This window comes from Calliphora vicina, chromosome 4, assembly GCF_958450345.1.
Source record: "Calliphora vicina chromosome 4, idCalVici1.1, whole genome shotgun sequence".
NCBI classification, from domain to species: domain Eukaryota; kingdom Metazoa; phylum Arthropoda; class Insecta; order Diptera; family Calliphoridae; genus Calliphora; species Calliphora vicina.
This window is the reverse complement of record NC_088783.1, coordinates 37,891,519-38,035,697: the sequence shown is the minus strand read 5'-3', so window position 1 is coordinate 38,035,697 and position 144,179 is coordinate 37,891,519. Positions and strand designations below refer to the sequence as shown.

At 29.6% G+C, this 144,179-nt stretch overlaps 14 protein-coding genes across 15 annotated transcripts in view; 7 read left to right on the top strand and 7 right to left on the bottom strand.

Annotated features, from left to right (window-relative positions):
* Positions 1-466, bottom strand: part of LOC135957841 (uncharacterized) — a 1,399-nt gene extending 933 nt beyond the window's left edge. Inside the window, exons 1-3 of the mRNA XM_065508648.1 lie at positions 306-466; positions 69-238; positions 1-8 (exon numbers count right to left, since the gene is read on the bottom strand). The exon at positions 1-8 is cut by the window's left edge and continues 187 nt beyond it. Of these exons, the coding sequence (XP_065364720.1) occupies positions 1-8; positions 69-238; positions 306-466 (339 nt within the window). The remainder of the gene's footprint in view (positions 9-68; positions 239-305) is intronic.
* Positions 467-32,743: 32,277 nt separating this feature from the next.
* LOC135958271 (required for meiotic nuclear division protein 1 homolog) lies at positions 32,744-34,683 on the top strand. Its single transcript, XM_065509168.1, has one exon. The coding sequence runs from the start codon at positions 32,790-32,792 to the stop codon at positions 34,086-34,088; it is 1,299 nt and encodes a 432-aa protein (XP_065365240.1). The 5' UTR covers positions 32,744-32,789; the 3' UTR covers positions 34,089-34,683.
* A 2,828-nt stretch (positions 34,684-37,511) lies between these two features.
* Positions 37,512-40,207, bottom strand: Atg9 (autophagy-related protein 9). The gene has a single exon (XM_065510303.1). It carries the CDS (start codon positions 40,096-40,098, stop codon positions 37,657-37,659), a length of 2,442 nt encoding a protein of 813 aa, XP_065366375.1. The 5' UTR covers positions 40,099-40,207; the 3' UTR covers positions 37,512-37,656.
* Positions 40,208-41,557: 1,350 nt separating this feature from the next.
* On the top strand, positions 41,558-42,094 carry LOC135957563 (large ribosomal subunit protein mL63). Its single transcript, XM_065508338.1, has 2 exons — positions 41,558-41,811; positions 41,883-42,094. Exons 1-2 carry the CDS (start codon positions 41,641-41,643, stop codon positions 42,030-42,032), a joined length of 321 nt encoding a protein of 106 aa, XP_065364410.1. The 5' UTR covers positions 41,558-41,640; the 3' UTR covers positions 42,033-42,094.
* Positions 42,095-43,552: 1,458 nt separating this feature from the next.
* waw (Translation factor waclaw) lies at positions 43,553-46,719 on the top strand. Its single transcript, XM_065506641.1, has 5 exons — positions 43,553-43,690; positions 43,756-44,332; positions 44,958-45,226; positions 45,296-46,229; positions 46,302-46,719. Exons 1-5 carry the CDS (start codon positions 43,632-43,634, stop codon positions 46,425-46,427), a joined length of 1,965 nt encoding a protein of 654 aa, XP_065362713.1. The 5' UTR covers positions 43,553-43,631; the 3' UTR covers positions 46,428-46,719.
* A 15,742-nt stretch (positions 46,720-62,461) lies between these two features.
* LOC135956226 (MATH and LRR domain-containing protein PFE0570w) lies at positions 62,462-66,632 on the top strand. Its single transcript, XM_065506640.1, has 3 exons — positions 62,462-63,825; positions 64,231-64,312; positions 64,375-66,632. The coding sequence occupies exons 1-3, from the start codon at positions 62,462-62,464 to the stop codon at positions 65,689-65,691; spliced, it is 2,763 nt and encodes a 920-aa protein (XP_065362712.1). The 3' UTR covers positions 65,692-66,632.
* A 514-nt stretch (positions 66,633-67,146) lies between these two features.
* On the bottom strand, positions 67,147-69,072 carry LOC135958355 (nuclear envelope integral membrane protein-like). The gene is made up of 4 exons (XM_065509260.1): positions 68,949-69,072; positions 68,387-68,891; positions 67,778-68,240; positions 67,147-67,721 (listed from the first exon to the last, which is right to left on the bottom strand). Exons 1-4 carry the CDS (start codon positions 69,070-69,072, stop codon positions 67,152-67,154), a joined length of 1,662 nt encoding a protein of 553 aa, XP_065365332.1. The 3' UTR covers positions 67,147-67,151.
* Positions 69,073-69,556: 484 nt separating this feature from the next.
* LOC135956863 (p21-activated protein kinase-interacting protein 1-like) lies at positions 69,557-71,452 on the bottom strand. Its single transcript, XM_065507458.1, has 5 exons — positions 71,271-71,452; positions 71,065-71,214; positions 70,483-70,995; positions 70,356-70,426; positions 69,557-70,274 (listed from the first exon to the last, which is right to left on the bottom strand). Exons 1-5 carry the CDS (start codon positions 71,340-71,342, stop codon positions 69,683-69,685), a joined length of 1,398 nt encoding a protein of 465 aa, XP_065363530.1. The 5' UTR covers positions 71,343-71,452; the 3' UTR covers positions 69,557-69,682.
* Positions 71,453-80,449: 8,997 nt separating this feature from the next.
* On the bottom strand, positions 80,450-82,945 carry LOC135959138 (serine/threonine-protein phosphatase 2B catalytic subunit 2-like). The gene has a single exon (XM_065510183.1). The coding sequence runs from the start codon at positions 82,238-82,240 to the stop codon at positions 80,549-80,551; it is 1,692 nt and encodes a 563-aa protein (XP_065366255.1). The 5' UTR covers positions 82,241-82,945; the 3' UTR covers positions 80,450-80,548.
* Positions 82,946-84,370: 1,425 nt separating this feature from the next.
* Arp2 (Actin-related protein 2) lies at positions 84,371-89,260 on the top strand. 2 transcript variants are annotated; one of them, XM_065508299.1, is made up of 7 exons: positions 84,371-84,717; positions 85,464-85,574; positions 85,742-85,756; positions 87,285-87,500; positions 87,562-87,771; positions 88,057-88,485; positions 88,548-89,260. In XM_065508299.1, exons 1-7 carry the CDS (start codon positions 84,670-84,672, stop codon positions 88,716-88,718), a joined length of 1,200 nt encoding a protein of 399 aa, XP_065364371.1. In that variant the 5' UTR covers positions 84,371-84,669; the 3' UTR covers positions 88,719-89,260. The 2 variants fall into 2 exon arrangements, with proteins under 2 accessions (XP_065364371.1, XP_065364372.1); XM_065508300.1 differs by lacking the exon at positions 85,742-85,756 and having other exon boundaries at positions 84,373-84,717.
* A 1,456-nt stretch (positions 89,261-90,716) lies between these two features.
* LOC135957531 (NIF3-like protein 1) lies at positions 90,717-105,949 on the bottom strand. The gene is made up of 4 exons (XM_065508301.1): positions 105,717-105,949; positions 105,521-105,652; positions 105,317-105,461; positions 90,717-91,318 (listed from the first exon to the last, which is right to left on the bottom strand). The coding sequence occupies exons 1-4, from the start codon at positions 105,881-105,883 to the stop codon at positions 90,896-90,898; spliced, it is 867 nt and encodes a 288-aa protein (XP_065364373.1). The 5' UTR covers positions 105,884-105,949; the 3' UTR covers positions 90,717-90,895.
* On the top strand, positions 93,083-94,570 carry LOC135957529 (P3 protein). Its single transcript, XM_065508298.1, has 2 exons — positions 93,083-94,078; positions 94,144-94,570. The coding sequence occupies exons 1-2, from the start codon at positions 93,098-93,100 to the stop codon at positions 94,459-94,461; spliced, it is 1,299 nt and encodes a 432-aa protein (XP_065364370.1). The 5' UTR covers positions 93,083-93,097; the 3' UTR covers positions 94,462-94,570.
* Positions 100,931-102,777, top strand: LOC135957528 (hepatic sodium/bile acid cotransporter-like). Its single transcript, XM_065508296.1, has 2 exons — positions 100,931-102,122; positions 102,216-102,777. The coding sequence occupies exons 1-2, from the start codon at positions 101,037-101,039 to the stop codon at positions 102,594-102,596; spliced, it is 1,467 nt and encodes a 488-aa protein (XP_065364368.1). The 5' UTR covers positions 100,931-101,036; the 3' UTR covers positions 102,597-102,777.
* A 14,611-nt stretch (positions 105,950-120,560) lies between the features above and the next one.
* Positions 120,561-127,450, bottom strand: peb (pebbled). Its single transcript, XM_065507536.1, has 2 exons — positions 126,527-127,450; positions 120,561-126,193 (listed from the first exon to the last, which is right to left on the bottom strand). The coding sequence occupies exons 1-2, from the start codon at positions 127,328-127,330 to the stop codon at positions 121,268-121,270; spliced, it is 5,730 nt and encodes a 1,909-aa protein (XP_065363608.1). The 5' UTR covers positions 127,331-127,450; the 3' UTR covers positions 120,561-121,267.
* Between the last annotated feature and the right edge of the window lie 16,729 nt (positions 127,451-144,179).

Here is a 144,179-nt window from a genome sequence, read left to right as displayed (position 1 = left end):
AGCGGTGCCTTTTTTAATTAATTTATAATTAAAATTTAAAATATAACATTTAATTTTCTTAAACTCACCCGGTCCACACCATTTAGTTCCCGGATATATAAAACCCAAACCTCCTCGAAACTCAGTGCCATGGGAGCCTGAATTTAAACATACTTCCTCCAGTTCCATTACAGATTCTCGTGGTACTTGTCGTATGCGTCTGGGATCGGATTGTAATAACATGCGCTGTATATCACCTCTGAGAAAGAATTTTTAAAGTTTTAATAGTTTTGTGTGATTAATTTAGTTTTTTTCGTTATACTAACCGATCTGTATGCATTTTACAGAATGGATAGCGTGAGGATAGTTCCACCATCACCGTCATTGTTATATCGGATATTAGAACAGCCGAGCTGTGTACCGGTTTTATGGGCATCGTTACAAAAAGTGCTACAGTCAGCACTAATATGAAGAGCTTTAGAGACATGCTGAAAGAAAATTGAAAAGAAAATATTAGGAATTTGTTTTAATATGGACACAAAATTCATACATAAGTATTTCAAGAAACAAGTGACAAGTTTGTATTTGTGTTTGGTCATTAGAGTTCTTCATGAGAATTCGCGGGAATTCCGCAAAATTTTCAATCCGAAATCCTTGGAAATTTTGCGATAATTCACAGGAATTATTTATTTTCCTTAGTTTTATGTGATGTTTTTTGAACTTCACTTTCTCTAAAAGATGCTTAAAGCTACAAAACAAATGCAGAAGATTCGTACAACAAAAAGGAATTAACCCAAATAGACCAATAACAGGTTCATTATTCAAATTATTCCAAAAACTCGTGAATGTTCAGGGCTGTCACAGAATTCTATTCCGATCGAAAGTGGAATTATTTTAGTATTTTGCTTTTTCACAAAGAGTAAAACGAAAATGGAATAAAACCACCTTTCTGAATTGAATTTTGTTTAATATTATTGGGTTTTTTTGCTTACTTTTTGAGAATTAACAGAATTAATTGGAATCTAACGAAGGTAGAACAAAATCTAATGGAAATTAAAGCCATTCCGATACAAATTACAAATGGTGACAGGTTTGTATATACTAGTGCATATTCCTATAAACGCACACTACTTTTTTTTCGAGATTAACAGCCATTTTTAGGGGTACTTTCCTATAAACGCACTTTAATTTATGGGCCACTGTAGCATTAATAATGTGTGGATGATCCTTTGTTATGGATTGTTTCAAAAATACAGCCTGGCATTGATTCCACTAATTTTTTAAGCAGATTGGAATCAATTTCCTCCCAGACTTGTTTAATTCTTAGTTTCAGCTCTGTCACAGTCATTATGCTTCCATTCTGGGCATTATTTGCATAAACTTTACGGGCAATGTTCTCCATTGGGTTTAAGTCTGGACTACAAGCCGGCCAGTCCAACAGAGGAAGGCTGTGTTCATTAAACCAAGATTTCGATTGCTTAGAAACATGGATTGCAGCATTATCTTGTTGGAATATGCAATCTTCATCCATTTTTTCATCCATAAATGAGAGAAGAGCATCTTCCAACAGTTCGTTATAAATCGCACTATTCATTTTTGTCGGAACAAAACATATTTTCGACTTGCCAACTGCAAAAAACGCTGCCCAAACCATAACACTGCCACCACAGAAATTACGTTTTGACATCCGAACATCGTTTGATCTCAAATCGTGCCAATAGCATGAATAGGACGGTCTAAATTAAATTTTTTTTCGTCAGAGAAAATTACCTTTTTCCTCTTACCTGTCCATTTCACATATTTCTTGCGAATTTTAGACAATTTTCTTTATGGTGCTTTTTTAGCATTGGTTTACATTTCGGCTTTTTCAATTTTATGTTTTCATCGTTTCGTAAAATGTGTGCAACGTGTTTGGAAGTCACTGGAAGATTCAATTTATTCTTTATTTGTGTGGAATTCAATTTGTTGCGAGTTGCTTCTTGTTTTTTTAGATTAAGTTGTCTTCTTGTTAGTTTTGCATTTTTCTTTGTAGGTTTGCGAACTCCATAATTTTGACCTTTCTTCATGAAATTTCGCACCACACTTTCCGAACCATCGATTTTACGTCCAATTTCTCTATTGGAACATCCTTGGTCGTGAAAAAATTTAATTTGAATCTTTTTAAATTTATTGATTCAAATAGAAAAAGTTGCAGTAAATTGAGATGTTACTATTAGAAACGTACCTTTGGTTGAATAAAAAAACTAAAATTGATAATATTTTATTTTTGGTAACTTTTTTAAAAACAAATTTCATTTCAATTTCGTCTGCGTTTATAACTTAAAATAGCACCAAGAACATTTTTGATCGCATAATTAAGGCAAACAACAAGAATAAGAAAAAAAACTTGTTTACTTTCAAAAAGTACCGTTAAGTTGTCTCTCATTAAAAAAGTAAAATTTTGTATTTGGATGAGAACAACAAAGATATAACAAAAATACAGAAACAAATTAAGTGCGTTTATAGGAATATGCACCAGTGTATAACCCAAATGTATATATATAATCCAACCAGAAATCGAGTCAGTTTATCTATTTATATTTGTATCCAATTATATTTTAAAATCAAAGGCGGGAATTCCCGGGATCCCGAGAAATTTCAAAATGTCCCAAGAAATGAAAAAGTACGGGAAAAGAAAAAACTCTAATTAATTAAATTTTTGTTCATGAGACCTTCAGGGACTTCAACTTAAGAATTGATTTTTGGAAAAATAACTTAATATATCTAAAGAGAGTATCCTTTCCTTTAAGGTAAAACAAATACTGATATAGTCGTCTTGCCTGCAAAGTCAGAATCAGATAACTTCTCTACGTCGAAAAAAGTTTCTATGAAAAAAACACACAGTTTTAAAACTATTCTTTCTCCAATAGAGAGCTTTAATATTTTATTTTAAAACTTTGTAGAAATCTAAAATCAACCAATTAATTGGCCATAAAAACCAAATTTAATAGTCAATAAAATGTTATGCTTAAGCTTAAACATTGAAATGTCAAAATTTTTAATTGCAAAAAACAACAATTCAAAACTAACGATTTCAATCAATACGTCATCATCACTCGTCAACACTTAAAGCATGCTCTACCAAAGTATTGTATTTGATTTTTAAAACAAGTGACGTTCAATGTCAATGTTATTTTGAAAAATTAACTTGTTTTGTTTAAAAAAAACCAAAAACAATAAGAAAAATAAATATAAATCTGAGAACATTGACCATTAATCTTAAGATCAGCTTAATAACCGCCAAAATATAAATATAAAAAAATTCAATTGTAAAGTTTTAGAAATATATTATTATCAACTAATCACCATTAGACATTGTGGTTTTACATGAAACAATTAGAATAGGCTTAATTATATTGTTATATGTCAAAATTTTATTAGCAAATTTGACAGTTATGATGTTTTTTTTGTATTAAACAATTGTAATAATACAATTGATTAGAAGTTAATGTGTCAAAATAATTGTAAAAAAAAACTTTTCATTAAAAATCAAGACATTGTTTTATTAAATAGACTATAAACTTGAACTTTTGAATATCATTGTTGTCGACAGACATGTCTAACTAACTGTCAAATCTAAATTAAATAAAATCCGTTACTTTTTGTAAATTTTATTTAAATTGTTATTACTAGTATTTACAAACAGGTTTCAAATGAATTAATTTATGCATTTCTCGGCTAAATAGATCATCAGTTTTTGGTTTTATTCCACATCTTCTGCTCATCAGCATAAACATATGGCGCCATATCAATGTCGTTCAACTATAAAACTCTTTAAAAATCTTTATCTTCATCTTGTTTTATTATTATTTGGTTACTGTTCCCATTAAATACATCTATCTTTATTAAAAATCTTCATTTTATAGTTTATTTATGAAGTCCATTGACCGCTTAAATATTTGCATTTTCAAAATTTAACTTTCCGCCTATTAAACTCAATCAAGTATTGTTTTTGACCGTTATAAAAAGCCATGTTAAGTTCATTTTTAAATAAGTGTTGTTCAAATATTGATTTGTTTTTGTTGATTATTTGTTTAACTATTTATTTACTCACTCGATTACTCATCTTATTAGGGGTAGTTGTCATGTAAATCTCTACTCATTCAGTAAAAGATAAACTATTTTTTTTTGTTTATCTTTTCAAATATTTATATTTTAAATTCCCTTCCTTGTTTTTTTAGTATTTTAATAATTGTTTCCCCTATTTTAAGTTTATATTATGATGTGTGCCATACATATAACTATTAATTAATGTATTTTTTAACGTTTTTAATGGCTGATCGTTTTCAATTAATTACTTTTCGTATATTTCTTTTTTGTTTTGATTTTGTCAAATCGTAAACCTTGATGTTTAAATAAAACAGTAGTAGCAGTAAAATTATTGGATTTTAACGTAATGATTTATACGATTATTATGTTGTTTATTTTGTCATCATTTATGGCCCACTATTAAATATTATAATTATAAATATTAATGAATAAATTCAAAATTTATGTATATTGATCATAAGCATAAATTTAAGCAAAACTATCTCGAAAAGATAGGAGTTTTTGCCCATAGCTAAGTAATCAAAATATTTTGAAAATAAAATTTTTAGCTTTTATTTTGAAACATTTGTACAATTGGTCAATTCACAAGGTCTTATATCAGTCATATTGTCATAATGTCATAATATTTTACGTCTCGGCTTAACCGACTCTTAGGCGTTTGGCGCAGGTTTCTGCTGGTTGGTTACGAAACACAATAAACATTGCAAACTACTCTAGTATTATTTTGGGACATTTTTTGTGTGAAAGACAATAACAAAATTTTCAAATATTTGGACATTATGACAATATGACATGATAGGAGACCTTGTGAATTGACCAAATATAAATTTATTCAAAGTATTGACTATTGTTAGCTATGACCTTTTCCCATCTTTCTGGTATCATATGGATTCCGAGCCAAAAGAAGATCAAGAACGAATCAAGCCAATATCTGATACTCTGTTCCAAAGTGATCGTTCTGCTTCGATTGAAACAAATAGTAGTGGGACAAGTTAAAAGGTCTGGATATTTTCATTCTAAATAGTTTTTAACAGATATTGCAAAATGTGTTCGAGTGTTGTCATGATGGAATATTACAGTTTCATGTCTGATCGCATATTCAAATCAATTGCTTTCGGTACAGGTTCCTTGTGATGGTCTGGTCAGATTTCAGCAGCTCATAATAGATAGGACCCTTTTGCTCCCACCAAATGAAGATAATTACCTTAACGCCTTGGATATTTGACTTTCATGTCGATTCGGCTGGTTGACAGGACTTCACATAGGATCTCTTACGCTTCGGGTGATCGTAATAATCACTCAGTGCAAAAATGTTTTTCTTTTATAGCGTTCAAGCATCATGATGCATCATTTCGAACATGCAAACCCATCTTTTAATGGTCTCTCGGCTTCAATAGATTCCTATCTGAGTCGGTGGAGATATAATTCTTATCTTAATGTCTTTTCCAATAACAGAAATATGCTGCTACGGATTTCATTGCATCCTATTGTGACATTTTAATAGACTATTATTGTCAACTGCCCGCCTAGCAGCAATGCTGAAAAGAGTCGTATTTCACGAGATACCGGTAGGAATGCTAGAAAGAGTGGTTAAAAATTTTACTTTCTGAATGGAAAACCTACACTTTCAGATTTGAAACTCTCAACAGCATGTCATGGCTGATTTTAAGACAGTCTGCAGAGAGAAAGCAGACGTAATAGCAACCAAATAAGATGCCAATCGAATGATTCGGTGGCACACATAGAATTTTTCGTTTCTAGTAACAGAAGAATTTCGTTTGAAGCAACCAAACTTGTGTTTCTTTTTAGCCAAAATGAACGTGAATATATTTTTGGAATATCGTGAAGAATGTCTTCACTGATGACTCTTGAATATTCCCAATTATCTTGGACTCTCAGTATCTATCAGACTACTAAAGACCTGAAAGTCTGCTACAGATAGGATTGGAATTTACGATGACAGTCTTGAGGCATTTAACACCCTCAGTTCCTTTTCGGTGAGTTTGAATTGTTAACGCAAGTAGAATCATTTTCTGTCTACTGGTTAGAGTTAGTAAGGATTCCAGGATTTGTGGACTGTACGATAAACATAGATGAAAGAAATTTGAAGGGCGTTTCTTCCTTGATCAGGACTATCACAAAGTTACGTTGCTAACGGATCTGGTTGAATTTTCCAAAGGTACTGGATAATAACTGGGATTCATGCCATTGTCTGAATAAAACTTGCAAAAGCAACCTTCATTGGATAGGTTTCATTGAAGCTTCTGTTAAATAAAAACATTTATTTTATGTGTATATATTTTTTAAATTCCACATTTATTAGACTTAAACTAAAAAAACTATTTCTTTATATACTTTTGAAACAAAACAAAATTAGTGCAGATTTGTTAAACAATCATAAAATGCTCCCACGCTGTGATTTATTTCAGTTTACGATACATAGCTAACTGCATGGAACATAAAACTTTATTGTATTCGAAGATGTTTAAACCATGATAATGAATGTACGGAAATAGCGTTTAAGCTGGCCAGTTATAAAAACAGTACAATCAACTGTAACGAATATTAAATAAACTTCATCTAAAATCATATATAGGCATTATTTGTATGAACTCTGAAACTATTTTTCAGTTTGTTAGTTTTGTACGTAAGGAAGGTCAAAAAAGTGTTAAAAATTATAGCTAATTAAATTCTTCTACTTTGGATCATTATTCTTCGACACTTGAAACCATAATATTTGCCAGTTTAAGTGCTCCTTTATTGGTCATTGTTTGTAGAAGTTGCTTGAGTATTCTTAAGAAAACCAACCTTCTAACATTTTTATGGAAAATAATTAAAAACATATATCATTTTCAATGCGTTAAACTTCCTTAAATAATATTCAGTTTAAAAACCAATTAAAATTTTAATATAGCATTAAAACTGCTGGTCACCTTACCGACTTTTAAACACATTTTTAAGGTTATTGTACTAAAATATTGCTGTCTAACTAAATTCATTATTACATTTGTTTATATTTTAGCTGTTTTTGTTATTTTCTGCAAATTCACACAACAACAATAACAAAATAACTGATAATTAATCTTTCTTTCCTTTTAAAATGTGGACAATAACATACAATAGCAATTGTAAAGATACAATAAATATTTTGAGAATGTTTTTTTTTTGCTTTTGTTTTGTTTCTTTATTTTCGTTCAACTTCAACAATTTAACCTAGATGTTTTAGTTATTGTTGTACCACCATGTTTGTTTGGGTAGGTGTGTATGAATGTTTAATGGTGTGAATAGCAAAAGCTTCCGTTACACAGTGTTGTTGTAGGTCAAATTTGTTATTATTTGCTTTAGTTCAGTTACAAACTTGTTTCACGTTGTGTTTTGTTTTTTGTTGATATTTTTATTTTTTTTTGGTAATATGTATCAGTTTTGTTGATCACAAACCAGTCAGCACTTTGAGGAAGAAGACACTTTAAGTTTCTTCTCGTTTTTTTTAGAGGTAAAGGTCAGTTTTTGTTACAGTGTGTATTTTTTTTTATTTTAGCATTAATTTGTGTTTCAGTTATAAAAACAAATAACTATGTACATATTTTACAATTAATTTAATTTGGCAAAATGTTTGATTGTTAGTTAAGTTAATGAGAACGAATTTAAAGTGCTGAACAGTGAAGTCAACTCTGTGTTTTTATACCCTCCACCATCGAAAGTGGTATATGTACTTTAGGGCAGGTCGATTTAAAAATTGCTCTAGTGACAAGGAAAATCGCACTCTAGGGATCAAAATAACAAACTTTGGCCAAGGAACCATACCTCTAAATTGAATTCTGATGTTCCTTATATTGACCCAAAGGTCAAATTTTGAAAAATCCAACTTTGACCCATTTAAAGTACCCCAATCGAGTCTAAACGTATGACCGACCCCCACTAACTTTGGAGGGTCATACAAAAATTAAAAAAAATCACCATTTTTGGCACTTTACATGATGTATGTATTGTTTATAAATTTTGTTTATAGAGCGTATGATAAATATAAATGTGATGTAGGTAATAAATAATATTAATCATGCGGCTATGAGAATCAGCATAGCTTTTATACCCTTCACCTTCGTGAGAAGGGTATATATAACTTTGTCATTCCATTTGTAATTTCTACATTTTTCATTTCCGACCCTATAAAGTATATATATTCTGGATCCTTATAGATAGCGGAGTCGATTAAGCCATGTCCGTCTGTCTGTCCGTCTGTCTGTTGAAATCAATTTTCTGAAGAACCCAGATATCCTCGGGATCCAAATCTTCAATAATTATGTCAGACATGCTTTCGAGAATTTTGCTATTTAAAATCAGCAAAATCGGTCCACAAATGGCTGAGAAATGAGGAAAAAACCAAGACAACCTCGATTTTTGACCTATTTTTGACCTGTATATCTGGATTACTAAGACATTTAGACAATATTACACCATATGGATATCTAATGATAGATATTTCAAAGACATTTGCAACGACGTATATAAGACCATAGTAAGTTGGACCTACAATGGGTCAAAATCGAAAAAAAAATTTAACCCGATTTTTTTTTCACAAAAAAAAATTTTAAAATTTTTAAAATTTAAAAAAAATTTTAAAAATTAAAATAATCGAAAAAAAATTTTTTTCCAAAAAATGAAAAAAACAACTGGAAAAAAAATTAAATTTTGTTTACCTAAAAATAATTAAAATTTTGAAGTACAATTTGGTGAAGGGTATATAAGATTCGGGACAGCCGAATATAGCACTCTTACTTGTTTTTATCATAGTTGGGGGTAGTGCACTAAATGTTGATTGAAATCAGCATTGCACTATCACTCATTAAAATTGCAAAAAATTTAGTTTGCACTATTTTTTATCAGCTTTAGTGAAAATGCTTATTTCTTAACTAGCACTAAAAAAAATATTGATAGTGATAATTTTTTAACTATCACTAAACGAAGATTTAGTGTAAAAATCTGCACTACAATTAAATAGTGCAAAATTTTAACATGCAATCAAAAAAAACTAAATTTTCAATAATGAGTAGTCATGAAATTGTTGAATCCAAATTCGAAAAATAAAAACTTTAAATATTTTTTGATATTTTTAATGAAATATTAGTCTTAAGTTTTAAATTAGTGTACAGGAATAAACTTAAACCATTTTGAACTTAAAAATTTAGTGCACAATTTGAAGTTGCACTCAAATTAGTGCATACAAAAAAGTTGCAATAAACTGATGATTGCATTTTTTTAAATCAACTAATTTAATTTTGAGTGCAAAATTTTTTAATTCACTATCACTAATGTTTAGTGAGGCTGCTAATTTTCAACTCAGCACTAAATATTAACAAAATGATTGCACTAATTTTGAACTATCACTAAGTATTAGTGCAAACTGCAAAATTAGTGCACTACCCCAATCTATGATTTATATACCCTTCTCACGAAGGAGAAGAAGTTTGTCATTCCGTTTGTAATTTCTACATTTTTCATTTCCGACCCTATAAAGTATATATATATTCTGGATTATAGATAACGGAGTCGATTAAGCCATGTCCGCCTGTCTGTATGTCTGTTTTTGACCTATTTTTTTACCCATATCTGGATTACTAAGTCATTAATATAGACAATATGGATATCTAATGATCGATATTTCAAAGACCTTTGCAATGACATAAGTTGGACCTACAATGGGTCAAAACCGGAAAAAATATTTTTTAACCCAACCTTTTTTTTTACCAAAAGTTTTTTTTGCTAAATATTAAAAAAAAAAATTTTAAGATTTAAAAAATTTAAAAAAACAATTCGAAAAAAAATGTTTACAAAAAATTAAAAAACAACTTTGGAAAAAAAAATTCATTTTGTTTACTTAAAAATATTTAAAATTTTTATTTTGAAGTATAATTTGGTGAAGGGTATATAAGATTCGGCACAGCTGAATATAGCTCTCATATTTGTTATGATTTAGTTTAAACTTTAAACCAACATAACTTTTGCTCGCAATGCTTAAGTAGCGGAGTATTCAACAAACACAAAATGGCTTTTGGGTCATAATTAATAAATTTGGAAACAAATGCTTAGTCAAATTCTCCAAATTTTTAGGGTCAAAATAAGGAACATCAGAATTCATTTTAGAACATCAGAATTCATTTTAGAAATTTGAGGAAAGTTTCTTATTTTGTGATTTTCCTTGTCACTTGGGCGATTTTTTGCGTCCCTACAAATCGACTATTGTACTTATATAAGTGTGTCATTCCGTGTGTAACACTTTTCATGATCCTTTTGAAATTCTAAGTCGATTTAGCTGTGTCCGTCTGTCTGTATAAAGTTAACCAAATACATTACAAAATACATACATAAATACATTTGGTATTGAAAATCAGCAAATTTGAATTAGTAAGACAACTTCCAAAAATGCAGATAATTTTCCCATGTTTTTTGCTATTTTGGGTAAATTCATTACAGAGAATGTCATGAAATTTTTCACTCATTATTCATATGTTAAAAACACAAATTCTGTTGAAAATGGTAAGGTCGGTCCATGATTTCTTCCAGCCCTATTACAAATTTCTTTCCAAAATATGGTGTTGTGGTATATAAATACCCATAGAATTGCTGTATTCATTCGAAATTCAGCACAACAAAGTTTCGTGCTAAGGGATATCACGAGACCAATTTTTTTGGATCGGCCACATTTGACCATAGCCCCCATATAAAATTCACTTCCGAAAATCACTTGTGAATACACATTAAACTACTTCCAATAAACACATTAATTTTCATAAATATCTGAAAAACCTGATATCGAACTAAAATTTTACAGAGATCTGTAATAGTTATTCACAAATGTTACTACTAGATTATGTGAACATCGGTCCATATTTGACAATAGCTCCTATATAAGGTCCACTTCCGAAAATCACTTATATACTCATAAATCTCTTATAAAAAGCTCAGGTTCAAATTTGACATAATTATAACCGAAAAAATCCATGGATATAATCGTTCAATTAGTTCAATTAGCAAACAATTTTGCCATCACAAGGAATCTGAATATTTTAACATTATGAAAAGAACTTATAAAGAAATTCCTGACAAAAATTTCCCGTCTAGGAACCATAGTATCCAACAATCAGTTATATAATTTGGGTTTCGGCAATTGAGATAGATCGTTTTCTATAATTTTAAAATTATGAAGCGTTTAATTTAATTTTTAAAGATTATTTTATATATATTCGTACTTTGATCACTGCACTGTAAACTGAGCTTCGAATTAATTAACTCAATTTGAGCTTAATTCATTAAAATCTTAATTCGGTATTAAAAAATGTCAGCCATTCATTCCATAAATCCATTCCCAAAATCTATTTATTTAGCTTCATTCAAAGGCTTTTATCTAAATAGAATTCTTCATTCAATTTGTTTTTAATCATTTACAAAATGAATTGATAAAAATTTATTTAAGCCTATTTGTAATAAAGGATGTCATCCATATTTTCAAACAAAAATCAATTAATCATGGTGTGGTAACGATCTTCATTGACTGTAACGCAAGCTCCGGCTTAATTGAAGATGCATTTTCTAGATATATTGTCATTTTTTTATAAAAAAACCCGTTAAGCCAAAAATTAGCCTCATTGCTTAACACAATTTAGCAATAAAACATTATTATATAAGTTGCACGAATCGATGACTGATTTCCAAAGTAAATTTGTATAATTTGGTAGCGTTGTTTAAGCGTTAATCTATTCATGATGATTTGCCAGAGTATACTGATCATAAATGTCAAAACGGGTATGTCAGTGATCACTTTCGTAAGTTCTATCGTGCTTAAAAAAAATACCCTTTAGATTTGAATTAAACAAAATTTTAATCATTCAACATATTTTAATAAGCTATTTTGTAATGGATTTAAATTAATACAAACTTGAATGATTTAATAAGGAATTTATTTCATAAAGAATAAATTCATAAAGGAATGAATTCAATACGTTTGGAGTACTAATGAATTAAGACAACAAACTACATGACACAAATTATGAAAAATTTTAAAATTTACTCAATGGTTTTGAAATGATGTATTTATTTTATGGTACATTTACATTTTACACAAATAAATTAAAATAATTTTGCACACTCTAACTTGACAATGTTTTCATGTAAAGACTGGTTATAAATCTCCTTAACTTTACTACAACTTTACTACTCAAGTTGACCTTAAACAGTTATTTTTTTATTTATATTTTCATTATTTAAGTGTTACAGAATCTTATAGAGTTTAAACTTTAAAGTTTTTATTTGTGTATAAATGAACAAAAAAAAAAGTTGTACTCGTACATCATCATCAGTCCTTGTTTAAAACTTGTATTATCGTTTTTTTAATGATTTATATTTTTTTAGTAAGAAACTTTATTATACATAAATTTTTTTATTATAATTCTTAGGCAGAATATTCATAAACAGCCAAGTTCGTTAATTAATTAGTTTAATCTAAATAAGTATTTATACATGTTACAACTCTCGGTGGTGCGCAAACCTCAGATTGCAGTCTTTGTGACATTGAAAACCACCTTCTAAAAGTCGTAGTTTCTTTTCGTTTTTTTTTAATTTTTAATTTAAGATTTGATCTTAACCCAATCATGTAAACCAGTTTTTATAATATTTTCAAAAAAAACAGCAGCATTGTTTTGAATTAAATATTTCTTTTTATTTTCTGAAAAAATAGTTAAACAGTGAAGAAAAAAACATAAATATATAATTTATAAACATAAACAAAACTGTAGATTTTGTTTAAGTTTGAATGTTTGAGTCATAATTTTTGTAGTTTTAACAATTAAATTTGTTTTAAAGTGTATAATTAAAATTCGTGTTAACAAGAAAAATAAGTGTTAGTTTAATAAAAAGTTAACGGTTTGATTTTAATTATCATTGAAAAATAGCAGCCACTTATTTTATAAAAAAAAAGGAAATGTATTGAATATTTTGAAAATGCAGGATAGAAAAATGAAACAGAACTAGTCATGTGACTGGTTTCCGGAGAGAAGAGGGACCCTCTCTCTCTTATATAACTTAAGCGAACTTGTTTCATTTAGAATATTATAATTAATACTGGTTTCAAAATTAGATTAAAACAAGTATGAAAGAAAGGCGAACAATCCCAAATTTGATCAAAATTACGACCTGTACTTTGCGCTCAAGGTTTACATGGACATCGTTTTATCGACTTAGATAGTGATTCTGAGTCGATTCTGTGAAAGTGAATCTGAGTTGATCGGTATACTTTAAAGTTGGTGTTATACTATTGGGTTTATTCATTTTTTAGCTTTTATTTTGAAACATTTGTACAATATAAATTTATTCAAAGTATTGGCCATTGTTACCTAAGACATTTACAAATCTTTCTGGCAAATATATGAATTTCGAGCCAAAGAACGAATCAAGCCAATATCTGTTTCAAAGTGAAGCGTATCCCAGAGAGAGAGTTCTGCACTGATCGAAACAAATAGTATTCGGATGGGCACGGTCTGGACTATAAAGGGGATGAGGCAAATGGAATATTACGGTTTCATGCCTGGCCGGATATTCTGGGCGTTTTTCAGCAAATGTTCGCTTCAAACTAAGTTGCGTTCGATACAGGTTTCCTGTGATGGTCTGGTCAGATTTCAACAGCTTATAATAGATAGGACCTTTTCCTCCAAGCAAATACAGAGCCGTACCTTAGCCACATGGATTTGACTTTGGCGTCGATTCGGCTGGTTGGCCGTTTTGGTTGTTGAGTTTTACAACAATCTTCATCAAGTAATGCCTCAAATTCTTTGGCTGACCTGGGCTATATTTGTCTACCGTGTCAAAATCACCATTTCTAAACCGAACAAACATTCACCATAAGCAGTTTTTTTTTCAAATTAAAGAAGTAAAGCAAAACTTCCCGCATATGAAGCTTTGTTGGCACAAAAATCGACATTTTCGAAGCAAAAAAAACTTTGTTGTTTACACTATAATGTTCAATAACTAAGTGAGAATAAATGTCAAAAACAAAAACCGCGTTCAAAAGATACACAATATATTGTAAATATATATACATACTCTTCTCACCTTCGTGAGTATATCGTTAGCTTAGTACGCAAACGTAACAAGTCCACTTTTGATTGAAATTAAGATTTTGATGCAGAAAGATAGTAAAACAAGATACATATTTTGCAATAAAAAAATTTCGTTATTTTGTTTCTAACTGATGATTTTTCAGTGATACGCAAAAGTGCTAAGTCCACAAAAAAAATAATTATAAGAAAACGTGCTAAGTCCAGCAAAAAACATTGAATATGCTATTTAAATCTACTTTTTCAATACTATTTGCTATAATACTTTGAAGATTAAAATTTTTCGTTGTAATCACTATAGCGTGGTTACACAATTCACTGTAAAATAAAAAAAAAATTGTTTGAAGAAATAATAATAAAAAACTAATTTATTTAAGATTTTGTGTTATTTTCCTTTAAAGCAATGAAATAAGACAGTTTTTTGTTATGTATTTAAATAATATAAAATAATAAAACCAATTTGTAAAATAATAAAACGAGAAATTAAAATTTATTATAAGAAAATGTGCCAAAAAACACAAAATCATAAAAATCAAAAGAGCTAAGTCCCTAAAAATGGCTTCAGTTTCTAAAGTCATTTCAATTATTTTATTTTTTCAACTAATTCTTAAAGCCAACATATCGTAGGAGAGAACTGCGTTTACAGATCTAAAGAATATTGAAAGCAAAAAAAAAAAGATAGAACGTTTTTTGTCTCTCCTGTAAAATTCAAAAAACTTGGCACGTTTGCGTACTAAGCTAACGATATATAAGTTTTTCATTCCGTTTGTAATTTCCACAATATAATTTTCCGAACCTATAAAGTATATATATTCTGGATCCTTATAGATAGCGGAGATAAGCCATGTCCGTCTTTCTGTATTTCTGTCCGTCTGTTGAAATCAATTTCCTGAAGACAGATATCTTCGGGATCCAAATCTTCAATAATTCTGTCAGACATGCTTTTGAAAAGTTTCCTATTTAAAATCAACAAAATCGGTCCTCAAATGGCTGAGATATGAGGAAAAAACCAAGACAACCTCGATCTGGATTACTAAGTCATTAATATATACAATATGGATATCTAATGATAGATATTTTAATGTAAGTTGGACCTACAATGGGTCAAAATCGGAAAAAATATTTTTTAAACAGAATTTTTTTTTCAAAAAAAAAAAAAAAAATTCAAAAAAATGAAAAAAAACAACTTTGAAAAAAAAATGTTGTTTACTTAAAAATATTTAAAATTTGTATTTTGAAGTATAATTTGGTGAAGGGTATATATGATTCGGCACAGCCGAATATAGCTCTCTTACTTGTTTTTGTTCAATTTTATTTGGATATAGCGATTTTCGGAAGTGGTTTTCAAATGGGATCTGTGATTAATTATGAACCGATCATCATAATGCAAAACACATTTGAAGCGCTATTTCTGTAGATACCTATGTATATAAAAAACAATTATGACCGATATAGTCCTATTTCGGGAAGATATTTGTACGGGGTCTTGGTGAAATAATGGACCGATTTCAACCAGTTTAAACAGGCTTTGCCCAAAAAAAATTGCAAACTGTACTTTGCGCTCGAGGTTTACATGGAAAGACAGTCAGCCAGACGGACGGCTAACAGAAAGTGATTCTAAGTCGATCGGTATAATTTAAAGTTGTACTAATATTATTGGGCGTTACAAACCTCAGCACAAACGCATAATGCCCAACAAATTTGTTTAAGTTCACTTTTTCACACATTGGGGCAATTAAGTAAAATTAAACTTATATTTAACTATTGAGTTTAAAATAATTGACAAAAATGTCCAGAGGGCTATTTTTAAAATTAATTTTAAAACTTTGAAAATAAAACTCTCAATTCGTATGTCTAAATAACAGATAATGAAAAATATTGTTGTGTTTTATAACATTGGATGTATTAATTACATTAAATAGTTAACGGTAGCGCTATTTAGTCTTAACATATCAATTGCTATTAATAAAATCGTAATTTAATTAAGTAGCTATCCAACAAACATTCTCATAGATTCCTACAAGGTTTTCTTAATCTTAATCTTGTTAACAATTCAATTAAATCTTTAGACATGCGAACATTTCAATTGAATTACCAGCACCTAAAGCTATTCATGCTAAAGGACTCCTCATAGTAAGCAACAGCTACAAATAAACCGTTTAACATTTTAAAAGCAAGGTCATTTTATAAACAGTTTTGTTTAAACTATTGTTAACTATATTATTGACGGTGTCTATTAGCACTTTGGTTAAATTTAATGGTCAAATGTGGTATCTAATATTTATTATATTTAAATATGATAGACATAGTAAGTAGTACTTGTACATAATAAATATTTAGTGGTAGCTTGTAAACAATCATCTTCATCATTATCTTATTTCAGTTTAAAGTGTGTAAAGGCATAAAAAGTTAATGAACTCTGACTAATAAACTGAAAACAATATGCTTCTTGTTTTCTTTTAACAAGTCTCATTTTGACCATAAAAAAATCTTGTTATTGGTTGGCAAAATTAAAATAAAAGCAAAAGTGTTAATTGAATAGTATGTATTATATTTTTATTTGCATTGTCATAGTTTTCAACATCATGATATTTTTAAAATAATATACAAATACAAATCAACTTGAAATAACACTTGAATTAGCCATTATGTGCTTTTAGATGTGGATATCCGACCGATCAAACAATCACAAATTTAAAAAATTTCGCAAAGGCTAATAAATTGTTAAATTATTATTGAGAATTTTTAAAAATACGAATGTTTACAATATCGAATAATTCTCTAAAAGTTAAATAAAGAATTTATGTAATAGTAAACATATCTCGATCGATATTGTTAACTATTCGTTCCTGATCATTTGAGAATGGAGATTATTCTGTCAGAAACAGAGCGAAAATTTAACATATTTTTAATCATTTTAAAATGATTATAAACGAATCTTCTTGGCACCAAATACTTTCTGAAATTATAATATTATGTTTGACATTTGAAGTTAGTTGGCGGAGTATAACGACTCACAAATTTCCAGATTATCCCACGTCTTCATATAGGAAGCTGAAACGCTTAAACTTTGTTATTAAAATCAAGAGTGTCCAAATTAAAAGACAAGCGGTTGGTGTAACCGACGTAGAACAGGAACCCTTATACGAAGCCTTAAATCACACACGCGCCAGAACTAGACGCAAAATTGTCGAAAGGCAAAGAACGAAAACGAGCCTGATTGCCCTTAAGAAATAATGACAATGACGCGTGAAATTGTAATACAGTAAATATTTCGCCAAAAAGCTTAATTGTAAAAAAAAACAAGATTTTGGTAACGCTTTTATAGCGGTAACGGTAGTAGACCTGAAAGTGTTTTATAGAGATAACGGATTCCAAAATTTTCAAAAAAGTTTTATTTTGACTATTATTTGAAATAGCTTGGTTGGCTGCCGATTCAAAACAGTATTTCGTTACCGCTAAAACATCTTTACCGAAATAATTGAAATTAGCTTTGCCGTTACCTTTTAACTGTTTTGAATCGGCAGCCAACCTTAGCAAATATTGATCAACGTTTGACTTCAGCTAATGTTGGTTTTTTCGGCAACGGTATTTTAATCATAACGAAAATTTCGGTCTGAACTAAATTATTAATAGAATTTGCAAGAATTGAAATCATACCTTTCAACTGCTTTAAATTTCAATAAACTCAATTATGGAAAATTTAGACCTCAGATAATATTGGGAGTATGACTGAAAAATGCGAAATTTACAAAGAATGGCGTATTTTTTGAACGCAGTTTTTGTTTTTAATAATTTATATGTCAATTTGAAGGGTACAAGGGTATCTGTCATTTATTCTCACTTATTGAACATTATAGTGTAAACAACGTTTTTTTTTTGCTTCGAAAGTGTCGAATTTGCGGGAAGTTTTGCTTTACTTCTTCCTTCCGCTGAAGCACACCGATTGCTCACCGAAACTTATGGTGAATATGTTTCATCGGTTTCAACTTGCGACAGAAGGTTTGTGCGGTTCAGAAGTGGTGATTTCGACAAATATCGTCCAGGCGAGCCAAACAAAGAACTCCATGAAGACTTGAACTGCATGAAGACTGTTGTAAAACTCAAGAAGAGCTTGGGAGCTACTCAAGCTGCAATTTTAAAACGTTTGCGAGTAACAGGATTCATCCAAATGCTTGGAAATAGGGTACCATAAGAATTGAAGCCGAGAGACCTTGACAGACGATTTGCATGTCCAAAATGCTGCTTGAACGCTATAAAAGAAAATAATTTTTGCACCGAATCATTACTGTCGATGAAAAATGGATCCATTACGATAACCCGATGCGTTCTTTCCGGCCAAACAGCCGAATGGACATCAAAGCCAAATAAATATCCATGGCGCTAATGTAATGCTCTGTATTTGGTGGGAGCAAATCTATTATGAGTTGCTGAAATCTAGCCAGATCGTATCTGTACCGAAAGAAACTGATTCGTTTGAAGAGAGCATTGGCCAAAAAACGCTCAGAATATGCGACCAGACGTGAAACCGTAATATTCCATCATGACAACACTCGGCCACAATTTGCAATACATGTTAAAAACTATTTAGAAAGAAGTGGTTGGGAGGTTTTGCTTCTCCAGCCTTATACTCCAGACCTTGCACCGTTCGACTACTATTTATTTCGATCGATACTGTCTCTGTGATACGTTTCACATCAGAAGAGAGTATCCGAAATTGACTTGATTTGTTCTTGGGCTCAAAAGATGAGCATTTTTTTGGCTCGGAATCCATATGTTGCCAGAGGATGGGAAAAGATCCTAGCTAACAATGGCCAATACTTTGAATTAATTTACATTGTACAAATATTTCAAAATAAAAGCTACAAATTTAAAAAAAATCCGCATTTTTTAGTCATATACCAATTTTTTTTTGAAGTTTCATCAAAATCCGCCAATAAATACAAAACCGATATTATTAAGGGTTAAGCATACATTCTGCTTTTAATCTCTTTTATATTATTTTGAAATTATTAAATTTATTAAAATTGCATTTTTCTGAATTCCTCAGAACACAATTCCCATATATGGCTAATATGATTAAGCTCGGCCCCTGGTGGCTATAGGTGCCGATCATTGATTTAGAGTCAGTGTTGAGTAAATATAAATAACAGAAACATACAATTTCCACGTGTAGAATTCTAAAATTACTTTTTTATTTTCAACTAAATTCTATTGGAATTATGTTCATACTTCTTCAACGATCTAGTCAATCTTTTTTGAACTAGAAAATCATTTTAATTTAAATCGGTTATCTAATTTGTATCTAAATTTCAATAAATATCGAATATCTAAATAAAAAGGTTTTTCATATATTCCAACCGTTAAGGTCACCAACACAAATTCCTAAGATGAATGTGATGATATAACACCTTTTGTTAAAATACCTTGTTTATTAATTATGTTTTTGTGAATATTGATTTAACAAATTTGCACAATTTCTGCAAGTAGTACAAATTAGTAGTAGATATTTTAAATAGTTACTTTGATTTTTTCTATTGATTTAATGTGTTCTTGATTTTTCGACACAACTAAGTACAATACCATGATTTGTTAATTAAAACGTGTTAAGAAGTTGGTAAATAAAGGTTTATTATTTAATTAGTTAGTTATTTACTGTGATTGTGTAGTTTTGAAATAACTAAATGTTATTGTGTAAGAACAAAAATCTTTTGAATATTTAAGCTTAAATATAATTGACAAGTTAAACGTAAACTAGGGATTGCCAGAGACGATTAGAATAAATAACTATGTAGTTAAACAATTAAAATATGCTCTTAATTGAAACCAGACACTTTGCAATTGCTTTTATGGAATAAGAAAATTAAATTAAAATAATTATATATTGGAGATCAGTGATCAATAATTGATCTTCTATACATTGAGTAGCGATCAATAAGTGATCACTGATCTTCAATATATAATTATTTTAATTTAATTTTCTTAACACTTATTGATCTTCTATACAGCGACTAGCGATATTAAATAACTTGAAATTATAAGAAACAGCATTCAGTACCAATTTTCAATTTATTTTGTTTGTTTGCCTCTCAAGATTTAGAACATTTAATAAATGGTTTTGAAACTACGTTTTGCAGAAATTCCATTCTAAAGAATGCATTTCATTACAGTGAGATCACATGAAAAGTAAATTAAATTGTTTATTTGTTCGTTAATATTTTGCCATTCATTGCAATTCCTATTCTTCAGTTTAAAGCTGAGAATTCAAATGAGTTGTTTAAAAATTAAAACACGTGCAATCGTCTCATATTTATTTATTGGCATGATGGTACGGACGCACAGTTTTCAATTTGATATTAATACACGTACGAGTACTTTGAGGAAAAACATTTATTTTTATGTTTATGCACTTATAGTGATAAATTTTAAAGTGATTAAACGTAAATATAGGAATAAATAAAATAAATGCAAGTTTAGGATATCCGGGATAATTTTGAATATAAAAATCTGCTCAATTTTGAAGCAAAAAGTGGATTTAATTCCGTAGAAAGATTTTATGAAAATCTGTAAATACTCTCGGAAGGTAACGCATATTAAATAAATTCCTTGACTTAAACAATCTCTACCTATATACCAACGTTAAAGGTGATTTTCATATACATACATTTTCAAGTCATGTTATATTCCGTAGGAAAGGGTTGGTTGACCTTTCATTATAATCCAAAATACTGTCAATATTTTCAGAAAACGAGGTAGTAGTGCTTTCTTATCTCATCTTATCCATTAATTGGCCGATGTTGCAGATTTTCTAGTCAAGTCAAGAATCAATTTATAACTAGTTCCAAAGAATTGCTTCCTTTATTGGTCTCCAGCAGTACGCCAGCGGGCACCGTCTATGTGTGAGTTTCTTATACATGTGAAACCGAAATTAAAAAACGAACATGAGTTATTTTACAAGAGTTGCCAGTGAAGGATATTTTCATAAGAAATTTGGTTCAGTGTACACACATCGTAACACTAGAATACGAAGCAAATCTATTGTTGTCAGAGTTTGGTTAAGAATGCTTTAAAGCTCTATAGAAGTACTTAAAAATAGAGTTTCGTGTTCGGTTTTAATCGAAACCGAAACCGCGGGTTTTCAAGGCCTAAAACCGAAACCGACAATTATTCTTCGGTTTTTACTTTTAATCTATTTTCAGTAGAAAAATTAAAAATTTAGAAATGAAAAACAAACTTTTTCATCCAAAGATGCATGCAAGTATTTCCTGACAATTAAACCAAATTATTGTTTATTTATTTAATTTAGTTGTTTTCAAATATCTGATAAACGTATGGAGTACTAGCTGACTTGGTGCGCTTCTCCACCCCAATTGGAAGAAAGGAATAGTACTATTAAGTCTCCCTTAGGGCCATTATTACAACTTGCCGTTATAGTTAAAGTTACCTTTAAGGGTACCTTTTTCTATTGCTTAAAGTTACCTTTAACTATAACGGCAAGTTGTAATAATGGCCCTTAGTGAATTAATACTAATTCAGGATAACATGTCTCTAGTTTCATGTTTATTAGTTCATTGTAATGTGGATTCTAGCTCATTCGAAACGTAGTATTAAAATTAAAAAAGTACCATAAAGACCCACATTTTGTATTCCCACTCATGAATGTCTAATTTCTGGGTTCATTATTATTGAAAATGCAAAATAAATGTACCACTAAAGTCACCTTTTGCGAATTCTAACTAGAGTTTTCATTTCCCGAAAAATTGGGATTCATTTTGAAATTTCCCGGGATCCCGGGAATTCCCCCATAAAACTAATTATTCAATTTTATGAATGTAGACTTCGTTAAGAAACTAAAAAATGTAATTGGATACAAATAAAAAAATCCAATAAAAATTTAATATAAAGAGAAAAACTGATTCGATTTCTAATTTTAGTTATATAAAAACCAGTTACCATTTGTCATTTTTATCAGAATGGCTCCATGGGTTCTACCATCGTTAGATTCCGATTAATTTGGTTAATTTGCAAAAAATAAATATTTTTTTTTCTTTTTTAAAATTTTGAATTGGCAATGTTTTGCTTACATATTAAATCAAAAATTAAGTAAAGATGTTAATTTGTCAATTTACCAAGTAACTTGAAAGACTGCAATCGTTTATATATATCACATAAATCTAAGGAAAATAATTCCCGGGAATTCTCGCTAAATTTGCAGGGATTTCGGGATTCCCGTCCCGGGAAGCTCAAATTCTAACTCATTCAGAATCATGTGTATCTAATTTGTTAGGTTTATTATTATAAAGTATTTCACAAGTACTATTACAATAATGAAATTGTACTATTGCCAATTATTATGTACACAAGTAAAATAATTTAATATAATAAAAAGTACAATTAGAAGATAAAGTACCAATTTTCCACAATTGAACCACCGTCAAGTGTGAAATCAAAGTAATTTCCTGATTATAGGTGCAATATAATAGCAAATTCAAAAAGTACCATTTTGAAGAACGAAAAATTACTCCTCTTTTGGTATCATAATACCATTGGGCCCCCTATTCTTGAATATTTATTTACTGAGAAGCATATTAGCCATCGTTAATTAATTTAATATATTAATAAAGTACCATTAAAAAAAATTTACACATTTCCCTTATCCTCTTGTTAGCTTTTCGTATATCAACGGATTTTGTTTCTGTAACACTTGATATTTAATAAATTATCACAAAAGGACCGAAACCGATCGGTTTATAATTTTTTAAAACCGAAACCGCGGTTTTGAATTTCTACGGTTTTTTGGAAACTCTACTTTAAAATAACAACATCATTAGTCCCAAGGCTTTTATAAAGGAATCTGAAATGATAACACTCGTTCAAGTTATTGTAGAACAAGTTCTCAATGTTCCTGAGAATTTTTAATTTCATTTGGATACTTGGAAAACGACCTAGCGTGGGTTATAGGTCTTGCTGAGTACATTACAAATTGTGTCTAAAAATTTCAGAAACACCCTCAAATTCAGAAGTTATTCTAGAAAAACCGTTTTCAGTGATGTTCGTCGACTTATTGACATGTAGCTTAGTTAGCATTTGTCCGACTTTAATTTTTTAACTGGTTTGGAAAGAAAACTAATTACGCTTTAAAATGGTGTGCAGTTTTTGATACATTTGTAAGTTATAAGTATTATTTTTGTTAAGAATATCTAAAAGTAAAACAAAATTTATCAACTTTTTTGATTTTAGTCGCTTTTCATTGCTTATTCTGATATGAAAGCTTATAAAAATTTATACCAATGTACAAAGAAAAATTAGTTCTTAACAAAATATGGTTCTAATTATTCAAATCGCATGGAAATTGTAAAAATTATTCAATTTTTCATAAACACCTCTTTTAGTATTTTCTCTCCCAGAGCATATAAATAAAAAAAATAAATATTTGTACAATCTTTAATTTACAAGTAAAATTTTTTCGAACTTTTTTCGAAAAAGTTCAATAACTTTTGCAAATATATACCGATTTTAACAATTAATGTCTCATTTTTGTCTATATAAAATTGTCTTTAAAACACTGTGCAAAACAAAATAGGTTTTCATAGAAAAAAATTAAAATAACTATTGTTGAATTTGAAAAATTACGAATAAAATAAAAAGTAAAGCGAAACTTTTTAGAAAAACTTACAAAATTTTTTGGAATATAAACTTTATGCATACATTTTATGAAAGCTCAATTCTTTCCCTATCTTTGAAAACGGTTTTAGTATGTCCTCACCTAGGCCTACAAGCTCCATTAGGTCGCTTTTCAAGTTCTGACAAAAAGTGTTATTTTGTAGCAGAGTGTAATTTATAGAATTGTAGAATATCCTTTGGTTATTAATTGTATATGAGTATATGCTACTACATATGTATTATATTGGTATCTGCCGTTTAAATGTCATTTAATCAAAAATGTATTGATTTTTCAACTAGAGAATATTCTATAAAAAATGCACACCTTCTGATTAAATATGTTTTTGTTGGTATGAATGTACATACTTTAATACATACACAAGTGTTTTATATATCAACAAATACGTAGATAGTATACAGAAATATGTATGTACGTATGTATGTATAATATATAGTGTATTTTATGTATTCATGTAGATATGTTTATGTACTATGGTTCACATATACGTAACATCATGACCTTCAAAATTAACTCCTGTTCTTTTATTCAACGGACATTAATGCTAAATACAATGGAAACGACAAGCCAAAAACCGCATTTATTTATGACAATATTAGGTATGTATGTATGTAATTTTATATCCACTCTCAAAAGTGTTGAAGATCTGTCAATAAGTCCGCGACTTTTTGAATTTCCCGGCTCTTAACTGAAAATGCAACACTGCTCCTGTCAACAGGCATCTGTCAGTTTGTGTTTGACAGCCATTGATAGCAGACTACCTCGTGACTTGAGGAGAAATTGCTTACTGTTCTTTTTTGCGGAAAAAGAACCTGAACGTCCAGTTGAGGTCTCTACAATTAATCACGATATAATGTTCGCCGATCGGATTGAAAGTGGACAAGATTGTGGAAACCGCTGGCTCAGTGGTGCATACAAAATCCATAAATTATGCCACGAAATGCTCTCTCTTCCGCACTATTCTCCGGATTTAGCCCCAAGTGACAAGTTTCCATTGAATTGTCACTTCTTGTATGTCTGATAGTGTCCCTTCATTATTTGTTTGGGGCACGCAATACATATTTTTGTGAAAATTATGTTAGAAATCGATTATATATAATTTTTAAATCCTTAAAATGTTGGAAAATATCAAGACTACACCATTTCCAATTGTATTTAATAAATTTATATTTATATTTCAGAAAATTCCAATTGAATTTCAGAAATTTTCAATTATATTTCAGAATTTTCTAATTGAATTTCAGAATATTTCAATTTTATTTCAGAATTTTCTAATTTTATTTCAGAAATTTCCATTTTTATTTCAGAAAATTCTAATTGGAAAATTATTAATTTACATGCGAGTTTTTAACACCATAACTTTATATTCATTCAAAATATCAACCATTCTATCAATACTGTTCGTCCTTTATATTAATTTAAGCAAGCGCTTACACTTTGACTTACTTAAAAGAAATAAGTGATAAATTCATTCAGATGGCGCAAAATGACCAACAACTTTATTTTTTTGTAAAATTTATTAAACACTTAACATTTTTGGGAGAAAATTAGTTTTGTTTTCATAATTTTTTTTTTTTGTGAATTGATTTTTTTGAAAAATATTTTTTCGTAATATCATTTTATTTATTTAGGGATTAGTTCCCATTTTATACTCACCACCAAAAACATGGGGGAATATTAATTTTTCATTATGTTTGTAACATATCGAGTATTCATTGCAGACCCATAAAAGTATACACATTAGGGTGGGTCGATTTTTTTCACGAAAAATCGTATAGCTGAAACGCATTCTACGAAAAATTCTAAGAAATTTTCCCCAAGAAAATCAAATACTATCTTGCGCATTTCGTCTTTTATCCAATGATATTTCAGTATTTATTTTTTTTAATTTAGTTTTTTATTGAATAAAAGATGAAATGCGCAAGATAGGATTTGATTTTAGACCTATGGTTTCTTGAGGAAACTTTCTTAGAATTTTCCGTAGATCATCCATAGAAATCGACCCAGCCTAATATACATAGACGATCTAAATATGTCCGGTCCGTCTGTACGTCTATTGAAAGCACTTTGGAATTGAAAATTGGAAAAATTGGTCAAATAGAACCAGAGTTATGGACCAAACTATGAGATAACCTGCAAAAAAGTTGATTTTTTCAAAACAATATTGCAATTTTCTTTAAATATAATATATATTGAAATTTTACACACGTTATTCTTATTATAAAAGAACAATTTGTGTGGAAAATGGTAAGAATCGGCCCATGATTTCTCCTACCACATACATATATGTATCTTCCAGGAATATGACTCTATCCCCCATTTTCTCAATATCTGGTTATCGATAAACCTCCAATTAACATTTTTTTTTGTATGAGAACTGTCAGTTTATCGTCACGATAAAACATAACCAGAGATTGATAAAATGGGGGTATGATACATAAATGTCTATGAAAATAGGCAACATCAGATAAAAATAAATGTACAAAAATCGGTGTCAGATTTGGAACAGCCGAAAATAATATATGTATGTATATGTATTTAATTTTGTTATATTACACTAAAAAATCTGTTTAATTTGTTAATTTTTTGGAATAATATTTTGTAAATATTATTATTTTGTGACCACCAAATGATTTTCATAATACATATTTTTTTTTTTTGCTTGTCGCCCGTCGACGCAATTGTAATTCAACAAAATTGGCCAATAAAAGGGCAGACACCAAAAAAAACTTATACACAATTATTTACTTGCACTTGAACTATATTTTATTTAAAGAACAAACCAAACAAATAACACAAACACAACTTACTTTTCTAGTTTAATTTAAATTTTATTGTAAATTTAAAAACAATTTTCTTTAATGATATTAATTAAAATTATATATTTTTTATATATTTTTTTATATATTTTATTATATTTTTAAAAATTGTTGCCACTATCAAACATTTGCATTTCCATTAATTAATGTTTAAATACATATTTTCCTTTTGTAATTTATTTAACCGTTTTCGTTTTAATTCAAATAATTTTCAAAAAGTGTTCTAAACCAAAACAATTTTTAAAATTTTTATATAATTTGTATTTTTTATTTTGTATTTTGTATTATGTTTTGTTAAATTTTCTCCGATTGCGTTTAACCAACGTTGTACTTTGTTTTAACACGGTTGCGGTAAGACTGAACTTGATTCTTAAACATTAATAACAGATAAACTTGGACTTGGCAATAGCGGCAGCGGCGGCGGTGGCGACGACTACACAAACAAATGTTATGAGAAAACAACAAAACAAACAAGCGCAAAAAATAACAGACAATATAATAAAATTGGTAACAGTAGCAACAGCAGCACACACAGCATCTGCGAACTTGCAGCTTTTTTTTATCAACATCAACGTAGACGTCAACTTTAAAACTTCTTAACCTCTTCTTAGCATTTCTTATATATTTTTTTTAATACGAGTAACAAAGCTTTTTTGGCGCCAAACATTTTGATATGAATATTTAAAAAACATATTCTTTTTCCAGCAGGAAATTAAAATTGAAAATAATTGTATGGCTAAAGCTTTTACATACATTACATTTTACACTATGTAAAAGTACATGTGCACAAGTATGTATGTATGATTGTATGTACTATGTTTGTGTATGTAATTGCCAGCTGTTTCTATATAGCAGCACACACCTTCATTCATGCGGTAGTTTTATGAATGAAAAGCTTTGGAGTAACTGTTCATGACGTCAATTGCTAAGAGACAATATGAATGCATACATATATTTACATTTATTGTGGCATTGTTAAAAAATAAGTTAAAGTGTGAATTGAATTATTCAAGAACTTAACCCCTCTGCGATGGGTAGTCATGTTGACGCGATGCAGAGGCCTAAGTGCAAGGAACCATGCAGTCCGTGCTGGCAGGTATAGCCATACCAGAGGGGTTCCTGGTGAGCACGAACCAAGAACTACCCTTCCCTTTGTCAGATAGCGTCTGTATATCTCCTATGTATCCGGTCGGGGGCCTCATAATCTCCGGAGACCCTATTCCCGCGGCGGCGATCTCAGGTCGCGGTGAATCGAATGCTACTGAGATCCATGTTAGTTCGATGGAGACACCGGGCCGAGCTAATCTGCAAGCTACTGGCGATCAACAACCTGCAGGAGGAGATTTGGGGAAACATAAAACATCCGAATGCGAGCAGACTGTATCCTCCCAGAAAGAATACAAGAACAAAAGCAGCGAGGTGCCTCTGAATTTCAATCCAAGCACCTCGAAATCCGCCTTGGCCCGTACCGACAAAGGATCGGTAAAATCCCCTGTTTTGGGAGCTGCTAGCTTGAAACTCAGGCTACAGCTGGCCCAGTGCCGATTGTGAGCAAGAGTACTACGAACAAGATTTCGGGTACTCAAGCTTCACTTCTCCCTGCCAGTAAAGGAACTGCGAACAAGACTTCGGGTTCCCAAGCTGTGCCTCCAGCCCAACAGGGCGACAAAAACCCCACCCCACCAGGCACAGAGACGGCTAGCCGCCGAGAAATTCTTAGATCGGCTAGGTAATAAACCTGCCGAGTCCCTTTCGTCCGATGATTTATCATCGCTCAACTGGGGAAAATCCAAAGTTCGCGCCTAAACGGCAACGTTCTGAGGAGGAGACGCAAGCGCAGAGTCAGCAGCCTGTGACAAAAAGTCCAAAGCTTCAACGATCATTTGACAGATCCTTCAGCAAGGTGGCGAAATAACCTAAAGTTTGTAGAGATCCAAACATTTTATAAAAGAACCTTTAAGTCCTTAAATTTATGCATACAGTGAGTGACAATACGACGGAAACTTTTTGGAAAAGTAAAGAGTGTGTCCAAAAATACGTATACCTGTATTAAGTTAAATAAAACTTAAACCTTTTAATATACAAATTCTCAAAAATACGACAATTTATTCAAATATTGTAGAAATTCATTGTACATTTAAATATTGTCATATTACTCGGTATTTATAAATTTATCCATTTTTCCCGAAATCCTCCCATTAAAGTTTTTTTGTTGCTTCCGTCACCTTTACGCTTAAAATCGGACAAATTGACATTATTGCTTGAATACCACTCAAGGGCCTTTTTCCATAGTGGCATGATGCGAATCGGGCCAGAAATATGAAGGTACCCCGTGCTATTTTAAGAAAGATAAAAGCCGTTTTTATAGACACTCCTTAATATGAATTTCGTGTATGATGACACAAATGATTGGTTTCTTTTGCCACACTGCAAATGGCTTGTCACACAAGAACCTTATTGGCGAATTTTGCTTGTTTTTCTGTCCGGTAATTTTCTTGAACATCAAGCTAAATTTGGTGAAGGGTATATGTATTTGCAATTTCATTAATTAATGTTTAAATACATATTTTCCTTTTGTAATTTATTTAACCATTTTCGTTTTAATTCAAATAACACTGTACAACACCAAAAAAAAATTACGAGCTCCGACAAATAAACCAAGCTCGATCTGTGATCACTAGAGTCAGAAACATGAGTGATCACAGATCGAGCTCTTTTTCTTGATTAAACGCTTATTGGCCAACTTATTAGCGAATTTAGATACATATTTTGAGTTTTTATATAAAAAATCGATTTTTGTTCAGAAATATGTGTGATCTCAGATCGAGCTGCTTTTCTTGATTAAACGCTTATTGGCCAATTTATTAACGAATTTAGATATTTTGAGTTTTTATATAAAAAGTCGATTTTTGGTCAGAAATATAAGTGATCACAGATCGAGCTCCTTTTCTTGATTAAACGCTTATTGACCAAGTTATTATCGAATTTAGATATTTTGAGATTTTATATAAAAAATCGATTTTTGGTCAGAAATATGAGTGATCACAGATCGAGCTCCTTTTCTTGATTAAACGCTTATTGGCCAAGTTATTAGCGAATTTAGATATTTTGAGTTTTTATATAAAAAATCGATTTTTGGTCAGAAATATGAGTGATCTCAGATCGAGCTCCTTTTCTTGATTAAACGCTTATTTGCCAATTTATTAACGAATTTAGATATTTTGAGTTCTAATATAAAAAGTCGATCTTTGGTCAGAAATATGAGTGATCACAGATCGAGCTGCTTTTCTTGATTAAAGGCTTATTGGCCAATTTATTAACGAATTTAGATATTTTGAGTTTTTATATAAAAAGTCGATTTTTGGTCAGAAATATGAGTGATCACAGATCGAGCTGCTTTTCTTGATTAAACGCTTATTGGCCAATTTATTAACGAATTTAGATATTTTGAGTTTTTATATAAAAAGTCGATTTTTGGTCAGAAATATAAGTGATCACAGATCGAGCTCCTTTTCTTGATTAAACGCTTATTGGCCAAGTTATTAGCGAATTTTTAGTTTTTATATAAAAAATAAATTTTTGTTCAGAAATATGAGTGATCACAGATCGAGCTCCTTTTCTTGATTAAACTCTTATTGGCCAATTTATTAGCGAATTTAGATATTTGGAGTTTTTATATAAAAAATCGATTTTTGGTCAGAAATATAATCACAGATCGAGCTGCTTTTCTTGATTAAACGCTTATTGGCCAAGTTATTAGCGAGTTTAGATATTTTGAGTTTTTATATAAAAAGTCGATTTTTGGTCAGAAATATAAGTGATCTCAGATCGAGCTGCTTTTCTTGATTAAACGCTTATTGGCCAATTTATTAACGAATTTAGATATTTTGTGTTTTTATATAAAAAGTTGATTTTTGGTCAAAAATATAAGTGATCACGGATCGATCTCCTTTTCTTGATTAAACGCTTATTGGCCAAGTTATTAGCGATTTAAGCTATTTTGAGTTTTTATATAAGTAATCGAATTTTGGTCTGAAATATGAGCGATCACAGATCGATGTACTTTACAGATGTATTTAATAAGTGGCTGAATTAGTGGACGTGGACAATTTTGCGGACTATTGCGAACATTAAAAATAAAATTTGTTTAATCGGTCCAGGCGTCCTACGATTTTAGATATATCGAACAAAAATTGGCGTGGTCAATTTTTCTTTCAATAAAAACTTAAATTGGATTACTATGAACATTTAAACAAAAAAATTAGCCAAATCGGTGTAGCCGTTTTCCGATTTTAGATAAATCGAAAAAATGGAAGTAAAAGTGAGTGTGGTTAATTTTTCATTTCATTTTCATTTCTAAGTTTGACTATGACCAACAGTTAAAAAAAAAATTTTCTAAATCGATCCGGCCGTTCTCTACTGATGCAATTACCAACGAACGACATCGGATTTTTATTTATATAGATTGCTCACATTAAGAAAAACAAAAATGCTATATTTACCTGTAGATGTGGATTTTCGGGCGCCACCTATAAACTCACTGTTACTTCTGGATGCCGAACTTGGACTGGAACCACCACCACCAGCTGCACTATTCGTACTGGCTGTGCATACGTAGAAAGGTGAGTTTGCATCACCATATAGTGACACCGTTGTATGGAAATACATTGACCCATTTCAGCAGTACTTTGGGATTGGGATCGACTATTTATTAAGTCAAAATGTTGAGGCAATCACCGCCCCACTAAAATTACACAATTATCTTTGATGCGATAATTTTATTTTTGTAAATGTAAAAAACAAACAATAATTATTCGGAATTCGGAATCTGATCAAAACAAGAATTTCATTGCACTTAAATTTTAATCTAAACAATCGCACATTGACACCGAAGGATTTTTCTTTCACTTTTCATGCAATTTTCTTTTCTTATTTTCCTTTTTTTGCTAACTCTTGAATAACACTTTTCAGAAGTTTAAACTTGGTGTTTCATTTCAAAAAGGCCTTTATTTTACTTATTTTCATTTAATATTTTTCTTAATATATTTCTTCAATTGATTCAACAGAATGACAAAAAAATTTGCACTACTTCATTTGTCTATTTATTAAACAAAATAAAATATTCTCTTTAACCGACCAACCGTCCGTCTTAATGCCCACTTAAAAATACACAACATTTAAAACATTAATTCGCAACACCACTTCCTTCTTGTAACAACTAATTGTGTCCAACGCGAATTTATACAAGGTGGAGTCAGTCAAACAGCTGATATTTTTTTTCGCTTTTTGGTTCTAACAGTTGTCATAGCTTGTTTTTATATTTGAATATCGACATATTCTAATCGTATTAACAAAATATTTATTTTTTTTTACATAAATAAGTAAAGCCCTCACTATACAATTATCTACACTACATTAAGTTTTAATACATATTTGATTATTTTTTCATTTTTGTTTTTTGACATTTGTTAAGACCAATTATTGTATTTGTAGAACTGATAGAATCTTGTATAAATTGGCCTTGATTGTGACAATGAAAATTGCAATTTGCATTCCAAAAAAATGCGTTGGATTTCCACAAAAACACAAATTCTGCTACAGAAAAGCTCTTCAAACAGTCCCTCACACGAACCACGTGTAATCTTTACCAGACTGACAAATTGACATTGCACTGCTTATCTCTGCTTGACAAACACGCCGTGTAAATTATTAGATGGGATGTTTGAAAGCTCTGACTGACAAACAGGTCATTTCCAGTTGTGGAAATTTTGAAAAACAAATACAAAATACAACTCTGGACGTCAAAATTTTCAGACTAAAATACAACTCTGTATTAAAGCTTGTAGCTTTGTTGTCAATATTCAGTGATTCAATAAATTATTTACACAATACTTGTATTTTACATTACACATATTTGACGCCCCAACACTGTTAGAATTGCATACTAACTGAACATACGACAGCCGTAAAAACATGTTTTAGAAACAGCTGGCTCATTTAAAAAGTTCGGTAAATAAAAAACTTTACGTTTAATGAGAAAATATATTACAGCATACATATTTTAACAGAAAATGAATCAATTGCTTAAAACTTTATAAATTTAAAAAAAAAAAAATGAATTTTGCACGCATAGCAGTGAGAAAAGGTTTTGCAGCCATCACAATTGGAAGATGCCAACCGGTATTAGCACACAGAAATTATGTTTCACAAAAAAGTAAAGTGAATCTAATCAAATTCCATTTGGAATCGAAGTTACAACATTTAGAAGCCAGGGCACTGTCCACACCAAATGCTTTACGTTTGGCCCACAAAAGTGCCGCCACACAAACAGGCACAGCTGCAACGACCAGTACGGCTGTAAATCACACGAATAAGAAACGTAAAAAGCGAACGGATCGCACTGATTTGGCGGCGTTGGGATTTTTTAATGTCACTGCGTTCTCCACGGCTGAGGAATACGATTTGGAACATTTGTTTATAGCATTAAAAGAGCAAAGGCTGTATGAAGCCAAAAAATTCTTCTCCACCGACAATTTAGGCGTGGAACAGGATGTACTTTATGTCACAGCCAAGTACCAGGTGGCCGCAGAAGTTAGAGATATGTTTTTCTTTCGCGAGGGATCAGTGGTAATGTGGAATTTCAGTGATATCGAGACTAACAATGTGTTGTCATTTCTAAGACCATTTGAAAAGGAGCCCTATTTGAAGCCTTTAGTGCGCAGCGAAAGTGAAGTAATGCCCTTTACTTATATACCACCTTCGGCTGTGGACATTGAAGGTGACTTGGTGGCTTCGTCTGATGTAGAACCCGCTAAAGCATTTTTTCAAAATGGCAAATTCTTTTTAACTTCCGGTGAAGATAACTTCTATAACAAATATACATTTTCCAATGCCATGGCCACTTCCATTAAATTGGGTATTTGGGAAGCTACCTTAGATCGCTATATTGACTCTATGGCATTCTTAACCGATGATATGAAGAAGGGTAAACGTATCCGCATTTCCAGAGAAGAAGTTTTACGTAAAACTGGTGAATTGTTAGCTTTAAGACATGTCATTAACTTATCCTCCGATTTATTGGATACACCTGACTTCTACTGGGATCGGGAGGATTTGGAAGCGTTATATGTACAAGTATGTAACTATTTTTCGATATCAAGACGTACCAAGGTAATGAATGAGAAAATTAATCATTGCGTTGAGCTGGCTGAATTAATATCGCACAATTTAAATGAAGCCCACAATACACGCTTGGAGTGGATGATTATTATATTGATTATGATTGAAGTGGGCTTTGAAATTATCCACTATATCGATCGTTATTATGGCAACGAAGAAGATGATGACCACAAACCCAAGCGTTCGCCAACTAATCCTAGTATACAGTCAAGTTCTGCAAATCACATTTCATAAATGTGCACATAATTTTATGATTTTAAACCGTTCGATTTCAAATCACTTATTTTTGTAGATTTGTAATAAATTGCTTAAATGAATAATTTGATGTGTTCATTTATCATTTATGTTGTAAAATTAGATATTTTATAAAAAATCATAAAAATTACAAATTTCTATATTTGTGATTTAGCTGATGTATGTATGTATTATTTAAATAACTATTAAAAATTTAATAGTTTTTGATGTAAATTTAAAAATATTTAAGCTAAATGCAATCATATTTTTTTTGAACAATGTTTCCTTGTGATTTTGGATATTTAGAATCACACCGAAAAATACTAACAAGCACAAATCACACGTGTTATCTAAAAAACGATTAGTGATTTGAAATCGTGTGGATTTCTGAACAGGGCGTATACAATAATTTTGAATGTATGTATTTCAACTTATTTAAAATTAAAAATTTCTTGGCAATTGTATTATTATTTAAAATATTTTTGTTAAAAAAAGAAAACACGAACAAATTAAAAAGCAATTTTGTTTAAAACAAATTTAAAAAATACCACAAAATAAAACAATTTAAAAAATATCAATAAAAATTATTTTTATACATATTTATTATACTCTTCATCATGAGTGGCAAGGGTATACATATATAAGTTTGTCATTTCTTTTTCAATTTCTACATTTTTCATTTGCGACCCCCAAAGTATGTATATTCTGGTTCGTTATTGATAGCGGATTCGATATAGCCATTAAGGTGGACCCTCAATGTATGAACAAATTGAAAACTCATCTGTTTCAAAAACGAAGGGCAGTTTTGTGTGAGGTTAGGATAAAAAAAATTGACAAAAGTTTGAGCTCGATCGGTTAAAAATTGGCGTGGTCAAGTTCGTGAGAACATTTACAAGGGGAAAAAATTATATTTTTTTAAATTTTTATAAAAATGTTGACATTAAATAATTCCTTTTGCAATTTAATATAAAATAATCGAAATATGTACGTAATTGTCGTTGTAATGAGATATAAAAGACAAAAATTGCTTAAAAAATGTTAAAGTTATTAAAAATTCCCCAAGCCATTTGTCCAGGCCACTAGAACAATAAATGTAGGAACAAAATTAACATATTTTGAGAAATGTTAAAATAAAAGCTAATTTTTACTTAAAATTTATCCATAGTTACTTGTATATGAGTTTTTGCCTTCGAATGATGCCGTTAACGTATTCGCAGGTATGACTAAACAAATTTATTTTTTTTAACGGCAGTTTCAAAATTTCATTTTCAAATTTTTAAAAATTTTGTTAAACAAATTTCAGAATTTTTTGATCAACACAGAGGGATTTATTGAGAATATAATAGGGAATAAAAATATGAAAAAAAGATGTTAATACCTCCGTATCTGCGATTTTCAGGAAAATCTAATTTGTTGGCAATATTTTGACGAATGATACCAATTTCCTTATTGTTATGAATTTTAAGTAAAACCTATACAGAATATTATAGGCCAGATAATTATAAATATACTCTGAAAGTTTTACTAAAAGCGAACAACGTTAACCCTTAAATCTTTAAAGTCAAAAGTAACATTTTGCAATATTTGGAATTTCTAAATGAATGATAGCGAAATATTATATATTTTTGAGCCGATTTTAATGAAACTTGAGAAAAATATATGTACCTTTAAGTCTTAAATTCGCAAAAATGGAAATTAACCCTTATGAGCACTTTGGGCCCAAATGACCATCAACTTTTAAAATTAAGCCATGTCCGTCTATCTGTTGAAATCAACTTTCCGAAGGTCCCAAATAATAACTTCTTCCGGCTCGGTTGCTATTTAAAATCGAGAAAATCGGTCCACAAATGGCTGAGATATAAGGAAAAAAAACCAGAACATCCTCGATATTTTACCTATATCTGAATTACAAAGTCATTAATATAGACAATATGGATATCTATAGATAGATATTTCAAAGATCTTTGCAACGACGTATATAAAAAAAATATATTACCCGAATTTTTTTTAAAAAAAAAAATTCCAAAAAATTAAAAAAACAACTTTGGAAAAAAATTTTGTTTACCTAAAAATATTTAAAATTTGTATTTTGAAGTATAATTTGGTATATAAGATTCGGCACAGCCGAATATAGCTCTCTTACTTGATTTTTTATTTATTAGTCACACTTATGTATAGTTAAGATAAATATTAAAAACTATTTTTATTGAAACTATTTTTCTGTAAAACAAATTTAGTGATAAATAAATGTATGTAGGTGAAAAAAAAATTAAAAAAAATTTTGTGAAAAAACTTTTGTTTTAAAAACAATCGTAACTTTCGATTCGTAAGTTGGACAATTAGTCGCAAAACTCTACATACGGTTTAATTTCTTCAATACATTTAATTTTTACGTTCTTTCTCCAAACTCTTGCGGGACCATCGTTTTCGAAAAGCTAAGCTAAACTAGCATTTGTCTGTAAAAATAGTCCTTTCCCAAAACGTAGGATAATTTAAAGTGACATATTTGTACTGAACAGCATAGTTAAATCGTTTTTTTTTATTGGTGGAATTAAAGAACGGTTTTTTTCTGGTCATTCTTTTTTTAATTCTACTCTACTTTATTTGGAATTTCTAGGACTTCTCTTAAAATTTTACGCCTTAATATTTAATCAAACTTTAAAGAAAAAATTAGCACCTACTTTTTGGGATTGCCAATGAATAATGTGTAAATTACAAACGGAGTGGCAAACTATGTATATATGATGAAGGCTATAATTCTTGAAATCATTTTAAATTTATCACAAATTGTTTGATTTGAATTCCATAATTTAATACGCTTCTAATACAATCTCACGATATTTCTAATTAATATAGAAATAAATAGTAATGTTAAAAAAAAACATAATTTTTCGAGGAATTATTTTTGTTTGGATTGGTTTCCCTAATGACTACTCATGAACAGAACTTTTCAAACTAATTGATCTGATTCAAATCATGTAGAAAATTCACTATCCAACACTGTTTCGAATCCTACCTGCTTATTGTATCTTAGCTAAGCGTGTTCGAAAATTAAAATGTGTTTGTTTTCTTGTATACCTGAAACGACAGGCAGACATTGAAGCATCACTTTACAAAACAAAATGACTGTTAATTTGCCTGGGGAAAATGCCGTAGGAAAAGCGCGCCAAACTGATTTGAAAACCCAAACAAAGCACTTACATCAAAGTAGAAACACATGTTTGGCATAAAACAATTTGTTACACCATGTGCTAACTATCGAGTAGATAGTTTTGTGGAAATTTCCATAACGAAAATTGCCACATGTTTCTTTCTATTTTACAATTTTAAGGACAAATTTAAGGACATTTTTTCATGTTATGAAAAAAAACCTCAAAAATGTTTATCCATGCTTCTTATCTGAACAAAAAACAGCGATTTCAATTTAAATTTTTAAACACATTTTTTTATTATTGTAAGATTTTGATTTCATTTTTTTACACATTTTTTTCTGGTGCTCTCTTGCTCTCTCTCTACCTCCCAGGACAAAACTAAATTCTTAATAATTTTATAACCAATTAAGTTGATGCTATGACTGTAGACCCAATAATGGCGTAGTCTCCACAGCTGACGAGGATGTCACTATTGTATCGGTAAAGACGACATTACGAGGTCTGTTATTGCCTTCCTCTACAATTTCAGTACAATGATCACCACTAGGCGACTTCTTAGCTTTGTGATGAATTTCATGCATATATAGTGCACTCAAACACATATCGGCCACCGTCAGATCGTTCGGTTTATTGTCCCACAACGAATCGGGGCCATAAAGACTATAAATAAGAGATTGCTGTTGTGAAGGACCATCTAAGCTGCCTTCTAGCTTTGATACACGCAATCTTTTCATTTTCTTTGAGGGTGCAGGAAGATGGTCCGTTAAATGCGAGTGGTCAGCCGCCCCCAGACTCTGTTGTAGCATTTGTTCAAAATAGCATTGACACTGTTGGCCGGCTGTTTGTTCGCCTTCGGAGTTCTTGGGAATTTGAGCATTGTGTCGGAACAGTAGAGACTTGGCTACAGACGAGTATTCATCCTGTATGGTTCCAAATGAAAGAAGACTTTCAGTTAATGGATTCAGATTGGCAAAATCCCTCTTTTGTTTGGTGACTGCTACACCACCTACAGCGGCAGCTTTGCTTAAATCAGTTAAAGCGGTTTGTCGCACAGCCTTAACGAAGTCCAGAGCTTCGGGCGGCATTTGCCATTCGGGATTGGTTAGCGTGAAGTGCAACAAAGACAGTTCTGTTTTGCCATTTGTGGTGGCTGCGGCCATATTCTCGGATTGATGAAGCGAGGTTGCAGATATATCCATTTGCCATTCTGGATTGCCATGCTTACGAACGTCCATTTGGGCAAAAGAGCACACATTGCCTACACCTCTGACAGACACGGTAAAACTTCTAAAGAATTTCACTATCTCCAGGGCTTTCGGGCGAAATACAAATAAAAGTTGGAAGGGCGTTATAAGAGGACTAATAATTTCGTTGAGGAAATAGGAAGCCTTAAACTGAAAGAAGTTGCCAAACTCTTTTTGCACCAATGAAGTGTGCGCCTGATTTTTCCAATTGCTGGGTAAATAATGAACATGAGCTAAAATGGCAGTCATTAGTTGCTCGGGACACCAAATCAGATTTTCATCCGGTATCATATTACGGCATATTAAACCGATCACCGAAAGTACAGTGATTATTGTCAGCATATGTTCCACTTGAAATACATATTCATCGTATATGCCTAAAGCGAGGAGGAGCAGCAGTAAACCTCCCGATATAAATAATATATTTTTGGCTAATACTGCCATTAGAGGCGAAGAAAATGAATTTAAGTAACGATTGGCATATTCGTAAGATCGATTCAGACGAGCATCCAGTTCATGATCCAATTCATTGAAATGCCTCAAGTATAAACGGCCATAGTTGGACCAAGTACGCATACCCAGAGCCCCGGGTTCCTTCTTCAATACATTGGCATAGGTGAAAGAAAAGTATATTAATTGCCATACAAATATCAGTGGTGATAATAGAAAGTTAGCTATTGCTATCCAGAAAATAAGATTCGACAACCTTTTTGCCAGCTCTACTTGGTTGCCTCTTATTGAGTAGTCATCTCTTAGTTGCCAGTTGTTTTGGAATGGTGATCCTGGACTGCGAAACAGTATCAAATCAATGTTGAATAGCAATCCTCTTGAAAGCATAACCACCTCCCCACATAATGGCACCGTGAAACGTACTGGCAGCAGATTTTTATTCATTAATGCTACTAAATAATTTTTAAATCTCAATATACGATGATAAATATCCAAATCAGTCAAATGATCTTTATCAATGCACATATGCTGTTCGGCCTGCACCTCCCGGACCTTCTTTTTGATCTCGTGCCAAGTAATATTATCCAAATTACCATCGTCGATGTGCAAAGCAGTATTGTAGAATTTCTTAATGTCCCAATATTGGCACAGGTGATACAACACTTTGACACTGCGTATTAATAAATAAATCGACGCAATAAACAGCACCAATACTGTGAGACCTCCAAAATTATCTACGCACTTATCCATTGGTATTATTACATCAGCTATTGAAATTTTCGTATGATTGTCTGCTGGCAACTCGTTGCCAAAGAGTATATCATGATTAATACAATGCACAGTAAATGTGATGAGCCAAATAACAAAGGCGAATTGCACGAGCTGGAATATCTCATCCAAAACAATTATCACAAAGCCATGCTTCTGATGGTAGTGATACATGCGTGTAAAAAACGAATCTAAATCCTCGATATGATTCCATCGTGATCGATTTATTTCGGGTACTGTGTGCAAAAGAACACCACTATTTCGAGGAGTGTCCTCATCATTGTTCGTTGCTTCGTTATCGTTCTGCTGCTGCTGCAGATGATGTTCGTGTATAAGAACTTTGTTTTCTTCGTCGCTCAATGTCTTATAATTTATATTTTTTGAACCACTGGCCATGAGAATTATTTTTTATTAACTTTATTCTTGTTTTGTTGTATAGAATTCTAAATTGCTTTGTTTGACCTTCTTTATAGCTAGAAAAAATATAATATAAACACACAGAAGAAAAACCACTTTATACAACACAAACGATCAGCTGTTTGTTGTCATCTATTTTTGAAAAAATATCCCTATCACTGTTTTAGGTTGCCACACTAGGAAAATGTGAAAAATCGCTAAAAATTATTATTGTCATATAGCTCACTTATAGCACGTCCACAAAAACTCAGTGTTGAATGGCAAATCGACTTCAATCGATTATTGCTGTCAAAAATTTATTATTTTGAGATCAATTTTACCTAATTTATACTGAAATCGAGTTTTGGCTTATAAATCGAAATTACAATGAAAAAAAATATGAATGATTTTGATACAATTAAAGAATTTTTGACACTTTAAAATATGCCCTAACAAATCTATACCATTTAGAGCAAAAAGTGTGATTCGTATTTATGATTGTTATACAAAAAATTTTCTATAACAAAATTGTGCGTTTCTATTAAAAAAAGTTTTAAAAAGACAATGTTCTATAGAAGAAAAATGTTATATACAAAATTTTCCACAGGCAAATTAATGAATACAAAATTTTCTATATAGGAACAGTTATATACAATTATTATTTTATTGTTGTACATAAAGCTTTCTGTAGTAAAATTATTAAATACAATATTTTCTATAGAAAAAACTGTTATACACTAAAATCTATTTATGATATTTTTAGTTAATGTTAGAAAAGAACAATATTTACAAATTTTTTTGAAAAAATCGACTTTTAAACTCGACTAATCGAAATTTTTATGAATATGGGCGTTTATATATAATAGTATTTATCTCCTACAATTATTATATTAACTGAACAATACCTTGTATTAACTGAACAATACCTTTATATATAATATGGTACACTTTATTAATAAGAACTACAGAAAATTTTGATATAAAACACCTAAGTCCACTACAGGGAAATTGTGAATATTAACAGTTAAAAATATTCCAATATATACTATTGTGGGCATCTTGCTTATCTTTAATTTAAGTAGATTTTATACATAAGTTAATCAATTACGCAGTTAAATTAGCATTTTTGAATTTTATAATTGATATTTGAGTGGAGTTAAGAAAAATGTATTAAATGATTTTAACTTATTTTTGTATAATACAAAATTCTAACGAATTTTTAAATACATACTATTTTTTGTTAGTATATATAATATTTTATAAATTAGTATATTGACATATATGTATATGATTCTTGAATTAAAAATAAAATAAATTATAGTATTTGTTTTCTTTCACACTTTAAAAAGTATGGTAGCTTCATGCAAATAAAATTCTTTTCTGCACTGAACATACTCCTAACTCAAAAACAGCTGTATAAATTTCCCCCTATTTTCAACTGTCAAACTCATAACTCTTTTTTGGCAAGATTCACGCAATTTTTACGATTCTATCAATTTGTTTACATAAATCTTAGAATTTTTCAATAAAAATTAAGAAAAAATGCGTTTAACGCTAATAAATCTTTTCAAAGACACTGTCCCCGGTCATATATTCCGTGGCAAGAGACGTTTAGTGAAGCCAGTAAGTCTCAAAGCCATGGAAACACTTCAACGTGAATACGAACGTCAAGAGAAAACAATGTTACTTTTGAGACATCCATATTTGAGTGTTGTAAGTAGACATTTGGAACAATTTAGTCATGTTACTTTACTTTTAATTGAATTTTTTATTTAACTTTACAGGAAGAATCAGCTGGCCATGTCAAGGATTTAAAGAAATCTGAGGCAAAAATTAACATGTGGAATGATGCCAAAACTATGAAAAAGTTCAAACCACATGTAACTCTAGAGGATCGCTTAAATCATTTGAAAGTTAAAGCAGCTTGGGATTAAATGTTATATTAAAGTACTTATTAGTTGTTTTATTAATTTAAAATAAAATTTTTAAAAATGTAGTAGTGTTCATATTTTTTATTCGGACTATAGGAATTGGGTAGGGAGCAATAAGTAAATACTATACCTACTATAGTAAATAGTTACTTATTCTTAATACAAAAATAAGGTTGACTACTACCCTCTCAGCTCCATTACCGCTGCCAAAAAAACTGCAATAACCGTTACCGATAAATCATTATACATATCAGGTAATCTAGCGACAATTGTCACTTTAATGTCTCCAAGTGTGTAGTTACTTTAAAAGTTATTTTGTTCTGCATTTTATAAAGTAGTTCTTTTATCCACCAGACGTCAGTTGTCACAATTGTTGTTAGGTGTTTAAATTTTTTATTTTTATTCCAATTTATGGATAAGCCAATATAAAGTATATAATTCTGGGTATATTATAATTTTACTATCCTTTGTTAGATTATTTCAAAAGTATTTATTTATGTATTTCTATTTAGGCCCTAAATTTTAGGGACTAGTTTCTGTGGTGAGTAACACTAATATTATCTGACAGTTCAATTCCTAAAAATGACGCCAAGTAATCTAGACTCTAGATTACTTGGTTTTACAGATTCTAGAGTCTATCAGTTAAACGATACAATTTTTTTTACTAGCATTACTTACAGTTTATATATTCATAAATTATTTGAGCAATAATTTATTAACTCGAATAATAAAAAATAGGGCCTTGCTCACTAAATCCGAACGAACATTTTCTTTCTTATTTTATATTGAAAACAACAAATAAATTTTATTTTTTTTATTGTTTGCAATATAAAATAAGAAAGAAAATGTTCGTTCACATTTAGTGAGCCAGGTCCTTAATCTTTTATTCGTAGACTATTTGATACCGGTTTTTACTGTCCTATTATAGCTGGTATATTGAAGACTGGTCCTATTGTAGTAAGCATAAAGTAGTTGGAGGAAAGTTTGTTTACAAGCAATCGGTTATTGGACTGTCCAGGAGACTATTTGAGTTCAATTAGCTTCCGCTTAGGTGATAGTGATAATATTTTAATTTTGAATAGTATTAACACACAGTATTGTCGTATTTAAACACCTAAAACAACATAGGTTTTGATTTAAAAAAAAAGTAAACAATATTCCAATTTTCCTTTATTTTCAGTGTAATAATTTACTGTTACTATGTTATTGTTTTACAGAATATCATTTTACAGGTCTTAACATATTAAAAAGAACAAGCACAAAACATATGCACATTACAGTGATGCCAACAAAATATATTTAATGCCAAACAAAAGAAGAATTATAATTGGTCTTTATAAATGTTTCTGCTTTTTTAAATTATTGTGTAAATTATAATATTTTCATAACTTTAAAATATTTATGTTAATAAGTATATTGCAATATTTTTCCGTAATTTTACATTTTATCAAGATTAATAGTAAACTTAATTTTATTTCTTTGGTTGTTTATTTATTATATGTAGTTGTTAACACTTGTTTGTCATCTGCTTAAAATACCGGCATGGAATAAAAAAAAGTTAGATTTAATTTATCTTAAAAAAACAAAACAAAATAATTTAAAATGTTAAAAACATGTAGGTTAACATTGTGGAAACTCAAGAACAATCATTATCAATTGAAGTAAGTGTACAGAACTAATCAATTACAATAGTGCCGCAGACGTAATACTTTATTCTCAAGTTTAGACTGCATGCAACAACAACACGTTTTGTTACATCCAAGGCTAATGAAAATTCCAATCAAAACACCAATACCGATGAAAAACTGAAAGATTTTGAAAATATACCGGTGGAGCATATACGAAACTTTAGTATTATTGCTCATGTTGATCATGGCAAGAGTACATTGGCTGATCGTTTGTTAGAGTTGACAGGCGCCATATCACGTAACTCTGGCAGCCAGGTATTGGACAGTTTACAAGTTGAAAAAGAACGTGGTATAACGGTGAAGGCGCAAACGGTCTCCATATTCCACACATATAAAAATGTCAAGTATTTACTTAATTTAATTGATACACCCGGTCATGTTGATTTTTCCAATGAAGTCTCAAGATCATTGGCCGCCTGTGATGGTGTTATTTTGTTGGTCGATGCATGTCATGGTGTACAAGCTCAAACGGTGGCAAATTATCATTTGGCTAAGACACGTAATTTGGCTGTTGTACCGGTGCTTAATAAAATCGATATCAAACATTCCAATCCGGAGAGAGTTTGTAAAGATTTGAAAAATTTATTCGATATTGATACAGATCGGGTTTTAAAGGTTAGTTATGTTGTTAATTTGTATACCCTTCACCTTGAGTGGTAAGGTAATATTATATAAGTATGTCATTACGTTTGTAATTTCTACATTTTTCATTTGCGACGCCATAAAGTATATAGCCGTGTCTGTCTGTTGAAATCAAATTTCCGCTATAGTCCTGGTTCGGTTGCTATTTAACTTCGGTAAAATCGACCAACAAATGGATGAGATAGATATAAGCAAAAAACCAAGAATACCAACATTTGTTTACCTATTTTTGATGTATATATAGATTAGTAAGTCATTAACATAGATACTATAGATATCTAATGATAGGCATTTCAAAGACCTTTCCATCGTCGTAGATAAAGCCATAGAATTTCTGGTCAAAAGAGAGAAAAACTATTTTTTCATCAAAATTTTGTTTTTAGTAAAATGGATCAACATCCAGAAAAATATTTTTTCGCCAAAAAATTTAGTTTTTCCTCAAAAATTAGTTTTCATTAAAAAAATGTTTATGAAAAAAGTTTATAATTTTTTTTTCAAACTATCTTAAATAATACTTTTGTGAAGGGTAGATTCGTCAGATTGGATTTTTTGTTTTCATTAAAATTGGTTATTTTTAAAGTTTGCCATATAATTTTAGGTTTCCGCCAAACTTGGTACTGGTGTTCCAGCTGTTTTAGATAGAGTAATTGAAGTGATTCCCCCACCCAAGGTAGATCGCAATTCGGCATTTCGTGCTCTTTTGTTTGACAGTTGGTTTGACCGCTACCGTGGTGCACTGAATTTGATTTATGTTTTAAATGGAAAACTAGAAGTTGGTCAAGACATTCAGTCTTTGAATACGAAAAAGGTGTATCCAGTTAGGAGTATTTCATTGCTAACACCCGTCGAAAATGAACTCAGTTGTGTGTAAGTCAATGTTAAAATTGTATAAATTCAATGTTTAAATTATATATGTACGTAAATAATATTTTTCAGTTCTGCTGGTCAAGTTGGCTTAATCGCTTGCAATATGCGCAACAGTAAGGAATCCATTATTGGCGATACAATACATTTGAAAAACGAAAAATGTGACGCTGTAGGCAGCTTTAAGCCACAACAACCCATGGTTTACGCGGGTATATTTCCATCGGATCAATCGAAACATGTAGCTTTACGTGTTGCCATCGACAAATTAATTCTCACTGATTCAGGTGTTACAGTGAAAGTTGATTCCAGTCCTGCTTTAGGCCAAGGTTGGCGTTTGGGTTTCTTAGGTCTTCTGCATATGGAAGTATTTTGCCAGCGTCTGGAACAAGAGTTTGGTGCTGAACCGATAATAACTGCACCTTCGGTAACATATCGTATCATATTGAAAAATCCCAAAATGATTAAACAAATGGGCTCGGATACCATGGAAATATCAAATGCCGCCTTGTTTCCCGAACCCATAAACATCAAAGAATATTATGAGCCCTTAGTTAAAGGTACAATTATAACACCCAACGAATTTGTGGGTCAAATTATAAGTTTGTGCGTGGAACGTAGAGGTGTTCAAGAGAGTTCTATAAATATTGATAACGATCGTATGCTCATGAATTACATACTGCCTTTAAGTGAAATCATTTTAGATTTCAATGATCTTTTAAAATCGTTAAGTTCCGGTTATGCTAGTTTCAATTATGAAGACTATGGCTATCATTTAACAAATTTAGCACGTTTAGATATTCATCTCAATGGAAAACCTGTAGAAGAGTTGTGCCGCATTGTACATGTTACAAAGGCCAAAGATGTTGGTCGTGATATGACAGCTAAGCTTAAGGACATGATACCCAAGCAAATGGTACAAATTGCCATACAAGCTTGTGTGGGCAGTAAAGTATTGGCTAGGGAAACCATAAAAGCCTATCGTAAAGATGTCACCGCTAAATTGGTAAGTAATTGCAATAACTATTAAATTTGTTTTCAGTTATTTAAATTTTTATTTATTTAAATAAATTTTTAGTATGGTGGCGATGTAACACGTCGCATGAAGTTGCTTAAACAACAGTCTGAAGGCAAAAAGAAAATGCGACAATTTGCCAATATTCGTGTGCCACATGAAACATTTATCAATGTGTTAAAACGTTAAACGGATCAGAATATGTGATGGCTAGAAAACATCAAAATATTTTGGATGTTTGAACTAGATTTAAGAAAATGCCGTGAGTTTTTATTTTTCCTTACTCTTTTATTTTTAATAAAAAAAAAACACATTTGTATTGTCTAGTTACCATTATAGTAATAGAGCTTCTTACAAGATTATTTCAATTTAAATATTTTCATTTTCTGATTTATCTAATAAAAAATTGATTGCATTGTTTATGAGCTCAATCTTTTAAGATGAACATACATTTTTAAACATGTGTCCTCCCTAAAAAGTATTTTTGCCAATTTTGTGTAACGATTTAATTAAAGAAGAAATAACCAAAAAATTTATACAGCTCATGTCATTTCTTTTGTAATTTTTACTAGGGCTGTGAAAGTATTTTTTATATTCTGACCTCAGAAATTTATTTTACAGCATAATATCAAAACAATTAGTAGTTCTGTCACTGTCTCGAATCTTCACCAAAAAAATTATTGGTGAAAAAAGTTTCACGTTAACTTCAAATAAAAGTTTGGTGAAAAAATTTTTGGATAAAAATATTTTCAAAAAATCGAGGTGTCATGGTATGCTCTTATATCTCAGTCGATTTTCTTGATTTTAAATAACAGCCGAACTAGATATGTATGTTGATCTATCATGTTGTAAGTTATTTGGGGGCTTCGGAAAGTGATTTCAACAAATAAAATGGCTATACCGATTCCGCTATATATGACTATACAGAATATATATTCTTTATGGAAATGAAAAATTGTGGAAATTAAAAATTATATACATACATACATTTGTTACATACATACAATTTTTGTCCGATATATTTTTTCCAAAAAAATGATCTTTTTACATCAAAACGAATACAGTTGATGTTAAGTTTAATACGATACATATACTGACTCACAACTCGCTGTTAGTATTTATATACACAGTGCCATCTTCTAGTAGTATAATGAATTATCTAACGGAAAACCCTCGAATGTTCTATTTCTAGAATTATCACGTACAAATATTAGCAGCTTTAACAGTAAATGTTGTCATACTTATAATCAATGTTAATAACAGCGTGTTATCAACATTGTTGATAAGTAGAAGTTTCTACTGATGGAAATGTTTATAAACATGAAAATGTTACAGACCGTTGAATTCAAATTCGTAATGCAATTTCGTAACAATATTTCTGAATGAAAAAAGTTTAGGAAAACAAAGTCATGTTCGATTAATAATATGTATTTATCAAAAAATTCATTCCAATTATGAATTTTATTTTTCTGAGTTTGTAATCCAAATAGCCCCAAAATTTCATTATTTGTATTGAAATTGCAAATGACAGGGTTTAATTCGTTTGTCATCTCCAAGCACAAGTGAATGATAAGATATTCTAATTCTGCATTATGTACCTATCTATGTATGTAAACATTATTTATGCTAAAACATAAATTAGCATAATATTCATACTTATTTAGCATATGAATAAAGAAAAGTGTGGAGTATGTACTTAAAAGAACTGTGATAAATATTTGTGTTTATTGTTTAAATCAGCATACTTAAACAAGGAATATCACAAATAGCATTTTTTCTCTGTTATCATAGTATTTTTAATTTCTTTTTGTTTTTATTTATAATATTTATTAGTGTGACAAAAACAAAAAAAGTTATTTATAACCATAAATAATAAAAACAAAAAAAATATACATAAATAAATAAACAAAATTAATACAATGATACATTTGAACTTCAAATAGGGAAAAAACAAAACACAGATATTCACTCATACTTATACATATTTACAGCTGATGATTATACTCTTTCAAAAAAAGAGATTTATACAACAAAAACAATATAATAAATTAGTGGCCATTTTTAATTTTATAAATAAATGAAAGAGGTACACAAAAAAATTGTTTTATTAAAAAAAACCTATATTTTAATTAAATAAATCCTTTATCTTGAAAAGTTTATTAAAAAACATAGCTAATTGTTTTATTTTAATTTATCAAATAATATTATTTGATCTAAACATTGTTTATCATTATTTTGTTTAGCATTAATTTTCTCACTCAATTCAACTGCGCTCTTCATGCATTTCTTTCTTTGCATTGTATTCGTATTTTTGCCAAGTAATTTATTTCAATTTAACATTACAAATATGTATTTTTAAATGAATTTTAAATTATAAGTAGCTTTAATTATAATAAAAATTCTATTTAAAATATATTTAATTTTTGTTTTAATGTAAATTTGTGTTACAATTACATACTTATACGTATGTATGTCATGTTTTTGGCATTATTTTTTATTTTGCTCTTTCTGCTTCAATTAAGTTTGTTTACGTTTTTTCCATTATACAATTTTGTTGTTATTGACATAAACTAACACAAATGCACTAAACAGCTGGTTATTTCGTTTAATTTTGTATCTTTAAGTTAGCTTTTGTATTTTTCTGAGATGGGACTTTTTATTTGTTAAATTTACGATTTTTTTATTGCGAAATTTATGTTTCTAGAACTTAATAAAATATTATTATTATTAAATATAATAATCGATAATTCAAAAACTCTCATTTGTAAAGCATCCAGAGTTTCGGCCAACATTTTAGAAACGGCAGGTTGCGACAAACCCAAATTAAAATCTTTTCCAACACTAACCTGATACGAACCCTGTGCCAGAAATCTTAATGTTGTTGCCAATTTTATTTTTTTTTGAAATAAATGATGATTTAATTCCATCTTTCAAATAAGGCGATATTGTTTCCAGAACATTCTTAAAGGCGGCCTTATTTAGTCGAAAGTATCATTCAAACCTTTGCCGGAGTTGTTTTCTTAGTAAAATTAAGTTTTCTTTATTTTTTTGAATCATAAACATAAAAGATTTTTAAAAAATAACGTTTCTTTTTTTTATATAAAACTAAATCACCCCTATCGCGAATCAATATTTCACATGAAATATGTTCCCTTTTCCTTTTTTCGTTTATTAACTTTGTTCACGTGAAAAAATTCCACATTTTTAGATGGAATTTTGTAAACAATAAACAGCTGTTACGAACAAAATCAACTATTGTGAATGAAAAGTTCATGGGGAATTTCACGATAGCAATTTTCCCTTCGAGGGAAATGAATATTTCATGGGAACAAAATTTCACATGTTATTGCCGATAGGGGTGAATGAATCAGCTGACTTAAATATTAGAGATGTGTGTTTTGTGTTATTGCATTTTTCGATAAACAGTCGACGTCGACACAATACGGTTACAGAATACCAAAATAGTGTCAAGCTGACGTCGACGTCGACAGAAAATGATGTCGACTCAAAAACGATGACGACAACCAGAATAAGGGTGATTGAAATAATGGTAAATCTTTTATTACATATTATTTAGTTTTAGTCTTCTTTCTTGCAGAAGTTTAAAAGTTTCCATTGTTTTGCTAATGCTGACAAGTATAACAACATTCTATAAATATATTTTTGTTAAAATTTTAATGTAAATTTTAATTTGTCTTAGAAATAAACATTTATATTTGGTAAAAAGTCATATTTTTGAAAACTGAAATTACGGAATATAGTTTCTATTGTATTGTCACTTACTGTATGCGCTATCAGTTATTTCATGTAGTTATCTCTCAAATTTATTTAGAATTGTCAAGTTTATTTGTAAAATTCATTACTTCGCTTAAACTTTATATTTGTTTATAACAAACATACCCAACCCTGGCATTTTTGTTGACGTTGGCTGTTTACAGATGATTGCTATTTTCGTTATTTTTAATACGTTTGTGTATTTTCTACTTGTCACAGTGTTTTTTGTTGTTCAGATTTTATTAAGGTTTTATTTTGTTATATTAAAAATAAAAAATATTTCAGTAAATTAATAATTGTGTTTTTATAATTTAAAATAATTTAATTTAAATAATAATTCATGATTTTGATTTAAAAAAATAATTTTCTTTCACCTTAAAAATAAATAAAGAAAAAAACGAACATATACAAAAAAAGTGTCTACTACACCTGCAGTAATTTTTGTTGTTGTTTTCTGGTAAATACTCTTACATACAAATACAATTAAGTATTGCATTTGTATTTTTATAATTTTTTCGCATATATTTGTTAAAACAAAATAATTTATCAAAGAAAAACAAATTAAATCAAGTTATATTTTTTTAAACTTAAATTGTTTATGTGAACAAACATTCTCATTAAGCTATTTTCTTTTAATTCCATCATTTGTTATCTTCTCGTTAATACAAACATATGTATATTCATTCATACGGTGGTGTTCTTATTAAGAAAAATTTAAACAAAAACAATTTCTCAATTCTTGTGTTCCCAAATAAAAATACAAAGTTTTAAAACACCTTTAAATTAAATTCTTAACTTAAAAATGTTGCTCAAGTAAGAGTCATGTTCATGAATTATTTAAAAGAATTGAGTAAAATGGTACTTGCTTTTATTATCATTTATCATAATTATTGTTACCGATCAATTTCGTAATATAACGCCATTTTTAAATTGCAGATATACACACATACAGTACAAGTACATAATAGGTAAACAAATTTCGCCATTTTATTAAATGTTATTATTTCGGTTAATTCCCTTTTTCATTGAAGGGGGAAATTTATATTCTGTAGAGATACAGTTTGTAAAAACTCATAATAGTTTATGTTTTAGAAAAGAAAAAATAAATTTTCTTGACTTCCGTCTCCATTCCTTATTCTCGTAATTTCTGCAAGTAGGGATCTACTTATATTACTATGTAAAATTGTAAGTAAAGTATACAATTGAGCGGTAAATGAACATTGTAATCCATATCAATAACGTAATATGTATTTTTATACTATAGGTATAAAAATACCTAATACCTATACAAAATACTGTAGAGTCTGACCGAAACAGAACCGATCCTAATATTCGGTAAAAAAAATCATTACCGAAACAAACAAAAAATTCTATTAATTTTCGAAAGAGCATTTTTCAGCTGTAGATTTCCTAATCGCGAAAAATTTCTTGGGAATTTCCTTATAAGTTTTCTGTTTTAAGTTACAATATTATTTTTGCATAGATAAAACAGATTCGTGGTGATTTGTTACCAATCGTATGGTTCGATTATATTCATAGATAAAGAGAAAATCAGTTGACACAGAAGAATTACGTTTTAAGTAACCGAATTTTTGTCACCACAACTAAAATTGTTCAGCCACATCAGAAAAATTTGATTTATCAATAAATTCGTCTATTACAGCCATAACTATTTTCTCTGTAAGACAAAAACAGAAAATTGTTTAATTAATTATTAGGTCGAGAAAAAAAATTATTTTGAGAAAATAATAACATTATTATTAAGGCGATTTTTGGGTTAATCCAAAACCTAAACCGAATATTCTGTCGGACTCTAAAATACAAAAAGCTTACCATAATAATTCGGGTGTTGAATTGGGAAGAGAGAGACTAATGTCCCCTAGATTTGGGTTTCGTGTTAATTGCGAAAAAATACTTGATCAAATTTGATCGAGTATTTTGTACTAGAAAAAAGCAAATGGATCAACGTTTTTGATTTCCGTAATATTTCCTCCAAAAATTTATGATTTACATTTTTGGTTGAAATTAAATGAATAAACTAATAATTAAAACAAGCTTGACACTATTATATATTAATTAACGTAGTTATACTCAATTCCATTTGACTGAGATTATAATTTTGAGATTAAGATTAGCACTTTTGCATACCACATAATAATAACAAGAAAAAACGAAATTATTTTTTAGAAAAAAGTGTATTTTTACTTATTCTAACGTTTTGTATTATAATATAAATTTTCATAAAAAGTGGACTTAGCAGTTTTACACACTAAATCTAACGATATAAGATTTTGTAAATATCTTTCTGTATTTTTTTATGAAATAAAGCTACAAATGTCATAATTTATAATTAAATTTTTTTATTTTTATTATATTATTCATTTTGTTTAAGCAAATAGTATTCACTTTTTTTACAACAACATTTAATATGTACTCTTTATAAACAGATAAATGAATTATAATATAAAAAATATCATTCTACTATATAAATTCTTATTAAAGCGAATTGTTTGTGGTCATTTACGGACTACTCATAATAAGAATATGAGCCAAACTTAAAAATAACAATTTACAATATCTAAATACAAAACTTTACCACATTCAACCCAATAAACAAACAAAAAAATACGACATGATATCGAAAATGATATAAAAATATGATACATACAAAAACAAAATAATTAACATAAAATTGTTAGTATTAAATAGCACTTGGAATATAGATATAGTAATATTAGGAGCGATATCGCTTTCCCATAAAATTATGATATTTTAAATTATAATTCGTTATTATAATTTTGTTATCATTTAATAATTCCTAATATAACCTACACAATATTGTTTGGTTTATTGGGAATATACAAACTGTGAATTTTAACAGAATAAAGTGATAATTTTCTTTAACACTTTTTTTTAATATTAAAACAAAAAAATATTAAATGTGGCCTTTAAAAATGTAATTGGTGTATTTCAATGTGTTTCTCAAAATATCTCGGCTTAATGTGTCCGTTTTTGTGGCTTTCCTTCATACTCGATATTCTAATTTTCATAAAGTAAGTGACCACAAATAATAGACACATACCAGAACTTGGGCGATAAAATAATTGTTAAAAAATATGAAACTTGTTTTATGATATTATAAATTGAATTGATATACATTAGACTGACTCACTCTTTGTTAGCACCCTCAAAATATACCATTGTTTGTTTTAAAATATTTTGAGTCCGCACCATTTCAAGTTGAAATTGAGAAATCCAAGTGAATATTGGGAAAATACAAATTAAATATAAGAAATTAAATTTAATATTCATAATGTACAAATTGTTATTCTGAAAAAACTAGATTTATGGAACATATTTTACCCATTTAAGGAATTTTTGTATTTAAATGAAGTCAATGGCTAAAGTTATTATTGATTATTACGATACCTTAATCCAATCAAATTTTACACTAATTTGAATTTAAAATAGTTCTTTACGACAAAAAAATCACAAAATCATGAAATTTCTGGTACATTTTTTTTTCTTTAAATGGTTAATCCTCTAGTCCTAAGGATTTCAATAATACATATCAATAACGTGTACATAGTGCATATATCTAACCTTCAGGATACTCAAACCATGGCAGTTGAAATGCTTTTCTGTTAAATATCTAATTTTAGTTATAGAGAATTTGGATATTAATCATATTTAAAATCAAAAAATTGCCGGTCAATTTGGTTTAAGTATCGCAGCGAAACTCATCTGATATTTTCACATATTAAAATATCAAGTTTGTTGCTATGTGCAAAAATTTGTAAACATATTTTTTAAAATTGTATAATTTGAAAATAGCATTATTATTAACTGCGCATTAGTATCGTTATCTTTACTTTCAATTCTATTATGAAATCTTTTTTGCTTATGTATAAGTTTAATAGATATGTATACATGAGTGTTTGTTTAAATTTCTAAAAAAGGTTGTTGTACTCTAATCAATGCATTATATTTATTTATCTATTAAACAAATTATTTTTTTTATGCATATATTTACTAAAATTCTAATACATACATAAATAGTGTTTATTATTTAGGCAAATACAAATACAACATTTATATTTATTGCTTCTATTGTTGTGTGAATCTCAACAATATTATGATTGTATGAGAGTAATTTCTAGTTAAGAATAAAATATTAAACTGTAGTTAACATTAACCAAAATAATTAAGTCTCAAAAACAAATTGAAAACTGTGAATTCTCCAAATTAAGATCTCTGGGGGCTAATTCTCGAATTCGTAATCGAAATTTATTTCAAATGCTTCTTAGCTTACAAGTAAAAACTCGAAGGTTATATAAATTTCAATATATTTTATTCGATATCTAATAAGGAAATCCCAAAAAGAAAAAAAATTCGCATGTTCGAATAAGTATTCGCTCGTAAACGAATGCGGGAATAAGTCCGCTGGTTAGTTGTTATGTCAAATAAAATCTCCTAATACGTTTACGCATAATGATAGTGTAGGGTATTATAAAAATGATTATTTATTAGGGAGGTAGCGATTATCAACCCCCATATAATTGCCCTATCTGAAAATAGTGAAATTTATATATTTTTAATTTTTTAGTGCATGAAAATTCTTGCCTTGGTAATAATAAATCGAGGTAGTCGTGGTTTTTTTTATATCTCAGTCATTTATAGGGCGATTTTCCCGATTATAAAAACTTTTGGAAGAAGGCGAAAATAAAATCGATATGTAAGAAAATGATGTAAAAAGCATCATGATATTTCAATATTTATTTTATTTCGATAATTACTTTTTTTATTTTTTTTCGCACAGTCAATTTTTTAAATAGTGATTGAAAATGAATCAAGATTGAAATGAGTCAAGATTTTCGAAAATTTAAAATCCAAAATAATAAATCATTTTAATACTGTATTGAAGCGAAAAACTATCTGATAAGTACTCAATTAATAATTCAGGAGTTTCAAAAACGATACAAATATTATGTGAGACATGTACTGTAAAAACTCTACCTCGTAAAACTACTCCAAGACAATATAATTTAATAGCAAAAGAGTTTAAAAATTAGCAAGAAGTTACCAGCCTAATGTATATAATGTTTTTATACAAATTTATTTTTAAAATAATAAACAAGTATTTTAAATACATATTACAAAAAAATTATATACTTTGTATGCATATACTAAGTACAATATGTACTATATACTTATGTACATTCATACATACCTACATACATAAATATCTTAAAATGTCTTTGACCGCAGTTTATTTCCGTCTTTTGTTGCATTGAACGTGTCATTCCGTCTGTCTATACGTAAACAACACAATTTTTGTTGTATAGAATAAAAAAAAATAAAAAATTTAAAACAAATTACCTGAAAACCAATTTAAAAAAATATATTGTACATACAAGTAATTAAAATAAAAGTAAAAACAATTTATAAAAAACAAACAAAACACTCTTGCGTTTTGTTTTGCTTAAAGTTCTGAATTTAGTTCTCCGTATTCATTCTATGTTTCAATTTCTTTTTGTTTTGTTCTGTTACGACTACATTAAATGAATACGAAGACATAATAAAAAAAATCGAATTTTCATGACCCTGAAAAAGTACGCTCTGCTATACAAAATAAACACAGACAGACAGACAAGATGTTAAATGACCGACAAACCGACATTCAAATTTGTATGTATAGGCCATGCACACACAACTATTAACCAATACATACATAAATACAGACAACTACAGACTGTTTGGATTGGTTGTGGAGGTTGGAAAGGGGGTCATGATGCCCCCTAGACAATCAAATAGAGAACATCAAAAAAACAATTAAGAGTGCTATATTGGGCTGTGCCGAATTTTGTATACCCTTCACCGTAGCATACTTTAAGATAAAGATTAGAATAATTTAATTTTTGGTTGAAAAAAATTTGATGGTGATGAATTCTTTCAAAAACTTTTTATTTGGTATTCGTATTTTGAATTTCAACATATACCAAAATGTCTTTCCATGTCCTGGGGTCCTCTATGTCGACATTATAAAACGTACATACATATGTATGTACAGTGGTGGCCAGGAATTTAAGACAAAAATTGTTTGCTAAATTCCACGTGATTGTCAATTATTTTTTCAAATATTTCCACAAATATATAAGCATGAGGATTGTTTTAACACAAAAGTGTGTTTTATTCGACTTTGTCAATTCATACATATTCACCACGAACACATACAATTTTTTTACAACTTGACCAAAAAAATTTTTTTTTAAATAAACATATTTTCTCACATTTATATCATTATATTTTTATTATTATAAAATATTCGGACCAAATTTCGTATTTTTAGTTCCATTAGTTTCGGTCATATCACGTTATTAACATCGGATGTTCGCTGAGGTGGGTCAACGTATTTCCACATATCTTTGTCGATATATGCTTTACCGATTTTTCCATACATTTTTCAGAAACTAGAAACATTAATAAAAAATTTCATACCCTTAGAGGTCCTTTTATTTTGGCTCTATAGCACTTAAAATTCAGTTGATGAAAAAAATTCAAGTATTTGTCTTAAATTGGTGGCCACCACTGTATATCTCATAATCTGCAGGTCTTGAATGAAATACCTGATAAACTCATTTTCTCTGCCAAAGAGTAGAGGGCTGGTTAATATAAAACTTGAGCTGAATCATAGAAAAATACAATTTTTCCAGTAGTCAGCAAACAATTAAAATAAAAAAATAAATTTCAACCTTAACGGTTAAAATATAACTTAAATTATTATTATTTAATCGTATGTTTTAAAATTGGTGGATTCATTAAAAAGATCTTTTAAAAAAGCACTCCCGCAGTTTTTGAAAAATTTGACAATAATAGGTCAAAATCCATATTTAATTAAAAAAGTGAGAGGTAATTAATTATATGTATTCTGAAAATAGAATATTATGGTATTGACAAAACAATGGAAACTTATAGGGTCCCTTTAGTGATTCAGTATTTTTTTGGTCATCCCTTGTTTTTATAACCAGGGTTTGTCATTCCGTTTGTAATTTTCCGACCCTATAAAGTATATATCGATGGCTTAATATAAAAAGGCCCTAACTCGTGTTTTTTTAAGTCGAGATTTTTTTGACTAATTATGATATATTTATCGAAATAAACGAAAATCTGGACTTACAAAAAAAACACGAGTTAGGGCCTTTTTATATTAAGCCATCGATATATATATTCTGGATCATATAGATAATATTAAAAAAAAATTAAATTTTAAAACTTAAAAAAAAAATTTTTTTAAATTTAAAAATTTTTAAAATAATAATTCGAAAAAAATTTTTTTCCAAAACTGAAAAAAAAACAATTTTGGGAAAAAATAAATTTTGTTTATCTAAAAATATTTATAATTTGTATTTTGAAGTATAATTTGGTGAAGGGTATATAAGATTCGGCACAGCCGAATATAGCTCTCTTACTTGTTTTATTATTGCTTCATTGGTTTTTTATTATACCTTATAACCGCATCTGTTCTAATTTCGAGTTCTAATTTTAAGTCCTATGGGATCTGATGATTTGGCAGAACACTTCAGAACATGTACCTAATTGAATTGTAACCACTCGGTTTAAACACTAGAGGTGTGATTGTCATTGTCGTGCTGGAATCTTCAAACTAGGGACATATTTTCCTTAGCGTATGGATGCATTACATCGTTAAAATTCAAGTCAAAGTAATTTTTTTCAACATCAACACACCAAACATGATTGTCTTATTTGTGTGCTTTGGATCCATTGGTTTTAACTTACAAATGTCCTATCACTACCGCTTATATTAATATAACATAATACAATTGTATTTGTATTCATCCGAAACGAGAACAATATTCCTTTTCTGTCTCCACCAGTTTAAATGTTCTTTGTCAAATTGAATACGAGGTCAGAAATTACTGTTGCTCTGCGGCTAACAGTTCGAGAAATTATTTATAATTTTAGATTATTGATAACCTCCCGCGGAGTACTACATATTCTGAATTTCTTAAACTCTCTAGCTATGAAGTTATATTGTGTTTTACATCGATTTCTTATATATTAGCGGTATTCACAATGTAGAGTACTTAGCCTGGTAATGTAGTAAAAGAGCACAATACCAAAAAACTAAAAACAAAATACATTTGAAATTGAAATGTTTGTCAATAAATAGATTCACTCACTGTCTTTTTATTGTCTTTATTCTTATTTAAATTATAAATACGCCGACTACTGGTTACATGCCGAACATATGTATGTATGTATGTATGTAGGCACGGTTACCCTATATTTTATGGGGTCGCAAATGAAAATTGTAGAAATAACAAACGTAACGACAAACTTATTTACATATGTATACCCATAACACTAATGGTGAAGGGTATAAAAACAGTTAGATGTACATCTTTGTATACATGCAAATGAACTTCTTTCAAAGTGTTTTGCATTTGAAATGTCCATGTGTTCGTAGTATCTATGAATGTATATGTTTGTTCTTGACGTGCCTTGTGACCTTGAAAATTTTTGAACGTTTTATACAGTTAAAATGAAAACAAAACAATGCTACTGCGAATTATAAACATAAACAAATATACACATGATATGTATTCTTCATTATTTTCATACACAACAATACGTCTTCGTAAAGTGCACTCTATCACCAAATAGGTACGAACCCACACCTACCAATTCATTAAATATACATATGTATGTACATAGTTTTTCCCTTTGTTCTGTGTGTTTTTTGCCACAACCCCTTTTTGATATCCCATTTTAATATACATAACGTAATAATAAACATAACAACAAACATTAAATTTCTAGTATATTTTGTTTTTGGTAAAAACAACACACATACAATGTAAAAAATGTTGATAAAAAATAAAGCAAAAATAAAACAACACATGCATACATACTTGTGTATATTGAATTAGCAAAGTGTTGCACTCAATTTAAAATTTAAATTTTAAATATATATATTTATTTCTCTCTTTCGTTAAGCTAATAGAATGTCAGTTCATTATGCAGGGTTGCCTAGCATGAAAACTTTTAATTCAGCATAGTTAAATCACACAATTTAAAAAGAAAAATCTAAACTCGCATTTATAAAAACTATTTTTTTTTCGTAACTTTATGTTCAAAAATAAACTAACTTATTATTTATTTCGACAAATTAGCATTTAAAACATAAGACTCATTTTATATTTTGTTATGTTAATTTTTTGCAATAGTTTTTCTATTTGTCATATGAAACTGAAATTCAAAGAAGTATTAATGAAATCATAAGAAATGGAACATTAAAAGTTTTCAAAAAATATATGTGTATATGGTTCTCAATAAATCTGCCGTAAAAGGAATTGACAGAATGATAGTAAAAATGTTTAGTATCAGTTATAAACAAAGTAGGCTACCGATTCAAAACGGCAACAAGGTAACGGTAACGCTAATTTGGATTATTCCGGTAACTTTGCATTTTGTGTTATTTCGGTAAAGGAAACTTCTTCATGAATTAAATTATTAATAAAATTTACAATATTATTAATAAAATTTACAATATTAATAAAATTTACAAAAATTAAAAATAAGTTCACAAAGTTGGTATTCTATTATATTTTAAATTATTAAATTTAAAAATTTTTTGTTTTTATAATTTCAAATTATATCGCACTGGTTCCTCTAAAGAGCGTCAACTTAAAATTTTAAAATATTCAGTAGGAGCAAAAAACTATTTTGTTTTCAATACATTACAATGAAACATACGGATACAGCTGTATTTTTTAGCGAAAGAGTAGAGATAATGATAGCAGATTTTTACAGTGAGTAGATATGATCACTGCACAACGATTTCTTGCAAAAAGTGAAAATTGACAAATTTTGAGTTGACACTCTTTAGAGGAACTAGTGCGATATATTGAATATAAGCTAAAATGCAACAATCTCAATTCAAAGCTATAGTTTATCATGACAAAAACGATCTTGTCTATTATATTTTAAATTTTGTAGATTTCAATAAAATCAATTATTAAAATAAAAATGTTGCATTTTTATAATTTCAAAATATTTATAGAATATGGGTAACGGTATATACGATTATATCAATAACGGTAATTGCAGTTATTTCGGTAACGCTAACTTTGGTTATAAAGCATAAGTACTCTCAGTGCCGACCAATGATTTAGATGCTTATGTCTAAAATTCCTATCCTGTCGCAAAACTAGTGAAATTTTATTATAAACTTTAGAATTTAAAGATTTGTATTTATTTCCTTTCAGAAAATAATTAATTTTATAAGTTAAATTGTTGTGTAAAAACAGTAAAGTAATTACTTTGTGTATATTTCAAATTCATTGCCCTTTAGTTTACATCAATATATATTTATATATAAAATTTGGCAACTCTTGTTTAATTCAAGTGCAGAAAAGAGACAGGCTGATTGTGTTCACTCAATGAATTTGTGAAGTGAATTGCTTTGCATTTTTTTTATTTTCATTAGAGTTGAATTAAATTTGACATCATCAACATATCAAAACAACTGTAAGTTAAATATGAATATTTGTCTTAAACCATAAATAAAAATATTTAAAAAAATATCAGTAACTTAAAAATAATAAAGAACAATAGCATTTATATAAATAAACTACGTTATTTACAAACAAAACTTTTTGGATTAATTAAAAAAAGCAGAAAAAGCCATCAGCTGATTGCTAATAAATGAAAAGAAAACAAAGCAACAATTGAAAAAATATTAAAACGGAATAGACAAAAGAGCTGAATGCATTAGTGTGAGTGTAATTGAGTACAAATTTTTAAACAAGGAAAAGTGAAAATATTTTGTCGAAATATTTTATAAAATAAAAGAAATTCTGTTATATTAAAAAGTTTAATATATTAAAAAATAAGTATGTACTAATATAATTTCATAGATTAAAATTAAAGTATTTTAATTTTCCCTAAACGAAAATAAACAAACAAAATATACAATCAAGTTCAAGCTAAAAAAAACGTCAACAAATATAGTATTTGTTGAGTATGTTCTCAATTATATTGTTGTTGTTGTTGGTTTTTGGCGGGGTGTATGAGTCGTTTAGGTTCCGTTGTTTTTTTCGGTTTTTCTTATTGGTTTGTTGTTCGTTGATTAAGCACTCAATTTTTTAGTTTTTGTTTTATTTATTTTTCACTCTGTGTAATTGCGTTTCGTATCGCTGTACACGTAGCGTATTCACTAAACAACAGCAACAATATTCAAAAGACTATAGGACAAGGAAACAAAAGTGCAGTTAGTAAATTAAAGATAAAATAAATATTCATACTACATATTATATTTATCATTCATATATGATAATAATAAATATTTATAAATATAGTGCAAAAGATGTAAGTTTGTGTTACTAAATCAAAGAAAAAAATAATTTTTCAAAATTTAAACTGTGAATAAAAAGGGTGTAAATTTGTGTACATAATTGTATCGCATTTGTTGTATCTTATTTCCCAATATATAAATAAATGATAAATAAAATTCCTTTTGTGAAAGAGAGAGTGATCCCATTTATTTATTAATATGCACTTTTTTTTGATTTCTTTTATACATTTTCTTCTTCCACCTGCAATTTCTGCTAATTTTTTTACTCATTTCTGTGTACGAGTGTGTGTTTTTTTTTGCCAATTCTTGCTTACATATCGACACATGTATGTAGTTGTGAGTTAAAACAACAACATTTTGTTTTGTAAACAATTTTTTGCAATTTTTCTCTTTTAAAGCTTTTACTAAATGTTGCCATATTAATATATCCACTGAAAGAAATAAAATTATTTCTTTAAGTGAACTAGTTGGGAAGAATACAATTTCAAAGATACAAATATATTGGATGTAACTCACCGATCTCTAATTTGTGTTTACAATTATTTATACAGTATGAAAAAGTATATGATTTTATATTGTATTTTAATGGGTTAATAAATTGGCCCTATAGAGTGATATAAATTTTGTTCAGACTGGTTCACAAATCGAAGAGAAATAGCAATATATATAGATATCTGAGCTTTAAAGCTCTATAACTTCCAAATATATAGGTTCCTGCCCAAAACATTTTTGATTGATTACGGTTCTTTTTATCAAAATACATGCTGCGATAAAAAATGACATTAGTAAATATTGTATAAAATTTTTTGTTTCTACTGTAAAAAAAATAAAAGTGTAATTACGTCCGTTTGCATTTAAAAAAAAATAGCTTTCAAAGTTATTTTGCCAACATTTTTTTTAAAAACTTTCGAGTTCAAAATATTGTAATTTATTTTCACAAAATACTAGATTCTAGATTTTCAATAATAAATTTTTTCATTAAAATTTTTAATAAATAACCTTTCTATAACTTTCTTTTTCAGTTTGTAATGTTTTAAATTGAACATTAAGTTTATAATAATAACTATTTAAAATGATCAATAGTGTAAATGCTTTGGAATTTTTAAAACCAAAATTGATAACCATGGATAAATTTAATACTACAACTACCACAAAAATACTTCCACCTTCTTCGCTCTCACAAACGAGGACCTTTGTAACAATTAGTGGTCATCATCACAACACTGCTATTGATTCACAGCCACAACAACCGTTTTTATTTAACGATGAAATAAAACAGCAGGAACGTGTTAGAGTTCAACATTTAGAAAATCATACCAAGTTACAAAACAATAAATGTTGGAATAATTTTCGTACCTTATACAATTTAAGTGCCTCCTCAGGTGTTAAGGATAGGGAAATGTGTAAAATACGCCAAGCAAAAGACGATAATGAAGTAGATGTTGTAAATGTAGAACATTTATCCTCAACAACAATAACACCAATTAATATACAAAATAAAAGTGCCTTTACTTTAGATTTAAATAATAAGAAATATCACAATATTAACAATAATAATAGTATTTGTGGCAATAATAATAATATACAAATAGATTCTTCAAGAATCGACGGAACCAATAATAACTATCAGTTATATTGCAAACAATATAATACTAATTATGGCCTTATAAATAAACAATCACCCACAACAACAATGATTGTGATGTCAACGGGAACTCAGCCACAAGCCTCAACAGCTACCACTCAACGTACTGAAGATCAAAATAAAGCTTATCGTCATATTGAAAGTGTCCACAATTATGCTAAATCAAAATCATATGAAGATGATGATGGCAACAATCAGTCTCCCAATGGTAGTCGTCATAGCAGTTACATTGATGACGAAGAGGATGATGATGACGATGAGGAAGATAATGATGATGACGTTGATGCAGAATATGATAACGATGACGATATTGACTATGAGGATCGTTTAGAATCGAACGTTGATTTAGATGGCGACTACGAAGTTATTTTCAATAGAAGCAGACATAGATTTCAAAAACTGTCCACTTCATCAGATGGTGCTCTTTCAACTAGAAATGATAGAATAACTAGCAGCGAACATAACAAATCTGCTCAACTTGTAAATATTTTAAAAGATCATAAAATTCAAACTGTTAGAGAAAACAACAAAAACAAAGATAGTAATGAGGATGAGGAAGTTCACATAGATGTTGATGTTGAAACTGTAGAATCACAATCTCAGTCGCCCAACATTCCAATCGTGGACTCAAATTCTTCAACTACAATTGCTAGCATGGTAAACGAACCTGCTGCTGCTGTTGCCTGTATTAAACCCGATCATCATGCTCGTCGACCTATGAATGCGTTTTTAATATTTTGTAAACGCCATCGTGCTATTGTTAAGGAGCGTTATAAAAACTTAGAAAATAGGTAAGTTGTGTGTAACACATGCATATAACGTCGATCAGATATTAACAATTGTATTTAGTCATTTTGTTTTGAGGGCACTATATTGTTCAATTCACAACCTATGCACTGGAAAGAAGGGCAAATAAATCTGTCTTCTAAACAGAAAATTCGATTTTAATAATATTTGCCATGCTATAGAAGAGTTGTAGTTGAGATTAAGTTTTGAATTTTGACTTTAAAAACCATACCGTTGTAAAGCTAAAATATTTTTAAACATAACTTTTGAAAACAAGAAACAGCAATTAATAAATTATACAACAATACATTAACACAACTCCGGTTGTGAATTGGGCAAATGTATTGTTTTCGGAACAAAATTATTTTTATATTTGAGCTCGAAATAATAATCCTTCAATTTTCTTTTAGAGCCATAACAAAAATATTAGGAGACTGGTGGGCCTCCTTAGAAACGAATGACAAAAAGTGTTTTACAAGTTTAGCTCAACAGGTACAGTAAAATTCAGCACATATAGTAATATTTATATTATTAAATACAACTGTTCTGTTTAGAACAAAGATGCTTTCTTTTCAGCAAATCCCAATTTTAAATGGTACAAACTACCAGCACCTCCTTTACGAACTCTAACAACACGTCCAGCCAATGCTTTTGGCCCAGAGTATCAAGAAGATAACGAAGCCAGTACTCTTGAAATTATAAGCAATAACACACGTAGTAGCAACAATCATAGTAACTACTTTAAACTGGCCGACGAAGCACAAATGGGCGATTTAAGTCAATTAATGCTAGATAAATCAAAGGCCACGAAACAATGTGCGGACTTGCAGCAAGCTCTGGGAGAAACATCTCAATTTATGAGTGCTCATATTACAGGCAGTGCTGAGGGCTTAGATGAAAATCACTTAAAAAGACGTTTCCACAATGAGAATAGTTTTTCGAGTAACAGTAGTGAGGAAGACATGTTAGAGCCAAAAAAGAAAAGTGCAAGATCCTGTAAGGGTAAAAGATATCAGGAATTAATAAATTCCGGTCAGATAGCCACAGCTGTAAAGAAATCAAAGTCCTCAATACGTTTAGTTGTTGGTGGTGGTGACAACTCCGATGTGAACATTAAGCAAAGTTTCTCAAATGTAAATAATTTAATTAGCAACCTTAGTAATGTCTGCCCCAAGCGTACTGTGTCCGAATCCGAAAATATGTTGTCATACGATTTGGGTGGTTTTGATTTGGAGGAAAGAATTAAAGAGCTGCCCGCTTTAAATTTGGATGATTATTTGCAACGCAAACGTAATACAAAAAAGAAAAAGAAGTTTTCTTCCACTGGCAAAAAGAGGGGTGGACAACGGGGTAATACTACAACCAGCAGCAACAACAATGGCAATTCAAATGAAAAATCCACACAACGAATTCAAGTTGCAGCTGCTGCACCCTTTCAACACATGGCCAAACAGCATCAGCAAGCTGCTGCCACTGCTGTGGGTAGTCAAAAACGTAAGGCTCGCAAAGAAAGCATTACACGTCGTGATGTCGCGGCCATAGAACAAGAAGCAGCCTCTTTGTTACCATTGACTATTAATGGTTGTTGCTATTTTCAAGATGCGCCCACAGCCCTTAAATATAGAAAAGCAATTGAAAAAGACACTGAAGCAACAGCAACTGCAACATCACAATCACTTAATAATGTTACATCAACAACATCACCAATCATTCCTTTACAACAACTTAACTCTGCATCATCAGTATCTGTTGATATTTTCAATAACATTAGTTGCAACAACAACAACACCTTAAATGACAATATATCGTCTACCTCAGATTTACTCATACTGGCCGAAGTAGCTGCCAATCGCACTGAACTAAAGCATTAATTCGTTTATAAATAATATGTATATTGTATGTACTACTCTTCATATTATGTGTAAGTTATTATTAACACATTATAATATGTTGTTTTTATAATAATATTTATTTAATTCTAGTTAAATATGTGTTAACTAATTTAATTTAATTATTTTTACATTTACAAAATGTGCAATATTTGTTATTTATCTTTTCTTTCTTTAGTTTTTTTTTTTTTGGATTTCTTTTTGTTACGTTATTGGGAATCAGATTTCATGTGCTAATATTTAACAACTTCCCTTTTTATTCTCAATAATATTGAACTTATATCTGTTAATTACTGCACGACCGTCTATTACCTAAAATCATTTAATACAAATAAAGTCTTATAATTTAAACAAAAAGGCACTGGAAACTGTTTCTTAACAATCACAAATATAGAGAAAAGAAATATATCCAAAGGATTATTTATAATTAATTTTTTTAAAAATTTAACTTCTTATTTTGTATGGAAAAGTCATTTATTTTATTATTTATAAAGGCATTTGTTTTTAATTCATGTTTAGTTAATTCTTTCATGCTGCCTAAATTGAAGAAAATGTTTAATTTGTTATTTTAGTCAGCATTAAGTTATTGCTTTCTAAATTTCTTACACTAAGTAGATTTTTAAGTAAAACTTTAATTTCTTAAAATGAATTTTTTTTAACTATACAAAAAAGCCTTATTGTCATATTATTGTTATAAACAATTATTGTTGTAGTTTAAGTCCATTTTATTATTTCTTTTTGTTATATGCCACTATCTATACTTTTAAATGATTTCTCATTAATATGTTCAACAACAAACAGTTTATAACAATTAGAAAAGAATTTTAAATTAATCTAGCTTGTTAAGTTTTATCTCTTTGAGTCAATCATATATTACAAATATTATCATCAAATAAAGTTATATTTGTTTTTTAAGAATTAAATGAAGTGGCGTTTTTAGTTACTTTTACTAGTGAATATATTAAACATAACGTAGTTTATACTTTTTGGTTTTGGCAATGCTGTTGAAAGTATAGTTATGTACATTCTCACCACTTAGGTTTTTTTCAACTGAGTTAGGTCTTTGACAACATAGTTTCCGATCTATGGCAGAACTCCAGCGTTGTGGAACTCACCTATCACCTATAGTTTTTATTTCTCACCATAGTTTCATAATGAGGAAGTAAAAAAAAAAAATGTTTAATAAAAATATGATTTCCTTTAATACCAATAATTCTTAAAATCCAAAATACATGTCACAGATTTCAGATTCGTTCAGAAGTGGAACTGATTTAATTTTTAAATTTTGATAAAAAAAATTTTGCAAGAAAAAGCATTAATTTACCTTTTGTAAAGAATCAAAAATTAGTTCAACTCCCGAACGGAATTGATTTCTAGCATCAGTTTTGTAAAAAATTTGTTTAAAATGGAGCAATAAATCAATTAATAAACAAATACATTTATCAGTCATCATCGCTAGTGGGATTTTCAATTTTAATCTTAGGATTACTGACATAATGTTTTTTTGCTGATGATATCATACGAGACGAACGAGATTGAACACGTTGAACACTGCTAGAACGCTGCAGTTGGGATGGTGAGGGTGTGGCACGGCGACGACCCGATAACAGTAAATCTGAAGTAGAAGCAGCAGCACTTAAACGACGAGAATGAGCAGCCAGTGGCACATGAGAATGATGATTTTTTGGTGTATAATCACCTTCATCTGGTTCATCATTGGCGAATGCAGGCGTTGAACGATGATAAATGGGTGTAGCATGACGTGGTGTTATTATAATGGGTGGCTTTTCACTTAATATAAATGAACCATCGGGTAGTGGATAAAGTTTTTGTTTCGTCAAATCATGTTCTCCCAAACTTACGTCATCTGATCCTGAAGCATAATCATCAATGCGCTGTTTAGAAACAGAGTTTTCCAGTGATGCATTCACAACTGGCTTTTGTGTAGGAGTTCGTCGCTGCTCTGTGCCAGAATTATCAGTTAGCGAAGGACGTGATTTACTGGATTTAATCTGTTTAAAATATTGAGATAATTTAAAACGTATAGAAATCAAACAATTGTGTATACCTTCCAATCTTTATATTGAGGGCTATTTACGCGCCATTGTTGACAATCATCTCTTAGTTCTTTTACTCTAGTACCACTACCACAAATTTTTTTCTCATTCAAATATTCCTTGGACGTTGTAGATCTGAAACTCATAATTTTTTTCAAAATACGTGGAAAATAATACAATGTAATGGTCATTAGTGTGATTGCTAGGGTGGCTTCTTTAAAATTACTGGACAAATAGATCATTGCCAAAGACATCAGCTGCAATAGCCACTTAATAATATTCTTCGAACGCTTGTTCTGTGGTGGTCCCCAGCGATAACAAAAAAAGAAGGAAATTATGCCGGTAATTATAATGTACCAACACACATAGTTACGATATGTCAACATGATCATTTGAATATTATCCCACAGCATACGTAAGACATAGAAACCAACGGTCCAGCCGCCTATTAAAACGCCATACATCATTGTACGCCTGAAATGAAATCGCATCGAAATTTTGTCATTAGATATTCATACTGTCTATGTTACTGACTTAGTATTCCAGGCACATATATAATAAGGTCAAGTCTAATGTACATATGTATATATTAAAGTCTCAAAGGACACATTTATACTTACTTGGGCATTAATTTTCCCGACAACCATATAAGGAAGAGAAATGATGAACATATACCAAACAATATGCCTGTGATATAGTAAAACAATGAATTTGTACTCAAAATACCAGCAAACAGGAACATTAAAATACCACTCAGTAACTGAATAGACCGATAATAGTCAATAATATCTTGGTACAAAGTAACATTATAGGACTTTACAGTCTCAATGCCAATGCATTGTTGCATAAAAGGTGACAGCGAGAGACGCGTTCGTTTTTGGGAAAATAAATTCAAACTGAAGAGAGAACGATGTTCCGAGTAGTGTTCTTCAACTTCAGCCGGCGTAGCACCTTCATATTGAGTATAGTCATCGCCCTCAATTTCCAGTTGTAACTCAATAGTTTCCAAAATGCGCCCCAATGTTTTTGGTTCTCCCCTATAGCAATAAGTGTTTAAATATTTTTCAAAGAAACCCCGTTTTGAGGGTTTAAAATGAAATGTGGTATTTGCTTCCAGAAAAAGTACTAAAATACAAATAATTTTTACTACTTTATTGTTGGTTATTAAAACATAATACCTGCCTTTAAATTTATCAACAGATTTTATATTCGGGTTTGAATTTTTATTAATATTTATTTCAACGGTTAATGAGTTTGGTATAATTAAAACCCAAAGTAAAATTAATTTAAAAAATACTAGACTCATTTTGTTAAAATACTTTTAGGTTCTTTATTTCCATGTCTATATTAACTAATGTAGAAATGAAGAAAAGTAAATGTCAACAAAACATAAATGTAACTGTAAAGTTCCAGACTTTCAGCTAATCTACCGAGATGGGGAAAAAGAAATGTCAGAAAGATCGTTAACCCTTAAATGCAAATGGAAGTATTTCAAATACATTTGATTTTGGCTAAGGAATATATTTAATCGTCTATCAGAAATAATAGAAAAAAGTCCTATATCTCTCTCTTTTATGCCCTTGCAAAGTTTCAAGATGAACACTCGTTTAGTTTAAAAGTTATAAACCAAAATTCAGTATGCAAATATAATTGAGCATGATCCAGTCATTCAAAAAAATTTATTACATGCCCCAAAAACTGTGATAATTGTAAGTACCATCATGAAATAGCATGGTTTTACATGAAATAAACCTAAAAATGCCGATTTTATGAGTTGAAAAGATATTAAATTAACCTTTTATGTAAACTTTTTCTATATTTTATTTAATGCAGCACAAAGTTGAATTATTAAAAAAAAACACTTAATAGGAAACCATTAACATTTTAATGTAAAAGCTAAGCATACACAATTAAATTTATTTTTTAAATTTTTGCTTGCTTTTATTTAGCTGTGACTGCTTCGGTTGTTGTTTCTTATTGAATTGTTGTTTATTTTTGCTGTTGTCCAGTTTCTGCTTTTTCTTTTCATCATCTTTCCGCTTGACAATTTGTAATTTATGTTTACGTGATTTCGGTAAACGTATTTCTGGTTCAGGATTACTATCATCGCTATCCTCATCGCTATCTTCATCATCCTCCTCATCATCATCATCTTCTATACCGTCATCTTTGGTATCTGCATCATCATCTTCTTCTGCTACACTATCTGCCTCATTTTCAGTATCCTCACCTTCTCCATTGTCACTATCATCGTCTTCATCGCTGTCTTCTTCGCCATTTTCATATTCAATTGTAACTACTCCTCGTTGAGGCGCTTTAGCCTTGGAGGTAGTTGGTTTTATTTCGACTTCTTTTGCTCCTATTGTACTGCTTATTACGTAATTAGCTCCGAATTGTTCCAAATCTAATATACTTATACAGGTGGGACGACAGCCGATATTTGTTGTGGCAATTTCTTTTAGTTTTTGCTTATTTTCGATTATTTGCCATAGTTTAATTTCACCGGAACTAAAATATATTCAAAGGAATATGTTGTAATTAAGAATATCAACTGTTTTTTTTAAATCCTTGAAAGGAAAATACACCTACCTTGATGCACTGACTAAATTCTTCTTAAAAATACTCATCGCTTTAACTCTAGCATTATGGGCAACTATTTCCTGGAAAATCAAATATAAATGTTGTTTTATAAAACTTTTTAATGCTAATTGTTTACCTTTTCTTCTTCACTGTCTGTCGAAAGCCACAATATTTTACCATCTTCCAAACCTACAAGACATGCGTCATTTGTTACCCACTTCAGGCACACAGGCTTCGATTTAGTCTTGTGTGAACGTACAACATCTGCGTTTTTTATTGACCAAAATTCCACAACACGTTGTCCAGTTATAGTGAAATAATCACCCGTAGGTGACCAAGCCAAACAATCGGGTAGAAAGCCTAAAGTGTTACGACTTTTCAAATTTGTCTTATATGCCACGCGACCTTTCACTAAATTCCATGTTCGTAAGACCAAGTCTGAGCCTAGCGATAATGCCATCTTGCCACTAGGATGGCAGCTAATATGGGTAACAGGTGAACCATTGTGTGCCTTTTTCCATGTTGCATCGGTAAACCATGTTTTTAAACGTGTAGCAATCATGCGTCCATCATCGCCTCCTGTTAACAAATGTGTACCATCGGGAGTGAAGGCTAGAGCATTTATTGTGCCTTGGTGAGACAATAAAATCTAAAAAATATCATTTTTCAATTGTTACTTGTTTTATTATTTTCATTTGCTTAACTGCATTTTGTATACCTGTGACTGCTTTCTGGTACTCATATCGTAAATAAAAATACGGTCGTCTGAGCCACCACTGGCCACCCAACGTTCATGTACAGCCACACTTCTTATTGAACCGGAGTGGGATTTATCAGCAAATGATTGGGTTAAGGTTGGTTTCTCATTCTACAAATAGACACAAATTTAAAAAATATTCGAGTATGGAATCCACTCTTACTCACTTTTATGTCGAATTTGTAACCCAATAGAAACTCTTCGTAAGTGCCAATAATAATTTCTATATTAGCAGACATCGCGTTTAATTACAGAATTGAAAACTTTTAATTTATAACAATTTTTAACGTTCTAGTTGTGATTTTAATAATACAATGAATGAATTACGAATCGCCACACGTGCATATGTTTTGTTATTCTTCTTCTTCTTGCAATCCAAGGCATTGTTATTCACAGCGAACTAATAACATACACTGAAAAATATTTTTATATGTGATTTATTCTAGTATTTTTATTTTAACGGAAATAATTTACTTTTTTTTAAATGTTAGATATATCGCATTATATTTTTGAATTTTTTCCCTCTAAATTATTTGCTATTTATTAAGCTAGAAAGGAAAGGTTCCTAAAGGGAAAAACAATTCTGACAATTTTGTTTCTTATTTAAATTTTTTGATAACATATCGAGGGACTATATTCAAACCCCCTTATCTTAGAATACATTTAGTATGATTTGTCACGCGACATTCGCCATGTTTGTAATAGCGATTAGTCAACTCAAACATTCATAAACGAAAAAAACAATACACACATATAAATACGCCGTTTGAGCTGGTTTTAGGGCCTAATTGCCTAAATACCGGCGTTAAGTTTAGTGTGATTATTAGATGCAGTAACTTGTTTTTTGGTTAAAGCCACTAAATTTTGATTTGAAATTTTCAACCACTTTATTAGAACAATCATGTTTAATAGACCTTTGTTCGGCCTCTTATTTTTTTTTTGTAATAATTTGTTGTTGATAGAAATATTTCATAAGATGAGTGGAGTCATGATATAAATAAAAAAACAATAAATGGTAAGTAGAAAATATATATTTTCGGTTTTCAGTCCAATTAGCTCACGATAACAGATTACCTAAAAATACATTATATTATACAAATTTAGGAATTTTTTTGTTAATATTGTGTTAGAAAAAATCATTTGTTTATGAACATTTTTATTTTCGGATAAATTCTAACAAACTTGCCATTTATAATAAAAACTCAATAAAGAAACAAAGAATTTGGTGTTTTGTATTTTAAATTTTTTATTGAATTTTTAATTTTATATGTTTTTTTGTTGTTTTTGTCATTATCTCTTATTCACTTGGCTTTTGAAATGAATTCTCCATAAACATTTTTTAATTTTTATTATTATTATTTATGTTTTTTTTTGTATTTTGTTTATTGGTTAATTCACCATTAATAAGTTTTGGGTTTGTTTTTTAAATATATTTTTATTTATGTTTTAAATATTTATGTATAATTAAATTCATAAAATTGAATAATATTAAGTTTTGTTTAAAAAATATAAATGTATAAGTAAAAAAATGTGTTCCACAATAGCAATTTTAGATTTTTTATTTAGTATAGTATATTTTTGTGTTTTTAATTTCTTTTTAAATTTTCTTTAAGTAGAAATGTAGCTTAGTTAGGTTCATTTTGTTTAAGTTATAGTATGTTTATGTTAATTTTTGTCTTTATATTTATTTTGTTTTTTTTTTTAATAAATTGCTAACATGTTTTATTATTTTGTGAAGGTTGTCATACTCCTATTTTTTTTGCTTATTGTTTGTAATCATTTATAAGAGTATTCTAATTTGTTTGTTTTTATATTATACTCGCACTTAATGTAATTTATTAAAGTATAACGTAGAGTTTTTTTTGTAGATTCTGAAAAGATTGTTTGAATTTTTTCTGTATAAACACTTTAATAAGAAGCATAAGTGTTTTACTTTTCAAATAAGAAGATTGAATGAATTTGTTTATATTTTAAAAATATTTAGAATAAATTTTATTTACTTTAACTTTAATAAATATTTAAAACGTTAGAAAATTTTAGAATATTATGATTTTTAATACCGGGTGAATATTTTATTAAAAAATACCAAAACCAGATAATAGATACATGATGTGCAATTATGTATTATTTTGGATTCATGGTTAAGGTACTTACTTATTCAAATATTGATGATTTTAGAAAGCATTTTTATACATTTACATAATAATGGGGTGGTGTTTGTACCAGGAATAACAACAGCTACTGCCATGCTGAAAACAATTTCCGGCAAATATTATTATTTTTTGTTAAGTTTTGATAAAATATTAAATTAATTAATCAATTTTGTTCATTTCTTATTTTACAATTCGATAAATTTGTTTATAGTTCGTTCCACATTATGCCTTGTTGTAAAATATATGACGTTGTTATTTTCCGTCGGAAATGTTTACACATTTGTTCCATTTCTGTAAATAGAGTCCTTTTCAAAAACGAATAAACAATAATTTGGTGTTCTGCTAAACGAGTAAATCATGAGTATAGAAGACCAACAAATGTGGACTCGTTTTAAAATCGTGAAAGTAACAGAACAAAGGCAATTTTTATATAATTTAATCAAAACTATTACGAACGGAATATGTGTTTAGCCAGTTATAAACGTTTATAACAATTCAATTCTTGATCATCAAATTGACAAATCAAAGACAAAGGTTGCATTGGTGGTCTTCAAAATTATTGTTTATTGAAAAAATTTTTGAAAACACATTTTCAAACCAAAAATTGTTTCGTTTATTTACTTTTTACATTATTATTTTTATTTCTTATCAAGCTTCACAATTAAAAATTATAGGAATGATAATAATTTTGATATTAGATACATATATTATAAAAGATTTAGAAATATTAGGATTTTTATGAAATTCTAGCTAAATTTTAAGATTTTTAGGCCACGGGGGCCCTTAGAATGAATACAATTTCCAAAAACGAAAAACATTTTACTTGCGTTTAATTGCTCCCACAAACTTTTATATTCTTGAGATTAAAATTTCAAAAATTATTAGTTTTGTGAACAATTCATTTGACGTTAAATCAATATATTTCTAAACATGAATGTTTTATTTGTTTTGTTGTTTTTTTTATTAAATATTTTTAAAACGTTTTCCATTTTTGTGTTCTTACAATGAGCCTAATTAGGTTTTTTTGTTTTGTTTTATTTCTTTGTTAATAATTTGTTTTACTTATATTTAATATTAATTTAAATCTTGTTTTGTTTTTAGAATTGCTTGAAAAGGCTAAATTTGTTGTAAGTTACTTTGTTATTTTATTTTTTGTTTTTGTAATTCAATTGTAAGTACATTAAATATATATTTATTTTAAATGTGAAGTAGTTTTAATAAATATCATTATGTTTTTCTTTTGTTTTTGTTTTAAAGGTGTGAGGCAAAAAATTGAATATGGTATTTTCAGAATTTTTTTACATAACAAATAAATAATTACTTTTAAAGATTTTGCTTAAGATTTTACAAATATCCATGTATTATTTTAAAATGTTCAATATTAAAAAAATAAAAAAAAACAAGAACATGGTTTTAGTTTTACTGCTCAAACATTTTCCTTGGTTTAAACGAACATTTTATTAGCTTTTTTTATAAATGTTTATGTTTATTATTTTATAATTTTCAATTTGATTTAAAGCATTTATTTGTGAAACTTTTTTTTTTTTTGCTAAAAAGTATTTTATTTAATTATATATATTTGTTTTTCGGTTTGTAATCCATTATGTTTAAATTTTTGTTCTTATCATACTAAATTTGATTGGAAAAAAAATTGTTTGTTAGTTTGTTTGTATGTTTTTAATAATTTAATGAATTTTCGAGTTTTGTTTTTGAATTTCAACTACGTTTTAATTATATTTTATTTTTAATATATGTATATATTTTATAAGTACGTGCATTAAAAACTAGAGCGTGTTTTCTTTTTGTTTTTATTATTATTATGATTTCAATACATATTTCTTTTTTATTTATTCTTCATTTAGATTTGTATGTAAGACTTATAAAATGATTTAAACTTATACAAAATATTGACTAGTTTCTAGTGTTAATATTAATTATAATTAATTAAATAAAAAAAAACATTGTTTAATTTTCTATAATATGACACTTTAAATCATTGAAAAATTATAGAATACAATTTAAAGAATAGAAAATGATAATTTTGACGGTGCTATAGGAATTGCTGGCCTTATTTATAAAAAAGAAAGTATTTTTTTGTTTTGAGTAAGCAAATTTCAGTTAAGTAGTACATATTTATAATTAATTTAAAGTCATTTAAATTGGGATTGTTGGTAATCAAAAATTGTCATTATTTAATATATACGAATGTCATAAACCAATGAATATAATAGTCATAGATGGTTACTCAGCTCGAAAAAGTTTCTCTTTATTTTTTAAAGATCTTGTATAAGTAATGATCCAATTTTTGCAGAATTTAAATAGCATATTATCAATGTATAAGAGTTATTTCGGGGCTTGACTTTTAACAGACAGACGGACGGACATGAATATATCGCCACCGCTATCTAGAACGAACCAGATTATATACAGGTATGTGATTAAATCAGTTTCGAAATCGAACGTTATTGATTACAATGTTATAATACATTTGAATTAATTTAAATCAAATTTCTTGCCTACATTCCTTTACTATTTGTCATCTAGGCGCTCAAAAACAAGTCTTGAAATCGATCGAAATTTATCACAACTCAAATAGATTGTTGTGAAATCGATTAATTTGCATCCCATACCTGATATACTTTATGGGATATACGTGTATAAATTTGTATTCTAATTATTAGCAAATGTTGTTAAATTCCCACAAAATTGATTAATTATTAATTTAAATTGTTTATTAATTTTGACATTATGTATTTAGAAATTAAATATAAATAGTCCGGTTATTTGAGATTCGCTCACTCTACAAAAAATAACAAAAAAACTGATATGACACAATGGACAACATTTGTTTAAAATTGTTTTGAAAACCTGGCCAAAAATCTATGTTTATTAAATAGATGTATTTTTTTATAACAAAATTGGAAAGAAAACCTAAATTCAATGAAAAATAGATATTTTTGTTTAAGGCATTATGTTGTTTTAAAATTTTGTTTTTGTTGATTTGAGACGTCATATCTAAACAGCGTGCAATGATAACATAATTTTTGTTTTATATATGTATGTATTTTTATTATTATTTCAATTTCATTTCTCAATTTGTGGTTATTATATAGAATTTATGTTGTTCAAGTAAAATCGTTAATATATAATTTACTCGTATTTATTTTATTTGTTTTTTAATATTTATTTTGGAAAAATTGCTTTAAAAAGTTATCTTCTGTTTTTTTGTTGTTTTGTTTCTTAAATACTTAAGACTTTATTAATTTATTTGAAAAGTGTTTTAAATATGCAATGTAAAGTTTATATATGTATGTACCTATATATATATATTTTTTTTGATTTCTTCATTGGTGTGTTAACACGTGTGTTTATGTAAGTGTTAGTGAGCGTATTTAAGAGTGTGTTTAAAAAAAACTGTAAAATTTTAGTTAAAAAATTTAAATTGAAATAAGCAAAATTTCGCAAAACAGTAAGATAAATTTAATTTTTTAAATTTTTATTGAAAATATTGAGGTTTAAAAAATTTAGTAGAGAAATTCAATTAAGAAACTTTATAATTTATTTTAATAAAACAAAAATTACTAAACAAATTTTTTTTAAAATATATCCAACAATGTTTTGAAGTTTTCAATTATATTTTACAAAATAATTCTTGAAATATAAATATAATTAGTTTAATTTAAATCTAGTTGGATCTAAAATATGATAATTTTGAAATAATAGTAAAAACTTTCGAAGAATCTACTTGTTTTACAAATATTTTTTTTTAATATGTTAACAATATCAATAAGTCTCTTAAATAAATTTCCCACATTGTATAGTTTAAAAACAAAGTTGCTTTGAATTAAAAAAAAGCATATGTAATAACAAATATATTAAAAATGCCTTAGTAGAAGAATTCTTTTTATTATATATGCCATATTTATTATATAATATTTGAACTTGAGTTTAATAATAAAAATAATAAACTAGAGCGATTTGAACAAAATATGTTTCTCCCTCCAATTGTTGGGTTCTTTTTAAATGAGTAAATTATTTATTTTTTTGATATCATTTCAAAAATAAAAAATAAACAAATAATAAAAATATAAATTTTAAATTTTTAATATTTTTTTATGAAAATAATTTATTTAATTTGTTTGTTTTTTTATTTTAATAAATGCTCAATTTATTTTTAGTTTTCATTCACTTTTTGTTATAAAAAATTAAAATAAAAAAATTTAAAAAATATAACATTATACAATATAATAATAACTTAAATAAATATATACACTATACAATAGTAGAAATTAATAGTTTACTTTTTTAATAATTAAGTTTTTTTTTTTAGATTTTCATATTTTTACTGTAAGTTAATAAGGAACACAATAAACTACCAAATTACACTTTATTATATGCAGTATATATGTAACTAATATATCCATCAATATCCATTCATTTATTTACTATGTGGATACAAATAGATGTTCAGACGACATATACATACATTAATTATTATTTTTTTTTTGTTTTTATATATTTTATATTTTAAATTTAATAATAAATCCATAATAATATTAAATTTTCATACACATAATTCAATCATAATAATAATAATAATAATTAATAACCATTATACATAATAATATTTTATAAAGAATTGTTAAACAATTTGAGAGTAAAGCAAATGCATGATAGATTCGTTTAGAACGAAAAATTAATTGTTTTAGGTTGTAGGAAAACAGAATAGTAGTTTTAAACAAAAATTATTATATAGATGTTTAGTTTTATAAATTATTTAATTTTGTATGTCCGTTAGATATCCCCTGTGTTTATGTGTTTTTTTTTATAAAATTTTATATTTTTTATAATGCAGTATAAGTTTTGTTAAACAAAATCAATAATGGAAAAAGTTAAACAGTGTGAATCACTTCACTTTGAAATTAATTTTTTATAAGACCAGAGTTATGCCGTAATTTTAACAAATAAATACCTACGGTTTATAAAACCTGTTAGATAACTTTGCCAAAAATGTATCTTGACGTTGATTTCAAATCAAAATGATGAAATATTTGCTGAACGGGAATTAGTAGAATTATGAAATTTTGGATCAATAAATACAGCAAAACTTAATATGAAATACCAAAAGATTACATATGTATATATAAGCAAATACCAAACAAATATAATATGGATTTAAACATTTTAATTTAACCATGTTGATAATTCTGTTGTAAATTTAAAATATAGAGAAATTTTTTTTTTTTTTAAAAATTGGTGATCAAAAATGTTGAATTTTTTTTTTAATATGATGATAAATTCGTAGGTAACAAATCGACGTACTCGTGATTTACATAACACCTTCATTAAAGTATATTGAAAAAAAAGAACATTTTTTGGTGGAAAAAATTTTTGTTGAAAATAGGTAACAAATCGAGGTTGTCTTGATATTAAATATCAACCGAACCAGGAATGTACACGATATATAGATGTATAATTCATGTTTGTATGTTATTCGGGGCATCGGAAAGTTGATTTCAACTGACAGACGGACATGGCTATATCGACGACTCCGCTATGTTTAACGATCCAGAAGGGTATACAAATATAGAGTAATAGCATTTCAAATTAGAAACAAGATTATAATCATACACAAATGCTATTGAAAATATGACAAATCATTACAATATTTAAGAGATACATTTTGACAAAAATGCTCTTTATTATTTTCTTTCCAAAAAGCTTTTCATCAAACAAACAATTTCTCACTGAAAACGTTTTATTCTAAAAGTTATTTATCATAACTTAACACAAAAGATTAAAATTTCCAACAATTATCTAAGAATAGAAAATATCTAATTATATTGAGTCACGCCATGAGATTTTATCACCGCATTCACATTTTCTGTATGTTTCTCTCAATTCTAGAGAAAAAACTCAAATTTAATTCAACAAATTCTTTTTTTAAATTTATTTTGTAAATATTAATTTTTCAATCTTGACTAACAACGCAGATTATTCCATTAAATTAATATTAAAGTTTGTTACATTGTATCAGCTCATTAACAATTATATTTCTCTTCACATTGATCAAAGATTTTAAAACATTATCCCCGAAATTTTGAAAATCTCCATATTTGTTTTATAAAACTTTGAAAATTAATGATCCATTTTTTCAAAAATTCTTAATATTGATCTTAATTGTCTTGAATGTTATACAAATAATATTGACTTGTGCGTATATAGAAATAATAATTTGGTATATTTCTTATTTCTTTTAAAGGTTGCGATTATACGATTCTAAAAGTTTTTTTTATTTTTTAAAACTATCAGCCGTAACTTTAAAGGATTCACACTGTAAAAAAGAAACAAAAATTAAATTATTCCTTTTGTTAGAATACTTTTTGTTTTGGAATGCCAATAATATAAAGTATTTTGTAAATACTATTTATAAATCATATAAATAGTCAACTTTATGGAATCAGAAGGTAAATTAGGACAATAATAGCAATCATTTAAAACAAAATGTTAAGTAAAATATTAAACATAATTTTAAATTTTTAAACTTATCAAGACAGACTAAAAAATAGTTCTTAGAAAAAAATCATTTGGAAAAGTTAAGAAATTATTGAATTACTTTTCAATTTTATCGAAAGAGTTCAAAAACCTTCAATTTAAATTATAGTTCTAAACAAAATTTAAAAAAAAAATTTAAAACATTATTAACAAAATACTTTTCAATATAAAATCATATCGATTCTACTTGAGAGCCAATATTGCATTATAAATCTCTAATAAGTTACTCCTAAAAGTTGACTATTTTTAAAATAATTACTTAGTTTTAATTTTGGTGACCAAATTTAATTAATTAAATACAAAATTCTTAAGTTTTTAACGGAATAAATCACAATTCAGGGCGGTTACACTGTGAAAAGAATTTGTATGCAAAATATGTTTTTTCTATTAGAATTCTGGAGTAACCTTGCCTAAAAAATATGTAAAGTGGGTTTTTTTCATAATATATAAACAAAAAATAGAAAATTGTATATAAATGTAGGAGAATAGAGTACAAGTTATGTGTTCTTTGTTTCTTTGTAGGAGGAGTATAAATGAATGAATGTTTTTAAACTTGTATGAATAAATGTTATTAATATATATTTTGTTTTCTTGTTTCATCAAAAGTTTCTTCACCTGCCAGTGTTACGATGATGCTGTTTTTGTTTTATGTTTTTTTTTGTTTGTTTGTTTTTAATTTCTTAGTTTTGTGTTTACATTTAGTATGTATGTAGTATATTGCTTAATGGCCTATTAATTTACCCACTATGAGTGACATTGTTAGTACTACCTGATGCTGTGCTGCCATTGCCGTCACGTCCAGTTGCTGGATTTTGATGATGTTCATCGCTGGTAGGCGTTGGTGGTTGATCACGTCTGGGTGGCATACGTTCGTTGACAGCGTCGAGACCCTTAGCTTCGGCAAATGAGGTGATTTTGTGATTGGGAGAAAAACCTTGCATGGCATTTTTCAATGACTGCTTGCCACCCGATAGAGCACCCAAAGGCAGGGCACCGGTTGGAGTAAGACCCTTAAGTTGTAATACGGACTCGGATTCTTCTCGCAACACCGAGAAGACACGAGCCATTTTTCCAATTGCTCGTATTTTGTTGCGTATAACTTCTTTTCGCAGTGCTGCCTCATCGTCGGATAGAGGTTCTTCGCTTTCTTCGGTCATTAGTTCGTCATCAGAGCAGATGTTGAGAACGTTCACGAGCATTTCGGTAACCTTTTCGCCCACAAAAGGCAAGGACCAAGTGAATACATCCATGAAATTGGGAAGCCAATAGGGGTGGGGCGAACAGTTAAACTGACGTATGTTCATGACGTTGTTTTCATATTTGAGAACGGCCGCTTTATTATTGTATACATCAAGATAATTTGGTGCCGAGAATATGGTTATAAGCGAGGGGAAACCGGTGGTTTGACTCTTACGATACATACGATAGCCAGCATCTTGAGCCTCATGGGCACGTATTATCGAAAGTAGATTGTTATTCTGCAGGAAGTCACAACAGGCCGCATAGCTGTAGAAATACGAACAACCACGTACTGAGTTGTGCGTATAAAAATCTGAATTCTTTTCATTTCCAAAGTCTTCCAGCGGATCTGACCACAGCAAATCGCACATAGGTCCAAAAGCTGGAGGTTCTTTAAAACGATCCAGTCGTCTAATATCATCCAATTCGTGTATTTCTGGCGAAAGGCCTCCATGAACACACAGGAACTGTTGGTTCATTAGGGCCGCCAATGGCAAACAGTCAAAGGCCTCCATACAAGCATCGTAAACACGTTCCGAGTACTTAATCTTGCACTCTTGTTTAAATGTAAAGTATTCGGTTAAATGACGACACTCGTGATTGCCACGCAATAAGAATAGAGTGTTGGGATAAGTAATCTTTAGAGACCATAAATAAAGTACGCACTCAATACTGAAATATCCTCGATCGACGTAGTCACCCAAAAAGAGGTATTTAGTAGTGGCTGGTGAGCCACCGACTTCGAATAGTTTCATTAGATCATAGAACTGGCCATGAATATCGCCACACACTGTAACGGGCGCTTCTATATCAATCATGGTCTTTTCCTGGCGCAATAAGGCGGCGCCCTCTTGGATAATGCGCAGGGCGGGTGGTTCTTCTATGCGACCTTCAAGAATAAAGTGTTGTTTGAGTAATTCATGGTTCGGTTTTCCCGATCGGGGATCTGGGAATACTTCAGACATGGTAAGCTTATGGCTAGGAGGAAATGGCACACTGTCTACAACACGATCCGTAGTATTTATAGCAGGTCTTAGGCTACTGCGAGTAGGGCTGTCCTGATTAGATTGGCTGCCAGCCGACGATGGCTGTTGTTCGGCGGAACCAGAAGCTGTACCTGATGTTGTACCAGAGGCAGCAGATGATTGTTGGTTGCCGGTAGCGGCTGTTGCTTGACTATTCGAAGACATGTTTGAGGATTTTTTGTTCCTTTCTATTTAAACCCTTTCACAACAAGCACAAAAATTCAACAACTTTAACTACACCTCCTTATTTTTTCTTTTCGTTCAATTCTCCTTTTAACTCCACCTTTCTTTCCTTTTCAATTTTATTCTTCTTCGCTTTTTTCTATCACTCTCCCCTCCACACCTTTCGTTTTCTTTCTTTTTTTTTTTTTGCTTTTTTTAACAATAGCTATGTGTATTCAATGTTTAATAAATATTTATTATTTTATCTCAAATACTTTTAAGAAATCCTTTAAATTTTTTCCAAGTAGAAAATTTTTTTAGCTTTAAAAATTTTACAAACTTAATAACTTGTTCTGGGCTTAATTTTTTTTATTAAAATCCAATAAGAAAAAATGGTATTCTCTGCAAATCTTTTTTACTTGTTCTTCTTTTCACTCTCTTTGCAGACTTTTTTTCAAGTTTGCGAAAAAAATTTTCACTTTTTTCTAATCAACGTTTATGTTTGTTAAATTTAGTTCCCTAATCGTGTCGTTATTCACCACATTTCCATTAACAATTCCTTTGTAACACTTTTTTAACTTAAATATTTTTATTAAATTTTCAGGAAAAAGTATACAATTTTTTTTGCAATAAATCGACAAAAATTTTATTTTTCGTGTAATGTTCGTTTCAGTGTTGCATTGTGGTATTGCTCTATAAAAAATATTTCTTCCTTCAAAAAATGTCAAGTAGAAAGTTTCGTTAAGTTTGTCAATCGTTTTGCAGCACTGCGACGAAAATCAGGGTTGTCACTGAAAACAGATTGGTGACATGTAAATTTGGTTATAAAATATTTTACATGTCATCAATGTTTAAAAGCTATAAGCAAGCAAGTTGCTTTAGGAATATAGGAAATTGTAAGGAGAGAATTTATTCTGGAACAACTGAAATCTTTTCCGATAAATAAGTTAAGGGCACCAGATGACTTTTTCAGTACATTCATATTGGAATGTACATAAATTTGATACAATTATTGATTATTATTTAGTGATAAAATGTTGTTCGCTAATTTGTTTGCGAATTGAATTTGAAATCAGCTTCGCATAGAAATTATATTTATGTCAGGGTGTCTACTCATAAACAAAGCAAGAGCAAATAAATATTTTTATTGATGCTATTAAAGTTAAAAAATCAAAAAACATAAGCTGTTTTTCAATTAAATAAAAAAAATTGTTTAAATATCATGCCTAAATTCTTTTAAATTAATTTTGATACTTTTTAATTTGTTTGTTCATGCCTAAATTCTTTTAAATTATTTGCTATAGTTAAATTGCAGTTTTGTGTGCATCCAAATTTCGTCTGTAGAAGTACGAAGCTATTGTAATTTATTTCAGCTGACAAATTCGGAATTATGTAAATAAACAAATTAAAGCCGCTATTTATTCTAATTTTGTTTATGCATTGTTGGGAGTTATTATTCCGAAAACTTTAAATAGTATTTAGAGGAGCAGTCATAGAGAATCCACATAGAGGGGAAACTGGAAAACTAAAAAAAAAAAATAATACATATAAGTTTTGTTGTTGTTTTCACATAGTTTTTTTTTACTAATACATTCTCAGCACTTAGGTTATTTTACAATTGAGTTAGGTCTTGCCCAGGAGAGTTTCCTATGTATGTGTATTAATTTGTGGGAGTAACGAATATTTTGATCAAATATAAATCTAACTATATAAAGCCGGTTATATAAATGAAGAATTAATAAAAAAAAAATCTGAAACATTAACATTTTGCCAAAAAATCTGAATAAACTAAAAGAACAAACAAATTGTCTTCTATTATTTTCGAATGCTAGTATTTGTAAAATTTTAATGGTGTACTTAATTATGGTTACAAAAATATGTGAAATATAGTGCTCTGCTAAAAATTTGGTTATCTGAATTTGTTACCTTTTTTACATTCGTTGTAATTTTTTTTGTAAATTTGTTTTACTTATTTACACTTCATGTAAATAATGTAAATGCAACACTAACGCTTATAACAACTCTGTGTTAGTTTGAAAATATGTATTGCTGTTTGTGAAACAGAGCGTCTTTGTACGTTGTATGACAGCACTGTTATAAAATCGCAATATTTTAGGAAAAAATCTCTAAATTACCATCACTGACTGTCACCCGCAAAGGTTTGACATTATTCGTCATCCAGCAGTGGAGAAAAATTAAAAAAAAATAGTTTTATTATTGTGCAAAAAATCTATAAATATTCCACTGTTTTCTAAAATAAACTATTATAAATAAATTAATACTTAATAAGTTGTTTGTAAAACGTGTACAAGTTCAAATTATATACATATAAAAGGTGCAAAAAGGGAACACACCTTAAAAGTTGTTTGCAAAAGTCAAAGCACCTACAGCAGCCGCAGAAAGAAAGAAAAAAAAAACAAAGTGAAAAAACCATGGATAGCAAAGGACGCAATGTTATAGTTTGCGATAATGGTACCGGTGTAAGTAGAATGAAATTAACCTGGTGTCACTATACCTTTAAGCAATACATTTGCCTTCTAATGCGGATGTCTGCAAGCAGAAATATAGATTACAAAAGACAGCGAAAATTAATACTAGTGACATACATTTTGGATTGTGGGTCGTTTCTCTTTTAACTTCTAGTTCGTTGGCTGGTCATTTTATGTAGCCTTTTCAACGATTATTACATAGAGTGTTCAAGTGTAAAGCACAAAAATCATATTTAAATAATAAAGTTTTTAGTTTAAAGACGCTCCCTTTCAAAGTTGAAACAATTGTTGAGGCCAGTGCTTTGATTACTCATTCATATGTGGTGTACCTTGTAGATGAAGCGCGTTGCATTGTATATGTGTTGTTTTGTTATCTGCACTGTTTAGTATTTGGAATATTTGTTAATATTTATAAAGACTTTATCGGTGACAAATACATTGACAATATAGCACATATCAATTCCGAAATAAATGGTTTATCTAATGAAAATAGGTATTATTAATTATAAGAGTAAAAAATATAACAAAAACAAATCATATTTTGTAATTTTAATTAAAATAATTCTAATATTGATTTACAAATACGAATTTTTAATAGGCTTATGTAAAATTTATGAGGGTAATAAAAAAATCTAAAAAAATATTCGTACTAAACCGAGAATATTAGTTTATATTTTTTAGATTTTTACAATTTAAAAAAATAACAGTGAGTTAAATTTTGATATATTCTATTACAGTTCGTTAAATGTGGCTATGCCGGTAGCAATTTTCCCGCCCACATATTCCCCTCCATGGTTGGCAGGCCAATCATTCGTGCTGTTAATAAAATTGGCGATATCGAAGTTAAGGTAAGTTAATCCATACATGATTTCCAATACAATCAATTTAAATTAGTTTAGTTGATTTTGATTATTATAAATTTAAAAAAAATCTCTTTTTTTTTGTTCTTCTTTATTTATATGTAATAAAAAAACATATTTTTTTGGAAAAAATATCTTTTTTGAATATTTTACAGGATTTACACGTTGATGTAAGTCTATAGATTCCTAATTTATTTTCATTAAGTACAAAATTGTTGCGTTATTCTTTTGCCCAGCATAAAATTAAATAAAAACTAGTTGTCAGTTTTACTAAACATCGATTTTTGTTAGCTATTCTAGACGTTCTTTAAGTTAATTTCTTTTGTTCCCCTATTTTTTTCTTACTGAAAGATGCGTTACATTAACATACAAATTTTTAGAATGCCTTTAATGAAAGCATTGCGTTTTATGTTAATTTTTCTAAATTATTGTTTAAACTTTGAATACAATTTGTGAATGAATGTTTGTTGTTTTTTTATTATTATTTTACTAACATATTTTTATTTGGATTTCCTTTAAAAGCATGCTTTATTTACTTTATTTTATTTGTGGATTTATTTCGTTGTTGAGAATTTTATTTAAGACGAGAATAATTTCTTTTTAACTCACATTAAATGTATTTTTAGCGAGCAATTTATATTTATTAAATGTTTAGTTTTGACAAAATTTTAAAAATTATTTTTGTTTATTGAAATATAGAGAAACGTTTTTGGAAACAATAGAAACATTTTTGATAATTATATTAAAGTTTGTAAAAATGCATTTATAGAATGTGGTTATAGTTCTTAGCATTGTCGATACAATGGTAACTTTGAAACTTCTGCAAGAAAAAGGAATTAAAATAAAATTAAAAAATTAGGTTAAAAACACAATATTTTACCTTTATTTCAATATTTATTTTATTTTGATAATTTCATTTAGTTACTTGGTAATTTTCATAATTTCATTTAACTAGTTGGTAAAAATGGCTATATAGTCAGAGCTTTGAATTAATTCAATATGAGCTTTATTCACTAGAATCTTAATTCAGAATTAAAAATTTCAAATTTAAATACCAAAATAATAAACGATTTTAAGCTGGATTAAAGCTAAAACCTATCTGTTATAAATATTAAATTAAAAAATCAGAAGTAGGTATCTAAAAATATAAACAAATTTCGTGAGACAACATTGTAAAACTACTCCAAGACAAGGAAATTTAATAGCAAGCGAGTTTAAAAAATTCCCTAAAATGAATCTCCGGTTGGTTTTCAATAATCTAAAATTGAAAATTAGTTCTCGAACTGTTAACCGCAGGGTAAATGAGGCTAGTCCTGGTTGCTAGTATAAATTAGAAGCATTAAAGCACAATTTTTTCCAGTTTTGCAAGTAATATAAAAACTTGTATCTAAACTTAGGAAGTAGTAAATAATTCAAGCCACTTTATGTAGTGATTTCCTACCACATTATTGTTTTTTTTTTATAGATATTTGAATAAATCTACCTTCACTGCTTTCTTCCTTTAACTCCTCTAGGCTAAATCATCGTTTCTAATCGTTTATTATACGTTTAGTACATGTTGTTGTATTTTTCTTTCTAGTGTGTTTGCTTTAATTTTTTATTAAAACCAATTTTTGATTTGACTCATAAAATCTTCTTTCCTATAACTCTCTAGCTAAAACATTTTTATTTAACATTTTAACTAACACTGTTTTCTAGGATTTAATGGTTGGCGATGAAGCATCACAATTACGATCACTACTCGAGGTATCCTATCCCATGGAAAATGGTGTTGTACGAAATTGGGAGGATATGTGTCATGTGTGGGACTATACGTTCGGGCCGAAGAAAATGAATATTGATCCAACAAATACGAAAATATTGCTCACGGAACCACCAATGAACCCTCTGAAAAATCGTGAGAAAATGATAGAGGTATGTTTTGAAATTAAAAGTTTTAGGCTCTTGAAATTAGATATTTTCATTCTTATTTTAGGTTATGTTTGAAAAATATGGGTTTGATTCAACATACATTGCCATTCAAGCGGTTCTAACTTTATATGCTCAAGGTCTGATTTCGGGTGTTGTTATCGATTCGGGTGATGGTGTGACGCATATTTGTCCTGTCTATGAAGAATTTGCACTGCCACATTTAACAAGACGTTTAGATATTGCCGGTCGTGATATAACACGTTATTTAATTAAGGTAATGTATTTATATAATGATTCTTAATTTAATTATTTAATGAAAACGAGAGATTTTCCAAAACGACAAACAGATTTGTTTACTCCATAGTAAAACGAGTAAATAATGGGGATTCAATTTACATAACACCAAAATTTGTAAATTCGTTTCAAAACAACAAAACCAAAACCTTACTTGAATTCGGTTTAAAGAACACCAAATATATTTTCGAAAAATATTCCGGAAAGAGAAAAAAAGTTGATGTCATCTTAATCTATAATTATTATTCTATTTCTTATCTTCCAGTTACTTTTATTACGTGGTTATGCTTTTAATCATTCCGCTGATTTTGAAACAGTTCGTATGATGAAGGAAAAACTATGCTACATTGGCTACAACATTGAAATGGAGCAAAGATTAGCACTTGAGACTACGGTACTCGTAGAATCGTATACCTTGCCAGATGGTCGTGTGATAAAGGTGGGCGGAGAACGTTTCGAAGCACCCGAAGCCCTTTTCCAACCGCATTTGATTAATGTAGAAGGTCAAGGTATTGCTGAATTAGTATTTAATACTATACAAGCGGCAGATATTGATATGAGACCAGAATTGTATAAACACATTGTACTGTCTGGTGGCTCAACTATGTATCCCGGTCTACCCTCACGTTTAGAACGTGAAATTAAACAATTGTATTTGGAAAGAGTTTTGAAGAATGACATAGACAAATTAGCGGTAAGTTAGAAAGAATCATTTTAATTTTGTTTACATATATCTACAAATTTCTTTTTTTACAGAAATTCAAAATTCGCATTGAAGATCCACCTAGAAGAAAGGATATGGTGTTTATTGGTGGCGCTGTTCTGGCTGAAGTTACTAAAGATCGTGATGCATTTTGGATGTCCAAGCAGGAGTATCAAGAACAGGGCATTAAAGTATTACAAAAACTACAGAAAATTACTGTTTGAAAAAAGAATTTAATTCTTTTGTAACAGCTTTAATAAAACTGACAAGTCTAACGGGCATTATATATGGTTAATTCGTTTTAATGCCAGTTTTTTTATACATATATAAAACTACAAACATCGTCATTAAAGTAAATGTAAAGCTAAATGCTAAAGAAAACTTTCCAAATCTTCCAATGAAAAGATAATTAGCCTACTCTATCTATTCTTATTCCCCTAAGTCGTTGTTATACTTTTCTATTAAACAATCATGTTTCTTTTTATTTTTTTCTCTACTGTATATCCTTACTTCAATATACATATAATTGTTTTTCTTTAACAATTTGCATTTATGTAGGTCTCCCTTCCTTTTTTTAATTTTCTGTAACCAAATAATTTCTGCCTTTTCTATTGTTTGTGTTAATATATAATTTTTTTAAACTAATTTTTTATTTAATTTTTATTTTCAAGTATTTTCTAGTATTTTATATTAATTTTTTTTTAAGTAAATGATCAATTTTCAATAAAAAAAATTATTACTGTATCTTATTTTCTAGAAAACAAGATTTAACTTGAGTTTTATATTTATTTATATTTTGGCTGTTAACTGTTGTAAATCTTTTAATAATTTCGAACAGTTTTCTGGTATATATTGACAGATTTTTATTGTAGTTAAATAAATCTTTTATTTTCGAAGATTTAAATTCAACGTTGGCTATCGATTCGAAATTCTTTATAGAATGAGGGTAACGTTTTTCGGTAACAGAAGTAGTGATAGTCGAGGTGAAAATGTATTTTAGGGGGAACGACAGCCAATCTTGTTTAAATCACATTAAATCGAAAAGTATTTCTGTTTTTCTGACAATTAAAATTTTATTATTTCGAAAGTCATATTCGAAGTCTTTTTTATATAAAACAAAATGTTTATTTGTTATTCACAATTAAATATTTCAACGTAAACAATTATTTTCTTTTTACATAACATTTTCCTATATTCTAATAAAAATTAATTTAAATGTTTAATATAACTAACATTTATACATTTTGACATTTTCTTTTATTTTGAATTTCGAACATTTTCATTTTCGGGTTCGGATTGAGTTACGCCAGTAACCCCCCTGGTTCGGTTATTTAAATCGGCTCATAAATGGTTGTGAAATAAGCAAAAAACCACGCCTCACTCGATTTATACCTATTTTTGAACTATGTTTGATCTAAATCTGGAATACTACGTCATTATTATAGACAGTGTGGATATCTGATGATAGACATTTCAAAGAAATGCAGACAAAGACTCAATCGGGAAAAAATTAAAAAAAAAAATTTTCAACAAAATAATTTTATTTTTCACCGAAAACTTTTTTCACGAAAATTTTATTTCAACAAAAAAATTATTTTTACGAAACAAAAATTTTTTCAGAGTTGAATAACTCTCTTTCTTGTTTTTAAGGAACTAAAAAAACATTCCAAACAAATAAATATCTTTTCCAAAGGTATTTATAAAAAATTTCTCTTTCTAACACAAACAAATTTTGAAATTTTCTTTTTCGAATAAATTTATTTTGCGACTGAAATACAAAATACATCATAAAAAAACAAGACCGGAAAACAATGTTAAAATCATAGATAAATACACCTAGATCGGAAACTTTGCTGTCAAAGACCTAACTCAGTTGTCAAAAACCTTAGTAATGAGAATGTATTAGTAAAAAAAACTATGTGAAAACAAAAACAATACTCGTATGTGTAATTATCTTTGAGTTTTTTCTAGTATCTGCTCTATATTTATTTCTCTATGGTTTAAATTTTTGTATGAAATACACTCACACTTATTTAAAAATTTAGTGATTTTCATAAAAAAATTTGAAAATTGTTAAATCAGGCTCTAAATTTTCGTATTTGAAAATGAATATTAAAGAATTCTCGATTCCAAAGTCTTTATATGGATTAAAATTCCAAAAATACTACAAAAATGTCAATATATATTTTGAAAATTGCTTTCACCTTCAATTAAAAAAACACTTGTTAGTTAGTATTTGAGCACAGTTTTTTTGTTTCATATTAATTTATTATTTCAATAACATTCCAAAATAAAATAATTAGTATAGTTAGAAAAACCATCATATACCATATTTAATAAAAAAATATTTTAAATATAAAGACAAAGAAATGCACTTTTATTTTTCTTCATTAAATTAAATTTAATTCGTTTTAACAAACGTTTTTATGGGATCCTCATCTGTCTCAGAGACCATTACCTCACAGCCGCCATTTAACATGTCTTCCAATTTAGGTTTAAATGTTTTAAGAAAACCTCTTTCCGAATTACTATGATTACAAAGTATTACCGACACATTGTTGTGATTTGCATCCAGCACCTCATGATGTGACATTTCTCCCGTTATATACAGATCGGCCTTAATGCCACGCAGCAATGAACCACCGGAACCGGCACATATAGCAACTTTTTTGATTTGTGTGTTTAAGTTATGATCAACTGCCTGGGCCACATGAACATCGAGACCAATGTGTTTTTGTACAGCAGCTATAGCATCTTGAAGGGAAATGTTGGTTGTGAAAGTTCGTCCAGAGCCAACATTTGCATCAGCACAATCGGCAAGTGGCTAAATAAATAGAAACATATTGATCATACAATCTCTTGAAGGTTTATGATGAGGGATTTTTGTTATCAGGTGAAATGATATGTAATTTATGCTACGAGTAATAATAGTGTAAGTATTTCCAAATATAATGTCATTATCTTTTAGGTAAATATAAAAATCACACGATTCTGCGAATTCAACATTCTGAAATCATTTTCTCAACCGCGGGATGTGTAGTATATATCTAAACCATACTGAATTAATGGCGTAGTGCTCAGTGTTATCTTAGCAAGGTTGGCTACCGTTACCGCTAAGCCAGCGTTACCCCTAAAATACCTTTTCCGCTCAACTACCATTACCGCTATGCTACCGATACCGAAATAACTGCAATTACAGTCATCGCTAAAATATCGTAACCGATATTTCATAAATATTTTATTTTTAAATTATAAAAATAAAATTTTTTTATTTTAATTTTGTGTTTATTGAAATCTACAGAAATTAAAATAATCAAATTAATTCATGATGGAAATAACAGCAAATACCGTTACCGCTAAACTACCGTTAACGAAATAAGTCAAAATACCTTTACCGAAATAGTTCAAATTAGCGTTACCGTTACCTTTTTACAGTTTTGAATCGGTAGCTATATTTGTAACATAGCCGATTATGGATGGAAACCGAAATTTAGATGCGTTGCCAGAAGGCTACCACAAATTTCTGGTTGTCAATGTGGCAATAGAAAATGATAGCTGGCAGTTGCCATCTGTAATACCATACCTTTGCCCTTCTTTATTTATATCCAAAGATCATTGAACATCGACTTCCTATTTGAACAAACTGTCTGAGATCGGTTAAAAATTAATAGATATTGAATGAATTTATTGAAAAATAATTAAAAAAAGATTTTGATTTCGGAAAAAAATTTCAAAAATGTTTTTATTTTTTTTTTTCGAAAGATTGAAGAAATAGCTATCTAAACATTTTGCTAAGAACAATAGGTAATAAGTTACATGGATGTCAAATTTTGACCTCCTCTAACTCAGAGAGTACTCGACCGATCTTGTTGAAAAATTGTGTCTGAATTACTATTTAATAGAACTAACTAACCTTTGTGCAAATTTCATCCCGATCGGAAGACATCGATTTCAAAAGTTTGTTCGCTTGACATGAAATCCCACATATATGTATATTTAGTAAAAGATCGCGTTTTTGAGTATAGTTTTAACAAAAGTTTCCATTGTATTGTCACTTATTGTATTTTTGTTAACAATAATATGATGCTAAATAACATAAAGTATTGTTCATTAAAATTAAAGTATAATAGAGTTTTGTACCACTAAAATTCTCCTCCTCAGTGTATAACAAATTATGACCTCTTATCAAAAGTTCGTTTCGACGAATCTTTAATATTTCCAGCCGACTTTCTTTCTATTTTCATTGTTTTGGTCTTAACTTTTAAAACGCAGCAAACAAAAATAGCAAATGTTTAATGTTCATAAACAAAAACGATTTGATAAGAAAACTAAATTACTTCTCAACCAGCTACTTACTTGTAAATCATTAGAAATCGAATGAATGCTTTTCCCCTCCTGTTGCACCGATTAATATGACCGATATTACTACATGATGATTCCTTTGTGTGACTATATTGAATTCAATAGCAAACGGTTTCAAGTGTTTGACTGATATCTAGGCATTTAGTTGTCAATAAGACGTTAACAGTTATAGAACGTTGAATAAAGTATGCGAAACATTAAGTTAAAACAAATAATATATTGTCTATTGGCAATACAAATTATGCGGACAGTGAGAGGCCAAGAGTTTGGCAACATAGCAGGTCAATGGAAGATAAAATATGGCATACCTGATGAGATGCCAGCATTACATGTGGGCACTAATGTTGCCGTGACTTTACCTCTGGAAATTTACAATATTGATCGGAATACACAACAATCAAATGATATCTATTTTGAATTTGCAATTGAAAATACAAAATTAGCTACAGTAGAGAAACGTTTAAATTTAGCAGATATTGATGGTACATCCTGGGAAGGTGTAGTGGAAGTGAAAGGCCATTATTTTGGTTATACGCAATTGTATGTCACACTTCATGATCCCCTAACAGATAGAATGGAAAAGAGTGAACAAGTGCTAGAGGTGAGAGTGGTGCGTAATAAACGAGTGAATGACACAATTTTTACTTACACCGCTGCCGCTATAATGCTATTGATGTTTGTTAATCTTGGCACTGTGTTGGATTTAAAACGTGTAGGCTCAATATTAAAACGACCAGTAGGTCCATTATTGGGATTTTGTTCCAGATATATTGTCATGCCGGGTTTGGCTATTGGCTTAGGTGCTTTAATGTTTAAAACTAACAAAAATTTACAATTGGCATTGCTGTTTACAGCCGTAGCACCCAGTGGAGGTATAGCTAATATTTGTAATGTGTTTTTAAAAGGAAATATACATCTCTCCCTGGCCACGACCACTTTAAATAGTGTTTTGGCATTGGGCATGTTGCCTCTGTGGATTTTCTTAATGGGTCCTGTTCTTTATCAAGATGCCACTTTAAATTTGCCATTTGTGGATTTAGCAGTTGGTTGTGTTGGTCTTTTAGTAGCCTTAATTGTGGGAGTTATCTTACGCACTTTTATACCCAAAACCACCCGATTTATATTTCACTTTTTGAAACCCATTTCCGTGGTATTGAGTTTGTGTTTGGTGGCTGTTACAGTGGGTATAAATGCATTTGCCTTTAAGGAAGTCACCCTAATGGTTTGTTATTTAAAAATATATCTTTTAAAATATGTTAAAATTAATATTTAATTTAAACTTTTCAGATATTCTTAGCTGCTTTGTTTCTACCCGTTATTGGTTACATTCTTTCGTTTGTTTTGTCAAAGATATTGTGCCGCTCAGTAACAGATGCCATGACTATAGCTGTGGAGACTAGTGTACTCAATATGTCTTTACCTATTGTATTACTGGAATATACTATGGACCAACCCATGGCTGATATGTTGATTGTTGTGCCCATATTATCGGCCTTACTGTCGTTGTGTTCAATTGTTATTTTCTATATTGTTCGACGAATATTTGGTTGGAATACGAAACGAGATCTCGACGCTTTTGATCACGATATGTTTTCAGTGGAGTAGTTGAAAATTTGGAGCCCATAAATTTTAGAATATTCAAGCCAATAGATATAAGTTATATTATAACTATTTATTTATAAAGTTATTAAATAAATTAATCGATAATTAAAAATGTTTAAATTATTTCTGAGGACTTTTATCACTTATTATTTACATAAACAGTTTTTCAAAATTGCACAGTTTTACTCCTTTTACACTAAAATTTACCAACTAGCATACGGTCATTCTAAAACTGTTAAACCTCAATCGTGTCAAACGCTTCAAAAGTGGTTTGGAGCAAATGTCAACGAGTTGCTTTAAAGATGTAACACAATAAATAAAACACTCAAGCCCTTATATCAGAAGAGGATAACGATCAAACTCCTTAATCTGCACCTCAAACACTTAAAAGCCGAAATAAGGATTGCATAAATCTATGCCTGAAAGATAATCTAAACGCACGACTCTTGTATCAACAATAAAATAAATATGTGAGGGCGGAACGCTTAAGATGGCTATTAGAGCATAAGGTTCAGTAATAAAACGAAATTAGTCTAACCCCCATTAACACGAAGTCTGGTTATGTGCTAACTAATAGTTATACTGACAGTTTTCACACAAAAATAATTTTAACCGAAAGTATAACTATTAGTTTTTTTAATAAAATGAAAGGTGGGAGTGTCTTTTTTCGATAAAAAAAAATAGTTTTCGGAAAATGATGAAAACATAACATTATTTGTCAAATAATAAACGAAATATCAATAAAATTCTTATCTATGTATGGGTTTCGTGGGTGGTGGGCGTGACCGATTTTATTGAAATCGGCATGCGTTACTTTTTTGTTTCAATAAATGTATGTACCAAAATTCTAGACTTTTGATTGGATAAAACAATTTTATGCGAAAAAATCAATTTGGATTGTATGGCCAGTGGGCGTGGAAGATTTTGATAAAATTATTTTTTTTTATTTAGTCCATATAATTCTCGGTGCCAAATTTCAAGCGCTCTACGACCACTCCTTATAATTTTTGCAAAAAAATGTATGAAGCCATCCCTCTATGCGACCCATAGGATCTTTTGTGCAGCCTTAAAGTTTCATCATGTCAGATTTAGGCTGTGTATAAAGCCAATTATTCTATTAGATGAGAGATCAATTACATCCCCTGGGGTCATAAAGGCCCTCCAAGCCATCTTGTTCTGCGTATTGCCAGCATTGGGCAGTCGCATAGAATATGTTTAGAGGTTTCAGCTTGAAGTTCACAAAACCAACACTGCTCATTCGCAACATTACCTAAAGTAAATTGGTGATACCTAAAGCCACAGTGTCATGTGAATAATCCAGTAAGTAATCTCAATTCACCCTTTCCGAGCGATAGCAACAATTGAGATCTACGTTTGGATAGAGTAATAAACCTTTTGGACTGTCTAAGTCCTGGTAAATTGTTCCAAAATCGGGAAAATTCCCATTCAAGCCATGAACGATATAAGGGTTATATGGGGGGTAGGGCCAATTATAGACCGATCCTCACAAAAGTTGGTAGACAGATTAAGGTTCATATAAAACTTGTTTATGCCCAATTTCATCTAGATATTAATTATTATAAAACAATTATGAATGTTTAAGTCATTTTTATTAGGGGGCCTAGGGACAAATGTTGTCCGATTTACAGTACTTTACAGTACTTAGAACTAAGTTGGGCAAAATTGTATCGTTTTTTCAATAGACAAACAGACGTAACAAAATTTAATTAATTAAAGAAATACAAATTTCTGTGTATTTTTATACCCTTCACCTTCGTGTGAAGGGTATGTATAAGTTTGTAATTTCCACAATATAATTTTCCGTCGCTATAAAGTATATATATTCTGGATCCTTATAGATAGCGGAGTCGATTAAGCCATGTTCGTCTGTCTGTCCGTCTGTTTGTTGAAATTAATTATCTGAAGACCCCAGATATATTCGGGATAGAAATCTTTAATAATTCTGCCAGACATGCTTTCGAGAAGATTCCTATTTAAAATCAGCAAAATCGGTCCACAAATGGCTGAGATATGAGGCAAAAACCAGGACAACCTATATCTGGATTACTAAGTCATTAATATAGACAATATGGATATCTAATGATAGATATTTTAAAGACCTTTGCAACGACGTATATAAGACCATAGTAAGTTGGACCTACAATGGGTCAAAAAATATAGACAATATGGATATCTAATGATAGATATTTCAAAGACCTTTGTAACTACGTATATAAATAAGACCATAGTAAGTTGGACCAAAAAAAATTTAAAAAACTAAAATTTTTTGTAAGTTTAAAAAAAAAATTTAAAAATAAATTAAAAAAAAAAAAATTAAAAATTCGAAAAAAAAAAATTTCCAATAAATTAAAAAAAAACTTTGGAAAAAAAAATTAATTTTGTTTACCTAAAAATATTTAAACAGGATTTTAATTATTTTAATACGATTTTCGAGTGAAATTGAATTCATTGTAACAATTGCCAATGCATCTACTACGAATACGACAAAAAATTAAATGTCAATACTATTATGTTGTTGGTGTTGCCACAATTAAAAAACAAAGTTCTTGTTGAAAAACCCTTTACTACAAATATTAAAATCCATTTTACATAAAACTATTTTTTTTTGAGATATTACTTTCTTGTCGCAAATGAGTGATATTATAACAATTGTTTCACTGTGATTTTTATCAGTATGTAATCTGTTATGGAGGGTTATTAAACGCATTAAGATTTTTACTATACCTATATAAAAAAAATCGTTGCACATATTATAAAAATAAGTTGACAGTGAATAAATATCTATAAAAACAAATTTTGAAATACCGGTAAATGGAAGATTAACCTTTGCATCGTATTTAAACAGTGCACAATATTTGACTGTTGAATTATTTTTTCACGGCTGGAATTTTATTTTTATCTAGAGTGGCTTAATTTTGTTTGAAGGTTTAAATTAAATATTTTAAAATAAAAGAATTTAAAAAAAAAATATTTTATTAAGTTTTCCAATACACAAATTCGAGTTGTAAAAGTTCTATGAATCATACAAATATAGCCATTACCTCCATGTAAAGCATTTTGAGCGAAATAAAATGAACACTCTCACGATTTTGTAAAAACAATAAAAAAAAAAATTGTAATACTCCTCCAAAGTGAGTTGTAGTAAAAATATTTACTTTACTAATCATTTGGAAATAGTTTTAACAAATGTTCTTGGACTTGAAATCAGTCTTGATTACACATTTGTTTTCTATACATTTCAATATTACGTACATATACCTATAGAAACACAAATTTACACTTTTTGTAAATTCATATTTATTAAAAAGCTTTTAATTGACTAGAAAAAAGTCTCAAAAGCAGATACAAATTAATTGTTTAAAACTAGCGAGCCAGCGAAATAAATAGTGCACTGATTTAGTCTTACTACTTTATTACTATTGATGAATGTTAACTTCAGATTTCGCGTTATAATTAAAAATTTATTTTAGTTAAAAAATACTTAAAACATGGTTTTGCTTGTTTTCTTATGAAAACCACGATTTGCTATCGATTCGAACTGGTTAAATGGCAACGATAACGCTAATTTGGATTATTGCGGTAATATATTTTATGGATAAATATTTTTGGGTTATTTCGTTAACAGTCTTTTAATAGTTGGTGCGTAGAACCGTCTGTGGTAGGAATGGTATTTTAGTGGTAATTGTATTTGCTGTTATTTCGGTAACTTTATTTTTATATTAAGTGTATGTCTCAAAAATTCGGGATTTACAATTGATTCTAGTTTTTCTTTACTTCTTTAATTTGATAAAAAAAAGTGCCGCTGAAGCACGCCTATTGCTCACCAAAGCATATGGTGAATGTGTGCCATCAGTTTCAACGTGCGTGATTTTGGCACGAAAGACAAAGATCGCCCACGCCAGTCAAAACCCTTTGAAGACCAAGAATTGGATGCATTACTCCATGAATATTGTTGTCAAACTTAACAATAGCTTTGCAAAATCATTGGGAGCTATTCAGCAGCAATTTCAAAACGTTTGCAAGCTGCAGGATTCATACAATAGGAAATAGGTTACCATCCGAATTGAAGCCAGAGACCTTGAAAGACGATTTTGCATGACCGAAATGATGTTTGAATGCTATAAAAGGAAATCATTTTTGCACCGAATCATTACTTGCGATGAAAAATGGATCCTTTACGATAACCCGAAGCGAAAGAGATCGTAAGTGAAGCCCAGCCAACCAGTCGAATCTGAATTTTGTGGGAGGAAAAGGGTCTGTTTACGCCAAAACAACACTTAGCGATTTCCTAATTTCCCCTGCAATTCCTATTTTCCGCAATATATATTAATGCAGAATGCTATATGTTGCATACTTCTACTCGTCATTAAGTACTAAATCAATCGTAAAGAGTCGTAAATACTTCTTTTTGGGAGAGATACAATTCTAACTCTAACCAGTGTACATCGCTATCCTTATTGGTATTCCTTATTGGTAAGAATCTATTGTTCAAACAATTGAATAAATAATTCGAAAATATACTAATTACATCGTTTTATTTCTTTCTATTTTCCATATTCATTTGTCCAATTGTTCTGAGTAACAAAATCTAAACAATTTTGTTTCGGCTCAGAGAGTTTGAGAGTTTCCAATTCATCTAGACCTTTCCCTCTTCAATCAGTTTTTCAGCTCAACAGGGTCCTACCTATTATGAGCTGCTGAGCTGGCCAGACCATCATATGGAACTTGCACCGAGCGCAACTGATTCGTTTGTCGACATAAGGAATATAAAGAAGACCACAACAGTGACCAATACAACTAAAACTGTTAAACGTAAATAGACATCTGGTACCAGAAATGTCACCGAAAATTTAGCAAAATTGCTGTGTGGACCAGCAATCAGGGGATGACCCCTATTCATGCAATGCATTATGTTGTAAATAGGAAAATCTATTATGGGAGGGAGAATAGAGGAAGTAGTATTATTGGACATTAGACTTGAATATTTTTTTCTGAAAAAAAACCATCACTCCAAGGCTAATGTTGTACCATCAATTTAAATGGTAAAAAAGTGGGTTACTGAATTATGTTCTGGCCGTACAAGCACTGAAGATGCCGAACGTTATGGACACCAGAAACAATTGAAAAAAATCACGATATGGTATTGGCCGATCGGAGATTGATAGTGCGAGAGATTGTGGAAGCCATAGGCATCTTACATGTTTCAGTGGTTTCAATTTTGATGATGGGTATGATAATGCTTTCGCTCATAATCGGGTGCGCAAATGTGCAGTTTCCAAGGCAAAAATCCATTAATTAGGCTACGAAATGCTGCCTCTTCCGCCCTATTCACCGGATTTAGGTCCGAGTGACTATTTCTTCCAAACCTGAAGATATGTCTCGATGGCGATGAAATCCTCTCAGAAAAAATACCTATTTTGATGACATTGACAAATCTTATTTTTTGGAAGGGATAAACAAATTGGAGAAACTTTGGACAGGTACATAGAGCTCAAAGGACCTGCGTTTCATTTAAAAAGACACGCACTTTGACACATTGACACAAAATTATTTTCTATTATAAACACTTAAGAAATAATGATCAATAAAGGTCCGATTCATAGATTTAAAAAGAATAGTGGTTTTGCCCATATACTAGAATTTAATTAATTTAAAATAATTAATTCCAAATTTAACCTGATAAATGTATGCACTATTTTTTTCGTGCGCATTTCTACATATGCCTGTATTTGTAGCATATAAATACATGGATTTTATTTAACGTTTTCTAAACAATTAATTAACAAAATTAGCCAGTCAGTCAGTTGAAACTGATTGTTCAAAGCGTTGAACACAAAAAAACAAATTTTAATAAAAATTAAAAAATATAATTTGTTTAAATATAAAAACTAATAACTAAAAACAATCTGTTTTAAATTATTTTAACAAAAATGTAACACAATGGAAAATTACAAATATAATTTAAACTATTATTCATCAACAGCATATTTGGAGATTGGAGATTTTAAAAGCAATAAAAAATGGATTAATGTTGATAATTAATAAATAAGTTCCTTATTGTTGGTTCTCCCTAACTGAAGTATTAAGTACTCCTCCTGCCAATTATTGTCAGATCATTGTACAAATTTCAGAAAATTCTCAATAAAGTAAATGGCAATATTAAACTACATGTTTTAAAAATTCCTTTAAATTAAATTGAAAGATTAATTAACAAATAATAAAATTTCAGTTATACGATTATTTTTAAAGTTTATAACTAGTAGTTTTTGTTAAGCTAAAAGGAATTCTTTAATTTGATTAAACAAAAAATGTGTTATCAGTAAATTTGCTTATAAACGTTAATAAATCTACCGAACTACCTCAATATTTGACAATAAATAAAAGCTTTTATTAAACAAAACGAGAAATTTTGCAAAATTAAATTCATTCGATGTTGGATGCACGGTCGAGCTACATCCAATACGTCTCAAAAATTCCATAAAAATTAAAAAGTGTTTAACTAAAAATTTAATTGAAAAATCTCATTAAAAAAAATTAACTTAATTTATAAATAAAAAATGATTTTAAAAAAATGTATATTAATTGTATTCCTAATACAAACAACAAGTGTTTTTGTGATACACAGTAAAGCCGCTGAAGGCATAAGACATTTGCCAGAAAAAGACACAATCTGGGAAGAATATGATGAATTTTCGGATAAATTAAATAATGCGCCCACATGGTCGGCTATTTTCGAGCAGGAAAATTTCAACATGACCATGACACAAAAACGCACTATGGAATTAACAATAACATTTATAGATCCCGCCTGGGGTCCGGAATTTGAATTTCATGTTATACAAAAAGATAAGGAATTGATTACATTGTCTGATAACATTATAACAGCCAAAGATATTAAAGCTGGCCAGTCATCGTGGAAAGGCAATTTTACAATTGAAGCTTTATTTTTGGGTCGCTCACAAATCCATGTTGAATTGCGCTTACCTCATAGGGCCACGGAGCGAGCGTTGGAATATGCTGATGTTATTATTATGCGTAATATTGGCAAGCTGGATTTGCTGTTTAATGTATGCGTTGGCATATTTGTCATGTTGTTGTATATAAATTTTGGAGCTGTATTGGAATTGGATGCCTTAAAGGCCATACTTATAAGACCTATAGGGCCGGTCATTGGTTTTATAGGACAATTTTTAGTTATGCCAATTTTAAGTTTCCTAATTGGTTACTTTTTGTTTCGTGACATGATCGAATTGAGATTGGGTCTATTTTTTACTGGCTCCACACCTGGCGGTGGTGCTTCTAATATATTTACCGTTATTTTGAATGGCAATTTGAATTTATCTATTACCATGACGGCCATTAGTAATTTGGCTGCTTTTGGCATGATGCCCATATGGATATTTACTTTGGGCGCTTTAATATTTCGCGATGGCAATTTGGTGGTGCCATATACGACTATTGCGGCCATGTCATTTTCATTGGTGGTACCTTTGTGTATTGGCATTGCATTGCAGAAATATGTTCCATCGGTGGCTAAAAAAATGGCGAAAATTTTAAAACCTCTGTCATTGGGCTTTATAGTGTTTATAACGGCATTTGCGTTTACCGTTAATTCGTATATGTTTAAATTGTTTTCGTGGAAGGTGAGTTAATAGTTTTTGTTTTTATACCCTGTATATAATTTCAACACAGTCGATATAGCTTTATATATATGTATTTAATATCCTATATTCTAGATAATTATCGCCAGTAGTGCCCTGCCCTGGATTGGATATTTAATTGGTGGGGCTATGGCTTTATTGTGTCGTCAATCGCCGCGTGATGCCTTAACCATAGCCATTGAGACTGGTATACAAAATACCGGCATTGCCATATTTATGTTAAATTTTTCATTGCCTCAACCCCAAGCAGACATAACTAGTGCTGTTCCAGTGGCCAATTCAATGATGACACCATTGCCCTTATTGCTGCTGTATATATTAAAGAAAATCTTTTGTCGCACCAGCATTGAAGAGACTGAAGAGCCGGGTGTAATAGCAACTAAATATACCGAGGCTAAAGCTATAGTAGAAAAGGGCCAGCAAATAAAGGAGAAAACCCCAGTTAACAAAACGTGATTTAATGTAAATTTAAGAAATATTTTTTTCTAATTATGTATGTAGTTGTTTAATATTTTATACGTTTTTTTTTTACTTTAACAAAACAATTTAAGGAAAAATATTTTATTTTAAAAATAAAATTGTAATAATTTAGTTTAAGACTGTAAACAATTGAAAATAAATTATAGCAGACATGGTATATCTTGTTATCGCTAAATTAAAAAAAAAAATCAGTCGTAGTTTTCATGTTTAGTTTTGTTTTATTATCAGATAATTTAAGTGTTTTACAATCGATTAATTTAGGGCTTTTAAATATCTTTTCCCTGCAGTGTTTTGTCGCCTCTATTATAAGGTTGATATAAATTTGTATAAGTGCAAATCATTTGTGTTTTATCAAATAACAATAACAAATTAATTGCAAAATCAGTAGATTTCTTGGAAATATTAGTTTTAAAATAAATACTTTATATATTTTGGATCCAGTGGTTTTTATTGCAGCTTTGCCAAAAAAATACTTTGAAAGTACATTTAAAAAAATAAAAAAGTAATTTTTTAAAACCCCGAAAATCTCTAAAAAATACTTCTTTATAAAGTGCTTTAAATAATATTTCCATAATAAAAATAAGATTGATAAAACACAAAAATAGAAAAATAGAAAACTAAAAAAAAAAATACTTTTAATAAAATAATTTTATAAAGAATATTTTTAATTAAGAATGAGTTTTTTTTTCAAAATGTTTCCTTTAAATAAATACTTGTAATAAGTACTTTTAAAGAATTTTTTTATTAAATAAATAATTTTAAAGAACTTTTTTAAAAAAATTCATTGAAAAATGTATATGCAGCATATTCAAAATTCGTTGTATTATTCCCACTTGAAATAGCATGTCAATTTTGTTAATAATCATTAATTTCTTATTACGTATATGTCGATACGTGTTTTATAGCACTAATTTTCTTTTATATAGATTTTATGCAAAATCATTTTCAAAATCAATAAACGATATTGTGAAAATAAAAGTTTTAGCTGAAAAGCTGACAAACATTATTTTTAGACATTAATAAAAGTTGTAGTGAACAATAAAACTTTAATAATATTAAATTAAATAAGTGTATATTTGATAAAGGTCTTAAATTAGTAGTTTAAACTAAAAAGAGTAGTGTAGAATGAAACCGTTGTTTTTCAGGATGAAACCGAATTAATATTCTGCCAAAATATCATTATTTCGAATTTTATTTTGTTTCTCTTTTAAAATTCCATAATCTATGTTTTTCTTTATAAAAGTTTAGGTTTCGGTATTCTGGCAAAATTTGGCCTATTATTAGGATTCTAAGAAATAATCAGCCCAATTGTGAATAAAAAATTCCGAGGGAGTTTTTTCCCATTGAATTTGAATAGAAAAAATAAGAAAAAGGAAAAAAACTCCCGGTGAATTTTATTCATAATTGGGCTGAATATAAAAATTCGTCGTTGAAGATTTTAGCAGATTTCATACTAAATTTTGTTTTAAGTCATTTTATTATTATTTAAATAAGTTCTATTTAAATTGCGTGTTTGGAAAAATAATATTTGATGTTTTAAATAGAATTTAAGACAAGATCACGAAACAGCTCACAAATCAACTTACGATTTCTTTTTTGACATTTACTCTTGGTTTCCAATACAACCTATTGTTTTAGTATGATGATAATATTTTGCATAGGAAATAAGCCAATAATATTAAGCATGTCAACATTTCAAGACAATGTGACATTTTTGTTTTTTTCTTCAGGCTTCAGTGCCGCTGAAGCACACCGAAGCTTATGGAGAATGTGTATCATCGTGCGAGAGATGATTTGTGAGGTTCTGGAGCGGTGATTTTGACACGGGATACAAAAATAGCCCAGGTCGGCCAAAAAGTTGATGAAGCAAAATGAATTGAGGCTGAGATACATTGAAAGACGATTTTGTATGTCCGAAATGATACTTAAACGCTATAAGAGAAAATCCTTTTTGCACCGAATCATTACTTGCGATAAAAAATGGCTCCATTACGATAACCCGAAGCGAAAGCGATAGTATGTGAAGCCCAGCCAACTAGCCGAATCGATACCAAAACCAAATATCCATGGCGCTAAGGTAATGCTCAGTATTAGGTTGGACCAAAAGGGTATTATCTATCTATGATTCACCTAATACGAAACACAGATGAATCACTTGAACCCCTTCTATGTCATGTATTCTAAGATATGCATGAAATATTGATTTTAATGGTATCATGAGTTAAGGATGTAAAATTTGTATAATTTAGAACAAAAATGTTGTATGGAAAAAGTTTTTAATAAATCATTTTTATATTTAATAATGTTTTTTTAATTTTGGAGCTAAACTTTTAAAATTTGTTTAATTTCTCAATACTGAATAATAAATTTTGAAGAATTTAGTTTTTTTGTTGCCCAATACTTAGAGAAATAGGAAAAGTCTAAAAAAATATTTAACGGATTTTGTTATTGTACATTCTGAAATTGTTAATAATGGAAATGCATGTCCTAACTAACGGCGTGATAGTATTTGTGCGCTAATTTCCATTAAGTTAAATGATTTCAAAATGTATGATATATTAAACTAACCTAAAAGAAACCAATTGAACAATTTTATTTTAATAACCGATTTTTTATAAAAATATTTGGTGATTCCATGAGATTAATTATTAGATGTAATTAATGATTGCTTTCCCAAAAAATAAATATTTATTTACCTGAATGGGCTTTATATCCTTACAATTTAAAGCACTTGCCAGCCAATCATTAACGCCACCCAAAGCAGCATCCCATGCGGTATGGGGTGAATACAAGGCAATTGATTTAGACAAACATATTGAAACAATACGTTCCTTCCAGGTTCTAAATACATACAGAAAAAATTTGCAATTGGAAAATAATAATGAAAAATGAAAACTTACTTTTGAGTTATTCTCTTAAATGGTGAAAATATAGGAGGATGATATGAAAGAATCATATTGGCATTTTTGTCCACAGCTTCTTGCATTACACGTTCCGTTAAATCGTTGGTTAAAAGGATTTTTTCGATGGGACTGTGTTATAAAATAATGTTTATAATAATTCGTAAGTATTAATGCTGTGTCAATAAGAACTTACCCTTGATTATAGGGCTCCAACAGTAAACCAACATTGTCCCATTTTTCGGCATAACTCAAGGGGGCAAATGTTTCCAATTGTTTAACAATTTCTTGCAATGGTAATCCGGGCGACATATTGGCGTAAAAGCGTTTATAATTTGAAGCTTGTTTAATAGTTTTAAACATTAATTTACTTAGAAATTTTAAATTTCACAATTACACTCGGCAAAAATAAAATTTGTTCTTCTTCACTTACCAATAACAACAACAAAAAGCCGGCAAACAACTGTTGAGTCAGCTGTTTTTATTTACGTATGGTGAAGAGGTGAATTAGTGTGTTTATAGCAAACACAGTTGTATATTTTGGTATTTAGTATTTTTTATAACGGATGTCTTGCGTACAGGAAACGATAAAGTATAGAAATTTTTAATTATAATTTAAGGAATATTACGTCCTTTTGGCAACAAAAAGTCTCGCAATAACGATTAGTTTATTTGCATGTTAATATTTAAATAATAGTGGTGAATTACACTATTTATAAACAAGCATTAAATTAATTTATAGCGGATGTAATATCAACAGGAAACAGTTCTACTCACTATGTATAAACAAAGCCGATACCCACTACCACATTGCTAAATATTACATACATACATGCCGGCGCCAAAAAATTAAAAAAATTATGTTTGATTTTTTGTTTTTTCCAAGGGGTTATTTTTAAACAAATTTTAATTGTAATATGGAATATGGTTCACCAATTTTGGAATCAATAAAATATTTATTTTTAAAAAAACGTTTATTTGATACAATATAAGAATTTTGATGTTTTTTGGCTCCAATATTTTTTTTGGAGCAGTCTTTATTTTTTGTTTTTAGAATATCTTGGTGCCTTATATGGAAAACAAAAACAAAATATCAAAAATTGCAAACATGTTTTTTTATATACATATAAATTATATTGTTTAATTTTTTTTTTAATTTTAAAAATAACTTGAATTTTTTAGTTTATTTAATTCAAAACAATATTAAAATTAACAGTGTTTTTTTTTAATTTAAAATGTTTAGGGTTAATTTGGGAGAAATATGAAAAAACATCATAAAAACCACTTTATCCAGGTCCAAATACTGACGTTAGTACATACATGTTGAGAAATGGTCTCCTCAAACAAATCAAACTTTAATTTTAGTTGGTAACATCGATACCTTATTTTTCATCCATACAGTGTCCTATAATGTACATACATATCTCCACAAACTGTGTATATAATATAAACAAAAAAACAAATATAATCGACATTTATAAAAAAATATCAAATTCAAACATACGGATGCTGCAAAAACAAAATATTTTCTCCCTCACTAACATACATATTTTCATATGTATGTACAATAATTACTCCGCCTTATATTTACCTCATATTCCGTTTCCCTTAACATCCCCCCACCATACACTAAGAAATGTGCAATGGCACATACATAAATTTAATGTTACTACTTTTACTCACTCCCCTTTTTATTCACCACCTTTTAGTTATTTCCTTATGTTCGCCCCATTCATACGTACAATTCGTTTCATCTTATTAAAATATTAACAAAAGTTATTAAATAGTGTTAAATAGTTAATAAATTTATGAAAAAAGTGATATTTAATCAATATTGTTTAAAAAGTGAGTGTTTAATTAAAGGAAAATATGAAATTTTGCGAGATTTTTAGCAATTCAAAAATTTGCCAAAAACTGCAACATCACTTGTTGGCAGCGGAGCCCTAGCGCTCCAAACAATGATAGTATTTTGTTAGTGTCGGTCGGGTTATGTTAAGTGCATTTATATGTATGTTTGTACGTATGTGGGTATGTATTTCGTGTTTGTCGCGACAAGTGGTTTCTAATAAAACGAAGATGTGATTGATGGTTGTGAATAAGTATGATTTAGTGTTGTTGTTGTTTGTAACTTTTTTGTTTATTCTTCTTTATGTTAAAGTTCTGTCTGCATAATTTTTTTTGCATATCGAGTGCAATAATGTTTGTTGTTATTTTATTTTTGTACTTTCTATGACGTCATTGTTGCGTTAAGTGTTAGTTTTGATGGTTTAGAAACTTTATTTTAATTCGATAGCTCGTGAACGATTTAAGATATCTTAATGAAATTTTAAACAGTCTGAGTTGAGGTGTTTTTGTGTTTATTTATATTTACATGTGTTCGTAGTTGTAATGGGGACTAGTGGGTGGCCCTATAAAGTTGCTTTCCTCGGACCTACAAAATTGAAAAAAAATACTCAAAATTCAATTCTTATGCCAATGTCAAGAAATTTTATATTTAGATATTAGTTGATAATGCTTACATGTGTGGGTTATCTTTTTCAGTTCAGGAGACAAACATTTTGAGAAATTGACTCTTCAAACAAACTATACTTTCATTTTAGTTGGGAACATCGACAGCTTATTTTTGCCTCCATAGAAACTGGGCAACCCTAATATAAATACATATTTATATAATATATCTGTGGACTTTTGACAAAACAACTTAATTGGAATTTTCAAATATTTTAGGAGTGCGTAAAAACAGTTGAATTGATCGATGCTTATTCATGTATATTATTTTTCCTTAAAGAATTTTGAAAGCTTTGTACAATTCTTTGAGAGCTATTTAAGGACAAATAATATAAAAATTATCGATCAATTCAACTGTTTTTACGCTCTTCTGAAATTGAAAATTCCACTTAAGATATTTTGACAAAAGTCCACAGATATACATATGTAAATAATAAAAACCTGTCAATATTTTACCATAGAATAAGTATGTATGTAGGTATAATCGACATAGAAGCAATGAGCATGCACTTTTACGAACGTTTTTTTTGGAAATAATTTGGTATCTCGTGAACGATTGGAATATTCTTACGAAATATCACATGGTTGGAGCTGAGGTGTTTTCGAGTTGATTTACATTTGTTCAGCTTCGTAGCGATAATGGAGATTAGTGTGTGGCCCCTCAAAGTTGGTCACCTCTTGTCTTAATTTTTTATTTAAAAAATCGCCAAAATTCCATTTATGGTCCCAATGAGCTGAAATTCAAAATATAGATAGTCCTTGAGAAGATATACAAAAATACGCTTGTGTAGGTTATGTTTATCGATTTATTTTTTATTTAATCTTGCTCGATGGAGAGTCGAAATTTATTCTTAAAATATCAGCTATATTTCCGATCAAATTCTAAATAAAATAAAAAAAAATTGCTAACAGTTATCTGGTCCCTATAAAAAGTTATACTCATCCAAAATTCTAACATGTAAAAAGGGCTGTATTTTTTACGTTTTTTCCCAAAAAGGTCATATATTTTTTCGGGACTATTAGTGTTTATAAACCGGTTAACCGGTTAACCGAAAAACCGGTTTTTCTTCGAAATCTCGGTTTTTTGCGAACCGGTTAATTTAAAATGTTGATTTTCGGTTAACCGGTTTATCCGGTTTTTATCACTCGGTTAACCGGTTTTTAAAATTTAGGTTTAAAACTAAGAAATCTCATGGTTTTGTGCATTTTTTATATTTATTGTACAAACATTATTGGTCTGATTTGAAATCTAAACTGCTGATTTACAATATAAACCTATTTAGATTGATATTTTTAAGAATTACAATGATTCTAAATAGTAGAGGACGATGAGTTTACTTAAAAACTTTTTCAGAATAAATTGCACATAATAAAACTATTGAATGAAATTAAATTCCGCAGAATTCTAGAAGTTAAGCAAAATCTTAATACTGATTCATTATAAACTTAGTGATGATTTTACCAAACGTCAAGTTGAATTTGATGTGCATACCTTCTTTCAATCAATTTGACTTCATTAGTGTGTTTTGTTCTTAAAATTTTATTTTATTATTAATTTCGTTAGCTTAGTGTACAAAGTCCTTTTCAGAAATAACAACGTTCCAAAATCCATAATTTGAAATATTTTTGAAATCTGATAATGGAGCTTTATTAATTATTTGGTGTGATTTATAATGACAAATAATCACAGCTAAGAAGAAATGCGTTTACATCTTATAGGTCCTTTTTTGGGACTTGCTACATTTTCTGTTCCATATCAGAAAAATTTAATGAATAAACCAATAATTAAAACAAGTATATTATATATTTAGTAACATATTTATACTCAATTCCATTTGACTGAGATAATAATTGTGAAATTTTTACAAAATAAAATGGACTTAGCACCTTTGTATATTTATAGTTATTTAATATTAACCATTCCTGACTAATAAAAACTAAAAATTTTAAAGCTGTATACACTTTATTGGACATTTTATGTTTTCTACATATATATGACGGTTAACCAGTTTAACCGGTTTTTTCGATGTCGGTTAACCGAAAAACCGGTTTTCTAAAAAAGCCCAATTTTCGGTTAACCGACAAACCGGTTTTTTAAAAAGTCGGTTTTTTATAAACACTAGGGACTATATACAAAGAGTACTTAATGCGAAAGCGTGTAAATTAAATTTGGCTCACTTAAGCGGACGCATCACCCTCTAGACATATTCAAACTTGGACAATTTCTTAAAAAAAAACTGTTATAAAAAGGCAAAGAATAGATCCTCGAAAAAGCTCCATATTTGTATAACCGTATATATATGTTTCTTAAATACTTATTTGTATAACGTTTTGGAACACATTTTCCCCGTTTTAGGTATTTGAAAATAAAAAAGTCAAAAATTTTAATGCCATTGATTTAAGGACATTTGAGTCTATATTAGTTCCAAACTTTGTTAATTAATTATATTAAAATTTTATATTTTTCTTCATTGAAAATCACATTATTATACTCCCCAAAAATTTATAAAATGATTTAATTTTATAAATTATATAAATCTTCAAGTACTAAGGTTTTCACCAATACCAAATACATACTTATATAAAAAGCATTCCTTTACTCCTCAGAAACCTTGCCCCCTTTAACAAATTTGTACGTTTTTTCATACATTGCATGCAAATGTATTTATACTTTAAATTTCAGCTCATTCATATCATAAATGGATTTTTTGCGATTTTTTTTTTAAAAAAATAAGACCAAAGGAGACCAACTTTGAGGGGTCCACGCTGACTTCCATTAGTGCTAGGAAGCTGAATAAATGTAAATCAACTCGCAAACACCTCAGTACCAACAGTGTGAAATTTCGTAACAATATCTCCAATAGTTCCCGAGATACCGAATTATTTCCAAAAACAATTTTTCTAAACTACTGTGCACTGCTATTTATAAAAAAAAATGTTATCAAAATCAAACATACGGATGCTGCAAAAAGAAAATATTTTCTCCTTCACTAATGTATTCTCATATGTACAATATTTACTCCGCCTTTTATTTTACACATACGTATTCCGTTTCCCTTAAAATAGCTAATAAATTAATTTTACTCCTTTTACTCACTCCCCTTTTTATTCACCACACTTTAGTTATTTCCTTATGTTCGCCCCATTCATACGTACAATTCGTTTCATCTCATTAAAATATTAACAAATGTTATTAAATAGTGTTAAATAATTAATAAATTTATGAAAAAAACTGATATTTAATCAATATTGTTTAAAAAGTGAGTGTTTAATTAAAGGAAAATATGAAATTTTCCAAGATTTCAAGAAATTAAAAAATTTGGCAAAAACTGCAACATCATTTGTTGGCAGCGGAGCCCTAGCGCTTCAAACAATGTTAATATGTATGTATGTATTTTGTTAGTGTCGGTCCCCAGCAGTTCTAGGAGACAGTACCGAACTAGTGATTTTACCCATCATTTAGGGTGGGAGCTAGTTACTTCAATAGCCACGTGACTAGTCATTTTAACACGGGCATGTCCTAGGCAGGGGGTCAATTGTCTCTTTTTGATTACAATGGGACTGTCTAATAGCTGGTCCAAAGTAGGCAACGCATTGGATTCACATACTGGTTACATAGCGTCAGTTACCTTGCTAGCTTTGTAACTGGTTACTTGATCAGCTACTTGACTAGTTATTTTAACACGTGCATGTCCTAAGCAGGGGGTCAATTCACCCTTTTCATTACAATGTGACTATCGGATAGCTGATCGAAGGTAGTCAACGCTTCTGGTGGGTAAAATAAACTGCAGTACAAAAAAAGTTTGAAGTGACTTCACCATAGGTTACTAAGAGACACTAAAGTGACTATTGACTTCATGCTATGTTACATGCGATATCAATATACTTAAGCAAAAATAAAAATAAACTGTATGAGAATTATATTAACACAATTTGTAAAAAACCACTTTGTACGAATTACTCACAAAACGTTTAAAGTGACTACACTCTAGATTACTTAGAGACACTTAAGTGACAATTGTCTTCACGCTAGATTACTTGGGATGCATAAAGTAACCAATTGTCTTCTCTCTGCACTACAAAGTGCACACACGTGTCAAATGACCAAAATATATAAAATGGAGTCAGCCAAGTGATAAGACATTTGTGACAATTACTGTCTTTAAGGGATACATTGACTACTTGCTTAACTGCTGGGTCGGGTGATGTTAAATGCATTCATATGTATGTTTGTACGTAGGTGAGTACATACAAATGTATTTCGTGTTTTTCGCGAGTCGCAAGTGAGTTTTAATAAAACGAAGATGTGATTGATGGTTGTGAATAAGTATGATTTAGTGTTGTTGTTGTTTGTAACATTTTTGTTTATTCTTTTATATTTGATAGTTAGTTAGATAGTGCTGTCTGCATCATTTTTTTTGGCATATCGAGTGCACTGTAAATAATGTTTGTTGTTGTTTTATTGTTTGTACTTTGTATGACGTCATTATTGTTGCGTTATGTGTTGGTATAGTCTTTAATGCATATTATTCCTGGTTAAGAATCTTTTTATTTTGGAAATAATTCTGTTGCTCGTGAACGATTAGGGATATCTTAATGAAATTTTAAACAGTCAGAGCTGAGGTGTTTTTGAGTTGATTTGTATTTACATGTGTTCGTTGTTATAATGGGGACTATTGGGTGGCCCTCCAAAGTTGCTTCCCTCGGGCCTAAAAAATTTTAAAAAAATTACCCAAAATACAGTTCTTATCCAAATGTCAAGAAATTTTATATTTAGATAGAAGTTGAAAATATCTACAAAAAAATATGCTTAGGTTATATTTTTCAATTCAAGAGACAAACATTTTGAGAAATTTACTCCTCAAACAAACTATACTTTCAGTTTAGTTGGGAACATCGACACTTTATTTTTCCTCCATACAAACGGGGCCACCCGAATATACTTACATATTTATATAATACATCTGTGGATTTTTGACAAAACAACTTAAGTGAAATTTTCAAATTTTTCAGGAGTGCGTAAAAGTTGGTAACCTCTGGTGTTAAAATATCGCTAAAATCCATTTATTATTTTTTTTTTTGCTCGATCTTTTTATGGTCTTTTAGATATGGCGGGCCTACGGAGGGTCGAAATTTATTTTTAAAATATCAGCTATATTGGATAAAATAATATAAACTGGCTCAGAGTTGCTTCGTCCCTATAAAAAGTTACACGCATCCAAAGTTGTAACATATAACAAGGGCAGTTTTTTCTTAGTTTTTCCCAAAAAAGACCATATATTTTTTCTTTTGTAGGAACAAATTTTCTTTGGGACTATATACAAATTTTATATGATCCGGAAATAGAACTTAATGCAAAAGCGTGTAAAGTAAAAGTTGGCTCAATTAAGCCGACACATGACACTACAGAACTAACGGCTAATTAAAAAAAAAAAAATTTGGTTTGAGTAAAAAATTCTAAAAAGGCAAAGCACCGATCCTTAAAAATGCTCCATATTTGTATAACCCTATATGTTTCATAAATACTTACAAAATTTTTTACTATCCCACTGTAAATAACGTCACAGTAGGCACTTTTCTAAAAAAAGTCAGTTTTTGGAACACATTTTTCCCGTTTTAGGTATTTGGGTATTTGAAAATAAACAAGTAAGAGTGCTATATTCGGCTGTGCCGAATCTTATATACCCTTCACCAAATTATATGTATGTACTTCAAAATTTTAAATATTTTTAGGTAAACAAAATTTAATTTTTTTCCTTGTTTTTTTCATTTTTTGGAAAAAAAAATTTTTTTGTTTTTGAATTTTTTTTGTGAAAAAAAAATTCGGGTTAAAATTTTTTTTTCCGATTTTGTCCCATTGTAATTCCATCTTACTATGGTCTTATATACGTCGTTGCAAATGTCTTTGAAATATCTATCATTAGATATCCATATTGTCTATATTAATGTCTTAGTAATCCAGATATATGTCAAAAATAGGTCAAAAATCGATTTTGATGATGAGAATTATTGAAGATTTTGATCCCGAAGATATCTGGGGTCTTCAGAAAATTGATTTCAACAGACAGACGGACAGACAGACAGACGGACATGGCTTAATCGACTCCGCTATATATAAGGATCCAGAATATATATACTTTATAGGGTCGGAAATGAAAAATGTAGAAATTACAAACGGAATAACAAACTTATATATACCCCTCACGAAGGTGAAGGGTGTAAAAATGTCCAAAATTATAGTATTGTTGATTTAAGGACATTTGAGTCAAAATTAGTTCCAAATTTTGTTTTCTTCATGGAAAATCACCATATTATAATTTTTTTTAGTTTTTAAGGTAAATTTATAAAATTATTTAATTTTATAAATTATATAAATCTTCAAGTCCTAAGGTTTTCACCAATACCATATAATACTTATTATTATAAAAAGCCTTCATTTACTCCTCAGTTCCACAAACTTTGTCCCTTTTGAAAAATTTGTACGTTTTTTCATACATTGCATGCAAATGTATGTATTTATACCAGGGAAAGGCAACCTATACTATTGCATTTTACGATTGTATTAGTTATACACTCTCTCCGCTCTCACCACGAAGCGGTGTTGCCAGTAAACTTTCGTCTCTTTTCCCCAATTAAAAATGTAAAATCTCATATTGTTCATCATACATCTTCAAAAGTTGGGACATTTTTTTTTTCACTGGCAACACTGATTCTTAAATTGTGCGATAAAAAAACGATACACAACCTGCTTGTTTGAGTTCTCAAGCTAGACTGATTAAAAGTTGTTTATTTCTCTACAATGCGTGTGCACACGTACGTAAGAGAAGAGTAAATGAAAAACGCGGCGCCCATGTTTTGCCTTTCCCTGATTTATACTTTAAATTTCAGCTCATTCGTATCACAAATGGATTTTTTGCGATTTTTTAAAAAAAAAAAAATTAAGTCCAGAGTTAACCAACTTTGAGGGGCCCACACTTGCCCCATTAGTGCTAGGAAGCTGAATAAATGTAAATCAACTGGAAAATACCTCAGCCCCAACCATGTGAAATTTCGTAACAATATCTCCAATATTCCCGAGATACCGAATTAATTAAAAAAAAAACGTTTCTAAACCACCGCTATTTATAAAAAAATATCAAATTCAAACATACGGATGCTGCAAAAACAAATTATTTTCTCCTTCACTAATGTATTCTCATATGCACAATATTTACTCCGCCTTTTATTTTACACATTTTCCGTTTCCCCTAACATCAGCAAACCACACATTAATAAATTTAATTTAACTCCTTTTACTCACTCCCCTTTTTATTCACCACACTTTAGTTATTTCCTTATGTTCGCCCCATTCATACGTACAATTCGTTTCATCTCATTAAATTATTAATAAAAGTTATTAAATAGTGTTAAATAGTTAATAAATTTATGAAAAAAGTGATATTTAATCAATATTGTTTAAAAAGTGAGTGTTTAATTAAAGGAAAATATGAAAAACTGCAACATCACTTGTTGGTAGCGGAGCCCTAGCGCTCCAAACAAAGTTAGTATTTTGTTAGTGTCGGTCCGGGTGATGTTAAGTGCATTCGTATGTTTGTTTGTACGTATGTGGGTATGCATGTATTTCGTGTTTGTCGCGAGTCGCGACAAGTGATTTTTAATAAAACGAAGATGTGTATGATGGTTGTGAACTACTTAGTGTTGTTGTTGTTTGCAACTTTTCTGTTTATTCTTCTTTATTTGATAGTTACTGTTGTCTGCATAATTTTTTGTTGCATAACGAGTGCAATAGGAATAATGTTTGTTGTTGTTTTATTGTTTGTACTCTGTATGACGTCATTGTTGCGTTAAGTGTTGATATATGTATGTAGTGTTTAACATGCTATTATTATTCATGTTTAGAAATTTTTTATTTTGGAAATAATTCGGTAGCTCGTGAACGATTGGAGATATCTTAATGAAATTTGAAACAGTCAGAGCTGAGGTGTTTTTGGTTTGATCTGTATTTACATGGATTCGTTGTTGTAATGAGGACTAGTGGGCGGCCTTCCAAAGTTGGGTCTATAAAATTTTAAAAAAATCACCAAAAATTCAGTTCTTATCCAAATGAAATTTAGAAATTTTATATTTCTTTTTCAGTTCAAGATATAGGTACCTATTATGTTGATTTTTTTTATTTTTTGCTTATTTTTTTGTTTGTTTTTAAAAAGTGGAAATAAGTCAGTAATATTTAAAGGGATGAATAAAATTCCCATAGCTATAGCAAAGATATAGTCGAGTGTAAGATTTGTGTTTGGACCGTATGAAATAATAGGGGGCCCCAAAGTAGGACACTTCGTGTTTGAAGATTGTTGAGGTCTACCAAAAACCAATTAGTTTACAAACATCAACCACACAAAAGTACTCCTTTTAATAATTTTCTTATTCATAATATTAAACAATTATACATATTAAACTAAAAAAAATAGTTAAAATAATATAATGCATAAATAATAAAATTAAATATTATTACATAATAAAAAAAATTAGTCCTTTAATAAAAAAAAATAAAAATGAAAAAAATATGAAATGAAAATGTTAATATATATTTAAATAAAAAAATCCTATTAAAATATAAAAAAGTGCAAAAATTTGTGAAATAAGTGTTAGCTAAAAAAAATTAAAATGTAAAAATATATTTAAATAAAAAAATCATTAAAAGTAATAAAAGAATATGTTTATACATATAAATATGGCCTTTATATAAAAAATCAGTGTAAAAAATATAATATTGAAATAGTATGAAAAATTAGTGATAAAATTATTAAACAAATTGTATGGAAAATATGCAGCATATAAAATTTACATCCCATTATGAAAAGGTAAGTCACAATTGCCTATTATAAACATAGTTTTTTTTATTCTATATTATCTATTTTTGCAACACGAATGAAAAATACGACTGTTATATTACAATGTTCTATATTTTGCTCTGTTCTACGTTGTACAGTAAGGCATTTAACACAAACAAACTAAGTACTTTATTGAGAAAATTAAAATCCAAAACCAAAAGTACAAAAATATATTGGCATTTCCACGGTCCACAATGCGACATTCATACGCCCTTGATACAAACAAAATAAAGAAATCTTAAAATCTTTTCTTATATCCATTTTAGTAGCACTACGAGTATGTTTAGTGCAAAATGTAGGTTTTTCGTTTTCTTTCCAATGAATTTGGGATCAAAAACACGACAAAAAATAGAAATTGTTTTGGAATACATTTAGAAAAATTCACAAATCTGCGAATTGGAAGCTATTTTTTTTAAACTAAAGTAAAATAATGAGATTTTCTTTAGTTAGGTGTTGCATTCGTTTTTTTACAACCTTTAGCAAGCTCCCGTCACGTTTGTAATAATGATTAGTTCCATGTATTTCTATTTAGTTGAATTATTTTGTAAAAAAAGGTTGTATTTAAATTCATTACTAAGCGGCATACAAAATTTAGTAATTTTAATAACCCAACATGTAAAAATAATATAATTTTTTTTTGAAAAAGATACACTAACGATAGCGAACGAAACATAATTTGTAAAGCAAAGTAAAATGTTTAGTGTGGTACTTTTTTTTAGTTAAAACCTAAACATTTTTTTTACCAGAACGCGACATTGGAATATGAACAAAATCAAATGAAAATTTATCGTTATTTGAGCTTTGTTCCAGTTCTTTTAATTTGTTGTTGATGTAAAGATTTCATATGTATGCCATGTGGACAATTCCATATCATCGTACGTGACATTTGTACGCCTATAGTAGAGTGGAATAGATTTTGCAAAAATACCCAACTAGAAATGCACGTTAAAATAATATATATATTTTTTTTTTTAAAATACACAAACGACAACGAACGAGACATAATTTATAAGACAAAGTAAAATGTTTAGAATGATATTTTTTTTAGTGAAACCAGCCCCTAAATTTTAATTTATATTTGAACAAGCATCGCATTTGGTATGGAATTATTTATTGTTTTAGTTAACAAGTTGTTGTACCCTACTCCACCATAGTCGGAAGGGAATATTGCGTTTCTGCTGATGTTACGCTTAAAAATATTAGCACCCACCATAAAGTATCAGAATCACTCTCTGCGTCGATTTAACAGCTGTCCATGCTGTCCGTCTTTCCGGTTGTCCATGTTTTTTTCGACTCAAGGACGAAGCCTATCGGCCCATAATTAGTCATAAAAATATAGCTATTCAAATAAAATTCAACACATACATATAAGTTTCATCCTAAAACGAAACCTGTTTTGGCTTATATATACAGCGTACCATTAGTATGATCTCAAATCTACAACTAACTCGATATTTTACCCATTTTTCACATACTTATATCTCGATTATTAGGTCATGTATATATCCAATATTGATATCAAATGAAAGGCATTTCCAACGAAAATTACACATACGGAATCTCCTCCTCGAGCACTACATAAAACCTCTTATAGCTTAGGAGATATTCGCATTTGAAAATTTAATTTTCAACATTTTTACCCAGCCTACACCAGTTTTTTGGTGATCGCGGTTCCAAATATTCTCCGATTTTATCCATTTTTCTTTTATAGGATTAAAAATAGATCTATATATCAAATAAAGAAAGAAGTGTTTAAAAATCATGACTGAGTCAAAAGTTACATGCATTTTAATATAAAAAAATTAAAAAATTTTTCGCAATTTTTTTGGGAAAAAAGTACTTTTATTCTTTTTAAGTTATCTAAAAATTTTCTAAGAGGATGTATAAAGAATTTGTACTTTTTGAAAAGCTAGCCAAATATTTTAAATGAAAAAAACATTTATAATTTTTGATACCGACGGACGAATTTTTTATGTAAAATTCAACTTTAGGACAAAAATTCTCAAATTGCATACTCGATATCAAAATATAGTAACCTATTTTAGATGGCCCAATATGTTCTTAATTATCTTGTAAAGGGTTCCGATAACCCCGCCCCTATTATGGATATTATAGCCAAAAAACGAAAAAATCCCATTTTTGGGATTTTTCAAGATTTCTTTGGGAATTGCGGGATATTTGATAACAAATTTCAAAATTTGTTTCTATTTTTCCATTTTAAATAGAAAAATCTACATTTCATTAAAAAATATTCATAAATAAAATTTTATTTCAATTTGAAAAATTTGTATCTATGCAAAATTCCATAAAAAGCATTTTTTGTCATATTTTTCAAAAAAGTATTCCATGAATTTTTTAATTGTCAAAAGTTATATACATTTTTGAAAAGTAGACAAAATCCTCTATCCATTGATATATAACATGTCTACCTTATGTTTTTACGTGTCAAATAAATTAGGGAAAACTTAACAACTCGCTGAGAATTTCATTCAAATCGGCGTAAGGGTTTAGAAGTTACAGATTTATTTCCCTCTTTTTTTATTCTCGCAGGTATGGTAACTGCGATTTAAATTTTGCGGATTAATTTTGTTTGCTATAAATATGTTGGCGATTCAGCCAATTTATATATTGTTATGTATTTTAAATAAACCGGTTCAGACTATTGTATTTCAGATAATTTTAAATATATGAACAAAAGTTTTACTAAAATCGGTCAACGTTAACTTATAAATCATGAAGGTTAAAAGTCAAATAAAGGCCAAAAGGCGATATATACATTTTTGGATTGACTTTTATTAAACTTGAGAGAAATATACTTTAAGTCCATCGACTTTTATGAAACTTGAGAGAAATATACATTGAAACAGTTCCACCACCCATCCCAACTTTAGTTGAATTTAAAACAAATGTTTGAATTTATTTTTTATTGAATAATGAATTCATTCATATTTTATTTAAATTATTTATTTAGTTTGTTTAATTTTAAAATACAATTAATTAATTTAAATATAGTGTTGTAAATGTTTATGTTTTTGACAAATTTATTTTGGTTTTTTCATAAATATTTTGTTTATTTTATTAAAACTACATACACACAAAAAAATGCTTTGGTTATTGCTGTATAATTATTTTGTTTTTTATAATTAAAATTTAAGAAACAAAAGAAAAAAATTTTAAGAATATTTAAAAAAAAGTCATAAAGTTTTAAGAATTTTGAAACAAGAAAATTTACAAAATTTGTTTTTTTTTTCAAAATTTTTGAATAATTAAAATTAGTTATTTGTAGTTTTGTATATTAATAGTTTATTTATTACTATTTTGTTTGTTTATAAATATAATAAGCCACATAGCGGTTTCAGAAAGGCCTCACAATGTACAGGTTTCAATAGCTAATCACTAAATATTTAATTAAATCTACAGAATTATAATTATTTAAACTAAATTATGAGCTACATATGTATGTAAATAAGTAAGTAAATTTAAAATTATTTTTAAGGGGATTTAAATTTTGTTTTTGTATATTTGTAATACCATTTTAAGGCATTTTTGTTAGTTAATTAATTAAGTACTTAATTTGTAAGTCTTTGTATTTGAAAATTGTAAGCATTTTAAATGTAACTATATTATTTTATATTTTGATTACGTTTTATATTTTTTGAGAGAAAAAGTCTTTTTGTTTTTGCTTTTACAAAAAAATAAAATAATATTTTTATAAACTATTAAAGCGGTTGCACCGATTTTCATTGTTTCTTCAATATTAATATTTGTTCACAACGATTTTAAAATTGAATTCTTTGTTTTGTTTCTTTTTGTTTAAACTAACAAATTATATCTAAAATGTTTAATATTATTTAGATCTATGAATACTAGAGATAAATGTATGTAATTAAAACTAACTTATTCCATATTAAGTCTAAATAATTGTTTTTAGCTTTGGTTTTTGTTATATCATGTCTTTTTTGTGTTTGATGAATTAATTAATTTTAAGAACTGTTCAATAGAACTTTTGTTTCCATTATATGAAGAGAACATAAGCAATTGACTAGAGCGAGAGAGCGTATTAATAAGAGTAGGAGAATGAGAGAGAGAGAGAGAGGAAGAGACAATTACTAAAGTAATATCTGAGCAGATTCGAGACGATAAAATAAAGTAATGAAATCTCATTCAATCAAGTCCCAACAATTTGGCAGCTTCATAACATGAACCCATTTATTTTTCAGAAATAATATACTCCAACTATTAATTCCATTTTATAATAGCGGGGACCATTTTATGATTGGCTTCATACATGCAGTAATTAGAACCATGCTGACTGACTGAGAACAAACAATATAAAGAACTTATCTTTAATTTACTTGTCGACACCTAAAAATTTGGCCGCTTCATCAGGCGATGACATTAATTTGTTCAATATACCCTGATCACTAATTCCCAGCAAATTGCCAATTAAATCTGATGACTGTAGTGTGTTTGTCTCCTCTGAATTGTTTTCTTTACCATCGCGCAATGCATTCAAACTACCGTTTCTCCATTCGTTTGCCTTATTCAAAAGTTCTTGGAATTTTGAGCCCATCAATAGAGCATTAATGCTGGTACTGGGCATTGGCATGGCTGGTGAAGGCATTGTGCTTGGACTTTGTTCATCGTCAGAGTAATCAGAGCCGGAATTACCATTGGCCAAATTGTCATTGTTCGATTGACTGCCGTTCATGTGGAGGCCATTGTGTTTTTTCATGTGTCTAAGCATGCTGTGTTTTAGGGTGAACTTTCTAAAGCAGATTTCGCACTGGAATGGTCTTTCGCCGGAGTGGGTACGCATATGTCTACGGAGATCTTCAGTTGACCAGAAACGTCTCATGCAAAAGGCACAGATAACTTTACGATTACTGTAGTCGGGATATTTGCCACCTTTGCCGGCATCTTCGGTAGATCGTTGACGTTCATCCTCTTCGTTTGAAGTCATTTGAGCTGAGTCAGTTTCATTTTCGATGGCTCCCTTCGACAGCAGTAGAGCAAATTCCTGGGCATGCAAAGATTTGATATGTTCTAGGCACTGTAAGCGTTCAGAAAAGGAACTTTCGCACAAGTGGCATTTATAGGGCAGTTCTGATGAAGATACAGGATTAGCTTCGGGTTTTTGGTTGAATTGCTGTTGAAATTGTGCTACAGCCAAGTGTTTAAGGAATGCTTGTTTTTGTTGCTGTTCCTGTTCGAATTTTTGCTTTTCCATTTGTTCTTTCTCTAAACGTTCTCGTTGTTCTTCGGCTTTACGTTTGCGTTCCTCTTCATCACGTTCTCTTTGCATTCTCTCGATCTCTTCCACAGACTTGGGCAGAGGAATAGGTTCGGAAACGTCCTCAGTTGGTACATACACAGATACAGCAGACTCCACATCTCCATGTTTTCGCAAAAGATGACGATCACAATTACTTTTGGTAGTAAACAAGAGAGGACAGTGAGAGCACTTGAAGGGTTTTTGTCCCGTATGGGTGAGAATGTGTCTTCTCAAGGAACTGGACCAAGGGAACATACGTTGACAGTAGGGGCAATGGACTCGATTGGGTGCCAAACTATATGCTGACTTCTTTTTTGGTTTTTCAGTACTGATGGTATCTTCGGCTCCCGAATTATTACTTTCACTGGCTGAGGATGCCACTAAACCATCTTCATCGCTTGGCTCCATATGGTTGGCCACATCAGATGGACGGAAATAGTTGTTGAATGACACCGCATTGTTAGTGGCATTATCTACTAATTCGGAGACTGAAACTAAGTCTTGAGATTCATCTTTAAATGAAGAACTTGCCACTTCTTTTAAAAATTTTCCCACTGCTGGAGCTTGAGCAATCATCGATTTCATAGTATTATTGTTAGAGGTCACCGCAGGAGGTTCTGATGTTTTAGCAAATGAGCTGATATTTTGTCTGGCTTTAATGGCTTGTTCCAATATTGATTCAGCCACTTTTTTAGCCGATTCTTGGGGAGGGTCGGACTTGAGCTTAACTTCTTCAACAGTAGTGGGCAAATGACGTGATTCCAATTTATCTTCGCATTCAGTCAGCACCAAATCCTGTTCTTCATCTTCTTCCTGATCATCGGGAATTTCTTCAATGTCGTCTTCATCTTCTTCCTCCTCTTCATCGTCTTCATCAATTATTAACTTAGGTTCATCGTCTTCCATGGAACCATTGGGTGTACCGTTTTGACTTAGATGATGGCTATGATGGGGATTGAAACCAAAAAAGGGTGGTTGTCCATTGCTGAGATTAGGTCCTTGTTGAGAAAACATACTTGAATTGGCAACACTGTTGGAACCATGAGCCAAGGCTTGTTGTAGCAAATCGGTGTCTTTGCGAGCCTTAAGTTGTTGTGCCAATATGGCACATTTAACTTGATCCGAAATTGGAGAATGGGAACTCATGGAGGGTGGTGTAGAGCCATAATGAGCCTGGGCCACGGCAGCTTGCAAATGAGTGATGTTGTTCATATTAGCAGCACTGCTTGCTCCTCGACCACGCATAACATGATGTCCACTACGTTGACGCTGGGCATAGTACTGGGGATGTTGTTGTTTGACATGACGTTCCATATTGGAGCGCAAAGTAAAACGAGCTGAACAGTGTTCACAGGCAAAGGGACGTTCGGTACGATAACGTCTCTGTTTTTGTTTGGGCATGAATACACCATTTTTGAGCACCATTTTGATGGGACCATTTGAGAGCATTGTAGGCGGCAGATTTGGAGGATGTGAAGATGCTGGAGATGCCATCATATGTCTAGGCATAGATAAATGATTTGGATTTGGCGAAAGTAGACTCTTGGGTGATGACATTGAGGCCAATGTTGCTGAGTTAGACTTTTCCGTCATTAATGGACTCATTTGCGACATGGTTGAGGGGTTAATGGGATTCAGAGGTGTTGGAGTTGATGGCTTTTCCATATCGTTGGTTGGCAAATTTGCTGCTGCAACTCCGCCCATCATACGTGTCAGAATGGGTGCAAGTTTTTGAAAATCGGTGAAATTGTTGTTCATGAATGTGTTGGGCATAAAGAATGGAGGAAATTGGGGAAACAGTAGATTTCGATATAATTGCTGCATTAATTGATTTGGATCACTCAGTAATTGTTGCTGAGCTAAAAGCAATTGCTGGTGCTGTTTATCCAAAGCTGATGCATCCAATTTTGGGGCAGCCTCTGTAGGTAATATCTTGCTGTTAAGTATTTCATTACTAAGATTGACATCTGGTTTGGGTAATGATAACATAGGTAATGATGACTCAACCTTTTCTTCTTGGACTGGATGTTGGGGTGCACTGGGTTTTTTACTCAAATCCAAAACATCCATACTCATATCAATTGGGGCTTGAGATATATCAATGTTGCGTTTATCGTAGCTATCGTGATAGCCGGACGAAGCAGTTGATTTATCTAGCAATTCTTCTAGGTTTTTAACCTGAATCTTAACAGGTTTCGAAGAAGGACTATCGCCCGAAGTCAATCTTTCCTTGAGATGAGACACGGGAGTTGAACGATCTTTGGGCTGATGTTGATGATACGACATTAAATCACAATCATCTTCCAACTCGGATGAAAACATATGCAATTTTTTGGTAGTATCTTCGCAGGATGAATCTTCTGAAGGGTGGTAAATAATGGCACGTTTAACTTCCTCGCGAGTGGTTTTAGCATGGCGATTGCGCAAATGTCTTTCACAATTGGCTTTGGTGGTGAAGGCATAATTGCACACAGCACACTCATAGGGACGATCACCATTATGTGTACGCATATGGCGAATCAAGGCAGCCTTGTCACATATCGAATAGGGACACATGTTGCAACGGAACGGACCCGCGGGGCCAGCCTCACTCAAATGCACACGATTATGGCCTTTCAGAGCTCGTAAATTGGGATAAACTGCGGGACACAACTTGCAAGGAAATTCACCACGCAACTTCATTTTACGGAATTCCGAGGTGAAAGCATCTTGAGCTTCCTCTTCATCTCTGTCATAGCTGTATTGTGATGAAGGTGTATTTACCGATTGTTCAAAGTTCCTCAGTAAATTCGAATTGCTGGACGATGCTGTCATATTCAAAATCGATTGAATATCAGCCAAATCTTTGGAGTCATGAGCCGATGGTTCCGATTTGATGTCATCCTCAGTGAGATCTTGATTAAAATGCGAGGAATGTGAATTGCTATGGGCCATGGCATTCTTAAAGTGTTGAAATAGTTCATGTCGTTGTCTTACATGATCATCCGATTCCTCACGATCTTCTTCCCCATGATGATTTGAGCTTTCACTCAAACGACGATGCTTAACGGATAAATTAATGGACCCCTTAATATCCGCGGAGCAGGGATGGATGTTGAGCTGATGATGTGTGCGAAACAATACATCACAGTGTTTACATTTGGCTGGTATTTCCGGATGTTTATTATCCATATGCTGATCAAGGGCCAGATTATCCGTAAAATCTGTATCGTTGCAAACAGGACAAACAACTGATTCACGGGTTATTCTGCTTACCAGGTCGTTATGGTTGTCATGGGAGTTGATAGGTGAGGTGGTGGTGGTGTTGATATCTGGCCTCAAACGGCGTTTTAGTAGATCATGAGTGTTTTCCATAGAATCCACTATGTCTTGAGGCGGCTGATCTTCACTGTGTTTACGTTTATAGTTATTATTGTTAATTTTTAAATCATTATTGTTGTTATTATTTTGGTTGTCATTATCATTGTTGTTGTTGTTGTTATTATTGTTGGAAACATGGCCTGTTGACGAGTCTGATGAGCAGCCACCATCACTTTCATAACTTTCTAAGTTGGCGTTACCATTTAATTGTTTGCCATTAGCACCTGTTGCCTTTTGATTATCATCATTGTCAGCAGCGAAGACAGCGTTTGTTTCTGCTGCTGCTGCTGCTGCTGGTGATAATGGTGTTGCTGTTGGTGTTGCCGACGTCGTTGTGTCTGCTGCTGTTGTTGTTGATAATTTAACGCCTTCACTTAATTGTCCATTGCTTAATGTTGTTTTACTTACAGCTGGAGTTGATGTTGTGTTGTTACTATTATAATTATTGTTATTGTTTGAGTTGAACTTTGTTCCATTCGAGTTGCGTCGATGATGAGTATGCTGATGCTGCTTATGGGTACGCATATGACGATGCATATTCCCGTTTGTGGTAAATGTGAGATGACAATATTTACAATTGAATGGCCGTTCTCCCGTATGCACTAGAACATGACGATCCAATGATGAGGCAGATGAGAGCACCTAATAATGGCCCCAAAACAAACCGAAGCACAGACACAAAAGAAACCAAAAAGAAAAAGAAGAAAAAAAAAATAAATAAAGATTAGTTTTTAGATTGAAAAAAAAAATAAGTAAATGTTATAAATATATTTGTGTATCGCTTTATTGATAGGAAATGCCTTGATAATGGTTTGTCTTATCGCGCATGATTATTTTTGGTAAATATAGCCACACATATTCATAATCGTAAACACAACATTTCAGTTTAGTTTCGTTTACGTCCTTCTCATTTTACCACATACATAAATACTTATATAGAAAATTAAAAAAAAAATTATGAAACAAACAACTCACCTTAGAGCAAATACGGCAGGTAAAGTTCTCCGTATGACCTGAGGCGTAATTGTGACAGCGTATATGATTGGTGAATTGATGGGCCGTTTGTGAGACTGCATCACAGATGGGACACATATATTTCATATCCTCACGCTCTCCGATGCCCGATTCCGGACTAGAATTGCCATTGCTTTGGGGTGGCGATGAGGTATCCGAAGAACTGTTTGATTTTGCAACATTATTCGAGTTGGATAGATTTGTTGCGGCAACTGCCAACGCTGACGATGATGTATTATTCATCAACTGGCTATTGTTGCTGGTATCAACGAAACCCGACTCATCGCGATTCATCATGACAATGCGGTTGAAGCGGAATTTCTTGCGCAAAGAATTGGGATTATCAGCATTGTATTCTAACAGAACACTGGCTGTTTTATCCGTGAGGCTGCGACCGCTGAGACGACGCTTGTAATGCAATTGCTGACGTGGCTGTGAAGATTTCTCATCAGCCGATTCGTCTTCATCGTAGTCATTAGCATCATCAGACTCTTGCATGCGCTGATGCAGGCTAAGCTGTTGACCCTCCATGTCCGTTCTTTGACTTGATCTTGTTATGGAACTAACAGCGCAAGAAACTGTGGCATCACTTGTCACCACCGGCGTAGAGGTTACAGCATTTAATTGTTTACCTTCTTGCTCCAAATCTTCCAATGACGAGTAGGAGGAGGATGAATCTCTTCTTTCCATCTTAATAGGCGTGTTAGCTCTAGTGGTTTTTGGGCTGTTTTGGGCAGTTTGTTGGGCATTTGTGGCTACTAACATTTTGTTAATTTCGATGTTACGTTTTTTATTAAATTTATTTGCTTTGAAGATTGCGTTGTTTTGTGTGTGAGTAACTATTTTTTCTTTTGTGAAAAAAACAGGAAACTGAAAAATAATTGAAAAAAATATTGAATTATTATTTAAAATATTAGATGACTGAAGATTCATATTGATGATAAAAATTTTTACATAAAGTAGTTTTCCCATAAGTGTTTTTACATTAATGGAATTTTCTTATTCTTATTGTCCAAAAAGAACTTTATAAATAAATAATTTTAAAAGCTAAACTAAAGATATTTACGTTCTCCTATGGCTAAAGTCGTTGGGTAATTGATCACCACAAGCTGATCAAAACTTATCAAATGGTAAGAAACTGTTTGTGTTTCTTCCTTATCTAAAAACATAGAGATTACGAGAGAAATTTTTATCAGCCAACTCCAAAGAACGCAGTATCAAACACATTTTACCAATAAATGATAAAGTCACAACAGGAAGGTGAAATTTCTAAAGGGGATTATAAAAAAGCTAAACTGTTGAGAAATTATCTTAAATTGGTAATTTCTTTGTAGAGGTAGAGGCTTTTCTATAACAATTTAGACACATGTAGACCAACTTCAAATGAATGAAACTCTTGATTGATTGATCATATTTATGGCATAACAATTTCCGTTGTTATATTGATAAAGGAAAATTGTAGTAAAAGTATTTGGGCAGATATTTTTATTAAGAAATTTTATTTATTTAAAGAAAAGTGTTTGAGATAAAGTTTATATTAGTTGTAATAATATTGATTTGATATGGCTAAATTCATTTGTTGCTCAATATTTTTTCTATATAATTTGAAATTTTCTTAGATTTGCTAACAATTTTGAAAGTCATTGTAATTAACTTGAAATAGAGATAAAAAAATAAATATAGCAATTCAAAAAAAAATTAAACATCACTTTGGAATTTCATGAAAAATTTTAGAAATTTTAAATAGTATTAATGAAACCTCCATATTCGTAAACAATTTTAAAATATATCAAAAATTTATAAAACAAATTTTTTTTGGAAACTTGATCAATTTAATAATTTCTAAAAAAAAAATTCGATTTTATCATAATTTATGAATGAATTTGATAACTTTATTTTGTTTTTCCAATAAATCACATATTATTTTTTATTTATTTTATTTATAACTAAATTTTATTTGAGTTTTACGCAAAATTTTCATTAATTTGGTTTAAATTTTTCGAATTTTAAAACATTTTTGGTTTTTTTAATTTATTGAATTCATTTTCAAAATATTTTCTTTTGCATAAAAATATTGAAATTTTTTGTACAATTTTGTACTATATTAAGAAAATTTTAAATGTTTGGTTCAAAAAACCAATGATTTTATTCAAATTTTATTTAAAATTTAATTTTTTAATGAAATAAGAATGAAGAACTAATGGGTCTATGTGGCGAAAGTACCGTATAAATAATGAGTTCATTAGAAAAATTGTGTAGATTTGAAAGAAATATTCATATTTTCATAAACTTTTTTTTGGTTCCAAATTTGTAAAAAAAATAATTTTGTAAAAAAATTATGAGATTCAATATTTGTTTTTAAATTTAATATTTTTTTTCATATTTTGTTTTAAAAATCCATTTTAAAAATTTTATTTTGAAATTTTTTTTTAAAAAAACTGAATTTTTTACATTTTCAATATCTATACAGTGTTTATAACAAAAACTTTGTATTTCAATTAGGAGCAGTAACAAATAAAAATAGATTAACAGTAAATCAAATCACACTAAGGGTTTGGAAAACTTACACTCTGAACTTTATGACAGTGACAAAACTATAACAAAACTGAAAATTTATAAATTTTTTGATTGAAATTGATATTATTGATATTGTCATTGTCATAAAGTTCTGAATACTGGATTTAGTTCGATTTTAATGTGTGTAACATTTTTAAGTTTAGTTTGAAAATTTTTAAAAAATATATTCGAGTTAAAAAATATATAGAGGCTTTTGACGTACTGACACTTAACTTTCATTTGCCGCTGGCAAACCTAAATTTGTTAGCATACGGACAAATGCTAAAGTTTTCATAAAAATTACTATGGTAAATGAAAGTAAATTAGCAATAAATAAATGAAAGTCAAGTTCCAAAATTGTTAACATATTGAAATTTGTGTTTAATTTTGAAAATAATTTCAATATAAACAAAAAAACGTAGTATGTAGATTATATTTTACATGATTCTAAGCAGAATGTAAATAAATTTTAAACAAAAAGAAAGATTTTTTTTTAAGTTTAAAAATAAAAAATTAAATGATGGAAAAATTTGCATAAAAATCTAAAAAATTTTATTTGAATTTTTTTTTTTAATAAAACTAAAAGAAAAAAATACAGTGAATACAATTTAGCTAAAAATTATTTTTCCTATCAAATAATTTAGAATTAAAAAAAAAATTGTGAAAATGAATCAACATTTTCAGTTTTTTTTAATAATAAAACTAAAAGAAAAAATTATTAAAAAAAAGAGTAAATAAATATCTCAGAATTCAGAAATTTTGTGAAAAGTTTGGCAACAGCTCACCCCAGTAATACTTGATATACAAATTTGAAAATAATCCATTAAATGTGTAGGTAGGTAGTTTAAACTTTTTTAAACACTTTTCAATAAAACAGTTCTTATATTATTATTATTTTTAGATAATAAAAAGTTGATTATTACCTTTTTTCACTTTGTAATTTGTAATTATTTTTTTTTTTGGAAAAAATCACAGTTTAATAAAAATTGTATGCAACATTTTGTTTGAGTGTGTTTTTTCAATATAATCCGTTAGTATGGCATTGAGGTAGTAGATATTTTTTTATTTTTTATTATTATTTTATAATAATATTTCTTTATTTTGTTTATTAGTAAAACAATACACTATTGCACCATATTTTATTTAAGAATGCACTATAATTTCTTGCGTTTGTTTTTCTTTTTTCAATTGAAATGAGCAATGAATTTTGTTTTATTTTGAAGTAAATATTTAAGATGCTCCGTTATATTTTATTGAAGTTGAAATATTTTTGAATTTTTCTTTTAATTTTTGTTCAGCATTAAAAATGTTATTCCGTTTTGTTGTATCTACGTTCACGAGCGCACACTTAATGATTGCTGATGTACTCAAATTGTAAACCTTAAGTTGCGTTTGTAGTTTGATCTCACTTTAAACTTGCTGCTTATACTTGTTGTTGTATGTTTGTTTTTTTTTATTATTATTATTTTCTCAACGTATCCGTTACACGTACAAAATTTCTTAGTTTTCTTTTCTCAAATTTTGAAATTTATTTCCGTTTTCGTTTTTCTTATTTTTTGTTTAATGACTTAATATTTTTGGTTTTTTCTTATTTTGTTTTAATTCTATATGTAACTTAAGCTAAATAATGTTTAAGTTCTAAATTTTGTATTTCATAAAATGTATGTATGAATTTTTTTTATATAATATTATTTGTATTTTGAGTATCCTTTATAGCTTGTTTGGCAGATGAAACTCAACTGAATTGAATCTGCCGTCAGGGAGTTGTATTTAAAGAAAAATATGCCCTCGACTTGTAAAAAACACACATCTCTCAATTTAATCCCTCGGTTTTGTAGTGACTGCTGCAGCAGCAGCAACATTTGCACCACAACCACCACCACCACTAACAGAGTATCTCAAAAATACATACAACAGCAACAATAACAACAACAACAGCAGCAATGTACAACAAGAAAATATCTTTAAGAGGATTGTCTCATTAGAGACGTGACTCTATGAGCCATAAATTCAATGTAAGTGTGACAGAGCCAGCAAAGAAATACAATTTCAAATGAAAATATATCCAACACACACTCTCACAATTTACCCACACCACTAAACCACACAACTAAAAACCAAAACAGAGAGTTGAATTATAAAAGAGAGTCTTATTTCTTACTCATTTGAAAACCAACACCGTTACATTTACCTCTATCAGATAAATTGTTTGTATGTATTGGTAGCAACCTCAAATATTTGAAAGCCGTTTAGAAAATTAATCTTTTAGATACAAAATGTAATTTTTTTTTTTTGAGAAAACTTCTTAACTTTAAGCAATATGGTCATAGGCCAGTTGTGACAGGAATTGTAAAGAATTTATTCCTAATTTCGTTTTAACCGTTTTCAAGTCATAATAAACGTTAAAATTAATTTATTTGGAACGAGCTGTTTAGTAGATATTGAATTTAAATGAATTAAAAACTGCATTTAATTGAGAATGTAAATTTACAAATACCTATGTATATATGTAGTTTGTTAAACAATTCTAGCATATATGTATTTACACACAGAAATCTTAAACACAAATAAGGACAAAGATTTGTTAAACTTTTTGCACCATTTTCTCAATCTCTGGTTATTTTTTACTGTGACGATATACTAACAGTTCTCATGCAAAAATTATATTAAAATTAGATTAATTCTTAATATCAAGCTGGTTGTTGTTATTGAAAAAGATAAATTTTATAGAAAATATCAAGTTTAGCTACCATTAATTCGAAAATACCATTTCAGCTCGACTGCCGTTACTGCTATCGAAATAACCTCAATGAGTACTTCGATACACGCAGAGAAAAAATATAATTGGGTATGGTTACTATAACCATTTCAATAATGTTACAAGTTTTTTAACTATATTATAGTCACAGTAAAATTATTCATCATAAATATGGTTGCCACAAACATATATTTGTTTACTGTAACCATATATATGGTTGATACAATCATGTAAATAGTTACTGTGACTATAATATTGTTAAAAATCTTGTAACACTATTTAAATGGTTACTGTAACCATGCCCAATTATATTTTTTCTCTGCGTGTAGAACAGACGATAGTGTGCTGGACTATCAATCCAAGGGTTGCGGGTTAGATTCCCTCTATGTATTTTAGATTTCTTTTTTTTCAGAAAAGATCTTGAAAGAAATTATTTTTATGAAAAAAAATTCTTTAAAAAAGTTTTGGTAAACAGATTTTTTCATTCCTTAAAATTTTAGGGATTTATTGGCATTAAGTAAGCTATCTGGGGTTGTTGAAAATTATTTTAAAAGAAAATTAAGATATTCAAAAATCGAAATTTCCATCGAAAAACTAAGTTCGGTTATCGCAACCAAACATATTTTCTCTATATGACAAAAACAGAAAAATATTTATTTAAAACAGGAGAATTAACTTTTCTAGTAGACCGATTTATACTAATTGAAATTTTAAGTTCTTAAATTAATTATTAAGATGCTTAATACACATCTGCTCAAAATAATAGATACACCTAATTGGAAAAAATTTAAATGGCGGTAACATTGAAAATTTCCTCGCAAGCGTTAAGAATACATCATATTATTAAAATTTCTATCTGGCAATGTCATGTCAGTCAAAAATCTGCAACTATTTGCTTTCATGTTGATTTTTAAAAACGAATTTATTTGAATTACAAAAAATTATTTGCTCATAAAAATAGATACACATCAGTAATTTGTAATTTGTTTATATACAATTTTTTTTTTGTGCAATTTTTTGTTCCTATTTACGTGAAACAGTAAGTATAATTTAAATTTTAGCAACAATTTTATAAAAAATAGGACTCTTTTGAAGAAAATGGGACGAAATCATCATTGTACCGAAGATGAGAAAAAAATTTTTCAAACGATGAGAAATCAAGGAAAATCATTACGGGAAATAGTAAAGAGCATAGTAAGATCTTTACATTTTGTCCAAAATGCTTTATCTAAAAAACAAAAAAGAGAAACTCGCGGTAGACCAAAGAAAACCAGTCCAGAAACAGATAGGCGGATCGTCCTTATGGTTAAAAAAGACCCTTTCATATCATCGAAAGCTATTTCTGCGGAGCTATGTAACGAAATCAGTCCACAAACATTTCGTCGTCGTCTTTTACAAGCTAAATTGCCGGGAAGAATTGCCAGAAAAGTGCCACTAATGCGCCAAAAAAATATCAAGACAAGATTAGAATTTGCTAAAGAGCACTTACAATGGTCCGGGTGTGAAGGCGAAAAAAAATGGAGAAATATTTTATGGAGCGACGAAACAAAAATAAATTTGTTTGGAAACGACTGCCAAAGAAATGTACGCCGACCAAAAGGAAAAGAATTCCACGTTAAATTTACAAAAAAGACGGTAAAACATGGCGGGGGAAACATAATGGTTTGGGGTTGCTTTTCATGGAATGGTGTTGGTCCGATATTCCGAATAGAAGATACCATGAATGCTAGTGAGTATAGAGACATATTGGAAAACGTAATGCTTCCATATGCATCGGAAAATATGCCATTAATATGGACATTCCAGCAGGACAACGACCCAAAACATAGTTCAAGATTAGTTAAAAACTGGTTCTTGGAGAATAACGTACCTGTTTTAAGCTGGCCCAGCCAATCCCCTGATTTAAACCCAATAGAAAACTTGTGGAGTGAATTAAAGATAAGGCTTTCGAAGGAAGTTTTCAAAAATAAAGACGATTTATGGGAGAAAACGCAAAAAATATGGTACGAGATTCCATTGGAGAAGTGTCAGAACTTGATATCCAGTATGCCCAGAAGAGTGGAGAAAGTTTTACAAAACAAAGGTGGATATACTGGATACTAGCTTTACTTTAATAATAAACTAATTTTTTTAAGATAAAATTTATTAGCTTTTGTTTAATAAGAATTTTTAAAAATGTATCTATTATTATGAGCACCAAATTTTTCGAAATTTAAGAAATTTAATTTACTTTATAATATTTATTATTAATTATGAAATATTTTGTTTTTGTTTTTTACTCTCCTTTTAACTATAAATAAAAATCGACTGAATTTTTTTTATAATTTTACAATATACCATTATTTTTTTTCGTTTTTAAAAAATAAATTTTGGTGTATCTATTATTTTGAGCAGATGTGTATATCAACTTCGAAGGATATTTATATTTAGAGAAAATAATAACAAAAGTACTGGTTTAAATTCTGATTTGAAAAAGTTATATTTCGCAACGATTTGCGGTAGTACATTTTTGCGGATATTTTCATTCCTTTGAACTCGCAGTAACAGTTTGAAAGGAAACTTGAAGAGATGCCTGTGCATAGGTTAAATGAGGCCCAGAGCCTGGCATAATTGTGATACCATTTTAGTACTGACTAGAGCTCGTTTTGAATCACATAACATGCTTCAATTAAATAACTAGTAGGTCAAACAGTTCTGCGAAGATAGCCGATTCTACAAAAAGTATTCCTTTGCTTCCCAATGCGGAACAGTAACATAAGACGCGTTCAATACTCTTTTCAATGGTCTCATATCCGTAGCAGCAACCTGTAGCTACGTATACCACTTAATTAAACATTGTCTAGTTCTTACAGACATCCGAAATGAAAAGATCGTCAAATATTCAGTCCTAATGATCCTGACTATACCTTTGTAAAATTGTATAGTAAACGGAATTCGTCTTTACTGTTTTTGTAACAGCTACAACTATACAATTTGTCATCTGTTTTCACACAAAAGACAAAGTCAAAGAGTTGTGTTACTTCTATCGGATAAAATAAATCCATAAATCCTCTGGAAGTATTCTTGACTGGACAGGCTTACCTCATCAGTACTTACCACATTATTCCAGTAATTACTATTCTATTCCAACGATTTTTGATTTTGAAACATAAAGCACATATAGCTCCACTACCTACTGGTTCTTCCATGATTCCGTTTTCGTAAGTAAGAAGTAGGTATGTTACACACTCAAAGCTATCTTCAATGAATCGAGAGATAAATATCGATGACATATCAATGGAACGCGACAATACTGCTGATGATGAATGACCAGTTTCCTCAAAACATTTTACGCACAATAAACTAAATTGCCAAAGACTCCACATACGCTCTGGTAAAGTCCGAAAATGTTCATTTGTTTCTATGAAAAATTGATACAAAAAACTACTAGTTACGTGACAGGTTAATTGCGTACTGGAATTACTTCTAAAAAATTTTTAAAAAGTTATTATCAAAATTGGGACATAAATAATACAAAACTAAACGAATTTAATTACTTTTTACCGAATCACAATTATCTCAAATTAAATATTTGCATATTTTGCTATTCTTTGGAGGCTATTCGAAAAAGTCTATATAAATCTATTACCATCCAAAACAATTATTATCAAAAATACAACTTTTAATTTTTTCATCCTACATCTATTCTCTTTGAAATTCTCAGCGTTCCACGCAATTTTCCAGCATTTCCGACTTATTTAGTAAGTATTTTTTACTCAGTAATTTTAAAGTGATAAAATTTCCGCATTGAAATTGCACTAAATTAGTAACACTATTATCACATGATCTAAATTTGGGAAATAATATATAGCGGTATATAAACTCTTTGATTAATTCGTCTGTTGTGATTCATACTATGGTGATTCATTAGCCAATTTTAATTTTTTTAAATAATTGATAAGTACATAATTATTATAGGAAAATTGCAATTTAAAAAATTACAGATTATGAAGGTTAAAATTAGAGTTATTACAAATTAAATCACCACTTATCATCCATAAAATGTTATTTCTTTGTTAACAGTAAAATATGCAAGTTCAAGGTCAAAGATCGGCGACTAGAACATACCCTTAATAATCACCTAAACCACCCCAATTTTTTGTTTTGAATTTAGAAATATTTAAATTTTCAAAGGAGGTCAATTGAGTTAATTTTGACCAGTACCATTAGTAGGGAATTTACATACACAACATTTACAATTCAAAATATTTGATGTAACACAAGGGATCCAATATTTATATATAATTCATTAATGAAATAATGTTTTAAAGGTCTGTCTAAATAACATTATAGCTGCTAGTCTTAGTTAAAAATTCTTATATTTTTTTAGTATTTCTTTCAGCAAGATACGCATGTCTGTAAATGCGTATCTACTCGTACGTATAACACATAATTTTCTTTTTATTTAAGAAAAAGAAACTAACAGATACTCACACATAATGTAATATAATATATACATCAGTAATGCATATATGTACATACAAATATACATAGATACATACTAGTGAACTGAGTACATATGTATAATAAAAATCTAAAAAGGCAACTAGCAGACCATTAGTGCTCTCTAAGAATCAGCAGTCATCTCTATTGATGGAAATAAAAAGTATCTTGACCAAAAAGGAAAACCTGTTTCCATTCAAATGTTAGACAATGATTGTGTGTGTTTGTGAGATACAATACATATGTATGAATGTATGTGATTGTATTGTATCTGTGTTTGTCCCCATGCCTTAATCTTAAAGAGGGGAGGTCTAAACTCTAAAATGCTGGCTGGCTTGGCTGGCTGGGTATTGATTATTCACACAAAACAAAACATCAGCACTAGTAGCAGCAAAAACAAGAAAATCTACAGCAACAATAATAACATACATACATTCTCGTAGATACAAATGAAATGAAATACATAAATATAAAGCACAAGAAGAACTAAAAGATTAACAAAAACAATTGTATAGAAATCTTGTCGAGATAGAAAGAGAAGAGTAACCAATGAAGAGGAACGTTGATTTTTTTTTGTTATTTATTTTGTTGTTGAGTTTTCATTACATGTAACAAACGGTCGAGGTGCTGCTTGTTCTTTTGGTGTGTTGTAGCAGAAGAAGTGGAAAAAAATGGTGGTTTAAATTTATTATTGTGTGGCGGCTGCCAGCAGCAGTAGCAAGCAGCAGTTCAAGAAACTAAAAAAATAAATTGAATTTTATCTACATTTAAATACATGCAGACAAATATTTATATACATACTTATTTATGTACATATGTATTTGTATTTATGCTTTAATGTATGTTATTTTACTTTTTTCTGTTTTTTTTTGTAAAATGTGGTATCCCTTGGATACTTTAAATGTTTGTTAGGTGTTTGTTAGATACAATTTCTTAAGAGGAAATTAAATTATAAACTTAAAGTGCTGATAAACTTTTATTTTTTTTGTAGCCAAAAGTTGTGTGCCATAGAATAAGGGAAACATGAAATTTGAATTAATAAAGATTAATACCTTCTTTATTAATTCAGCAATTTTGTTTAAAAAATAAATTGCATTATTTCAATTTCAATAATATTGAAAATATGCAAAATAACAGTTGATTCATTTAGAGTTTCTTTTTTAATTTGAAATACAACACTTTAAATAGAATTGAATGCCAGAATCATTATTATGACCCGAGAACATTTACATTCTCAAGATAATTTAACCGCGTTTACGCTGTAGTGGTTCATTTGGTCACTTTATTAGCTGTATCTAGCGTATTACGCAAATAATGCCTAGTCTGGAATCATAGCTGGCTTATCGGCGAAGACTTTTGACTTCACATAACCCCAAATGAAAAAATTACGCAATATAGGCGGCCATTTGACAATTGGCTCATAAGATTGACGATGCAAACCATATATTGCTCGAAAAGCAGATTTTCGTAATACAGCTGAATAATAGAGACTCTGTTGAGTTGTTAGACTTTCCCCGATGAATTGTAAAACAATGCTAAATATGATCACAATATGACGACAGTCACGGGTTCTAACAAAATTTCATATTGTAATGGTGTGTGCATGGGGTCTTCTGGAATAACGTAAAAATGTTCGAGTATCGGAATCAAGTTTGTTAATTTTATCACAACACATTTTATTAAAGCTCCTATAGATAAGTGAAAAGCAACCCAAATTGATCGATACTCCAAGAAATCAATCAAGTTGGTTTTCCTATAGTCACCGATAAGTAACTTCGCCCTCTCCTGTACTTGATCGAAAAGCTTCAAAATTTACTTTGACCCAAACATGGGAGTTGTGTAGCTTTTTGAGGCCAAGTGTAGACGATATAAATAGTAAGCAGATTAGACGGAGTAACAGTTTCAATAAAACCAGACCCTTGAGGTTGCAAATGAAAAATGTAGAAATTACAAACGGAATTATCAGTAACTGAAGCAGGTTAAAGCCGAGCAAAACTTTCAAACACTCACATTCGGTCTGAGAGATGATGTGCAGTAGACCGTACCTCAAAAACAAAATTCGTCATACACCCCCTAATAAAATGCAGTTCTGCAAGACAGTTTCGATTTTTTTCCCCGAACGTTTTTTTGTTATATCTTTGCAATTTACAGTCGGATCTTAAAGTATGATATATCATTGTTTTTGTCTCGGGAAGACAAATCTTTTGCACATTGACCTCAAGTATCCCGTTCTAATATTTAACCACCAGATATTTGTTCCTACCACCCTAATGTACCACACTAATGTCAGAAAATTTAAGCTCGCAAAAAACCATTAAACTTTTGCTAACGAAGTAATTCGATATTACCTCCACAGAAAAGTCTGCATTTACCGTCGGATGTAAAAGTATGATGTAACGAAATCGTGTTTTTTTTTGTCAATGATAATTCGACAATATTTTGTACAAGCTTTTCTATTGCTCCAAGGACGAAGTCTATTGAATTTTTTTCCTAGCCCCCATATATTTGCCCTATCTGAAAATAGTTGAGCTCTCATAAATATCTTAGTTATGTAGATATCCAAACGAAATACAGCACAAATATGTAAGCCGAAATCGCACCACCAAATTTTGTAAGGATCGGTCAATAATTAGTCATAGCTACCATATAAGGCACACTTCCGAAAATCGCTTTAACTAGGATCAATTTCTTAAAAATAAGTTATATATATACAGAAGTCATTTCCCCAAATTCATCATAGGCATAGCTCCTATATGAGGCCCACATCTGAAAATCATTTTAACGAGATTTCTTAAAAATTTTGGTATTCAAATCCAGCTCCCATATACATTTTAAAAGATAACTGTTTATAATCATCTTCTAGGTATAGGGTATCATATGGTGGGGCTTGACCGACTATACTTATTTACTTGTTGTTATTGTTTTAGCATAATTAAACTTTAAAGTATTTCTGAAGGAGTTATCGAATTACTTCGTTAAAAGTTTAATGATTTCTTGCGAATTTTAATTTTCTGAGATTACGGTGGTAGGAACACAGATCTGGTGGATAATTAGTAAAACGGGATACTTGAGGTCAATGGCCCTTCGAAAGAAAGAAACATTTTTGGGGATTGCGTAGTCACAATAATGGACTGTGACTTTTTATATGAATAGATTAAGTAAAAGCGATTTAACGTGAATAAACATTGCGATCTGGAACTTTCTGTACCTTATACGACTTCAATCCAGCATTAGTTTTAGCTCTGCTCACAAAATAATCAGTGCATTTACCTTTATAAGCTGCTTTTCTGCTCATCGAAAGAGTTGTTCGACTTCTTTTGCCTTACCAATATCTGTTAGACCTTTTTTCTTCCAGACCCAGGTTTTCTTTCAATGTTCAAGTCTTCCTATAGCGTTTGAAACAGATACTTTTTTCGCTGTCCATTTTGATCGAAATGACATTTGAAAATGAATGATTTAGAAAAGATAATATGTGATATATTTTTAAAAGCTGACGTGATTAAAAAAATAATAATTGGTTGGACCAACTTTATGTATTAGATTAGACTCACTCTTTATGTATTAGAGGATCGTCATTTATGATTAAAAGCAACCAAAATACTTTTATTTACATTAAGACTCATCTCAACTCGCAAACTAATTTGCTCCCTGGCCTGGCAAAGGTGATAAGAGAATAATTAACTTGCAATAATGTAATTTTCCAAATGTCGCAAGTCGCGACCCTTTTCCCTTCAATTTCTTTTTTTAGCAATTACACAAATGTTTGTGTGCCTGTCTTCTTATTGTCTGGACCTTGAGTGAAAAATTAAACAAACAAAACAAAAAAAATACAGGCAAACTTCCCTATTTTTCCAACCATTTGTAGTGGAAATTTTCTTATGAACATCATTATCACGCATATAATGATCATCACAATGTGCAGCTAAGCAACGACTTTCCTTATGCTGATCTGATGATGGTTGGTGTATTTATTAACGACAATGACGCGTATTTCATATGATGGTAAATGTCTTCTCTAGTTTAGGTGTATTTGTGTAAGTAGTAAGGAATCGTCGTAATATAATAATAACTGCCCCTTGAGCACATGCAACGATCGCTCAATTCTTTGTTGAACAATTTTATAACGATCGCCAAGAAGACGCGTCACAGTTGACCGCTTTGATCGTTTCGTTTTTGTATTGTTGTTGTTGTTCTTGGGTTTCTATCCTTCTTCTTGTATTCTTTCTTTCGTTTAGCTAGTCTTCTAGACAGGGCAAAAGGTAAGCGCAGCCAAGGTGTGCAGCTTTACGACGTTCATTTGTTCCAAAACACAACAACAACAACAAGAAATGTATAATATGTACGTACATACATATGTATGCAAGTGACGATGACGTTGATGATGATGTGGTCGTCGTTATTTTATTTGTTGCTGTTATTCTTTCTTAGTGGAAGTGGAGGAAGTTCATAAGGGTCGTCCGTCAACGAAATTACAGTGCACATACAAATAAATACACGTGATATGACACAAAAACAATATAAACACATACTTGTTTGTTTGTATCTATGTGTTTTTGTGTTTTTTTTTAATGAAAATAGTTAAAATATGCATAGAAAATATTGAGTATTCCAAGTGTGTTTTCTTCACAAATTTTCTTTTAGTTTTGTTTTTAATGTGTTGGCTGGTTGTTGCATGTATTTGTGTCACACAAAGTAGAATTTAATGGTTTGATCGTCATCTGTTCCAACCGTTGTTTGCTATTGTTGTTGGAGTTTTATTGTTTTTTTTATTTTCTTAGCCGCCTCTGTGGTATGTGTTGATTACGTCAAGATGCAAATTAGTTGCACGCAGTTTATGGGTTTTGAAAATATGTTGCCACTATCTTATGTTAACCATCTATTTAGAATTAAATTGATCTTAAGTCTGTTTATTTTGTTTAATTATTTAAGAAAATTCATTATGTTTTGTTATAATCCTTCATAATTGTTTAAAAGTTAATATAACATTTTTTTATTCGATTATAACCACAAATAAAACCTGTGATGAATTGTAGATCATTACTAACGAAATCCAAAAGTCCTATCAGAAAATAAATATAATGAAAGGAATGAAGTGATCTTCGCTGCCAGTAATTTCTCTCTTCCTAGTCAGAGATGCGATTGTCAAGATCCTTCTATCCTTTAATTTGTATATTAGTTGTCATATGAAATTGTACCTACATTTATGGGACGATTGTCTCTTTGTAAGCTCTGAAACTATTAATCATATTGAGCAAGATCATAGAAATGCCTGTCTTCTATATATATAAAGTGAAAAAATTTGAGTTTTTTTCACAGATCTCCCGTGACTATTATATTTTCATCTTATTATACACTTCACCATGAGTGGCAAGGGTACATATAAATTTGTCAATCCGTTTACTATTTCTACATTTTCACCCCACAAAGTATATGTATGTATATTCTGGATCGTTATAGATAGCGTTGTCGCCATGTCCGGTCTGTATGTTGAAATCAACTATTCGTAGCCCCTAAATAACTTGCATACATGATTCATAATCCAGTATATCCGCTATAGACCAGTTTTGGTTGATATTTAAAATCGAGAAAATCGGCCTACAGATGGCTGAGATATAGGTAAAAAAAACCAGGACAGCCTCGATTTTTTACCCATTTTTGATATATATCTGGATATTAATCCAGATATGGATATCTAATGATAGATATTTCAAAACCCTTTGCAACGGCGTATATAAGGCCATAATAAGTCGGACATACAATAGGTCAAAATCGGTAAGAAATTGAAAAAAAAAATTGTTTGGTAATAAAGTTTTTTTTCACTGATTATTTTTTTTTAAATTAAAAAATTTTGAAAAAAAAAATAATTTTTTTCCCATATTTATTTTTTTCACTAAAATTAAAAATTGTAGTCAGTTTTGTTTAACAATTCATTATGGAAAGATTCACACAGCAACAACGTATACAAATTATTCAGATGTACATATTACGAATATCAGCGTTATGTGAAAATTTTTTTTTCGACTGGATAGAGCACATCCAGCCCGTAGAGTGAATACCGTAATCAATCGATTCGACGCCATGCACAGCTTACAAAATCCAACTCATTCAAGAATTGAAGCCGCCAGACTAGAATTTACACTTTAATTTCAATCAATTGGACCTTCCGTCGACTTCCGGCCAACATTTGAATAGATTATTTTTAAAAAGTAAATTTCTGAGATTGTTCTTTCCGGTCATAATTAAAATACCGATATCCAATTCTATTTTAAGTTTTCTAGTTAAAATTAAAAAAATCTCTAAATAAATATTGCTATAAGCTTTCCTATCATGTTTCAACTTCCACCAAATATAAGTTTTTATTATAGATAATAGTCAGCAATTTCTCGTTGTTTTTTTCCTGAGTTCTAACCTAAACCGAGGACAGTTTGAAACATCCCAGTTTCATCGTTTAGTAATCAAGGAAACATTGTGTTGGGATCCACTCTGATACATTGTTTTGAATGTGGAAATTGGAGGATAAATTAATTATGGAGGATATGTAAGAAATTGGATTGGATTAATCTGATACTCGTACCTAGTCTTGGGTAGTTCATGAACGAATTAGTTCAACTGAACGATTCAGTTGTTTTTAAACAAATGAACTAGTTTACATTTTTCGCACTCTTAATTCACTTTTGAACTATAAACTAAAATTATCTAAATGTACGTGGTTTTTCCATATCCGTTGTTAAAACATAAAAATTGGCGAGTTCAATTTTGAACTTTGGAATAAAATGAACGGTCATTGATTGAACAATTAAGTCAGGATGTTATTAAAGACTTGGAAAAACGAATCGTCTACCATCCGTCATTGCTACAAAGTCATATGACCAGAATAAGCTACGAACATGATTATTTGGGAGCTAAGGTCGTGGAATTATGAAATAAACATTATCAAGGAAATGATAGTTTATAGCGACTAATCATTTAACTGTGATTGCACAAGATATAGGATTGTCGAGTTACAACAGAATTTGGAAACTCAACCCCATTTCTGACTATCGTAAATAGTTTTTAACAGAATATATTCCAGGAAAAAGTATCATTACTGAATGCTAATAAAATGCTAATATATTTTATCCATTAACACGGCAATGCCCTTAAAATAGGTAGTTAAATAATTCATTACTTTGATGCCACTAAAGTAACTAGTTAGATTTAAGTACTAAAGTAAGTTATTGATCATAGTGACTTGGAGAAACCTTTATCACTAAAATCGGAATATGAAGTTAGTTAACAGGGGATGTATGGTTTTTGGAAACAATATAGAGTAAATTGATACAACGGACAAATTAAAACTGCTGCCTCGCCATTGGAAAAAACGTAACTATTTGTATGACAAGTAAATGGGAAGTTATTGTATAATTAGATTCGAAAAGAAAATCTTTAGAAATTGTATTCTTTGTACATGGAAACTCGAAAATGATGTATTTCGAATCGACTATAACCCTTCATAATAAGGAATGTATCGATTTAAGCCAGTGGTTAGTTGGTACACATAGACACCAGGGGCAGAACGCGATCGATAATTCATCTTCCTATATAACGTTAAAATTATCAAAAGAGGAAACAAATTTTCGATTGTGCATCAAACACAGAATCCCAAAATTCGTTTTATATATTACAATATATTTACCAATGTGGCATGCTCTACTTGAGCCGACCACTGATACTTATATAGCAGGTAATAAATGAGCCATTATTAGACTATATCTGCGTAATGCAATATGTAGTAGTCGTTGAAAAATATATTATTCAGTATTCAGTAGTGGCGCTAAA

Bases quoted from the DNA above. Each gene is read 5' to 3' on its own strand.
- LOC135957563 (XM_065508338.1), top strand. From the start codon at position 41,641: ATGCGTTTAACGCTAATAAATCTTTTCAAAGACACTGTCCCCGGTCAT. The intron at 41,812-41,882 runs GTAAGTAGACAT...TTAACTTTACAG, and splicing joins GACATCCATATTTGAGTGTT to GAAGAATCAGCTGGCCATGT.
- peb (XM_065507536.1), bottom strand. From the start codon at position 127,330: ATGTTAGTAGCCACAAATGCCCAACAAACTGCCCAAAACAGCCCAAAA. The intron at 126,194-126,526 runs GTGAGTTGTTTG...GGCCATTATTAG, and splicing joins CCTGCCGTATTTGCTCTAAG to GTGCTCTCATCTGCCTCATC.
- LOC135958271 (XM_065509168.1), top strand. From the start codon at position 32,790: ATGAATTTTGCACGCATAGCAGTGAGAAAAGGTTTTGCAGCCATCACA.
- Atg9 (XM_065510303.1), bottom strand. From the start codon at position 40,098: ATGGCCAGTGGTTCAAAAAATATAAATTATAAGACATTGAGCGACGAA.
- LOC135957529 (XM_065508298.1), top strand. From the start codon at position 93,098: ATGCGGACAGTGAGAGGCCAAGAGTTTGGCAACATAGCAGGTCAATGG. The intron at 94,079-94,143 runs GTTTGTTATTTA...TAAACTTTTCAG, and splicing joins TTAAGGAAGTCACCCTAATG to ATATTCTTAGCTGCTTTGTT.
- LOC135958355 (XM_065509260.1), bottom strand. From the start codon at position 69,072: ATGAGTCTAGTATTTTTTAAATTAATTTTACTTTGGGTTTTAATTATA. The intron at 68,892-68,948 runs GCAGGTATTATG...TTTGTATTTTAG, and splicing joins ATCTGTTGATAAATTTAAAG to TACTTTTTCTGGAAGCAAAT. The intron at 67,722-67,777 runs GTATACACAATT...TATTTTAAACAG, and splicing joins CTCAATATAAAGATTGGAAG to ATTAAATCCAGTAAATCACG.
- LOC135956863 (XM_065507458.1), bottom strand. From the start codon at position 71,342: ATGTCTGCTAATATAGAAATTATTATTGGCACTTACGAAGAGTTTCTA. The intron at 71,215-71,270 runs GTGAGTAAGAGT...GTCTATTTGTAG, and splicing joins GTTACAAATTCGACATAAAA to AATGAGAAACCAACCTTAAC. The intron at 70,275-70,355 runs GTAGGTGTATTT...AATATATTTTAG, and splicing joins AATTTAGTCAGTGCATCAAG to TTCCGGTGAAATTAAACTAT.
- LOC135956226 (XM_065506640.1), top strand. From the start codon at position 62,462: ATGATCAATAGTGTAAATGCTTTGGAATTTTTAAAACCAAAATTGATA. The intron at 63,826-64,230 runs GTAAGTTGTGTG...ATTTTCTTTTAG, and splicing joins TATAAAAACTTAGAAAATAG to AGCCATAACAAAAATATTAG. The intron at 64,313-64,374 runs GTACAGTAAAAT...TGTTCTGTTTAG, and splicing joins TTACAAGTTTAGCTCAACAG to AACAAAGATGCTTTCTTTTC.
- waw (XM_065506641.1), top strand. From the start codon at position 43,632: ATGTTAAAAACATGTAGGTTAACATTGTGGAAACTCAAGAACAATCAT. The intron at 44,333-44,957 runs GTTAGTTATGTT...ATATAATTTTAG, and splicing joins ATACAGATCGGGTTTTAAAG to GTTTCCGCCAAACTTGGTAC. The intron at 45,227-45,295 runs GTAAGTCAATGT...AATATTTTTCAG, and splicing joins GAAAATGAACTCAGTTGTGT to TTCTGCTGGTCAAGTTGGCT.
- LOC135957528 (XM_065508296.1), top strand. From the start codon at position 101,037: ATGATTTTAAAAAAATGTATATTAATTGTATTCCTAATACAAACAACA. The intron at 102,123-102,215 runs GTGAGTTAATAG...CCTATATTCTAG, and splicing joins TTAAATTGTTTTCGTGGAAG to ATAATTATCGCCAGTAGTGC.
- LOC135957531 (XM_065508301.1), bottom strand. From the start codon at position 105,883: ATGTTTAAAACTATTAAACAAGCTTCAAATTATAAACGCTTTTACGCC. The intron at 105,462-105,520 runs GTAAGTTTTCAT...GTATGTATTTAG, and splicing joins TTTAAGAGAATAACTCAAAA to AACCTGGAAGGAACGTATTG. The intron at 91,319-105,316 runs GTAAATAAATAT...CTATTTATTTAG, and splicing joins AGGATATAAAGCCCATTCAG to CCACTTGCCGATTGTGCTGA.
- LOC135959138 (XM_065510183.1), bottom strand. From the start codon at position 82,240: ATGTCTTCGAATAGTCAAGCAACAGCCGCTACCGGCAACCAACAATCA.
- Arp2 (XM_065508299.1), top strand. From the start codon at position 84,670: ATGGATAGCAAAGGACGCAATGTTATAGTTTGCGATAATGGTACCGGT. The intron at 84,718-85,463 runs GTAAGTAGAATG...ATTCTATTACAG, and splicing joins TTTGCGATAATGGTACCGGT to TTCGTTAAATGTGGCTATGC. The intron at 87,501-87,561 runs GTATGTTTTGAA...TTCTTATTTTAG, and splicing joins ATCGTGAGAAAATGATAGAG to GTTATGTTTGAAAAATATGG.